Here is a 144,179-nt window from a genome sequence, read left to right as displayed (position 1 = left end):
TATAATAGATCCCGTTAGAAGGTGCTGATCAGACAATGTGGTCTGACTCTGAGTTTAAGAAAACAGCCCTGGCCGATAGCTCAGTTGGTTAGAGCATTGTCCCAATATACCAAGGTTGCTGGTTCAATCCCCCATCAGGCATGTACAAAGAAACAACCAATGAATGCATAAATAAGTGGAACAACAATCTCAATCAATCTTTCTCTCTCTCTCTCTCTCTTAAAAGGAAACAAAAGAACAGACTAGTTCCACAGGAGCAAAAGCCAGGGGCTGTTTGTCATTTATTTACAACAGCTTCAGCTGACAGGAATATTTCTTCCTCAGTGGAGTCCAGGGCTATGCCCCTCTGTGATTAGACTACCCCCCCCCCCCACTTGTTTCATCAAGTTGGTGGCTCCAAGTCAAAGACCTGAGGACCCCTGGGTGGGGTTTAACCTTTAGTCTATGAACCCGGAAACCGTCGGGGTAATTTATGCCACCTTTCCAGTATTGGGCCCATTTCACCCTCTGTCCGTCTTTACCAATGCAAAACAAGAGAAATGCCTATTTATTGCAAAAGTCTTAAATGCAATGTCCCGGGAAGACGTAAAGTAGAAGAGATGGGAATTAGCCCTCTAACCTAGATTCATATCTGCAAACAATTCCATTCCCTCCAGTATCGACCCTGGAGCCCCATTCATCCCCCACAGCCCCACCATTACCTCACTATTATTTATTATATGACTCTTAAAGCCAGATACTTTGGATGATGAAACTGTTTCCATAATAAATGATTTCAACATCATTTATGGTTTATGGCTTAGAAGAAGGAAATCATATAATTTCGTTCCACTCCTGAATGTCCAAGCATTGTAGATATAATCCTATTCGTGCCAGTAAAGACATTAAGGAGAGAGAAATGCAGGCCCTTTTCCAGGGTTCCAAATAGGAAAAATATTTCTCAAAAAATAAAGAACAAAGCCACCAAAATGGTCCAAGAAAACATTGGAGACATGGTGACAAAATAGAAAACAGTGTTATTCCTTAGAAAAAGTGAATCACAGAGCTGTAAACATCAAGTAATGCTTCAATATTGCCACTATAACGTGGGTTTTACAAGGTGAAACAGTAACATAAGCTGAAAATATGAAGGAAATCTGGACATGTAATCAACACTTGATTTTTTTGTAAAGTCTTTTAGATGAAGACATTCAAAAATCATAACTTCGGACCCACACTGTAGTCAAGAATGCATGACAGTGAGAGAGAGGCAACGTCAGCCATCACTGCCAGAGCTCAGATTGATGTTTAAAACCCAAGACTCCAATACTCCTCCTCCGGTACATCCCATGCTGAAGAAATAAATGTCGAGAGAGCAGAAGACCTTTCCACTAGACAGAACACGGTGCCGGAATGAGAGTTAAGGGAATTTGATTCTGACATGACCCCATCAAACCCCAAACCTCGTTGTGCTGATAGAGATCAGAGGCAAAAGCAAAAAGGTTGAATCTACACTTGTGTGCCAGTAAAAATTCCACGGCAGGTTTTACAGGGAGAGCAGCTGACATTTGGGGAACGTATGGGGGACGTGGCAGAAATACCAAAGAGAAGTCGGCGAGATCGAACGTATACTTCCTGCAGGTATGTGAGCAACAATGCGGGGGTGCAAGAACTCACTGTTCGGAAAGCCTTTGTTCCTGCCAGCCACATACCCCGCCCTGAGCTATCATGTGTGCTAAGTGGGAATATACAACAAAAATACCCAGAGCAGGCGAGGTTCTGACAGCTGAGGGCCTCGGTTGTCACCAAGAACTTGGCCTTCCTGGTGACTGTGCAAAGGATGGTCTCCAAACTGGAGTGACATGGAGAAAAAAAGGGGTCATGAACTTTATGAATCATTCTGTAAACTAAACCATATTTCTTTTCATGGGTTCTTAGGTCTTGTTTTTTAAATGTGTCAAGAATGTTCTACAAACTTTCCATTTTGGCCCGGCCGGCATGGCTCAGTTGTTCAGGAGGTCATGGTTCGATTCCCAGTCAGGGCACATGCCTGGGTTGCGGGCTCAATCCCCAGTGTGGGGCATGCAGGAGGAAGCCGATCAATGATTCTCTCTCATCATTGATGTTTCTATCTCTCTCTCCCTCTCCCTTCCTCTCTGAGACCAATAAAAATATTTTTTAATATAAAAAATAAAAACTTTCCACTTTTCAGTATTGGCAACTCAAGAGGACTAGAAAATTCACTTGCATACAGATTGCTGTTGTGGTCTCATTGGGTCCTGAGATCCGTGTCAAAGTTGAATAAATAATTTTACAGGTGAAACCTGTTAGGATCTCTGGTAGCATGATTTGTAAGTGATTAGCCAGAATAAATAAATAGCTACCAGGGTTTATTGTGGAAATCTTCCATTTAACACCCAGCGAACTTTACTGCACAGCTATTATTTGGTGGGCGCTGGAGAGCCCTCACAACCTGGGCACTAGTTTGGAGACAAACACCAATCATATTCAGAGGCAACTCTAAGGCGGCGTTGTCTGCTTCTTGTAATCAACCCAATCCTGTCTCTTGTGAACAAAGGTTGGAGAACAAATGCAGTTAAACAGGGATGTCCTAGAAATGACAGCCAGAAATAGACTTAACACGGTTTCCGTAAATAAAACTGAGGACAGGAGAGCAAGGTGCTGAAGCTGGAGTTTCCCAGGAAGGGTAGAAATTTGTGCTCCAGCCCTTTGCACAACCCAATTACCAACCAATATCACCCAAGATCCAGGGCTTAGACCTTCTCTGTCTGGTGTGGCTTATGTCCAATGTGCACTTGAAATGTGGGTGGTCACCCTGCCTGGTTAGGCTCAGGCGTCGGCCTTCGAAGGGTCTCAGGTTCGATTCTTGGTCAAGGGCACATACCTCGGTTACAGGTTCCCAGGCCTGGTTGGAGTGCATGCAGGAGGCAACCAATTGATGTGTCTCTCTCATGTCAATATTTCTCTCTCTCTCCCTCTCTCTCTCTCTTGCTCTCACTCTCTCTCTCTCTCCCTCCCTCCTCCCTTCCTTCCACTCTCTCTAGAAATCAATGGAAAAAATATCTTCTAGTGAGTAAAGAAGAAGGAAGAGGAGGAGAAGGAGGAGGAGGAGGAGGAGGAGGAGGAGGAGGAATGTGGCTGGTGAGCAAATTGAAATAAAATAGATGCCAGATTTCAAAGGCAATATGAAAAAAATGTAAATCATCTCATTAATGATTTATTTATGTTGATTATATGTTGAAATGGTAATATTTTGGATATATTGGTTAAATAAAATATAGCATTCAAATTAATTTTACTCGTTTCTTTTTTTCTTTAATGTGGCCACTAGCAATTGACTAATATATGGTTCACATTAGATTTTTATTGAACAGCACTGGCTTAGACTCTTGAACATGAGAAAACTGAGTTCAAATCCACACATTAGTTGTGTGATCGTGAGCAAGTTACTTCACCTTCCTAACCACTTGCCATCTACCACTTTCTGTTTTAATTGGTGGGGAAACCTCAAAGAGTTGTTTTTAGGGTGAAGTTTACCAAGGTAACTCATGCAACACAAATCTTAAATAAATTTCAGCAAATATTTTTAAAACCATCTCAGCTATGCAGTGACCTTTTTCCCCCCTTTTTTTCATTTCACTGCTAGCCCTCACTTTAAGAAATCACATGATCTAAATTGACCTAGGATCCTTACACAGGAAGTGGCATTTTCCACTCCCATTGGGGTCATTGTTTTCAACCTTCCTTGTTTGGTCAATTCCTACTCGATCTTCAAGACCTAACTCAAATACATCTCATGTAACAACTTCCATGACTCTCCTATCTGATTAATTACTCTCAACACTGTCCATCTAATATTTAACAAGTTTTGATTGAGCACCTACTATGTGCCAGCTTTGTTTTAGGCTCAAATAGAGTAGTGAGCAAAATAATATTTCTGTCCCAACAACATTCTGCATTCTTGCAGAAAAGACAATAAACAAAAGCACACATAGCATCGTGCCAGCAAAGAGAAATTTGGGGGAAAATAAAGTGGGGCCCTTCGACATCCCCTGAGGGGTCCTGGATTGGGAGAGGGCACAGGCCAGACCAAGGGACCCCACTGGTGCACATTCGGGGCCCGGGAGGGACTTGGGAGGTTGGCCAGCCAGGGAGGGGCCACAGGACGGCTCCAGGGCATGTCAGGCCCGTCTGGCTCAGTCCCAATCAGCCGGACCCCAGCAGCAAGCTAACCTACCAGTCGGATCATCTGCCCCCTGGTGATCAGTGCACGTCATAGTGACTGGTCGACCAGTTAACTGTCTGCCCCCTGGTGGTCAGTGCACATCCTAGTAGTGAGTGGTTTAGCGGCCTTAGCATATCATTAGCATATTATGCTTTGATTGGTTGAACAGACAACCGGATGACCAGACACTTAGCATATTAGGCTTTTATTATATAGGATAAAGAATATATAATATTTTATTTAATATAATATTTAAGTCTGATCTATATTCTTATTCCCATCATGATTATTAAGTCCAAGAAGAAGGCCAAGGAGAAGGAGAAGAAGAAAAGATAGAGCCATGGATATCTCAGACGGTAAAGAGTGAGTCATAATTTGCTTCATCTCTCAGTAATTGAGTGGTTTGCAGAGTTCAGAAGTGTCCATGCACACAAGTCCGGCCGGCCTCATCTGTAACTTTCCACAGTGGAATAGTACTGATGGCTTCCATTTGTTTTCTTTCCATTAGTTGCAGCTGTTTGCTACTGTTGTTTATTTTATTATTGTTAATTATTTGAGCAATTAACACAGATTTATTTTGTCTTGATGGCCTGGGGCAATGTTACTAAGGGTACAAATTTTCAAGTCAAACAAATACATGGACTTAGCTGGTGTGGCTCAGTTGGTTGAGCGTTATCCCGTGTACTGAAAGGTTGGGGGTTTGATTTCTGGTCAGGGCTTATGCCCAGGTTTTGGACTTGATCCCCAATAGGGAGTGTGTGGGAAGCAGCCAACTGATGTTTCACTATCACATAATGTTTCTCTCTGACTCTCTAAAAATCTTTTTTGAAAGAAAGAAAGAAAGAAAGAAAGAAAGAAAGAAAGAAAGAAAGAAAGAAAGAAAGAAAGGAAGGAAGGAAGGAAGGAAGGAAGGAAGGAAGGAAGGAAGGAAGGAAGGAAGGAAGGAAAGAAGGAAGGAAGGAAGAAAAGAAAGGAAAGAAGAAAGAAAGAAAGATGAATCACATTAGACTTCCTTCATTTCAGATTCTCCTGAAGTCAGATAACAGGGAGTCTGGGGACCATACACTCTCGGCCAAAAAGAAAAATGTTATAGCCAACAATCACTTACATCAGCTATGCACCCTTGAAACCATTTGCCTCAGTCAGCTCATTTTTCGAAGGACACCTCCAATGAGATGAACGTGTACGTACACATATTTCAGCCAGTAAGTAAGGCTAAGAAGGGTGGAAAATACATTGACCAGAGTTCTCTACCATCAGGTCACAAGGGGAGGGTGTTGTATTGTTCATAAAATTCTTTGGGTCTTAGCTGAGACCGAGTTGCTAAGCCAGCCTGACTTCAGCTTTCAGAAAATCTACTCTGCACAACAAATCTAAACTCATGCTGGTCCTAATAAAGAACCAGCAAATTAAGCCAAATATTTAGAGGCCAATTTTTTAAAAATAAATATCATTTGTTCAGAGTGATGATGCCAACAGGATTTTGCTCATTGTGTGGGTCTCCTTTTCACAACGCTGCCTAAGTAGACTGCCCAAACCCCTGGAGCCCGCTCCAGAGTCTCACTGGGAACACTGGCATGAATGAAGAGTAAGTCTGAATTACCTGATAATTTGTAAATAGCACTTCCTTAATTACCATCAAGAATTTTCACACACACACACACACACACACACACACACACACACACCCCACTATTGTCTAACCAGGGATAGCCTAGAAAAAAAAATGCTGATCACATTTAATGCTACGTTGCTGCCTAGCAGATTCAAAGGAACACTCGACCGGAGTCAGGTGACCTGAGTTCTCATCACAGTTTTGTTGTTTACTCTGTGTGGGCTGGTACAAGTCAGCTGACCTTCTCATTCCTCTATCTTCTCATCTTAAAGATGAGGGGCGTCTGCTAATGATATCTATATCCTTTCCAGCTCCAAAATGCTAATTTTACATCTCTAAACATTTAAAGTAACACGTTGTGCCCACATAAACTAATCTCGTTAAACTGATTTCCACGTAACTCCAGGAGGCTTGTGTAAGTAGGTTACACAGCCCCACGTTAGGAGCTCAGAATCGGGCTCTCCCGATTAGCTTTCGCATAAATAGCACAGAAGTCAGCTGCAACCCAGTTTCGCCTGCAATGTCATGAAACCTAAATTAGGTGAATTTAAATTGGCGAGGTGTGAGTATGTGTTAGATCAAAACCTACTGTCAAGTAATTGCTCATGTTGTGTCCTGGGTCATTGTCTCTCTCGCTCCACAATCTGCCCAGGAAACTGTGAATTGCCCACAGCCTCCACTGACAGTCATGACCACTGGAAGTCTAACTCCAGACAACCCTCCCCTGAGCTCCAAACTCACATTTACTCCTCATAGTCACCACTCCCGGGGTGCTTCTTCCAAGCCTGGCGAGTGTCCTTGAACAGCTGGGCTCTACGCTGACAGCACCTCTGCAGGTGGATGTTGTTATCTCCATTGTATAGCGGAAGAGAGTGAACTCAGAGAGGTCACGTAGCAGATCAAGGTCACACAGCTGATCATTCTCAGGCCATGCTTCCAATCCAGGTCTTGCTGGCTTAGAAACCCATGCCCTTTCAACTGTTCCACAAGAGTGAACAATCTAGTGAGAAGTGCTGGATAGCAAATCCTGGTAATTGTTCTGGATAAAAGTTTTCTCAGTGCAGAGATAGGTAGGTTTGGGGCGGGGGAGGGGAGGGGGGCGGGGTAAGAAGCCACTAGTGCAGTGAGGACAAGGTCTGGAATCCGAGGTCGAGAGCAGTGGCAGGAGATGCTGAAAAAGCGTTATCTGGGCAGAGTGGGAATCACTTCGTGGCCCAGGACAAAGAACGAAGGCCTCTCTAAGACCACGTGGGTCATCAAAGGGTGTCAAGAGGGAGCAGGGAGTGATGTCTCTCATGGGTTTCATATTTCAGGGGGAACATTCTGGAAATAACTTTACAAATGGTTTAGAGGGAAATGAAGAGAGATTAGAAATAGGAAGCTCATTGAGGAAACTACTGTAATAGGCCAGGTGCGAAGAGATTCAGGCCTGAACTGGGACAGTCACAGCAGGAAGGATAAAAAAGGATTCTGAATTTGGTGCACAGTTGAATTGGAGAAGTAGATAAGGGTGAGGTTATGTCACCCCAAAACCGTCCTTATTTGTCTTCACCTTGCTACCTATTAGAGCAGCGGTTCTCAACCTGTGGGTCTCGACCCCTTTGGGGTCGAACGACCCTTTTCACAGGAGTCGCCTAAGACCATCAGAAAACACATATATAATTACATATTGTTTTTGTGATTAATCACTATGCTTTAATTAGGTTCAATTTGTAACAATGAAATTGGGGGTCACCACAACATGAGGAACTGTATTAAAGGGTCTCGGCATTAGGAAGGTTGAGAACCACTGTATTAGAGTATGCCCTGATGGCACACATATTGCAAAGCCTGCCACCTCAGTGAGGAAACTCACTGCTCTGGATTGTACCAGATCCAAAACATGCAAAAACAGAATGTCTAGATCAGTGATGGCGAACCTTTTGAGCTCGGCGTGTCAGCATTTTGAAAAACCCTAACTTAACTCTGGTGCTGTGTCACATATAGAAATTTTTTGATATTTGCTACCATAGTAAAACAAAGACTTATATTTTTGATATTTATTTTATATATTTAAATGCCATTTAACAAAGAAAAATCAACCAAAAAAATGAGTCATAGGTTCGCCATCACTGGTCTAGATCATACTGTCATTTGCCTCTGTGTCTGTCCTCTCTTTTTAAGAAGAGAGAGGGTTCCTGGTCGGTGTGGCTTAGTTGGTTGGGCATCTTTCTATGCACCAGAAGGTTGTTGGTTCAATTCCCAGGTTTGGGCACGTGCCCAGGTTTTGGGCTTGATCACCAGTAGGGGGCATGCTGGAGGCAGCTGATTGATGTTTCAATCTCACATCAATGTTTCTCTCTCCCTCTCCCTTCTTCTCTCTAAAAGTCAATTAAATTTTTTGGAAAAGCGAGAGAGAAAGAAGTCACAGGGCATGATTCCCTGTTATTGAATGTCTGTGACTTTGACTAGGGGTAGGAAAGCAATGGAGATAACCTACTGAAGATATAGAAAACATATCACTGAAAACACTCTTGTTTATCTTGGCTAGTCTATCTCCAACAGTAAATGAATTAATCCAGCAGTTCTCAACCTGTGGGTCATGATCCCCTTTGGCTGTCCAATGACCCTTTCACAGGGATCGCCTAAGACCATCCTGCATATCAGATATTTACATTATGATTCATAACAGTAGCAACATTACAGTTATGAAGTAGCAACGAAAATAATTTTATGGTTGGGTCACAACATGAGGTACTGTATTTAAAGGGCCAGAAGGTTGAGAGCCACTGAATTAATCAATCAACACTTGGGGTCTTTCCTCTCACCTCTCTTTAAGACAAAACCTTTCAACCTCCACCCCAAATACCATAGACTTTGGTGCCTTTTTGACTTTGCTTATCTTGCTTCCGCTGTTGAGGATGCCCACCTGCTCCTTCTCCACCTGTTAACATCTCTTTGTCGGTTAGGACACATCCATGTCCTCCCCTCGGTGATGAATTCCCTCTGCTCCCCTCCTCTGTTTTATTATTCCTGTGGCTATGGTTCTCTGCCTGTAAACCGAGACCCCTGGGAGTTCTGGGATCATGTCCTATTCATCTTCCTACCTCCAGAACCTGGCCCACTGTGGGCGCTCGGCGGCACTCAGGAGGTGCTCGGCAAATGTTTGCTAGTTTGAATTAAATCTGTGTCCTGCAGCTCTGGCTCTGGCCACAGCAGGACACGAGAGGATTAGAGAGGACTTTGCAGAGAACTCAGATCAGAGCGCGGGAGCCTCCCTGCAGGCTCTCTGTCTTCCCGCAATCTCGGGAGAGTTTCTTAAATTGGAACAGCCGGTGATGTTGTACCCAAACCACTCAGCGAAGCCCAGGGAGACACTGGCCAGAATTCACAGCAACCCAAACAGCTCCGTCAGAGGAGGTGTGCAAATCCTCCTTTTTATAAAGTAGAGCAAGCGTTCTACTGCCTCCGATTCCAGGTAGAGGTCTCATCGCTGGTTTCCTTTCTGTCCCTAGTTTCTTCCATAGGGCCGGTGCTGTAAAGGCCACCTGTCTCCACCTGGCTTTGCGGAAAGGGTGAACTGGAGCCAGCTCCAGAAATACTAGTAAAGGGTGTGTTGGGCGTGGCTGACACGCATTGAGCAGAGCTGAATACTCACGTGGATGTGATCTGAAAAACCATCTTCTCAACGGAGCTTGGCTCTCATGGCAGGAAGCGAGCTCTCACGCCCCAGCCAGCGAGGATTCCTGGTGCAGCGCTCCCTCCCGTGGCCGGCTGGCTTGCTCTGCATTGGGGCCGCATTCCTACTGCTCCCAGCTGCAACCAAGAATGCAGGGATACGAAATTCTATGAACCTGTGTTCCGTGGCCTCAATAAAACTTTCTCAATAATCAGCAAGAATAACAATGCCTATGAAAGACAGTCCTTCGCCCCGTGTTTGAACATTGAAAGGCAAAAGGCACATCAACAGAAAAGGCTTTTTAATGAATAACATTACTTTCTTAATCTGCAGTTACCTTTCAATTAATACTCACATCCAGAAATAAAAACAAACAAACACCATCTTGCAAATGGAAAGGAGCTTAGGATAAATCATAATAAACTAATCAAGAGGCAGGGTTTGACAAAAACGATTATGCAGAAATGTTCATCTTGTCCTCACACAGTTTATCTTTCTCTACTGTAAACATCCGTAGTTGCCATCAATCACTGGGGAAATGTAATTCTCTATCATGGTTTCAGGTCTATAATGTCTGAGAAACTTAGGCCACGAAGAAGAGCCATAAATGCATTTCATTGTCGGTGAGAACCCATCATTTCATTTCAATGATGGTTAAATAAATAAATAAACAAACAAACAGCAGCTCCCTGGACTAGCGGGCAGGGCCTCACAATCTGTGGCAAACAAACTTGATGCAAGTTCTCCACCTAGTGGATGTTTTGGAAAATGTGTAATGAGATAAAAATGACACATGTGAATGGCACCTGTGCATGGCACAGAGCTAGAGAGAGACGTGGTAGCATTCTGTATGTCAATCAGGGATAGCATGTCAGACCCCATTCTCTTCTCTCTACTTTTCCTCTTCCTTTCGTGTCTCTCTCTATCTTATTAGGCCAGGTCCCCCAGGAGCCACTCAGAGACAGATATTTATTTGCCTACAGGACACTAATTGGGGAGTGCTCTCAGGGAAGACACCTGTGAGGGAGTGAAGGAGGCGGCCTGGGTGGAGGGGCAGTTGGACTGGGACACAAGTGCCACCCAGTGCCGTGTGCTCCAAGTGGCCGGCTGGAGGGGTGGTGCCATACAGGGCTCGACACTGGGTGGCACTTGTGTAACAACCCAGAGCCCAGAGCCCAGACCCCAGACCACTTCTCTTCCCTCTCCACACAGGGTTTTCCCCCAAATCCCACACTTCCCCCTCCAGCCCCGACCTCCCAGCTGCCGGCCTGGCCTGCCCACTGTCCACCTGCAGCTGCTCAGGCTCCACGTCTGGCTCCACAGCTCAGCTGTCCACAGCCCAGCTCCTGACACTCCTGGCAGCCTCATGTTGGGCCACGTTAACTTTATTTTTCCCAGTGGCTCAGGCCAAGAACTTGCAGTCGTCCTTGACTCCTTTCCCTCACACCCCACTTCTGATTCAGAAGAATGCTGTCAGCAATACCCTTTAAGCATTTTCAGAGCCCAACCACTTTCCCCCACCACTCCTGCAGCAACCACGATGGGCCAAGCAGCCGTCGCTCCCGTCTAACTGCCATGGGTAAACATATGTCCTGGTCGCTGCCTTCGCCCCTTCCTGTTCAGTCCTTGAACAAGAGGGGAAGGCCTTCACACTGGCCCTCCCCACTGGAGGGCTCTTCTCAGAATTCTGTAGACTTCCCTCCCTCGCCTCCTGCAGGTCTTCATTCAAATACAGTGGGGCGTTGACTTACGAGTGTCCTGACTAACAAGTTTTTTGAGATACCAGCTGTCTCTCAGCCCATTTTTTGCATTGAGTTGACAGAGAAATTTGAGTTAACGAGCTCCTTAACGAGCTCAGTCTCCGAACGAATTAAACTCGTAAGTCAAGGCCCCACTGTATCACCTTTTCAGAAAGGTCTTCCATATAACATCAATTTAAAATGGGAAGAAAACGCCCGCCCGGAATGGCTCAGTTGGTTGAGTGTTGTCCTGTGCACCTGAAGGTTGCTGGTTCGATTCCAGGCCAAGGCACGTATCCAGGTTTTGAGTTCAATCTCCAGTTAGGAAGCAGACAGAGGGCAATGAGTCGATGTTTCTCTCTAAGCATGTCCTTGGGTGAGGATAATAATAAAATAAAATAATAAAAAAACAATTCTGTTCTCCCATGTAGTGGGTTGAATGGTGGCCCCCAAAAGATATATGTGCATCCTAATCTCTGGAATCTGATTATGCCCTTATTTGGGCAGAGGGTCTCTGCCAACTGTAATTAAATTATGGGTCTTGAGATGAGGTCATCTTGGACTACCTGGTGGGCCCTAAGTCCAATAACAAGCGTCCTTATGAGAGAAATAAGAGAAGACACAGACACCCAGACGTGGGGCAGGCCAGGTGGAGCTATATCACTACTCCCATGTAAAATCTATTTAACATGGTTATTGACTTTCTACCTACTAATGTATAATCCACAGGAAGGCAGGGATTTTTTTATATCCATTTTGTTCACCTCTGTATCCCAGAGTCTAGAGCAGTGCCTGGTTTCAGTGCCCTGTTTGTGTTCAATAAATGCTTGTTCATTAGGAAAACAAACAGATGAATCAATGAATGAGTGACAGGTCTCCGAACATTGTACCTATGTGAATAGCAGAACGATGAATCGATTGATAAAAAGAGGGAGTAAAGGAAATGAATAAATTAGAATTGAGATGAAGGTAGCTAGATAAGTTTAATTTATGGCTTGGTGCCATTTTATTTGACATCATTACAAATAGAAATGTCTACTCCCTCATTAATTTATAATTTCTTATCAAGTCAGCTCTAAAAGAATGTTGGAAGACTTACACTATTTAATAAGATAACTAAAAAGACATAATAGGACAAAAACACTGTGACATTGAAGATACAGATCTGATTTGGGGGTGAAATGTGTGTTGAAAACACATGGATTAATGATTACATTTCAAATATAACCCCTTCTAAGTCCCATTTAACCAGCCTCTCTTGAACCAGATGTTTCGGTATATGAAACCAGACTGATGTATCGGTTTCACCTCCAGTCTTTCCCCCTTCCTATGTACTGAGGCAACTCGAGTGGTGAGGAAAGCAGCCAGGATCCGGGCTATGTGATGGATAATGACATCTCTGGACAACTTCAGGGACCCAGAGGAGAAGCTGAAATCGCAGCTCCCACCAGCACTGGCCTGGCAGCAGCCCGTCCTCCTTAAAGAGGGGACCACCCAAGCCCCACTGAGGGAGGCAGACTGATAGTGGGCACCCTTGACACAGGGGACCCCGTGCGTGTATGTGGGAAAGGGTGCGTGCCCAGCCTGGCCGTCTTACTTCCCTCATCTCTTCCCGTCCCATTTGATGAGGCACTTCCCTAGTGATATTTTCCAGAATGATCTTTGACACGCTCCCCTTGCTTGTTAAGAAGAAAGAAAAAAGAAAGGGAGGGAGGGAGGGAAGAAGGAAAGGAAAAAGGAAGGGCTACTCACAATTCTTCATAGACCCTAAAAGTGAAATAGATCTCACCTCACCTCCCTACACATCCATTTGAATTTTTATGACACCTTTCACCTGATAAAATGTTGGTGAGAAAGATACATATCGGAGTCAGTTTTCTTTATTTTCCAAGGTTTGAAGAGCCTCGGGGTATTTTTGCAGGGGCCACAGGGCCCAAGGGGTTAACATTTCATCAGCACCCTTCACAGATGCCTGCTGTGTGGGGGCTCAGACCAACCTCATCTTGGCGGCCCCAGGAGGCAGGCAGGTACCCGGGACACTCGGGGTCATCAGTGTTTTTGAAAACATCAAAGTTGAAAAGTCCTCATAAAATCTGAGAAATTGGCTTCCTGGTGAACTCTGTATTTGGTATTGGCTTTTTAATGGGCACTGAGTACCAGATGTGTATTTTCTTGCAATCTGGTATGCACTGTATATCTCAATGCCCTGACACGTATTATAAGCCATTTTCCTTTTTTGTCTTTTTTGCTCCTGAGTTCATTTTAATTCTAAAGTTAAAACAAACTGGAAAACCTGAGTTATTCTAAAACATCATGTTTTTCACCACGAGTGCTAGATTGCACTTGCCTATGTCACATGCCTTTGCGCTACTTTGCCATTATTAACATCTCCTCTGCGACAAAGATGTCTTGATTGTGGAAGGGCCTACTGTGGAAGAGAGGTGACCTTTGGCATCACAAAACATTTTTAGCTAAAAGTAGTCACTGTACCTCACTGAAAAGACAGGAAGAATTACTTTGTACTACAACTAGCCACAGACTGGATGAGAAATAAGATCCCCTTAGGATTGAATTGTAAGGATAATTTTTTCACTAAAAGCAGATATATCTACACTAATAAAAGAGAAACATGCAATTTGGTGTCACTCCGCTACGCCCACCAGCCAATCAAATGAGTATGCAAATTAACCCAACAAAGATGGCAGTTAATTTGCATACTTTGGTACCCAGCAGCCTAGGTCCCGGGAACATCATCAGCACCCAGGTCACTCTGAGGTAGGCCCCATGTGGGTTCTGAGCAGCCTAGGAAGGGCCTGAGCCACGGGGCTCCTGGGCAGGGGCGGAGCTGGTGATCAGAGGGAGCTGGGGGTCCCCTGCCCAGGCCTAAAGCCTGGGCCAGAGGCTTTAGGCCTGGGCAGGGGCGGAGCCGGTGATCAGAGTGAACTACAGAGGTAACACCTTTTCTGACCACTCATTGACTAAGCTTCTCGTATGCCACTGGTAATATTCTTAGTAACTTGGGTCATAAGAATCTAAAAAGGTGATCTAGGGTTTTTCCACCATACTCCTGGACAAAAAAACGAAGGTCCGCTGCTGGAGGGCTAAGAAATGTCACATCCTGCCCTAGCCGGTTTGGCTCAGTGGATAATGCCTCGCCCTGCCAACCGCAGGGTCTGGGTTCAATTCTGACCAAGGGCATGTACCTAGGTTGCAGGCTCCTCCCTGGCTGGGCCCAGGTCAGGGCTCATGCAGGAGGCAACCAATCAAAGTGTTCCTCTCACTTTAATGTTTCTCTCTGTCTTTCCCTTTCTCTTCCACATTCTCTAAAAATCAATGGAAACATATCCCCAGGTGAGGATACAAAATAGAAAGAAAGAAAGAAATGTCATATCCTATGAAAGACACATCTTGAAAATGCCTAAAGAAAGTTGTCATTTTTCATGGTGAAGGGACTGGAGTCCGTGTTGATGAAAACACCATGGTGGCTGTGGTGACTGGCAGTGGCTGCAGCAGCTGGGTGATGGGGCTGGTGCCTTCCCCTGATCAGCCCGGTTGCCTCCCACAAAGGGAGGCCAGACTGCGGCTTAGGCCCGCTCCCCAAGGGGAGCAGGGAGTGGGCCTAAGCCGTCAGTAGGACATCCCCTGAGGGCTCCCAGCATGTGAGAGGGGGCAGGCTGGGCTGAGGGACGCCCCCCACCCCCCAGTGCATGAATTTTGGGCACCGGGCCCCTAGGATGTCCCCCAAATATGTATATGCACTTTAACAGCTGATAGCTCAATTTTGAAAATGAAATGTATTTTAATGAACACTGCTTTTATAATTATTCAAAGTGTGTGTTTACAATTTTGGGATATATATATATATATATATATATATATATAATGGAAAATAATACAATAATTAATCAAGAATAAACTGTTTTGCGTACTCACAACTATAAACCTACTTTTGCCCCATCCCGTATATATTGAGAGAGACAGAGAGGTCTATATGCAATATAGATATTTCCTTTATAATAAGCCTTACTTCTCAGACCATATTTTTTAAATAAATTGTAATTTTATTATATATCTTCTCCATATACACAGATCTGAATTTTGAGAATTTTTTTCTAATAAAAATTATGCTTTTGGCCCACTGGAAAGCAAGACTGTGTGTTGACAAGTCAACAAATCTTTGTAGAGCAGGGGTTACATGCAAAGCATTGAGAAAGACATACTCCAAACCCCAATGCCAGTGCTCAGGCGCCTCCACTGGGATTGATCCGGACCTGTGGACTGTGTGTTTCCTCCTTCTGGGCATTTGCTGAATCGTTCATGGGAGACAACGGAAGTGTTATCTCTGCAGGGAATTTGTATTTTTTACTATTGGTGGATTTCTAATTGGCAGGAGAAAGGAATCCTCCAGCTGTCTGATCAGCCTAGAGGGGACCTGAGGGGCCCGGCCACCTCTAGTCCTCGCTGGAGGTTTTCCTCCCTGACTTCAACACTGAGTCCAACAAGAGAAGCCGTGGCAGCCGCCCCGAGAGCTGCAGACCACCAGCTACTCTGACAAGGGGGCAACCACAAAGGGTCTACACCTCATTCTGGTTAAGTGGCTGGTTTAGAGCTTGGAGTTAGACTGATCTGGAATCAGTTTCCAGGTAGCCGCCACTTACTAAATCAGTGGTTCTCAACCTTCTGGCCCTTTAAATACAGTTCCTCATGTTGTGACCCAACCATAAAATTATTTTCGTTGCTACTTCATAACTGCAATGCTGCTACTGTTATGAATCGTAATGTAAATATCTGGTATGCAGGGTGGTCTTAGGCGACCCCTGTGAAAGGGTCGTTCGACCCACAGGTTGAGAACCGCTGTACTAAACCTTAAATCTGTACCATCAGACACATCTTTAATTTCTCTAGGTCCCCGTTTCCTCAGGTGTAAATGGGGATGATATTGGCGAGGGTTTTGTTAGGATTCAGAACAACAACGTCAAGATCTCAGCACAGAACCTAGAACACAGAAAATGTCCAATAAACAGTAGTCATTACCCTTTCAACTTATGAGTTGAGCCCAATGAGTTCTGGATTCATGACATCTCAGACGGAGGGAACTTCCAGGTCCCCCAATCCCACCACGACTCGCCAGCACCCCGCCCAGCCGCCGTCTTGGCAGGAGATCTTCCAAGATTCTCCACATCTGACCTAAAACCCTTTGGGGGAACTATTGCCAATAAAGGGGAGGAGACAGGAAAGTGGCCGCGTGGAGGAAACTTGCTAAAATGAGTTGTAAGAAAATACAACCTGGTGTGGTTTTTTTGTGTTTTTTAAAAATATATATTTTATTGATTTTTTACAGAGGGGAAGGGAGAGGGATAGAGAGTTAGAAACATGAGAGAGAGAGAAACACTGTATCAGCTGCCTCCTGCACACTCCCTACTGGGGATGTGCCCGCAACCAAGGTACATGCCCTTGACCGGAATCGAACCTGGGACCCTTGAGTCTGCAGGCCGACGCTCTATCCACTGAGTCAAACCGGTTAGGACTGGGTTTGTTGTGTGTGTGTGTGTGTTTTTTTGGTTTTTTTTGCAAGTCTGGTTTTTCCGAGCACAGAAGTGTTGGAACAGAGTGGGAACTCCAAACGAAGGAGACACTTTCTGAAAGGCACTTTGAAAACAAACCCCCCTCCCAAACCTCTTATAAGCCACAGCTGTTAGAATCCAGAGGTACCCAGTCAGGTATTAGAGATTTCTTTCCAACACAACTAATAAATGAGAGGCTGCTACGAAGGCCTCGGCGGGCATCGCTGGAGCCTGGGAGTTGTGCTGTGACATTCAGCTGCTTCCTGGCACCGACGGAGATGATCACTGAAGCGGTGAAAGCTACGCCAGGAATCACAATATTGCCACCTGCATCCTGGCTGGGAATGACGAGCTGCCAGGGAAAGCCGGAGCGCGCCTTGGGTGTCCTGCCCAGTGCCAGAGGCTGGAGGACACAATCCGCCGTCAGCTCCACCTCCCACCTGCCACCTGACCTTGGCCGTGACTCGTTGCTCTCCCAGAGCCTCGGCGTTGCACCTGCCAACTCGTGACAATTGTGACCACCTGCCTTCCTCACCTGATTACTCGGGCCTTTCACGGATTTCATTTTCATAAAGTGTTTTTGTATCCTTGGGGCTCACAGAGACTTTTTCGGGCTTACTTGCTAATAAAGTGGTAGTGTCTAATGTGTATATACTGCTTTGCATCACACACACACTTACAAGGTCATGATTTTGAAATGTGAATTTATTGTTGCCATTGCTGTCTCTGAAAGGCACTGTGAGCTGCCCTGAAGATGCTCAGTTCAGATGGCCAGCGCCAGCCTCTGATTCCCCCTTCATTACACAGCCTCCCTTTGACCAACAGGCCTCTCATTGTAAGCAGCCCGGGCCTCGGCTGATGTCAAAGCCCCATTCTCTCCGGGATGAACTGTTCTCAGAAAGCGTGCCCCCACGCACTCTGCAGCAGGCAGGGACGGGCTAGCTCTGCAGATGTCACTGCCACCGCCCCTGTCCCTTTCCCCCTCACGCGATAGTGGGTCTCCTTCCAGACTTGCACAAAGCTCGATTCAGAGTTTGCCTTTGACCGGTGCACACTCGGCCTGCAGATGGGCGCGGGAGAGGAAAAGGCTCCCCAGTGTTCCTCCACGCTCGCTTGGGAAAGCTTGGGAACTCCTGCCTGAGCTACCAGCTTCCACTCGGGCTGGACAACAGGTCAGCAAGTCGCCAATGGTTCCATTCACTCTTCCCAACCGGGTTAATGAGACTCTGTGTGAAACCATCAATGCACAAAAGTCAGGAAATCCAAGGCCGCCGTTCCCACAGCCCAGGGAGGCCTTGCACACACAGGTGACTCTGTGCCCCGGCCGGGGCCCGACTGCATCCTTGCCAGATGGCAGAGCCAAGGTGGGTGCCATCCCTGGGAGTCTGCCCGTCTCAGGGGTTTGGTCAAGAGGAAAACGGTCTCTACATTCATTACGTTACCATTTCTACTCTAAGGGTATTTATTTATTCTTCAGTCAACTATTTACCAACGTATCATAGATGCACTAAAAAGTGCACATGTGGCAAATGCACGATAGCTTTTTACAGCACAAATGCACCCATGTAATCAACGTTCAGTTAGGAAATTGAGTGTTGCCAGCATCCCAGAAGCCCACGCCTCCTTCCAGCCTCTGATACGATGATACATGTGATGATAAAATTAACTAAGGAATGTGGTGTAAACAGACTCTGAGACGCCAGAGGAGAGAGACGATCTTACTCGGCGGTATGTCCTGGAGTTGAGCTGGCCTCTGGGAGCACGGGCTGGCGCACCCAGCACTGGCCTTCGCACCCAGCACAGCAGGATGAAGGATGTGGTTGCTATGAGACAGGCGCAGGCCCTGTCCTCAGAGATGGCCGTGGAGCACCCAGGGTCCTTCTTCCTGGAGGCAGGTACTCCTCGTCCAGGAAGCGCACAACAGATGTTCTTAAACAGGACGCACCTGAGGAGCCCTGTGCCAGGCTGAGTGAGTCCTGGGCCCTCCCCAGGCCACTGAGTCCGAGCTTCTGACCATCAGCTCTGGCCACGTAAATCTCACAGACCTCCCAGGAGACAGAGAGGTGCAGCCCTCGGTGAGCACAACTCTTTCAAACTGTTGTTTTCCTCCTTCATGAAACAAGTACCTCTGAGCCCCTTCCCTCTGGCAATAAAAGGAAGAAGGCCAGCCCCGCTGGTGTATCTCACTGTTTGAGCGTGGACCTGTGAATCAGGAGGTCATGGCTCGACTCCCGATCTGGGCACATGCCCGGGTTGCAGGCTCAATCTCTCATCATTGATGTTCCTATCTCTCTCTTACTCTCCCTTCCTCTCTGAAACCAATAAAAATATTTTTTTTAAAAAAAAAAAAAAGGAAGAAGTCCAGGAAGACACAGGATGGGACAATGAGGGGGCTCAGGTATCTCCACGTTCTGATTTTATCTGGGCTGGTCCTGCCTCACCGGATGCTGCGGCTGCAAACGCCCACAGAGCCTGTCAAACTCCAAGCCTCTCTCTCCCTCCCCAGGCCTCCCAAGATCACTTCCTTCTTGTATGTAACTCAAGGCCTTTGCATGTATCTGAGATGCTCTCTTGCCCCTCATCCACACAGCAAACTCCTACACATTCTACAAGACCCAGACTGAACGTTCCCACCCATATACATGTCCCGACTTGGGCCTTCTGTGGCCCCTGACATCCCATGGGGGCTCTCATCAAACCACACTGTAATCTCACGGTGATGCCTGGCCCACTGTATGGACTGAGACATTTCCTCTTCCCACCTCTGCATTCTCAGCACCAAGAATGGAAGCCGGGCCCTGCCCAATGCATAAATAATGGATGGATGGAGGGATGCATGGGTACTTGAAAATGCTTGGTAAAGTGCAAACTGTTCTATTTCCACTTGTTCTGTAACTATCGCACACAAATGTCTATCTGGAACTGAAATGTCCCTTTTTACCCAGACTCCCATTCTTCCCACCTCTCAAGCAGATAGTCAATCTTTGCCCTTTCAACAGCAACTAGAAACCCTACCCTCACCATGTCATTGTTAGCAAGACTTTATCTTTTTTTAGCATCATTATTCTCTCACACTTCACTGCCAAAGTCTGACATCCGAATGTCCCTTCTGCCTCTCTCTCCTCTTTTTTTAACCCAAATACCAAACAAGGAGCAAAGAGAGCCCTTGGAAAGAACAACTCAAAGTGTGCCTGCGCGCTGCCCTCGAGGGAGCAATGGCAGTGAGGCCAGCTCCTCGTTGACGTCACCACCCCGCAGGTGGCTCAGTTCCTGCCAGGTGTGTATGCACAGCAACTGCTTTCCTGGGAAGAATAAACTACATGCAGCCAGGGCAGCGATGACAGGCTGAGCCCCTGGCACAGGGTGGTCCCCAGGAGCTGGTCCTGTCCTCTGAAATGTGTTGGAACCGCAGTCCCAGCACAGGAGGCACTGACTACATCCCAGGAGCAGCCACATGGAGGAAGCATAGTCAAAACAGGCATATGGCCTGGCCGGTGTGGCTCAGTGGTTGAGCTTCGACCTGTGAACCAGGAGGTCACGGTTTGATTTCCCGTCAGGGCACGTGCCTGGGTTGTGGGCTCGATCCGCAGTATGGGATGTAGAAGAGAGAGCCGATCAATGATTCTTTCTCATCATTGATGTTTCTATCTTTCTCTCCTCTCCCTTCCTCTCTGAAGTCAATAAAAATACTTTTTTAAAAAAAGATAGGCATTTGAGTATGTGAAGCAAGTGGGGAAAAACTGTTAAGGTTAGAGGAAGAGAGAATTGAATGGCTGGAGATGGGGATGAGGGAGCCGGCGTGGGAGACAAGCAGTTCAACAGAGAAAGCATGTAAATCGCATCATGAACAGTGTGTCGGAATGTCCGAATGGTGGAAGAGTTCCAGAACTGGGCAGATATGACAGACCACACACACCAAACCCATCATCTTATATGTGAGGCCATGGATTTACCAAGACTAACAGTGAACAACGTTCCTGTCAGTGTCCACTAGTATAGTTCCATCTGCGTGCTGCCAGAAGACCCATCTATCTCACAATATTCCCACCTGGTGCTTGTGACGGTGTCTCGTATACACCCACTATTGTTTCATTCTTTCCTGTGAAGTGACTGTTTCCCCGGAAAGGGCACAGTGAACACAAACCTGTTTTCAAATGGAGAGGCAATCTACAAAATAAAGGGCCTGTACTCAAAAAGTGTCAAAGGCATGAATGGGGCGGGGAGTTGGGAGGGGGAGGCTGAAGAATTGTCCCAGATGCAAAAGACTAGAGAGAGCCCACAACTAAATGAAATGTGGGCCCAGGTTGGACCCTGGGCCAGAAAATAATTTTCCTTTCCTATAAAGCACATTGGTAATAGAGCTGGCAACATTTGAATAAGGTCTACAGATTAGATGTTGGTTAGGTTCCTGATTGTGATTACTTAACCCTGGTTCTGTAAGAGAACGTCCTTGTTTTTAGAAAACACACACGAATGGGGTAAGGAAGGATGTGTCTCACACGTTAAAATCATCCTCGTGAGTCTTGGCAGGAATGTTATAAGTACCTGCAAAGGACAGCGTGACCCAACGGGAGGCGCTGAGGAGCCCGAGTGATGCAGGGGCCGGATGTGCCCACCTGGATGTCCCCTTCACGATGGTACCTGGGGCGTTGAGCAAATTGCTTAACATCTCTGCTGTCCTTTGTTTCTTCATCAGAAGTTGCTAAGAAAAATACTAGCAACTTCTTCAAGGAGACCTGAACCCTGATCTGTGCCAAGCACTGTTTCAAGCACTTCATGTGCGTTAACAACAAGCCATGACAAATGACAAGGCTGAGGCACAGAGAGTCAAGGAATTTGATCGAGATCACAGAGCTGCATAGTAGTGGTGGCCGAAACGGAACTGCTACCTCATACCATCGTCTCGTCCGCTAGTGTTTCTACGAGACCCAAGGGAGATCTGCCGCGCACTGACTTAGTGCCTGTGCCACCGGCAATGCTCAGGGTTGGCTCATCCCCGAATCAGCCTCATCACCACCATCAATGAGGCCCTGTAGTGCACCTGCTTCTGCTGGACTCGCTCATCTGCTCTTAGGTTCCTTTTTTCGAAATCTATTGCGCAGTTTCATCAATAATGTGATCTATAAGGTAAACACCAGATATCCCTGAAGAGCTAGAGAGAAAGTAACGGTAACGTAAGTGAAGATGTTTTTTCTCATGACAATGGATAACTTGGTACCTTGGTTCCATAAATATTGGCTGTGTGATTCATTTAGACTTGAGGATATTTTTCACACTGTGGTATTTGGCATCCTTCCATAGGATACCACAGAGCCGGGGTGGGGAGGGGGCAGGTGGAGGGGAGAGATTTATATTCATAGCGGCGGTGTACATAGTTTGGGCATGTATTTGGGCTTTTCTCCAGAAATTATGCTAATATATCTTGTCTAGTAAGTGATACTGAATGCCTTTCAAACCAGATGCTCCTTCGCAAGTCACTGTCCTGTCTGTCTGTTTTTAAGATGTTTTAGTTCCTTACAGAGTGGCCTTTCACGGTGTTCATAGGCTGTGTTGATACTGAATGGAGGGGCCATCCAGCCATGTCCCCTAAATTCAGGAGACCATTTTAGAGGCAAGGGCTGCCATGACCAAGTACCGCAGACTGTGTGGCTACAACAGCAGATACGTACTTCCTCACAGCTGTGGGGGCTGGAGCCGAGGTCAAGGTGTCGGCAGGGCTGGTTTCTGCCGAGGCCTCGCTCCTTGCCTTGGGATGGGCAACTTCTTGCTGTGTCCTCACACGGTTCTCCCTCTGCCGGTGTCTGTGTCCTAACTTCCTCTTCTTACGAAGACCCCGGTCATGTTGGACGAAGGACCACTCTAATGACCTCACTTTAACTGAATTGCCTCCTTAAAGGCCCGATGTCCAGATAAAGTCATATTCTCAGGTACTGGCAAGGTAGGACTTCCACATATGAATTTTGGGGGGGAAAGAATTCAGCCCTGACAGAGACTTAGAGAGCATGGAAGAGAGAGCCTCTGTATAAAGGCCCCTCCAGTTTAAGGCACCGCTATTCCTCGAAGCCCACTGTTTGTGAAAGGAGTCTGGCTTCTGATGCTGCCTGTCTCTTCAGTAGCAGCCTCCCTGGGAACGAATCCAATGGCGCTTCCACCCTCGCCAAGTTCCAGAGCCTGCTCTTGCATTTTCTCCTCCACACCCCACGCAGCAGACTCAGTCGCATCTCCAGTGTGAGTCTCGGTGCCCAGGAATCCAAAACTCCAAGCATAATATGCTGGCACCCGTGCTGGATTCAACACGCCGCCAACACGGCTCTGCGCCTTGGAAATAATCCATTCTCTTAATAGCTGATATAATTTTAGTGCTTTATTTACTGCAAACATTGCATTTTGCCTTCAGGCCTCATAGAGAACAGCACTGACAACTTCCAGAAACATATTGAAATGCCTAACACGGGGTGCACGGCTGAGTAGAAACGTTCCCAGTGTGCTGAGGCAGGAACGAGGGGAAGGAGAGGGGGTGGGACTCCAGGGCAACCCCGCCTCTCCCAGCCCCGCATCTGACTTCGGACTGAAGAACCCAGAGGCCTGTAACCCGGACTCTGCAGAGACTTCCGGCCTCGCTCTCGGTTTCCACGTCAGTAAAAAAGAGAGATGAAAAGTAGACCATCCTCTTCGCTTCAAATTCCTGTAAAAGGTAAGAAAATGTGGTGAAACTTCAAAAGACACTTGAGAAAAGTCAAAATGGATTCAATAAATAGAACTTTCATTCTTAGCTGTTCAAACCCGATTTAAACCCACTAAATTTGCTCTTTTTATCCTGGCATTGTCTATTAGTGTATACTCGTTACCAGACCAAGACTGAATGGTTCCCACAGTAAAACTTCTGTCTTCAATCCTGTAAGGAGATTTTAATCTATGCTTTTATTGCCCTTAATCTATCTTTGATTCTTCATAGCTCAAGGCTTTCATACTGTGCAATAGAAGAAAGGAGAGCGATTGTCATTTTACACTCCGGGGGGCTGGCTGTAGTATAATAGATGACCACCAGGGGGCAGCATAGACCAGGTGCTGCTTTAGGCTTTCTCCCTGGTGGGCCCACAGAGCAGGTGTGGGTAAAGATAGCGGGCACGGGCATCAATACACAATACACAGGCATCCGAGCCACCCAAATTTATGTTGGCGCCGAACTCAGTTTCCCAGGCTCTTTCTAAAGTGTCAGGGAGCGGAAGGAGCAGGGACTGGGCGTGGGGGGAGGGGAAACACCTGGGGCAGCTGCAGGAAAAAAAAAAAAAAATCCCAGACCAGGTCAGGAGAGAACAGGAGGTCCCACAGGCCTTAGGAAAGGTTATTAGTAAAGAGCCAACAAGGGTTTCTTATTTACATTATTTCATATTTTCAAAATGTTTCATCCTCACTCTTATTCATTATTAGCTAATAATTCCGGACCATCATGCTCATGTTATTGTTGAAAGAACGAAGCACAAGACATCAGCACTTTAAGCAGAAAGTAGTGAGATTAAAAGGGGAACCCCGGACTTCTACCCTGTTTGTTGCTGAGCATCCGTAAGCACATCACTCCAGTGGTTCAAAGAGAACTCCAACCTGGAACCAAGACACAAGTGGAGCCCTGCTGGCATGGCTCCGTGGTTTAGTGTGACTCTATGAACCAGAAGGTCACAGATCAATTCCCCGTCAGGGCGCATGCCTGGGTTGTGGGCTCCATCCCCGGTGTGGGGCATGCAGGAGGCAACGGACCAATGATTTTCTCATCAATGATGTTTCTCTTTCTCTCTCTCTTTCTCTGAAATCAATAAAAATATATATTTTGTTTAAAGGTGCAAGTGGAACCGGGTAGAGAGATGGTGTTACAACAGAAACAGAAACTTCGCATGCTGTCCCAACGGTGGGGCCCCTCTGAATTTGTGTGGTAACCAGCATAACCTGTTCCATCCACCAAAGATGAGGCCAGGCCACCAGGCACTGAGGGAACTAAGGAAGCATCCCAAGGTCAGTGGGGCACTGTGTGTTCCCACACAAGGACTTCCCACCCGTCCCCTGATGGATGCTCCCACGGGGAACGCTGTCTGTGAGCTAATTATGGGGGTGACCTGCGGCCGAGGGGCAGGAGTGGGTAAGTGGATCGTAGGTGAGAGCTGGCTATTCACAAGGGGGCAGGCTTTGATGCAAGAGGAGTAGAAAGTTTGGCCGAAACTCAACACCTCTCAGAAGCACAGATTAGCCAAGAGGAAGAAAGGAGAAGGCATTGTGGACGTTTTCAAGAAGGAAACAAAGATGCCTGTGTTCCGTATCGCTCAGCTGCCTCAAGAAAATGTCCATTTGTTTTCCTTACACTCCTTTTACATTTTAAGTGGAATCGAGTGAATGTGTCTTTTCAGTGTTCCCAATTTCACCGTTTCCACTACACCTCATGTTGCCATTTTAATGAAGCATCGTTTTTCCAGAGGGTGTGGGAACAAAACTTATTTAATGACCTCTTGGAGCAAACACTGAGTTCTTCAAATGTTTCCCTGAATTAAGACCCCCGCCTCCCACAATTCACTTCCTCTTTAAAATGCCAGTTTGCCAACTACTGCAGGCCACAGGGATCCCGAAGGGTCTCATGCCTGGGAAGTCCATGAGAAAGCCGGGGCTCCCAGCCCTCGGCGCGGCCCTGGGAGCGCTCGGTGGCAGCAGTGGTCCCCTCACAGTCCTGCAGCACCCAGGTCAGGGGACTCGGCAGACACCGGGGATGACCTTGGAGATGACCTTGGACCTAGTCCAACCCCTCACTTCACAGATGAGGAAACTGAGGCTAATTGGGAGAGGCATGCAGAGGATGCACAGGTGTCCCTGGGAGAAGGAGATAAGCAAGGTTCGCCCCCTATGGTTCCCTACCTCCTGCCCCAGCATCGCTTCGGGCAATTGTGCAAAGTGCATATTCCTGAGCCCCTCCCCTAACCTGCTGCGCTGGCCTTCCTGGGGGCGGGGCCTGGAAATGGACACTTCACCCCACCACCGCGGTTGTGATACACACTGGCTTTGGGAAGCACTAGGAGTAGAGGGACTAGGCCTGGGGGCAGACAGATCTGGGTTTGAATCCCATCCCTGCTGCTCCCTAGCTCTGCACATGTGCAAGCTGAAGTCTCCGAACTCCATCTCCTCAGCTGTAATGGAGGGGTGTGCTGCAAAAGCCATCTGGACGGTGCACAGAGGCACACTCGGGCCCAGGGCCCAGCCCCGGAACATAGTCAGTGTCACCTGTCCCCTGGAGGTTGCTGGGCTTGAGTCCCAGAACCCCTGTGCAAGGACGGCATGGGCTTGAGCATATCACTTGTCTCCACGGGGCCTCAACTTCCTTATCTGTACATGAAGGTCATAATAGTACCTCCTCCCAGGGGTGTGGTGAAGGCCGAACATCACAGTGCAGCAGCATGTTCCAGTCATGAAACACAACCACTCCAGGTCCTTCAAATAGACAGAATTCGGGGAGGGGATTTGATTCCACAGGGGATGGAAGAACTAAGGAGTGGAACGGAATAAAGAGGCCATCCAGATATTAGCCGCTGAAAGGGCAGAGGAAGGAGGGGGTTGTACAGGAGTCAGGGTGACTAGCATGACCTAGGACCACCCACAGTCAGGGCAGGAGAGCCAGCGCCACACCAGCGCCACACAAGGCAGCCGGGAAGAATGAGAAAGACCTTGGCTTCCCACCTCCCACCCCTGCAGTCTCCTGCCAGGACCTCTCCTGACTCAGAAGAAGTCAGAGGACAGGGTAACCTGGGAAGAGCACAGTTGGCCTTCTGTATCCACAGGTTTTGAATCTGTGGATTCAACCAATTGCAGATCGAAAATATTTAGTGGGGGAGGGAGGCAGGAATCCCAGAAAGTTCCAAAGAGCAAAACTTGAATTTGCCACATGCAAATAACCCACAGTATTTATATTATACTAGAGACCCGGTGCACGAAATTCATGCACAGGTAAGGTCCCTAGTCCTGGCAGGCGATCAGGGCCAATTGGGGACTTCTGCCAGTCAGGGCCTTCCTTTGTTCTGCGCTGCCCCCTGGTGGTCAGTGCATGTCATAGCAAGTGATCAGTCTCCCGGTCAAACTCCCGTGGGGACAATTTGCATATTAGACTTTTATATATACAGATTATTATTATTATCTGATTCTGATACTCACCAGGGAAGCTCCTGATTATACTTTTACTGCCCAAGGACAGCTGCCAAGACAAAGATAATATGCTTGTCATACTGGCCTTAATATCTCAGTCAAAGGGATACTGAGTTCTCATTGCAAAATAATACTGCCACTTTGATTTATACATCAGTCTCTTGTTGTCTGGGTTAATGGGAGTCTGTCCCCTGAGATCTGGATCCAAACCAAGTGTATTTAAAATTTTAAATATTTGAAGCTCCAAGGTGACAGCTTGACCTAGTATTGATAGTGTGGAATCTACAGAAAGTAAATGCCAATTGAGGAGACATGTGGGCACTGACAAAACTAACCTTCCTCAATAATATCCCAATATTGCCAAATGCCATCATTTAAATTTAAACAGACAGCAGCATTGAGTGTGCACGCATCAGGACACCTGAAATGCTGCACAATATAAAACAGCATGAATCCTGCAAAACTGGAGGAATTACTATAGTGGGCTAGATCTGAGCTTCAGAAAAGGACTCAAGGTCTTTGAATTGAAAATAAATTCAGTAAAACTGGACACTAAATAGCGAATGTCTACAGTTTAGCTATGTGAGTCACAGTGATCAGCACAGTGTTCTATGTCCCTCCAACGACATTTCCTCCAGAACGTCGCTTAGACATCTCTGAGACTTTACCATTTCTTAGCAATTTAAATTGTGTGTAATAAAAACTAATAAAAATCAAATAGCACTCTGGCCATAAACAAATAACCCATAATATCTGTATTAGAATCGGGACATCCTAAAAGTCAAGAAATAGGAGACAGTATAGCTAAAGGAACTAACGAATTTGACCCATATAAAAGTTTCACATTTCTGTGAACTTACCTGGCAATATTCATATTGTAAAGACAAACAACAGATTAGAAAGATGTTTGCAGCAACATGTCAATAAAGAAGGGGTAAACATTTTATTTTGATGTATCCAAACTTTCTAGTAAATGAAAATGGGAAGAGAGAAATTCTATTATGCACCTATTTAAAAGTAAGCAAGAATACCTAGCAAAAATTAAGGAAAGTCAGGAAGAAAATAGATTCTCACACACTGCTGTTAACAGCACATATTTATACAACTCTTCTTGATTTCATTACACATCAAGTGTAACGAGATCATTTACATTCTTTTATAATTAGTCTGATTTTAAAGTTTTTATCCTAAGGAAAAAAAATTTTTTTAATGGAAAAAGCTACATGCATTAACATAACATAATTATACATAATAGAAAAATGGAAAACAACTTAAATTGCCAACAAGTGAGAAGCAGTCAAGCTGACTACGATACACAACTCAGTAGGGTATGATGCAGCCAGTTAAAATTCTAATGTTTAGTTCTGCATAATACTTTGGGGAAATATTTAGAATATACTAAACAAAAATCTAAGTATCTGATTTTAAGCGTGTCCCAGCTACGCTATGGCAATATGTAAGTATGTGGCCAAAGTCTGGGAGAGAACAGGAAACAAGGAAGCACTTGTGATGTATCTGAATCTCCGCTCTACCATTTACAGTGGGGCCTTGACTTAGGAGTGTCCTGACTAACGAGTTTTTTGAGATACCAGCTGTCTCTCGGCCGATTTTTTGCATTGAGTTGATAGAGTAATTTGAGTTGACGAGCTCCTTAACGAGTTCGGTCTCGGAGCAAATTAAACTCGAAAGTCAAGGCCCCACTGTACCGGCTGCAAGGCACTGGGGTGTTACTTGATGTCTCTGTGTCTCGGGTTTCCAGTCTGTAAAGTGGGGAGAATAATAATAAGGTCAGTATACAGATCGAATGAATTACAGCTTAGAGAACTGTGTGTTTTGTGTAGAGCACAACAAATGCGTTATGCAAATGATTACCCTTAGTCATTAGGTTATTCTCCCATCACATGATTACCGTAGCCTTTATAATAAACAAAATCCTAAAAGGACGCTTTTAAAAATCCTCTCTCCCTGGCCAGTGTGGTTCAGTTGGTTGGCCGTCATCCCATGCACTGAAAGGTTGCTGGTTCCATTCCAGGTCAGGGTGAAACCGAAAGTACAGTAAACCCTCGCTTTTACGGACCTCGATTTAATGGACTTCTGATTTAATGGGCAAAATTTTCAGTCTGTATGTCCTATGTGAAAATTATCACCCTGCCAATTTTACAATGTGTTTAACCAAGGTTTGCTTGTAATTAAATTAACAGGTTATGCTTTTTGTTATTCATGCACTGTTATTTTTAACAAATTTTAACGAACAGGCCATATGTTGGAAAAAACACTGCACTAATTTCGCCAACAAATAAAGATTACATGTCTACAACTACACTCTACCTGTTTAAATCGAAGAGTCACCGCTGGTCAGCAACGCTGGGGGAATGATCAGCATGTGATCACACTGCACCTTGAGCGGTAATGGCCCTGCTGTCCCCAGGGGAGACTTTCTACAGCAGCAGGCCGATGGGGAAGATGCTCCAACCAACTGAGCTACCGGCCAGGGCCTGCTTGTTACTTAATATTATGAAATGTGTACCCTGAAACAGGATGTGCTAAAAAGAAAGGCGGATCGTGTTCCAGGAACTGTCTCTTACGGTGCCAACGCAATCCACAGGTGAACCCCCAGAAGCGCCCCTCCTGTCTCAGCCACTGTGCAGTCCTGGCCGTGTTTGTGTGTAAGTAGGTTTGTTGCTGGTGTGTGCATTCGTTTGGGATTTTTTTTTTTTAAATTTATATGAAGAGAATATACATTAATGGTCATAACAATCTAAAATTAGAAATGGAAGCTACTGGGTATTCTTTAATACTTGACACAAGATTAAATACAGGGGTTTTTTTCTGTTTCTTAAGTGCAATTAGAGATAAACTGACTGGGGAAAACGTTTATAAAAATACATTCATTTGAATAGAAAAAAAAAGAGCAAAAGCCACGGTCCTTACTATGACCTCTCAGCGCCTGTCTGATCAGTGCCCCTGTATTTCTGCCCTCCCGCTCTCCCCATTCCTGCACCTCACTCCAGCACTAGCTCCCTGCTCTTCCTAGAACATGGCAGGCGTGTTCTACCTTGTGTCCTTTGGCCTAGCTGTTCCCTGGACTTGGGACTCTCTTCTCTCAGTTACTCACTTGCTAGTTCCCTTGGCTTCTTAAATCTTTGATAAAATCTCAGCAAGGAGGCTTATCATGGCATATCCTTTAACACTGTGTATAGTCTGCCCCTGACACCAACACTCCTGGTCCTTCTAGCACTGTTTCATTTGTCCCATTTCCCATATCCCTCTCACCTTCAAACATAGCATACACTTTATTTACTTGTGTTTGTTGTCTGTCTTCCTCTACCACACACACCGACAAACACATATACACTCATAGAAGGTAAGCTTGCTGGAGGCAGGGGTCTTTGTGTGTTTTGTCATTAATGTATCTCATGCTTCCAAAACAATGCTGGCCCTGGGTGGGTAGCTCTGTTGGTTAGAGCGTCATCCTGATACGCCAAAGTTGCGGTTCAATCCCCTGTCAGGGCACACCCAAGAATCAACTAATAAATGCATGAACTAGTGGAACACAAATCAGTGTTTCTCTCTCCTTTCTTCTCTCTCTAAAATCAATCAATCAATAAATTAAAAAATAAAATGAAAACAGCCCTGAGAACTAGGAAGGAGTGAGAGGGGGAAGAGGGAGAAAGAGAGAGAGAAACATTGATTTTTTCCACTTATTTATGCATTCATTGGTTGACTCTGGTATGTCCCATGACTGGGATTGAATCTGCAGCCTTGGCATATCTGGACAATGCTCTAACCAACTGAGCTACCCAGCCATGGTCTATCCGGTAGCCTTTAAATGTTTCCTTGAGTTTTGGCATAACAAAATGTCCTAGGCGTATCTTGCATATTTCTTGCTCCAGACTTGGAATCAGCGATTTCTCAGAGGAGCTCTGGTTTCTTTTATTGGGAAATAGCACTCATAGAATTCAAGCAGGACACCAGGGGTGCTCCTTGCTCCCGGACTGCCATTGCTTCTAGGACTTTCAATGGACAGAGCTACCAGTAAGAAATATGAATATTTTCAGAAATAGAAAACTTAACTATTATTTCATAATGATATTCCCAACTCACTTTAAAGATGACAGGATTTTACTTAAATTCTTTTATTTTATATTTATATTCTATTTTCCATATATCACAAATCTTGGTTCCTAATGAAAGTCACATAATTACTTAACTTTTATATATATAGCTGCATATATATATATATATATATATATATATATATATACATAATCAGAGGCCTGGTGCACAGATTCGTGCACCAGTAGGGTCTCTCGGCCTGGCCTGCACCCTCTCACAATCCTGGACCCCTCGGGGGATGTCAGACTGCTGGTTTTGGCCTGATCCCCGGAGGCCAGGCCGAGGGATCCCACTGGTGCATGAATTCATGCACAGGGCCTGTAGTATGCATATAAGATCTTTGGTTAATCTCTTCCTGCCCCCCCCCCCTCTGAGATTCATCGGTCTGTTCCATGTTTCCATGCCTGTGCATTGAGCGTCTGCCCCCTGGTGGTCAGTGCGCATCATAGCTACCAGTCGGATGGTTGAATGGTCGACCAGTCAGCCGGTCTCTTAGGCTTTTATATGTATAGATACTGGCCATGCTGTACATTACCTCTCTTGGAGTTACCTACTAGTATTGTATACTGGAAGTTTGTAACTTTCGACCATCTTCACCCATTTTGCCCACTCCCTACTCTCCACCTCTAGCAACTTCCATATTTCCTTAGACTTCCATATTTTCTTAACCACCCCATCTGATAGAAAAGCAACCTGATGCTGGTAAGTCATAGAGCTGATAAATGTTAGAACGAAAATGCAAACACTGGTGTTCTGATTACATATCTCAACTTTCCCACTAACCCATGAAAATCTTGCATTTCAATTCCATATTTTTAGAAGCTTAACACCAGAATGCTATTAGGACTATGTGAAGCATTTTTAATCACAGATAACATTTTGGAAAAAAAAATAGTATTTTTTTATTTATTGATTGATTTTAGAGACAGAGAGGAAGAGAGAAAGAAAGATCAACCTGTTGTCCCACTTATTTATATATTCATTGGTTGTGTGTGGCCTGGCAGGAAATCAAACCTACAGCCTTAGCATAGTAGGACGACGCTTTAACCAGCTGAGCTATGTGGCCAGGGCTGGAAAAGTTTAATTGGAGTGATTCTGAGTTACCAGCTTGGAGGCATGATGTAAGAGGACAAATGCAGAAATGTGCACATGTGGTCCCAAACTATATTAGATATTTGCCAAGATTGTAATTGTTTTACTAAGAAGCAAGGAATAAGTGAAAACAGCTTATTCTTCACTGTCACAAATGAACATTCAAGCAATATGCAATTAATCACAAGCTGTTTCTTATGCAAATATTATTTCAATGTGAAGTCACTTCCATAAGTGCAACTGTGAAATCCTTCAGGAAATTGAAACAGAACACAGTTCAACTGTTACCAGCGAGCCTTACTCTCTAGATATGTTTCCTAAATGAGCTGAATTTGCAAATCTAGCTTCTCCTTGACTTTTATTACAAATTTAAAGATGCTTTTCCATTTTTTCAAGTAATATACATATTTTCCATTGCAGACTGTGTTACTATATGAATGAAACTATTTGTCACTATATTCAAAGGAACACAGCCTGACCCATTTTACAATTAAAGTAAAAAAACAGGGCAAGGTGCTTTTAATAGTTACTATTCTATTATGGCGATTAAATGTAAAAGTCACCCTAGCTCTGTGACTTTAGGTTATTTCAACTCTCTAAGCCTTAATGTCCTTAACTGTAAAATGGGGATAATACCTACTTAATGGCATGATTGGGATTCTAACATGAAATGCCAGATGCAAGATGCTTCATCCAATAAGTGCTCAATAAGTAATAATAGTAGGACTAGGAGGGAGAATAGTAGCAATAGTGGTTGTAGTAGTAATACAGCAGTAATAGTAGCAGTAACAGAAATCATCAGAATCGAGGAGACCACTGGCAAAAGGTGAGACCCTGAACTCAAGAGCAATGAGAGGAATTTGGGGGACTCTCCTGAGAGGAAGTGGGGAGAAGGAAGGAAAGGGGAGGGATGAGAGAACAAGGCGAAGATCTGGGCCATTCAAGGGTAAAGGCGAATTGAGAAACCCCCTGTGGTGGGCCAAGCAAAGGACATTTAGAAACAAAATTTCTAATCTGTTTTCCTGCTGAATTTGGCCAAGCAGTATGCTCAGTGGGATCCCTCCTGGTGACCCCTAAATGCTGAAGAAAGTTAAGTTCATAACAAATTCTTTGTGTGAGTAGATTTTTGTAGCAATGAAGGAAAGGGCAGAGCTTGACAGGGATGGCAGGCACCAACCCAAGGACAGTCTCGGAGATCTTGAGGTAGACTTTGAACTTCTGCAGGATGTGGAATGGGCACCAGAGTTCATCCTAACAAGATCCTAGCCGAAGGGAGACATAGCTGACATCTGTTAGACATTTGCTACCTAAATTCTTTTTAATTCCCATTCATCACCATCACCACCAACTCTAAATTCCCTTGGTTAGCTCCTATTCACTGTTCTGATTGTTACTGGTCCAAAGTCCGTGTGTCCAACACTTTGAAAGACCAAAACTCAAAACGTCAGCGTTTTGGAGTAAGGAAATGTTTATTGATCAAGAGGGCGCCAACTGAGGAGATGAGAGGCCTAATGGTGCCTCGAATCCAGCTGCAGATGAGACAGAGTTCGGGCTCCTTTCATGTCAAGGGAAGGGAAAATGGGAGGGGCAAGAGATGATTGACAACCACAGACATCTGGGCATCAGCAGGGGTCTGAGGAAGAAATCTCTAAATCTCTTTGTTCCCTGTAGGTTCACTCCAGCTGATCTGAGTCTGGGCTTGTGGCTCCTGCAACTCTTTGATAAACAATCATTATTTTGGTATATATTCTCCCCTCCCCCCTGGAGTGGCACCTTCCAGGGAAGGGCTGTTTTTGTGAAAACTCAAGCTGCAACAGAATTCCTCTAAGGATTCGCCTATCTGTGTGCAAGAACATGGCAAGCTTGAAGAAGATGGGGGTCAGAGAGGCTAAGCATTCCACTCTGTTACAAGATCTCAATTTTCAAGCTACGGAAGGTCCTTCCTGACCCTCCTATGTCCAGGTTAGGTATCTCTGCTGAGCTCTATGACAGCACCCTATATCCTTACCCTGGCATAGCACCTTCCACCTTTATAATGCGCGAGTCATTGACTCTCCCCGCAAATAGACTTTAAACTCTATGAAGACAAGAGCCGTATCTTTTTGTGTACCTCATCCTATTCCCAGCACAGAGCACTGAACTCAGTAGGAACTCAGTACATCTTTAAAAGGGAAAACAAGTTGAAGAGGGAAGAAGGGAGCTAACACCATTGTAATAATCTAGTTGTAAATAACTGGGAAGGAACAAAGGGAAGGCCAAGGAGGATAGCCATGCCATTTGTGCAGCTCTGCAGGAAGCTGCAGTTTAACACTCCCCAGAGTCCCACAGGTTTGTCCCCTAGCAGGGGGAGGGGACTGGACAGGGGAAGAACAGACACGTGCCCAGTAAGGTCTGGGTGACATAGGAAAGGTACTTGTTTGTCAGTCACACCTGGGAACAGGTCATTGCAAGCACGGGAGATTGGATGATGTAAAATTAAGGGAGTTCCCCCTCCAAGGCCCCGTCTCTGTCTGTTCCACCATGGAAAAAGTCCAATCCTGTCTTTGCCAGGGCTAGAATTAAGGCCGCTGCCCAGAATTTCTGCTCCATGTTCAAGTCTAGTCCAGTCCAGCATCTGGCTAGCTTAGATTGTGTTCCCAGCTGCAGGTTATTGTATGTGGGGTCTGCATGGCCCATGGCTGCTGAAAGCCTCATGGCTAAAGAGAGAACACAGGAGACCACATGGGCAAGTGCAGGTCACAGAGCAAGAGAGAAAAGGGGAGAGGGAACTCTTTGGGGATTTTAACTTTCCAAGATTTTGCGAGTTTCTGATGGGGTCTACCCCCAGCCAATCCATTGTTCGCAGGCTAGACCAATAGGCAAGCACCTTCCCTACATCATCCCGACTTCACTGCACATGCACCCTTCTCCCTCTTTGTTTGAACCCTTCCCCCAGGGATATGCAGGGAATGGATTGGTAGTTTCCTGGGAAGCGGGAAGCTGTAGCTTCTTGCTGAAGCTGCCCAGGTGACCACGCTTACAATGTCTAGTCTCCCCTTGGCTCTCTTCCTATTATTGATATTAATCAACTAGTTAATCATGATGATAACGAAAGTGGGTCTCAATATTCCCCCCAAACTCCCTTCCTTAGTGCTGACATGAGAAATGGGTGAGATTTTGATGGCCAGGAATAGACAGCTTGGGTGCCCTGCAGCCATACACCTCAGTAAGCTCTTCATCGACCTTCTGAGCAAGTCTGCCTGCTTCAGAACTGGGTTTTAGGAGCGACGTTGGTACACGGGAGAAAGCAGCCCAGGAAATTTAGCCTGGGGAGAATGCAGATGTAATCTTGAAGCAGCATGGAACACAGAAACCCGGAGTGCTGGTGAGACAGCCAGTGAAGAAGGGAAAATTAGACGCCTTCAAAAACATGAAAGGCAGAGAGATGCTCTTATTTCTTGCCTGGAAAGGTGTCCCGTTTTACCAGGCTCTGAAGCAAAAGGAGACAACTGAGCGGGGAAATTACTACCACTGCCTGGCATCTGGGAAGACAGGCGTCACCGGAAGGACTCAGCCTCGCGGTAGTGTGACCTGAAATGTTTATACCTTTCGACCATCTTCACCCATTTTGCCTACTCCCTACTCTCCACCTCTAGCAACTTCCATATGGAAGTTGTGAAGCACTGGAAGAGGAATTCATTCATGTGTGTAAGGTGTCATTCTTCCACCCCTCCCCCCGACCCCTCCCATCCTTAGAGTGAAGAGACCAATTCAAACAAGAAAAATGTGAGGAATTCCTGTGCTGGGTCTGATGAGGTCAGCATCTGTCTACTGTTCAACATGGCGGAAAACCTGCTTGATCTTTATCAAGTGATGAGATAAACAATTGTATAGTATCTGTAGGTTTCCTTTTTATTTTGGGGATGTTTTTGTTTCTTTTTTCTATTTATTTTATTTGTTATTGTACACTTCCTTTTAAAATTTTAATTTAGTAATTGTATATCAAAAGAGCTAGTGAAGTTTAATTACTGAGGTACAGAGCATTTTAAAAATAATTTTGATGAGGTTATCACAAATTTGAGAAATTGAGGGAATATAGATGTTGAACTATTAAGTAATAACCATTTTTTGATTTGCCGTAAAAACGAAATAAATAAAAATGAGTCAAAATTAATTACAAAATTAAAATTAGATTTGTTTTTAAACATTGCCTATAAATATATAAAATAGAAATACAAATATGCATGGGCCTTCAAAATTATTTCCATCTATTTATTTATTTTAAATATATTTTTATTGATTTCAGAGAGGAAGGGAGAGGGAGAAAGAGATAGAAACATCACTGATGAGAGAGAATCATCGATTGGCTTCTCCTGCACCCTTCCTGCCCCCTATTGGGCATGTACTCTGACTAGGAATTGAACCTTGACCTTCTGGTTCACAGGTTTACGCTCAATCACTGAGCCATGCTGGTAGGGCTATTTCCATCTATTTACCTGATAAATACTGACTCAAGAAATTGCTATGTTGAATTCAATCAATTACCTTTAGGTCCTCTAGTGACAGTTTAATTATCCTTGTGTAGCTTTGGTTTTTTTGGTGCAAACACTATACTCAGTTTCCCACACACAGTACACCACTAACATATGGTGCCATGCATGATTTACTACTAAAACCTGCTTGCAAAGGAGGTCCGCAAATGAAGATTTCTCAGACGTCTGTGAGGATTCTTCTGCTCCTGCTGTCAAAACATATTTTGTAGATTTAAAATATATTTATGGAATCAGGTCTTCTGACTTTTCATCATCTATGACTGGATTTCTCGGTGTGCCAAGTATTTTTTTTTTATGTTGCTCATTTTAGTAAACCTTTTTGTATCCCCTGAGTCCTCAATACAATGACACCCTGCCCATCTGTTCTTCTGTCTCTCTCCTCTGTAAGTCCCCTGCTATGTTGCCAAGGCAACATTACCTGCTACGACATCATAACGAATGGTTATCCCTTCACTAGACTTCTGATACCAAACGCAGCTCTTGGCTTTCAAAACCCGTGGCATTTCATCCTTAGGGTTAAGGTTTCTTCTCTGGCAGATATCTGCCTAGGGAGCCTGGAGGCCTTCTCAGGGGTCATCTTCCCACTGTTTCCTTAGCCAAGAGCTTCCTCTCACAGTTAGGACGCCAATACCATCCCATCTTTCACCCTAGCAGACTCAATCACCCACAAAAGCATCTAGAATTGCTGGGGATAAAACAAACCACTGGCAGGAATGGCATATTTCACAGAACAAATAATCCAAAAATTTATATCAAACCAAAAAAAAACAACCCCTAATAGCCACAGCAATCTTGAGAAAGAAGAACAAAGTTGGAGGAATCATGCTATCTGATATCAAACTATACAACATGGCCATAGTTACCAAAGCAACATGATACTGGCATAAAAACTGAAATATAAATCAATGGAACAGAATAGAGAGCCCAGAAATAAACCCACACCTTTATGGTCAATTCATCTTGGACACAGAAGGCAAAACCATTCAATGGGGTAAAGATAGTCTATTCAACAAATGGTGTTCAGAAAATTGGACAGATAGGTGCAAAAAAAAAAAAAAAAATGAAACTAGACCACCTTCTTGCACCATCCACAAGAATAAACTCCAGCATGCTCTCCCTCCCGGAAGCAGGCCCATGCCTTTCTCTTCCCCCTCTTCTTTCCCCACAGGCATGCATCTTCTAAACTCTAAGGGACTCCACAAGACTTACAACCAGGGGAGCAATGGGAAGCGGCAGCTCATCCTAAACTAACCTTCCTGAACCCTGTTTCCAAGGCATCTTTCCCCTAATTTTCCAGTGAACTGACAGCAGCGCCGGCCGCCTTGGCTGGCTTCTTTCACTGTGACTTCTATTTCTCAGTGAGCCGGAGCAGCCCCGCCTCGGCTGTCTCCCGTTGCATCTTCTGTCCTAACCCCTTCCTGATGTCATTGTCCCTGGCTTTAATAAATGTTCTCGCAAATAATAATAGTAATTATTATCATTACACATAAACTCAAAGTAGATTAAAGACTTAATTGTTAGACTCGAAACCACAAAAGTCCTGAAGAAAACCTAGGCATAAAATCTCAGGCATTTCTAGTAGCAATACTTTTTCTGCTATATCTCCTCGGGCAAGGGAAACAAAAGAAGAAATAAACAAATGGTTTCTTTTGCACAGCAAAGGAAACCATCAACAAAATGAAAAGACAACCTACTAAATGGGAGAACATATTTGCCAAAGCTACATATGATAAGGGGTTAAAATTTATAAAAACAGCAATATATATATATATATATATATATATATATATATTCCAATTAAAAAATGGGCAAAGGACCTGAACAGACACTTCTCCAAAGAGGACATAGAGATGGCCAACAGACATGAAAAGATGCTCGACATCACTAATCATCACATAAATACAAATTAAAACCACAATGAGATATCACCTCCCACTGTCAGAATGACTATCATCAAGAAAACAACAAACCGTAAGTGTTGACAAGGGTGTGGAGAAAAGAGAACCCTAGTGCACTGTTGGTGGGAATGCAGATTGGTGCAGCCACTATGGAAAGCAGTGTGGAGTTTCCTCAAAAAATTAAAAATGGCACTGCCTTATGATACAGCAATTCTACTCCTGGGAATATATCCAAAGAAACCCAAAACACAAATTTGAAACATATATACACCCCTATGTTTGTTGCAGCATTATTTACAATAACCAAGATTTGGAAGCAGCCCAATCATCAATCAGTAGATGAGTGGATTAAAAAAGTGATGGTACATTCAGACAATGGAATACTACTTGGTCAGAAAAAAAAGAAGGAACTCTTACCCTTTGCAAATGCATGGAATGGACCTGGACAGTGTTATGCTAAGTGAAAGAGGCCAGTCAGAGAAAGACAAATACCATATGATGTCACTTACATGTGGGATGTACTGAACAAAATAAACTAGCAAACAAAATAGAACAGACTCATAGATACAGAGAACAGGCAGACAGCTGTCAGAGGGAGAGGTGTTGGAGGAAAGGGGCTGGGTGAAAAAGGTGAAGGGATTAAGCAAAACAAAACAACAAAAACAAAAACTCATAGACAGAGACAACAGTATGGTGATTACCAGAGGGAAGGGGGTTAGGGAGAGGTAGAAGAGGGTAAATGGGGGTAAATGGTGATGGAAGACTTGACTTGGAGTGGTAAATACACAATATAATATACAGATGATGTATTATAGAATTGTATACCTGAAACCTATGTAATTTTATTAACCAACTATAGGCCCCGTGCACAAATTCATGCATGGGTGGGGTCCCTAGGCCTGGAGGGTGATCAGGGCCAATCAGGGCTGGCTGGCCGGGGAGGGACCGTGGGAGGGCTCCAGGGCATGTCCAGCCCTCTCGCCCAGTCCCCATTGGCCAGACCCCAGCAGTAAGCTAACCTACCAGGGGGAGCGTCTGCCTCCTGGTGGTTAGTGCACGTCATAGCAAGTGGTCGAGCGGTCAATGGAATGAAATAAGCCAGTCGGAGAAAGATAAATATCACATGATCTCACTCATGTGTGGAATATAATGAACAACATAAACTGTTGAACAAAAATAGATCCAGAGACAGAAGCATCAAACAGACCGTCAAACCTCAGAGGGAAGGCAGGGGAGCGTTGGGGTAAAGGGCAGAGATCAAGCAAAGGACTTGTATGCATGCATATAAGCCTAACCAATGGACACAGACACCAGGGGAGTGAGGGCATGTGCTGGGAGGTGGGAGTGGCTGGGGAGAGGTCAATGGGGGGATAAGGACTCATATATAATACTGTAAACAAAGAATTTTAAAAAAATAAAGAAAAAATAAAAACAGGTTTTTTGAACAAGAAAAAAATGAGGGTGATAATATCTATCTTAGAAAGGGGTTGTGCACATGAAATAATGAGAAGCTGTGCTTTGGGGCTATTTCTGAATTGGGCACGGTGCAGCTAGAGAGGATATTGCATAGAGTTGGGCAAAAACACCGTCTAGGCTGGTCATTAGTTCTGAGTAATGATGGAGTCTTTTTAAGGACAACACCCCTCCTCCCCCCCCCCCCCCCCCGCCCCCGCCCGGAGGGAATAGTTTCTTCCAACCAAAAGCCATGCTATGAAACTCCAGCACAGTTTTGAGGGACAGAGCAAAGGGCCACAGAAGTGAAGAATGTAATTTCAATCATTTCAAGAACCTACCGATCCAGAAAATATTCCTGTATTTCATAAAAACCTGGATACGGGACGGTGTTGCATGTATATGATCCCAGGAGGGAGAAAGTTAAAGAACCGCCTTGCAGAATTTTGCTTGGACGCATCCTCTTCCCCTCTGTGCTGCTCCCCCAGCAGGATATTCCCTGTATTGAAGAGAAAGAACGCTTCTCTCTACCTGACTCTTGTTTCCTGAGTCAATTGAAGGTCTTTCTCCAGCAGTCACCGCCCTTCCAGGTTTCCCAGACACTGTCATAAGGATGTGTCCATCATGAAGGATGACCATTATTTCCTGGAAGTTTACGTTGGCCATCTCACAGATTTGGGGGTGCAAAGTCAAGGCTACCTGGAGTGAGGGTAGAAGCAAAGCGTGACATGCTGATTCCTCTGTTTCCAATTTCAGTGTGGCAGGGTCCTGCTCAGCTGAAGGTTGCTGTTCATTTCTAAACGGCCCTCTGAAAATAAACAGCTCCCAGAAAAAAAAAAAAAAGACGCCTCCAAAGTAGCAGCGGTGACCTTAAGCACCCATAACCCTTCCCACTGACCAGCCTCCTCCGCTCGAGGTGGATGGAGAACAGAGGGCCTGATGTTGAGAGTAACACTGGGTAGACAATTAAATAATTGGAAAATAAAAGCTTTGGGGAAGGGCTAAAGGAAATAAGATATTTAGCCTGAAGAAGAGAAGGCTGAGGAAAGACCTAATTACAGGCTTCAAGTACATGAAGAATTAATCTACTCCAGATGGTGACCAGCTGTTTTCAATTCCCATTGAATACAGTACAACAGAAAATTGGCTTAGAGGGTTAAAATAAAGGATTTAGAATAGATAAAAGAAGGAATTTACTGGCTTGTGAGGGTCACAGAGGTTAAGAGCAGATAGGCTCTATTACTTAGGGAGATGACAGCCACTCCTCCTTTGAGTTTCCTGGATTGGATTGGTTTGCTGAAGAGTACTGAGGGGGAAAGAGAGCTTTCTTCTGTTTGGTGAAGGCCAGACTGATTCTGCGGTTGTTCGTCACACCTGTGCATTTCACCTTTATACCTTCGTATGGTTGTATTTTTGTCATCAAGTGCCACGTGTGTGCCAGGCATGGTGAAAGAAAACTACATAGATTCCACTCTTTATCCTTCCAACGTTTGCCATTGGATGGCTACATGCATTTATTATTACCCTCTGAGTGTCAGGCACACTGTTTCAAGAATAGAGGCCTATCCAGATTAATAAAATGGTTTTTCTCAACAGCAGTGGAAAGTGTGTGTGTGTGTGTGTGTGTGTGTTCGCAGCAAGGGAGGCAACTTACAATCAGGATTTTAAAAAAAACACACACAAATAACATGCCTTTAGTGGCATATCATTCTGATACATTCTACCAAATCATATTAATCACCTGCAATTTGATAATTCCCCCTTTTTTACTACAAAATGTAATAAGAAATACATTTTAAATTGTGAAACAGTGTACACTCACATAGACATAGACATCTACATTCATAGACACACAGCTGAAAAGAAATGTCACAGAATAGTACTTTACTGCCACTTTTATATTTTATTCGTTTTTTTATGTTGGTCAACTTCAATGCGTTGATTTTATAACTCTCTACTTGGTTATGACCCAGAGTTTGGAAAACACTAATATGGGAAAGTTTGCTAAAGCCTGAGGGACAATAACTCACACTTTTAAGGCTTATTACCACTGGGACTTTTGTCCCCATACTCATTCACCTTGGTGACTTGGACTGGAACATATATACCCTTTTAGTTTAAGGTTTGGAGAGGAGTGGAAGACCCTCGGCTTATTTCTCTTGTTTCTCTACATTTTGCCCTGAAAGTGAGCCATAACAGTATGAGATATTGAGCCAAAAAAAAAAAGAGAGAAAAAACTCATGGATACTTACTGTGGCAGGGAGAGGGGTTAGGTGGAGGTGGAAGAGGGTACGGGGGGGATAAATGGTGATTGGGAAAAAAATAAAGGGAAAAAAAGATACATTTTGACAGTTGCCAGAGAAAAGTTGGAGGGGGGGTGGTAAAAAAAGGTGAAGGGGGCCCTAGCTGGTCTGACTCAGTGGATAGAGCGTCAGACTGTGGACTGAAGGGTCTCGAGTTTGACTCCAGTCAAGGGCACATGTCCAGGTTGTGGTCTCAATCCCTGGTAGGGGGTGGGCAAGAGGCAGCCAATCAATGATTCTCATCATTGATGTTTTTCTCTCTCTCTCTCTCCCCTCTCCCTTCCTCACTGAAATCAATAAAAATATATATTTTTTAAAAAGGTGACGGGATTAAGAAGTACAAACTGGTTGTTACGGAATAGTCACGGGGTTGTTAAATGCAGCACAGGGAATATAGCCAATAATATTCTAATAACTGTGCATGGTGTCAGATGGGTATAAGATCAGGATGGTCGCCTAGTAAGTTAAATAATGTCTAATCACTGGGGTTGTACACCTGAAACTAATATAATATTGTATGTCAACTGTAATTGAAAAATATTAAATAGCTTTAAAAAAGCCACAGAAACAAAAAGAAATGTGTTGCATAATTTTGGTTGTCAGATGTCCTACTGCATAGCTGACAAGCAACAGAAATTTATTTGTAACAGTTCTGGAAGCTGGAAGTCCAAGATCAGAGTGACAGTATGGACAAGTGAGGGCTCTCTCCTAGTCACAGACTTCTCACTGTGTGTTTATGTGGCAAAAGGAACTAGGGAGGTCTGCGAGGCCTCTGCTAAACATTTAAGGAAACAATAATACCAATTCTACAGAAACTCCTTCGGAATTTTGTAAGTGAAGGAAATGCTTACTCTATGAGGTTACCTTGATAACAAAATCAGACATAGACATTATGAATAAGGAAAACTATAGACCAGTATTCTTCATGACTATATGTACAAAAATTCTTAACAAAATTTTAGCAAATTAAATCTAGCAATATAAAAAAAATTCAACTGTCTTTATTCACAAATGACATCATTTAGGTAGAAAATTCAATAAAACTTACTAGGAAAAGCTACTAGAACTAATAAGTGAATGGAGCAAGGTTGCAAGATATAAGATCAATATACAATATAATGGTATTTTAATTTTAGCAACAGTCTGAAATTGAATACCATTTACAAAGCATCAAAAAATATGAAATACTTAGGGATAAAAAAATATAAAAGATCTACAAAAGCTATGGAAGAGTTACATAGTGAAAACTACAAATCATTACAGTGAGAATTACAGAAAACCAAATAAATGGAGAGCAATACCTTGTTCATGAATGGAAAATTAATGTGAAGATAGCAATTCTACCCCAAATTATCTATAGATTCAAACAATGCCAATCAAATCCAGCAGGCTTTTTTTTTTTTTTTTTGTACAAGTTAACAAGCCGATTTTAAAATGCATATGGAAATGCAAACCACCTAGGAGAGCAAAGGCAACTTTTAAAAAAAAACCCACAAATTTTGAGAACTAATCCCATGTGATTTCAAGGCTTATAATAAAACTATATTAGTCCAACGGTGTGCTATTGACATAAAGATAAATAAGCAGATCAATGAAATAGAACAGAAATTCAAGAAACAGACCTACATATATAGGAACAACTGATTTTTTACAAAGGTGCAAAGGCACTTGTTTTATAGTAAATTTTCAATAAATATTTGTAGTAGTAGTAATAGTACCTTGCACTTCTATACAGTTGTAAAGGAGTAAGTAAAACACAATTGTGCCCACAGACATCCATTCGTTAGCTAGGTGCATACTGCTTTGTGATGGAGAGATCACAGGCAAGGCAGCTCTCCCAGCAGCGGGGGCACAGATCCCTCTTCCCCAAGCAAGCGGGGCCAGCACGTCAGAGATCACCACAGGGCACACCAGCAATGGTAGGGTGACAAGAAGCTTTGTGCCAGGTCCCCTGCATGTAGAGGGTACACCACATTAATGATTTTATAAATGTTATACCTAATCAGGAAGCATGGCTAGTTAAAATTACAAAGTTGACTTGAGACAAGTTTTGTCCTTTTAGCCCGAGTGCCAAAACGGCTGGCTAGGACTCTGCTTGAAGGCAATTTTTGTGGTTGTATCCTGTGGGAATCCTGAGTGAGTCATAGACGGCAGCAATCTGGGACCTGGCTACCATTTCTAAGGTGATAAAGATGAGCCAACCTGAAGGTATTTATGATTCCCAAGGCTGCGGAGTAATAGCCAGTCCTTAGGGCATATGGGTCCTTCCCGCTGAATTGTCTTTACCTAGAATGGACAAGTGTTTAGATAGATAATGAGCTTAATCTTTCTCTGCAACTTACAGATCTTGGGATTTCAACAGAAAACAATCAGGTATCCTCACAGCATGGAGCTGGAGGTGGGAGGGATGATACTGGAAGTCTAGTGTGGGAACAACCTCACCAAGGTAAAATAAGAAAGTCTTTCCTTCACCTTCCAGGCTTGTCAGTACCCGTGAATCACAGCAGTTGGCAGTGAAAGATTATTAATCACATGAACAATTTCTAAAAGCACTTGGTAGGAGACAGGGCTCAGAGGGAATGAACTTGTATGGATAGAGAATTTCCAGCATTATCACTGGAAATATGTGAAGGAGTGATTGGTCAGATAGGTGGGGAAAATATTCAGCTGATGAGCAAGTAAGACACACAGTGAATAATGCTTAAGACTTTCAGAGTTCATGCATTAAATCTCTAACTGAAAAAGGTGTTTCGAAGTGGAGTGCACATTAGAAGTAAAAAAAAAAAAAAAAATTCACCAGATGACTCATAAAACCATGAACCTGTGGCTTCAACATTTAGAATGCACTTATTTTACAAGAACATTTCTAATGTAAGAGGTTTTTGTTGGTAATATTGGTGGATTTGGTTTTTGTTTTGCTTTTTCATCAGAAAAATCCAAGGATCTATATTCTCAAGTTGTCATGTTTTCTTATAATTGCACACGACTGTGCACATAAATTTGCTCACTCGATTCAAAGATTTGAATTCAAGAAATGGCCCTAACTGGTTTGGCTCAGTGGATACAGCACTGGCCTGCAGACTCAAGGGTCCCAGATTCGATTCCAGTCAAGGGCATGTACCTTGGTTGCGGGCACATCCCAAGTAAGGGAATGTGCAGGAGGCAGCTGATCCATGTTTCTCTCTCATCGATGTTTCTAACTCTCTAACCCTCTCCCTTCCTCTCTGTAAAAAATCAATAAAATATATATTTTTTTAAAAAAGAAATATACACTCACCACTACCAACTTTTTAGTGCATGCTAATACGTCAGGACAAGCAGCCAAGACTGTAGTTAAGTTATTTGCAGTCAGGCAGATCCGGTTCATTTCTAAGCTCTGCCACTTGCTAGCTGTGTGGCTTTATGCAAGTTCCTTAATCTGTCTGAGCCAATTTACTTATCCGTCAATGGATCCAGCAGAGTACCTGCCATTAGGGTTATCACAGGTATTAAATGAGACAACACAGGCCCAATGCTTAGCACCAAGCCCAGGAAACCGTGTCTGCCCACTAAACAGGAGCTGCTGCTACAATTGCTGCTCACATCAGCTCTGCCACCAGCTGACTTCTGTTTACCCAGGGTTTTCCCTTTCATACGCTTCTGATTGGCAGGAAGGAAATCTGTATTACTTTTACAGCATGAGTTACTCTTCACCTTCACCTCAATTCTTGTAGGACTCCAACCCTTTTGATGTCAGCACGCATGAAGTATTGGTGCAGTACTATAAAATAAATAGTGATGCCTTGGCCAAATGGTTCAGTTGGTTGAGCATTGTTCCATGCATCAAAAGGTCACAGGTTCAATTCCTGGTCAGGGCACATGCCCAACCTGTGAGCTTAATCCCCAGTTGGGGGCATGCAGGAGGCAGCTGATCAGTTTCTCTTTCACATCAATGTTTCTCTCTCTCCCTTCCTCTCTCTCTAAAACTCAATAAAAACATCTAAAAAAATAAAATAAATATTGATGCCCTGGGCATCCGTTGGTTCAGTTGGTTGGAGCATTGTTCCAATATGCCAAGGTTGGGGGTTCAATCTCTGGTCAGGGCACATACAAGAATCGATCAAGGATTGCATAAATAGGAGGAACACGACTCTCTCTCTCTCTCTCTTTCTTTCTCTCCCTCTCTCTCTCTCTCTCTCTCTCTCTCTCTCTCTCATCAATAAATTTTTGAAAATGAAAATAAAATAAATATTAATAACAAATATTTTTTGGAGAGGCTCATGACAGTCACAGTATAATCCACATGCCAATTCTGTCATCATTTGCTATTTTCACTACTTCTTTTCCAGCAAATCCCAAAGCAACATGAACTGCAAGAGGGTTAATGACTTGTCCAAGTAAATTAACTCCAAGCTGAGCCAGGAGTACTCATGTAATTGAACTCCTAGAACAATGTTTTTTCTTTTTCTCTAGTTTTATTGAGATGTTATTGATAATGAAAATTATAAGATATTTAAAGTGTACATTGTGATAATTTGATATATGTATACATTGTGAAAGAATTCCTTTCAGCTAGTTAATTAATACATCCATCACCTCACATATTTATACATGTTTTGTGTGTGTTAGGGAACATTTAAGTTCTATTCTCAGCAAACTTCAATTATATATATATCTAAAGAACCTAGATATACATTCACAAAAGACTACATATTGTATAATTTCATTTATATGACATTCTGGAAAAGATAAAACTATAGAAATCGAAATCAGATTTGTAGTTGCCAGGGACTAGGAGTGGGGAAGGAAATTTGGGGATGACAGAAATGTTTTATATCTTGGTTTTTGTAGGTTTTATAAAACTGTATATATTTTTCAAAAGCATCAAACTGAGCACTTAAAAGGGATAAGTTTTACTGCATGCAAATTATATTTCAATAAGTCTGACCTAAAAAAATGTAATTGTAAAATTTTTTTAATTTTATTTATTGACAGAGAGAGAGAGAGAGAGAGAACCATTGATTTGTTGTTCCACTTATTTATGTGTTCATTGGTTAATTCTTGTATGTGCCCTGACTGGGGATTGAACCCACAACCTTGGGGTATCAGGACGATGCTCTAACCAACTGAGCTACCTGGCCAGAGCTAGAAAAATATTTAATGACATAGAATGATGACCATGTGATATTACTAAAGAAAGAAAGCAGATTATAAAATAATCTATATTCATTTTTATAGGTCAAGCATTTTATGTAAAAATTGATAATACATAAATTCATGTGCAGAGGAAAGAACACAAGAACATACACCAGTATTTCAACTATAGTTGCTTTGGAGACTCATGGGGTGGATTTTAATTTTATATTTTTGGGCATATGCATTTTCTAAACTTGCTTTAGTAGGTACATATATCATATAATTTTTTAAGTGTATTTTTGTTGATGGTGGTGGTGTTGAGGGTTTTTAAAGAACACATGAGAAGTGGGGGATCCAGGCACAGAGATTCTAGCCTGTCCTGACAGGCATGGCTATTTAGGGAGTTGTTAGAGACTCTGCTCAAGGGAATCATTTTTGTTTTGTTTTTCCTTTTTTAAAAAAAAATGAGAATTTTCTGTCTGGGAAGAGTGAGAACAAGATGCCCAGGCAATTGAGCACTGACATGACACTCCCTGGGAGACACAGCCAGGAAACAGTGTTGGGAGCAAGACTCAATTATGCTCAAAAGCCTTGATGACTCACCTCTCCCCGAATGATGCTTTCGTTTTCCCTGGTACCCACCCACATATACAGTACTCTGTGTTCTCACCAAGAGTTTACTCAGCACTCCCAACCACAGCCTGAACTCCTGCTCCATGCCTCTACTCTGTTCCTTCATCTAGAATGCTCTCACATCCCTCTCTCCTCAAATGAGAAGCAACAGTTATTCCCATGCACTCTACAAGAGACCTGTACCTCTGACACTGTAACCTAGCTATACTGTCTCACAGCTGTCAGTGACTCCTCTCTCCCTCATTAATCTTAACCTCTTAGGCTCTTTATATCCTCCACAACATGGAGCACATAAATGTGCTTTATAAATGTTTCTTGACTTTCATTGAAGATGGCATCAGATTGAGGGCACCATATTATGGTGCATCCATAAACTGAAATGCTTATATAATGAACAAGTTCTATTCCACAGTGATTAGCAAAAAAAAAAAAAAAATAAGAAAGATCTCTGTTTTCATGGGTCTTAGAGTCTATTGAGAGAGAGAAAATAACACATAAAATACAGAATAGCAAACAGTGATGAGTACTATGAAGGAAACTGTCACTGGATGTGGTAGACTTAGGTGGTGCCCAGTGGACATGCCTCCTGATATTTTGCCCTTGTGTAATCCGCATGTTGGGGATTACTGGTTGGCCATATAATTAATTTTGACAATTGGGACATTACATATGTGGCTCAAGCAAAGGCTTGATGAACACTTGCACAACAGGACTAGACCTCCTCGAATGTACTTTCTCAGAATCCAGTTATCATTCTGTGAAGAAGCTCACCAGCCACGTGGTCCATGTGGAAGATAACAAAGGGCCCTGGCCAATGACCCCAGATGAGCCTCCAGTAGGTGGCCAGCATGGTATGCCAGCCTTGTGAGCTTCCAGCTATCTCAGCACTTCAGTGAAGACCATGTAAAGCAGAACCACATGTTCAACCAAAAAAAAAATCATGGTAAATAATAGCATTAGCATTTAAACCACTGAATTTTGGAGTGGTTTGTAACACTGCAATACTGGTAGATAGCAAAAACACAAGGCTATTAGAACAAAAACAAAAAGTCCTATCCAGGCTGGAAAATGGAGAGGCCATTCCAAAGAAATTGATGATTTGCATGGACTCTGAAAAAAAGTAGGAGTTATCCTCCCAACAGAGAACAGTATGCACAAGAGCTAGTGTTTGAAGGGAAGAAAATGCATTTAAAACCAGAATGGAGGTAATTTTCTTATGAACCTTTGCCTAATTATGAAACATATAGAAAGGCAAACATATGCGTGCATACATATTTATATTTTATACAGATATAGTACATTAAAAAAGGAGATGAAAGCCCAAAGCTAAAACTGATCTGCCTATTCTTGTTATTACTCCAGACCTGCTATTATGAACCATCTGGGACATGAACACTTCGTGCAGGGACCATCTGTAATGTTCCTAATCTAATGGTTTAAATGGTTGCTCATGCTATCATTAGAAGATATTAGCACCTCCAAAAACATTTGGTGGAAATAGCAAGGTACTGATCCCTTCAGATCCTACCAAGTGGCTACACTGTAAACTAATGCACAAAAGAGCAGGAAGAAAGGAAACCAACACTCAGTGAGACCCTTCTATAGACCAAGCCATTTATATTGTCTCATTAATCCTCTCAGTAATCTCATGAGGTAGGTATTTTTATTCCCTGTTTACTTATCAAACAAAATAAGGCCTTTTAAGGTTCATTAACTTGCTCAAGATCACACAGCTCCAAAGTGGCAGAGCCAGGATTTAAACCACAGGCCCTCTGCTTCTAAGATCTGTCTCTAGCTGTTGTTGGCTACCTCCCCTGTACCCACTTGTCCCTGACTTCCAGAATTTTATTCAGTTTTCCCAAAACCTCCAAGCAGTTCTCCAATTCTCAGTGTACATCAACTGTGTGTCCTACAAATTTAACTCAATTCTGACACCATCTGCTTGGAGACAGCATCAGGTCCAAAGCATCAGGGCTCAGTCCCACAGACTGCTCCCACTTCAGACGACAATCACAAGGGGCCACCTGTACTGCTTGCTGACGGACTGGCTATAAATTGGAGTTCCCAGGACCCTCACCTCAGGTCTGAGAATTTGCTAGACTGTCTCACAAAGCTCAGGGAAATATTTACTTAATATTTACCTGTTTATTATAAAAGGATACTACTCAGGAACAGCCAGATGGAAGAGAGGCAGTCTCCAGGCACACCACCCTCCCAGCTCCTCCATGTGTTCACCAATCTAGAAGTTCATCAAATCTCTCATTGTCCAAGAGTCTTGTTGTTGTTGTTTTATGTTTATACTAGAGGCCCAGTGCACAGATTCATGCACTGGTGGGATCCCTCAGCATGGCCTGTGGAAATTGGGCCGAAACTGGCAGTCCAATGCCACCTGCTGCTCCTGCCTGCCATTCCCGCTCATCCCGGCCTCACGGCAGGCCAGTCAGTCCCAATCAGGAGAGTCAGTCTCAGCCATGAGCCCTGCGTCTGGTGCCCATCGGTCAGCTGAGTGGCGCTCCTGCATTGAGCATCTGCCCCTGGTGGTCAGTGTGCACCATAGCGACCAGTCAACTGGTTGTTCGGTAGCTTAGGCTTTTATATATATAGAATGATTTCATAGAGAGGAAGGGAGAGGGAGAGAGACAGAACTGGCATTTTGGGCTGGCCAGTTCTTTTGCTCTGTAAGAAACTACTGTTATCTGATTTATGCCCCCACCTTAAGTCACCTCATTAGCATAAATTCAGGTGTGATAAAAAAAAAAGCAGGGGTTCCTTATGAATAACAAAAGAACTCCTATCACTCAGGAATTCTGTAATGAAACTGCACTGGCAATCTTCACTAATTAACACCTAAGTGATAAATCCAATAGGCATTTTCATCTTTAGAATTTATAGTCCTTCTGTTAAGTGGGTTAATCAAGTCTTCCTTCAAAAAGTCTCTTTTCTTTTGGTGTCTGGACTACCACCCACTGATGCACAGAGAACCTATCTGGGGTTCAGGACCACCTAGATATAGATGGGGTGGGGAAACTGCTTCAAAACCACATGTGACAGTACAGTCACTGGATTTTACAGCAAGGGTTCACCTAAGGACTTGGAAATAAGTTTCTACCCTGAAAGTTTATTTTAAAATACAATACATAATGACATGTGGTAATCCTATATAATAAAACCCTAATATGCAAATGAACCAAATGGCAGAATGACCAGTTGCTATGATGCGCACTGACCACCAGGGGGCAGATGCTTAACGCAGGAGCTGCCCCCTGGTGGTCAGTGTGCTCCTATAGGGGGAGTGCTGCTCAGCCAGAAGCCGGGCTCACGACTGGCGAGCGCAGCGACAGTGGCGGAAGCCTTTCCCACCTTCACTGCAGGCAGGTGGTAAGGAGTGAGGAGTCCCGGACTGCGAGAGGGATGTCTGACTGCCGGCTTAGGCCCAATCCTCAGGCAGACATCCCCTGAGGGGTCTCAGACTGCGAGAGGGCACAGACCGGGCTGAGGGATGTGCCTGCCCCCAAGTGCATGAAATTTCGTGCACTGGGCCTCTAGTAATAACAATATACTGTAAGCTTCGCACATCCTCGGCACTGTATGGTAACCCTATGACTCTGATATTATCTTCACATTTTACAGATTAAGAAACTGAAGTGCAGATGGAGCCAGTGGCTTAGCTAAGTCATACAGTCAGAAATTAATGAGAGCGAGGGCATAATATACTGCAAAATGAAGTTACAGGAGTGACCTAAAGATCCAGATTGGATCCCAGGGCCAGAACTTGATGGTAATTTGAATTTGTCAAGGTGTCAGAAGCAATTGTCCATCCAAAAGAGGGTTGGTTAGCTTTAGAAGCTCAAAAACTGAAATATCTCTGAGAGAAAAAAAACTGGCATTCTCTATTGAAAAACTACTCAAGAAAAGGTTTTTCACTCATCAGAGTATTTGGTACTTGGTTAAGGCTATTGGGCCAGGCTTAGAAATGCCTTCAGAGGCCACACAGATATGTCATGCAGCTCAGAGAGAGACAACAGCGTGTGGTCAGACTGATGAAATGAGAGAGTAAATGAGATGACAAAAGGCACTGGGAGTTACAGATTTTCTTCCCTGGAAAGATTATCTCAAAAGTGAGATGGGAGCTTCATGTTCTCTTAGCTTGAAGTCATTAAATATTTCCACACATTTTACATTTTGTCCAGGATAAGAAAAAGCGAATTGCATTGATTTTACATATTCCTGTCTCTTGAACAGTGATTTCTCACTGCAATCTGCTTTTAAAAATCGGACTCATAAACTAGGTGAGTGCAAGTCCATTCCTGAAAGATGGGTTCACTCCTGCTGTAAAGACTAATCTGGTTTCTACTAGTAAGCCTGAATTACTATATATACCATCCTGTGAGTTCCCTTGGGAGACTCAATACATCCTTTCTGCATGAACATGAAGTGTCCATCACTTCCTGTTGGACGATAACTACATTTTTCTTATGTGTTACAGGCTGATGACTTCTACGTTTATATGTGGAGGTCAAAACTCTCATTAGACCCATGTATCCAGCTTCCAGCACTGCCAGGTAGCTGTCATAACATGAGAAATTATTTAATGTCTTTAAGCCTCAGATTCCTTCTCTATAAAATAAAGATTTTAAACGTAAAAATAACTGTATCCGATTTGTTGTGAAGTTTAGATGATTTGGAGTAGACTGTTACATATTTTAATCTTGTGAGATGCTGAATAGAGAACCCGTTCACACCATGACAGACTTCTTCCCTGAAGGTTAGTGAGATAAAAAAAAATGGGCTAAGCAAAATAACAAAACAAAAAACCTCATAGACACAGACAACAGTATGGTAATTACCAGAGGGAAAGTGGGGCGGGGGGGGGGGGGAAGGTGAGGAAAGGGAAGGTTGAAGAAGGTATAGAGGGGATAAATGGTGATGGAAGGAGACTTGACTTAGGGTCGTGAACACACAGTATAATATACAGAGGATGTATTATAGAATTGTATACCAGAAACCTACATAACTTTATTAAACAATGTCACCCTGTCGGAGCAAGTTCCTCCTTGATCCTGCTTGACTATGCTAACTGTGGGAGCACAGGTTCCCCTGACAGGAACTGGACCTTCATGGATGCCGGATATTAGACAGAGAAGATATGAGAAGTCATCATCCTATACAATAAAAGGCTAATATGCAAATAGACCGAATGGTAGAACAACCAAACAACTGAACAACCGGTCGCTGTGATGTGCACTGACCACCAGGGAGTGCACATGGAACATGGCGGTGTCGGCAGCAGGCGGCAGAGCGTGGAACATGGTGGGCGTTGGCCATGGCAGGATGGTGGAGCAGGTGAGCGGGGGCGCCAGACCAAGGTGGGGTGCCGGTCGCTGTCATCAGGGTGAGCCTCTGGTGGTTACTGAAAATTCTTTGTTCCCATGCACCGTGGTCACCCGGTGTTTGCACCTGCTGCCGGCGCCAGCCCCACTCTCACCCACTGCCAGCGCCGGCCCCGCTTGCACCCGCAGCCGGTGCTGTCAGTGGGTGCGAGCAGTAGCTGCTGACCCCAATCACTGCTGAGGGCTTCTCCACCTCCCCCTGCTCCTGAGGGGCAATCAGGGCAGCAGCTGCTGCTCCCACCTACTGACAGCACCAGCCCCACTCGCACCCCACCCGCTGCTGGCACCAGCCCCAATTGCTCTGCACCATCAGCAGGTGCGAGCGGGGCCGGCGCCATCAGCGAGTGGGAGCAGCGGTGGCAGGAGTGGGGCTGCCGGCAGACAGGGGACTGGCACCGTGACCGGAAGGGCTGGGTGGGGGCACGGAGGATGGGCCAAGACCCCCCCTGTGCCCATGGCGGCCTCGCGGCCCACAGTTCCTTTCAAGGTGCACAAATTCGTGCACTGGGCCCCTAATTGGGTATATAAGAGAGACTTTATTGCAGACCATGTAGCCATTGCTACCAAGTAGCCATCAGACAAAACAGTTCTTCAAAGTCGCTTCATAAAGTAGCTGTTCAAACATAGCAGCTATTGCTAATAAAGTAGCCCAAGTAGCTACAGTAAACATAGGAGCCATTACACAAAGTAGTTCAGCATCAGCTGGTCAGTAACACATCTTTATACCAACTTAGGCAACAGAGGCTTCTTGCCAAAAAGCGACATCAGCATTTGGGTTATAGAAAGGTACGCCTGAGCAGTGTATACAGTATAATCACTGTGTCCTTGCTCAGATTGGCCTGGAACATCCGGCGTACTCTGGACAGGGCCCCCACACCCACAATAAATTTAATTAAAAAGCAAAAAAAAAATTGTTTTCAATTAAAAAATATGGGGTATTTTTGTTTTTGTTTTTTGCCCCTAAATCTGTGGTATTTTGTTATGCAGCAATAGAACACTAATCCAGTAGGACATGCTTATACTGAGATATGACCTCTACACCATATGATGTAGTGTGAGTCAGCACAGAAGGGATTGTGGCACTCCTGGGAGCCTTTTCTACACTGGACAACTTGCAATAATTCAACTACACACAAGAGCGACTGAATAAATACTTATTTTCTTTTTCTTTTTTTTCCATACAAGGAATTTTACCTATTGTACAAAGAGAGGATTATTGGCTCTAGGAAGGTTCTGGGCTCCATTAAGACTGTCCATTTCACAATTCTAGCTCCAGTTCTTAGAAATTAAGAAAGAGATCCAAAGGCCTATGATCATGGGCACTGATGAGGGCAGCCCACCCTTTGGCTCCAGTTATATGTCTGATGCTTGAGGAGTCTGCCAGCTGTGGATGCTTGCTCCCCGGGCCTGCCGCACTCCTGAAGTAGCTGGTTTAGGAGTGTAAGGTTGCTGCGGGTGGGAGGCAGTTCCCTTTACGTCTAGACTCTAGATTACTGCTTTCTTGGCCTGATCCTGCTGATTCTGATTTGGGACCTGTAGCATTCTCGTGTAGCCCCCAATCTGACCTTTGTCAGTATTTGAAACAACTTTGGGACCAAGTCTTTCTCTATGAGTCAGAAGTCAGTCATGCATATGGCTCTTCCATACACACCCTTGACACCTCAAAGCGTTCATGAGGCCCTAGTCCCATAAGCCAGTTGAGCAATAGTGTGTCTCAGGGCCAAGGCACAGCTGGCAGAATAGGTGGCCATGGGAGAAGGTGGCAGTGACCAACAGCAGCATGTTGCATAAATATTTCTTTTTTTAATGTTTCATTTATTTTAAATATATTTGTATTGATTTAAGAGAGGAAGGGAAAGGGAGAGAGAGATAGAAACATCAATGATGAGAGAGAATCATTGATCGGCTGCCTCCTGCATGCCCCATACTGGGGATCGAGCCCAGAATCAGGGCGTATGGCCTGACTGGGAATTGAACCAGTGACCTCTCGATTCATATGTCGATACTCAACCACTGAACCACGCCAGCCAGGCTGCATAAATATTTCTTATGAAGCTAAATGTGTCCCCAACTCAACTCTTAATAAATACCAAAAAAATATCTGTGGACACTCACCTCCCAACACAAGGGGAAGTGTAACAGATAGGAAGTCTGAGTAGAAAGAAAGAACAGCATTCATAAATTAAGGTTTAAATATTTAACTTTTGCAGAATTTACCAAAAAAAAGAAAAGAAAAGAAAAGAAAGAAAGAAAAGAAAATTGACTATATGAATACATTTGCCTTGGAAAAGATTCATGCATGTGAGGGACTCTGAGCTTAAGCTTCATTAGCTTCATGATAAATCCTGAGCACCTGGCACATGACTGGTAGGTCTCAATTCTTTCTTATACCCTCCATTACATTAATCATTGAATAGTTGTTTATTTCAGTGATTTGCTGACTTCAAAAATTTTTAAGTTGAATTAATGTTAATTAGGGATGCCTAGATAGTGAGTCCACTTTCAATTAAAAAATGGGTCACTTACCAGTATAATAACATGTATTATGTATTTGTTTCCTCATCTCTGCTTGTTTCCAAGAAAGAAAAGGTAAATAATTCAGTTTTTGTGTTTCAAATAGTAATTCGAGAACCTCCGTCTGTTCTTTTATAAATAAGCAAAAGCTTATCTCGGGGTTCAGATGAGACAATCTCACACTTGGTGTTTGCATTTAGTGCCTTTTGGAGTGAAGTGAAAGGAGAGCCTTCCAGAAGTGCAGTCAATTCAAAGAGAGGAAGCAGGATCTAGTTCTAAAGAGGTTTTTGTCTATAATTGGTCTTTCCAAAGGAAAAGTTAACAGAAAGTATAGTATATCGATGCTGAGTAATCTGCTCTCTCTAACAGACACTTTTGTATTATAATTTGTGTCAAATGCAGTATCAAGAAAATTAAAATATCCATTTACTAAGAGTAACAAATGTTCTCCATTAAGTCTAGTAATGAAAACCTCAAGATAAAATTCTAAAAATGGCATAAGCCGGCAGTTCTTCTACTAAAGATTACTACACTGTAGTACCCAGAAAAGACTACTTCTAGGGAATAAGATGATAGTCAAACTTCTACTTATTTGTACCTTAAACTTGCTTAATTAAAGGCAGTACTCCCTCTACCTCTATTTAATGTAGATTTTTTTAACCTGAAACTTATATTGCATAACCAACTATTATAATATTTTGATTTAAGAGTTTTTATAGGTAAGAAAATATTGAGATCCCATAAAAGTATTTTTTAAAGTTGATGAAAAAGTAGAAATAAGTCGTTTACTCTGTTGAATCACATGAATCCTTAAGGACTTAGGATGGAAACAAACACCTCTCTTAAAATTTTTTTAAAACAAATATCCTCACCTGAAGATATGCTTATTGATGAGAGAGAGAGAGAGAGAGAGAGAGAGAGAGATCGGTTACCTCCCGTACGCACCCAACTAGAGTTGGAACCTTTTTGGTGCATGGGATGATGCCCAACCTATTGACTCACCTGGCTGGGGCCTTTTAAAAAATTCTTTTAAGGAACTCCATTGCCATTGTATTCTATCCTCAAAATAAGTGATTTGAAGTATAATTTCTAAAAACTGAAAAATGTTTTATTTTCCTTTTCCAACTACAAAATAATTATTTTTCAGGTCACTTATCTAAAACATTTTAGACATACACATAACTAAAACTACCTTTTTTTTTTCAATCCTTACCCAAGGATATGTTTTCATTGATTTTGAGAGAGAGAGAAAGGGGGGAGGGAAGAGAGAGAAAGAGGCAGAGACAGAGAGAGAGAAACATCAATGTGAGAGAGAAACATCAATCCAATTGGTTGCCTCCTGTACACCCCCAACCGAGGATCTAACCTACAATCTAGGTGCTAGTATATAACCTGACCAGGAATGGAACCTGCAACTTTTTGGTGTAGGGGATGGCACTCCAATCAACTGAACCACCCAGCCAGGGCACACAATAAGCTTCTTTTTTTTTTCTTTTTCTTTTCTTTCTTTCTTTTTTTTTTTTTTTCTTTCTTTTTTTTTTCCTTATCTCGGAGAGAGGAAGGAACTGGGAGGGAGGGAGACAGAGAGAGAAAAACTTAAATGTGAGAGAGAAACATGGATTGGCTGCCTCCTGCAAGTGCCCTGACCTGGAATAGAACTCGCAACTTGGGTATGTTCTCTGACCAGGAATCAAACCCACCACCCTTTGATGTAGGGGATGACACTCCAACCAAGTGAGCTATACTGGCTAGGGCACAACAGGCTTCTTTATAGACTAATCTATTTATAGTAAATTTGTATTCTAACAGGTTAAGTGAACCTGACTTGACCCAAAATGTATCTAATTTCAGGTGGTTAGACATTTATTAGATCTCTGTTTTTACTTCTTGATCTCTTCAGGTTGTGGAAGCCAGCTTCTAAGATGATCCCCAATGATCCCTGCCTCTGGTATTAATGCCCTTGAGTAGTCCCTTCCTACATTTTACGATAGTGGGTCTATGGGACCAAAAGAATGCAGAAGTGATGGAACATGGCTTCCAAGACTAGATCATAAAAGACTTTGAGCTCTGGCCTTGTACTTTCTCTCATATCACTTATTCTGGGAGAAAGCAGCTTCCATGTTCTCAGGATACTCAAGCAGTCCTACGGGAGGCCCATGTGGTAAAGAACTAAGGCCTTCACCAACAGCCATGTGGATGAGCCATCCTGGAAATGGATCCTCTGGCCCCAGTCAAGCCTTCACATGACTGCAGCCCTAGCTGAAAGATTAACTACAACCTCATGAGAGACCTCAAGCCAAAACCACCCAGCTAAATTGCTCCTAGATTTTCGATGCACAAAAATTATGTAAGAACAAATGATGATTGTTTTAAGGTTGTACTATCCTGTCTCATAATCTGTTTATTTGAAGAAGTTCTTGAGAATTGATTGCCAGATTCCTTAAATTGAGAAATTTAAGAGAGCGGCAGAAGTGTGAAACAATTCTTGAAACAAATCTAAATTAGCCTTGCAGATTTTTAAATGTGAGCCTTCAGGTGTAACCTTAAATTTTTTTAAAATACATTTTTATTGATTTATTTAGAGAAAGAGGAATGGAGAGGGAGAGAGAGAGAGAGAGAGACAGAAACATTGATGAGAGAGTGAAACATTCTTTGGCTGCCTCCTGCAGGCCCCCTACAGGGGATGGAGCCTGCAGCCCTGGCATATTCCCTTACCTGGAAATGAACCGGCAACTTTTCAGTGCACAGGACAATGCTCAACCAACTGAGCCACATAGGCCAGGGCTGTAATCTCAATTTTTGAAGAACAGATTTATTCTTTTAATAAATTTTTTAATATATTTTTATTGACTTCAGAGAGGAAGTGAGAGAGAAAGAGAGATAGAAACATCAGTGATGAGAGAGAATCATTGATTGGCTGCCTCCTACACAACCCACATAGGAATCGAGCCCGCAACCTGGGCATGTGCCCTAACCGGGAATTGAACCATGACTCCTGGTTCATAGGTCAGTGCTCAATCACTGAGCCACACTAGCTGAGCAATACTTTAATTTAATATTTTAAAATAAGAAAATTTGAGCCCTGGCTGGTATGGCTCAGTTGCTTGAGTGTTGTCCAATGCACCAAGAGGTCGCTGGTTCAATCCCTGGTCAGGGCACATGCCTGGGTTACAGGCTTGATAGGGAGTATGCAGGAGGCAGCGAATCGATGTTCCTCTCTCTCTTTCTCTCCCTTCCTCTGTCTATAAACTAAAGACATTTTTAAAAAAAGAAAATTTGGGAAAACAGACTCCTATTTTCTCCATATTAAAAGTGAAATGTGATTATGTGGTGGTCTTTTTCTTCTGACTCACGCCACATGTTGAAAATTCTGATAATGAGATTGTTAGAAGTAAAAGTAAAATTGAGATAGGAGAGAGAGGACATAGAAGGTTGAAATGCGCTCTCACAATTCCCTGCACCACTTATTTTCTAAGATCCTGTCTTACACAAAAGATAGTGACAGGAGGCGTTCTCTCTCTATACCTCCCAATGGGACAGAACTAGCTTACCATTTCCTCAAAAAGAAAGAGAAAACGCAAAATTTAAAGACCTGTGAGAGTAAAGATTGAAATAAATTGAAGCACTTACGGAAGTTGTGAAGGGTTCTCTCTTCAGCACAGTTTTAAGAATGCTCCTCAGCCGAAACCGGTTTGGCTCAGTGGATAGAGCGTCGGCCTGCAGACTGAAGGGTCCCAGGTTCGATTCCGGTCAAGGGCATGTACCTTGGTTGCGGGCACATCCCCAGTGGGAGATGTACAGGAGGCAGCTGGTCGATGTTTCTCTCTCATCGATGTTTCTAACTCTCTCCCTTCCTCTCTGTAAAAAATCAATGAAATATAAAAAAATAATGCTCCTCAATGCAACCCTATTCTCATTCCAATCCCAACTTTTTCAAAACAAGGAACACCTACCAATTAACACCTACCAATTAACACAAGACATAGAACACATCAAAGATAAATGGAGAGTAGGGTTTGAAGCAATTGCATGGTTTAGTCTCTGCTGACACACAAAAAAAGCAGATAATAAAATATTACTGATGTTAAATGGTTGGCCTTTTAATATACTTAGATACATGTGCAGAAAATCGTTCACCCACAATTTAGTATACGTACCCTCTCCTAGTAATAATGTACTTTTCAGAGTGCTTTCATATCTACCTCCCAGCAATTCTATTATATAAGCCACCAGAATTATTACCTATTGAACATATGACAAGAAGTTTGAAGATAATTTTCTCAAGGTCAGCGAGGTAGGGGCAGGGAAGAGACTGTAACTCAGGCCTATGGAATCCAATATTGGGCCTTTCTCCACACCACTTTCTCCGCTGAAAGCATTATGCAAAGTTAAAGACTTAGAAAAGTAGTTCATTTAAGAATACTACTCTGGTTTTTTACTTTTCAGTTTTTTATTAATTCAAAATATTTTATGTATTCATATTTTTAATCCACTTTTTTAATAAAATAAGCTATTATTATTCCAATATTCACTGTTTCGCTGGTCCATGAACTCATGTAAGTCCCTTGTATTACTAATGATCAGTCTATTGGTAAAAAGAATAGCCTACATATAAGAGAAAGTTTCTTCAGCCATCTACATACACAATGACTAAGTATATGAATATGTGATCATTCACTTTTGACTCTTCAAGTAAGCTTGTGAATGATGAGCAGAATGGAAGAGGGAAAACAGTCATATCTGGCTTTGACAAGTGGCCCAAAATAGGTCATGCATAGAAAAGTAAAGCAGGGAATACCAGGTGGGTTACCCAACTAGAATAGAAATGGCAGGTCAGGTGGATAAGGTGAACAATGTACAATGGAGAGGGCTGAAGTAATTGGCATGACTAGGTTAAAGCAATAACCATGAATGATTAATGCCCTTAAAGGCTCAGTTTGAATAGGTCTCCTTCCATGAAATCTACTCTCATTTCCCAAAACAAAATTCTGTCCTCTAAAATAACACAAGACCTCTCCTGTAGCCTTCCCAGGCCCAAGCCACTCATGACTCAGCACAAGGAGATTCTAATCTCCTTTCAGGCAGGGTCTTTACTGGCCCCATTTAACTCCTACTGTTCTTAGTGACAAGTTGGAGGTGGAGAACAAGGAGGGTATGAAAGGAAGGGGGAAATAACTTTGATGTTTATTTAATGTCTACTTAGTAAGCTTGACATTGTGCTAGACGCTTTACTTATGTCATCTCATGAAATCAGGCTTAGAGAGTTTAGTAATTTATTCAAGATCACTCAACTGATAGGTGGTAAATTCAGGATTTGAAATTAGTTATATCTTCCTCCAAATTTGGTATTTAGCTTATTAGTATTTGCTGAAAAATTAGTCCTGTCATGGTATTCAGAAATGGATAAAGAGGGCCTTTTACTGTGATTCTTAATTATTTCTGGGTCATGGACTCATGCAAGAATCTTTCCCATAAAATTACAAGTATGCAAATACATACAACAGTTTGCATACCATTCCTGGAGGATCAGAGTTCCCAGAGTTCAAGAACTGGCTATGGAAACCAAAGTAAGAACCTATGGATTACAGTATGCCAAGTCACTCTTCTCCCATCCCATCCCTACCTTTCTTCCCACATATCAGAGCAATCAAAACCAGAGAAAATGTAAACACATGATAAGTTTGGCTGAGCAGTAAATGCAAAGTTCCAATATTCTACTGTACTTTAAAATGTCATGGAGCCCAGCTGGCATGGCTCAGTGATTGAGCATCGACCTACGAACCCAGAGGTCATGGTTCGATTCATGGTCAGCCCGTATGCCCTGATTGCAGGCTCGACCCCAGTGTGGGCCTGGCAGGAGGCAGTTGATCAATGATTCTCTCTCATCATTGATGTTTCTATCCCTCTATCCCTCTTCCTTCCTCTCTGAAATCAATAAAAACATATACTTTAAAAAAAAGTTATGGAGAACTTGAATAAGAAGACCTTGGAGAATGTAGTCTTACAATTTTTATATTTCAGTTATGACCTTCACACCATATATGATGTAAGACTGAGAGATGAGGTTATTGGAATTCATACCCAAGGGGGTAAAAAAGCTAAAAATCAAACTGCATGGAAAATCCTAGGAATTACCCTACCGCTTAAGGAAAGAGAGGTTTATTTCTGTCATTTTGCCTAAGGAATTTATCTTGAAAATTATTTCTGAATATTTGGGGTAAATGTTTTAAATGAAATTTCTGTGGTTACCCTGTATTGTTTCAAAAAGGATTTAAGAGAGCATATAGACTTAGAGAAAATATCATGGAGTACATGTAGGAAAAAAATAGACATAATATAGAGATAGGAATGGAGCTGGTTTAAAACATGAATTTATATTGTGACTAGGTCTTCACTCCCTCAAGGTACTGTAATTTTTTTAAAAAAAATTGCAGCACTAAGTTTTATGTGTTAAGCATATATTTTTCATAATTTACAAAATATCTTTATATATATTCTCTCATTTGATCCTAAATTGATTTTGTGAGGCAGTTATTATCTACATTTTCCAGATAAGGAAAATGAGGCTAAGGGAAGGACTTAGAAATCAAGCTCTTGCTCTTTTGAGATTACACTGCTCTGCAGCAACTGATCATTGCAATTCCTGTGCACAAGTAAGTAATGCATCTCAACATACAAAATGCAAAAACAATATACATTTGACGCCTGTGGCCCTGACATTTAAATTAGAGGATTATGACCTATTTTACATCTGCTTTAGATCTGGAGGTTGGATAGACATCAAATTAAAGGACTTCAGACTTGGAACAACCCTTAGGTTACACTTAACTCCTTCACTTTATAGAAGAGGGCCCTGCTCTTAGAGGCCAAATCATTTGTCACAATCATCCAATGTTAGTGGTAGGACCAAGATCAAAAGTAAGGTTTCCTAAGTTCTTTACTTTTTTATTGAATTTATTGGGTGACAGTGGTTAATAAAATTAAATAGGCTTCAGGCATACAATTCCATAATATATTATCTGTATATTGTATTATGTGTTCACTAACCCATTCTTTTCTTTTTTTAATATATTTTTTATTGTTGGTAGGATTATAGATATCTCCCATTTTCCCCTTTTCTGCTCCCCCCCTCCTCCCAGCCCTTACCTATCCACCCCCAGGTCTTCACTACCCTAATTGCCTGTGTCCATGGGCTATGCATCTAAGTATATAAGTTCTTTGGTTTATCTCTTCTCATCCCCCCAACCCCACATCAAGGTATGTCAGTCTGTTCCATGTCTCCATGCTTCGGGCCTTATTTTGTTAGTCAATTCATTTTGTTGACTAGATTCCACAAATAAGTGAGATCATGTGATACCCTATTCTTTTCTTTTTTTAAAAAAAAATCTTTATTGTTCAGATTATTACAGTTGTTCCTCTTTTTTCCCCCCATAGCTCCCCTCCACCCGGTTCCCACCCCACCCTCTGCCTTTACCCCCCTCCCCCGTCCTCATCCATAGGTGTACGATTTTTGTCCAGTCTCTTCCCGCACCCCCACACCCCTTTCCCCCCTGAGACTCTATTCTTTTCTTTACATACCATTGCTTCTATAGCATTATGCCCATTTCTATGAATTCTTATACATCCAATTCTGACCTTTCTCTTCAGTATTCCTTGTGTCCATTGGGTAAAGTTCTATATGCATACTGACATGGCTACAAGACCCTGTAAGACCTGGCACCGGTGACTTCTCCAACTACGCACCTCCTTTAACAGTATGGGAATGTTCCTGAGTTGTAAGGATGCTAGGTTTTTGTGTAATATCCTGATAGAGTTGTCCTGTCGGGGCGATGAGTAAAGGCAATAGCTTTCAGAGTAGTAGGAAATTGGATTTCTCCTGGAAGGAGGGGACATGCTTGATGTCTATCACCAGAAAAGACTGAGGGAAGCACTCAGATGGGAGGGACAAATGGGCTCTGCAACCTGGAGGCCTTGGGCAGGGACCTCCCCTCCCTCAGGGGAAGGATGAGTGAACCAGATTATGCAATTCCAGGTAACTTTTTAAAATCCTCACGTGAGGATATACCTGAGGACATTTTTCCCACTGATCTTTTTTTTTTCCACTGATAAATTTTTTTTTTATTTTTTACTAGAGACCCAGTGCATGAAATTCATGCATGGGTAGGGTCCCTAGGCCTGGTTGGTCATCAGAGTCAACCTGTGGGGCAACTGGCAGGGCGATTGGGGGGGCCCTTGCTGGCACCCATCCTGGCTGGCCTGGGGCCTGCGGGCAGCTCTTGCATTGAGCGTCTGCCCGCTGGTGGTTAGTGCACGTCCTAGTGACCAATCGGTCGTTCTGTTGTTCGGTCAATTTGCATATTAGGCTTTTGTGTAATGTTTATGTGTTTGTCCCCCCACGTCCTGCGTGGTTCAGGGTTCAGGATCTGGAAGAGGGCCGCACACAAATGAAAGAGACCAGACAATAAATAATAATTTGGAAATATTGGGGGACCAGGCAGGCAAGTCCAACTCAAGAGGAAGGGCTTCCACTGGTGCTCAGGCCTCGCCAACCTTTTATTGGTTTGGGATATACCCATGGCCCTTAGGCAGGCAATTTCTAGTAATAGGCAGACTAGCCCATCAGCAAGGATTTACATAATAATGAATGGGCAAGTTTCTTCAGCTACCAGGGCTTCAAGGATCACCAGGCTTCTGGGTTCCTTGTCCATACATCTCTGCTAGTGAAGACAATAGGCAGCTTCCCACAGGCTTTTATTATATAGGATTTTTCTGATCTTTAGAGAGAGAGAGAGAAAAAAACATCTATGTGAGACACATCAACTGGTTGCCTACCTCATGGGCCCTGACCGGGACTGGGATTGAGCCTGCAATCAAGGTTCATGTCCTTGACTGGGAATCGAACCCAAGACCATTCAGTCTGAGGGCTGATGCTCTAACCACTGAGATAAATTGGCCAGGGCCCAGATAACATTTCATGTCCAATTCTTGTATGCTGAACCTTTAATAAAATCCCCTCCAAATATTCCAGAAAAAGTCCTGTGAGTTCACACTTTGCAAGGCCACTAAATCAAGTAGGAACCAAGCACAGCCAGCCCAGCATGAAGGTGTTAATAGAATTACATCGTGAGAGATCCCAAAAGGGAGAGGAGAATATTAGGCAACAGGAACCAGGCCACCAAATTCCAGTCACTTCTCCCCGTTACACAACTTTAAATTCCCAGAACAGATCCATGAACTTTGCACATTTTGTTTCTTGGGCCTAAAACTTCAGTTCCTTCCCCTAAACTTTTATCCTTTTGACAAATTCTTACTCATAATTCATATGCCTGGTTCAGACATCATCGTCTACTTTTGGGTAACCTATCCTGACACTAACTCTGTCTTCTATTCCTTCCTCCAAAACTTGTGCTTCTTTCCAACAGGATCTGCCTTTAGTTGCAACTCCTAGGTGTGCAAGAAACAAAAGATGTACTCACTAAGGATTAGCCGAATGAACAAAAAGTTATTTGTCTAGTCCCTTAACTGTGTTTTCCACTAGGTAATTTGTGAACACTGCAAAAAATTTCAAACCACACATGAGAAACTCAGTGCAACATGGCTCTTTCTTCCAATCACGCCCCTCCCTTGGTGCCAGCTGTGTTTCCTTTCAGATGGACTATATACATATGGGTATTTAAGTATATTCCTGTTGTTTGTTTACACAATGGTAAAAATATGCATTTATATTAATACAACAATAAAACATAACTTATGTGTCATTTATTACATATTATAAGTAATCGTTACATATCACCTATGAATGTATCTAATATATACATTTATATACTGAGTCTTGTGCTTTGTTTTCGCTTACCATAAATCAGGCTTTTTATATTTTTTAGTTAAGGGCCGTGTAGTATTCCAACGTAGGGGCATACCATCATATACTTCCCATTCCCCTCACTTACGGTCTCGAATATACAAATAGTTCATTTTCACTGTCAAACCCTGGTCTCCAAATTCAGAAAGGTCCCCGCACTCCAGCCCAGCTCATGTAGACGCCTGCAATTTCAAACACCTTCCCACGCCGTGTCCCGCGCCCCCGCGCGCAGCGGCGACAGAACCGAACCTCCCCTCACCTCCCCCAGCTGCTCCGGACCAGAACACAGGGATCGCCCGCTCCAAGGCGCCAGATTCACTGGCGCCCGGCCTGGCTCGGGTCGGGTGGGACCGGGCGCGGCTCACTGGGCGCTGTGTGGGCGGGGCTAGGCCCTGTGTGGGCGGGGCTAGGCCGTATGTGGGCGGGGCTCGGGCGGACGGGCGCAGCCGTCGTGCGGGCTCCTCCCCTTTACTCCGGCGACGCTGGCGGCCGAAGCCCTTCCGGGTCGGCGCGGAGGCGGGGCGGGGACGCCACGGCAGCTGTTATTGTTCGACTGGGCTCGGCCGGGCGCTGTCTCTCTCGGCTCCTCGGGTGTCAGTTTGTCCGGCTTCTTCTCAGCTCCTCACTCTCGGCTGCTGTCGGCGACGGGCGGAGGTTGCGACGGGCTGGCCTGGCGTTTGGAGGCCCTGCGGCGGCAGGTTGAGGGGCGCGGAGGAGGAGGAGGAGGAGCAGTAGCAGGAGGAGGAGCCGTGTGCCCTGGCACCGAGCGGCCGCGGCCATGGCGTACGCGTACCTCTTCAAGTACATCATCATCGGCGACACAGGTGAGGGTCCCGGGCCTCCGGGGCCTCCCGGGCGGGTGTCGGCGGCCTGCGGGCCGGGGCAAAGGGGTTGACGGCGCCTGGCCCGGGCGCGGGCGCCGCCGCCGCCGCCGGGCGCCTCCCTCCGGGCCGCGGCGCTCCATTTCCGCAGTGCTAGCGCTGGTGACGTGGGCACTGCGAGCGCCGCGGCCTCGGGCCCGGTGCGCGGCCGCCGCCCGGAGCGCGCTGCAGCCGGGGCCGGAGCGTGCAGCCGGGGCCGGGGCGTGCAGCCGGGGCCGGGGCAGCCGTGTGCGATGCTCGGTCTGGGCAGTTTCTGACAGGAGGGGCCGCAGCCCAGGGCCGTCAGGGCCCGGCTCCGATGGTTGCACCCCTCGCCGGGGCTGCTCACTTTGGGGCCTCTTGGCCGCCCCCCGAGAAAGGAGAGGGAAGGCAGCGGAGAGCAGCAGGTGATGGGTGGGAGGAGGGTCTTGGGTTTGCTGAAGCGTCCCCCCTTCTCTGACCTATATGCATCTGTCTGCCTAGGCCTGGGCACAGCGCTCCCTGGTGTGGGACAGCCAGCTGAGGAGGAGAGGAGGCCTTTAAAAAAAAAATAGTGGTGTGTTTTTTTCCAAGGCCTACAAATATTTCAAAAAAAATTATTGTTTACCTTTTCTAACAGAATAAATCAGATCCCATTACTTGACGGCTGAGGAATCTCTTTCGGGGTCGTTAGAGCACGAAATAGTTCTGTAGACTTTTGCCACGTGTAAACTGGGGTGATTTGATAGCAATGCCAGGCCTCAGGTGCTCTGGGGGGGGGGGGGGGGTGTTGGGGACATTGATTTTTTTTCCGTGTATCAAATCTGGGTCACAACTGCTAATTTTCGAGCTGACCTGCTGTCTGTCTGAAGCAGAAAGAAATTCAGTTAGTCTCACTTTAAATGACATCCGAGTGTATTTCACAGGTAAGTAAACGAACACACAAAATAATTCCTCAAAACCGGTGATTTAGGAATTATGTGGGATCTTAAAATAATATAACTGAGGCTTCTTCAGGTGTTATAACTATTAATATACAGGAGTCTGATTTCACTGGTGACTCTTGCACAATTTTGGACGCTTTACACAACTTTGGAAATGTGAAGTGCAGCTGTGGTCGCACGAGTGCTGAAGCAGATTCAATAAGGAACGCGAGGAGGATGTTGATTGCTACCTAAAAGAAAAACTTTCTTCTGCCCGGAGGGAGGTTTTTCAGCAAGGTTTTTTTTTTTGGTGTGTGTGTTCTGTATGGAAACTGGATGATTTTCTACAGAAAATCCCAGTGGTTTGCAGATGTTTAGTTGCAAATTTATATACTGTTAAAAACGCTGTGGCATATTTTGAAGGAAAACGAAGTGGGGTTCTAAAACCTACTGACACAATGTTGATTTAGGCTGTAAATCCAAGACTGGAGAGGAACTTCACCTTAGGTGTAATAGGAAAGGTTTTGAAAAGTAGAGAGGGAAGTGATTGTGGACATTTGCAAGGTGCCCTCTCTCAGCTCATTTATTGAGCATGTACTGTGGGTAAGGTATGGTGTTGGGATTGTAGGGCTGCACATGTTAACCTGTTGGTCTGTTCTCTGGGAGTTCGCTCTCATTTAAACACAGTCCCCAGGCAGTTCTTCCTGTTGCTGCTGTTCCCTGGTTCACGCACTGAGTATTTGACACCGATTCTCTACTGCAGTACTTCCCCCCACACCAGTTCAGCCTGTACAGTTTACTGTCCGATTAATCTTACTGAAACGTGACTGTTAGGAGGCTGTTCCTCTGCCCACATTTTGTTTGGCCTGGAAGGAACTCCATATTTTAGCCCCATTTAGTGGTCATTATTCCTGACCTGGCTTCTGCCAGTGGCCCAGTGGCTTTTTTTCTGGTCCCTGTAGATCCCTCTGCTTGGAGTGCCTTCTCTGTGGAAATTCGATTAGTCTTTCTTTCAAAGCCTAACCCTGGGTCTTCCATAATGCCTTCAGAGTCAACATATATTAAGCTCTTCAAATGTGTCAGGCTTTTCCTGGTAGCTGGCTGAAAGTGATTGCTCCTTATCTGGATGCTATCTCATTTTGTATCATCTTTCTGTTACACACAACCCCCCCACCCAGGGGGTACAACACTGGATGGATGCTTAGAGTGGAAGCTCCTGTCCAATCTCCCTGCTCCAAAAGTCCATTTAATATATTGTCCTCAAGTGTAGATACCTGTTTTATCAGTTTCATATATAATCTTAGCCAGAAGACTGAGAAGTGATTCATCTTTCTGATATTAATTCCAGAATGTTTCATAGGTACTTGTGTAGACATCTATATTTGATTATGTACTTCTTGAGGGCAGAAAAGGTGTTTTGTATGGTTTTGTATTTCAGGAAGAACCTAGTAGAAGGTAGACCCTATACATTTAATTAAATTAATGAAAGAATAGCCAAACAGGCCACTGTGTAACTATTATTGTACATTAATAACTTTGACAGCAGAATTTTTTAGCCCGATTCTGTCACTTTCTTACTGTTGACTTTGGTTGAAATGCTTTACCATACTTCCTTAATTCAAAGTATAGTTGTAAAATACACTTAATGTGGCCCTCCCCACAGAAGATGATATTAAATTAGTAGTGTGAGATCCATCTTGATTTTTTTTTTAAAGTCATAGTGTGAGAAATACACATCTTAGAATGAAGGAAATCACTACTTTTCCTGTTTCACTTTCTCTAGCCTATAAAATAGTCATTAGCCTTCCCTACTCTCAGTAGTGAGATAAAATCAGGACAAATGTGAAAGTAACAGGCTCATTTTCCTTTTCAGAACCCCCTTTCATAGAAGAAGTGTGCGTGTGGCTTGTTTTTTGTTTTTAATCTAGAGAGTATGTTGTTAAAGTTGGGGACAGTGGGAAAAGGAAGGGCCTAGGATAGAAACAACAGGAGAGAGACTAGGTGGGACTGCTTTGGTTCCCTAGAAACGTTATTGGAAAGAAGTGAGCCAAGGTGGGGCTGCTGTCAGCTCACTGGAGAATCATTGAAAAAGGGGGCCTTGGGAACGGGTTCAGGGGTTTAGCCCAGGACTAGCTGCCACTGCCCATTGCTCCCCTGGTTGCAAGTCTCATGGGGTTTCCTTAGAGTTTAAGAGATGAATGTGTGGGTAGGGAGTAGGGGTTGGGAGAGTATAAGGGGGAAAGGAAAGGTTAGGTCAGGACTTTTTACCTTACCAACTCCTATCCATCCATTCTTTTAAGATAATAACAAACCCACTACTCCTTATTGCATTTTATTGGTCTCCTTCACTCTTCATTCTTTTGAGGATAGTGCTATATAAGAAAATAAAGAAGACCAGCCTGGTTATACATTATTATATCATCTGAATATATTTTTTAAATTGAGATATAATTGGCATATAGCATTGTATTAGTTTCAGGTGTACAACATAATGATTTGATATATGTATATATTGCAAAATGATTACCACAGTAAATTTAGTTAACATTTATTGCCACAAAATACAAAATTTTTTTCTTGCCATGAGAAATTTTATTTTATTGATTTTAGAGACAGAAAGTTAGAGAGAGAGAGAGAGAGAGAGAGAGAGAGACATAGATGTGAAAGAGAAACATCAATCTGTTGCCTCCCCCACGCACCCTAACCTGGGATTGAACCCACAACCTGGATATGTGTGTCCCCTCACCAGGAATCAAATCAGCCACCTTTTGGTGTACAGGATGATGCTCCAACCAGCTGAGCCATACCATCATGTGTGCTATGAGAACTTTTAAAAATTTATTCTTGCCCTAGCTGGTTTTGCTCAGTGGATAGAGTGTCGCCCTGTGGACTGAAGGGTCCCAGGTTCAATCCCATTCAAGGGCAAATGGCCCGGATTGTGGGCTCAGTCTTCAGTGAGGGGCATGCAGGAGGCAGCTGATCAATGATTCTCTCTCATCATTGATGTTTCTATCTCCCTCCCCCTTCCTCTCTGAAGTCAATAAAAATATATATTTTTTAAATTTATTCTTCCTGCTATACAGTATAGTATTGTTAACTATATTCTTCATGTTGTTCTTTACATTCCCAAGATTTACTTTTCTTATAACTGGAAGTTTGTACTTTTGACTACCTTCTCCACAGACATTCTAAATAATCTTATTTTTTGTTGCTTGTCTGGAAAGCTTTTGACTTTGTCTTAAATGTAAAGGTAGGCCTTTCAGTGTCAGAAATTTTTAATAGGTAAGTGATGAGCCCTTGGGGGGAGATGTAGCAAGGCTTTACCTGGAAGGTGATATTTAAACTGAAATTGGAATGGTGAGTAGGGATTTGGCAGTGGAAATGAATGGTAGATAGTTGGAAGTTCGTACCTGTTTACGGCTCAGTGGGTCAATCTCACCATTTGTGGTTTTAAAACAAGAGATACTGGGAAGTTAAAAGTAGAGCCATTTTATTGAAACCTTTGAGTGTGAAAGAAAAGGAAATAGTGAGAGTTGATTGTAAGATCAGGTTGACTGGGGTGTGTGTGTTAAGTTAGGGCACACTTGAAGTTGAAAGGTTGAAAATACAAGAGAGAGAAAGCAGGAGCAAAATCCTAGAGGATTCTCTAGCCCTTTAGAGGGGTGGGGAACCTTTTTACTGCGAAAGGTCATTTGGATATTTATAAGATCACTTGCTGGCCATACAAAATTATCAACTTAAAAATTAACTTCCTATGTTTGGTCACATTTATTTAACTCACCCCTGATGCCTTGGCAAGGCCAGACCAAATGACTTCTCAGACCTTCTCAGGCTGGGTGTTCCCCACCCCTACTTTAAAGCTATAATAGACCTAACCGGTTTGGCTCAGTGGATAGAGCATCGGCCTGCAGACTCAGGGGTCCCAGGTTTGATGCCAGTCAAGAGCATGTACCTTGGTTGCATATACCCAGTGGGGAGTGTGCAGGAGGCAGCTGATCGATGTTTCTCTCTCATCGATGTTTCTAACTCTCTATCCCACTCTCTTCCTCTCTGTAAAGAATCAATAAAATATATATTTTTTAAAAAATAAAGCTATAATAAAAGGAAGCCCTCTTCTTGTGAGAGACTCAAATTTGAATTTCTTTAAATTCTTGTGAATCACCTAGAGTGTTTTGTGTGTTTTTTGTTTTTGTTTTTAAGGATTCACAGATTTTGAAAAGTTTACTAGATTATTTTTAGAAAATAAGCAGTGGAAAAAACAAACTGGCGCCGAACCAGTTTGGCTCAGTGGATAGAGCGTCGGACTGCGGACGGAAGGGTCCCAGGTTCGATTCCGGTCAAGGGCATGTACCTTGGTTGCAGGCGCATCCCCAGTGGGGGGCGTGCAGGAGGCAGCTGATGGATCTTTCTCTCTCATCAATGTTTCTAACTCTCTATCCCTCTTCCTTCCTCTCTGTGAAAAACCAATAAAATATATTTAAAAAAAACAAAAACAAAAAAAAACAAACTGGCAACTACCTGAATAGACCTAGAGAGTATTATGCTAAGTGAAATAATTCAGACAGAGAAAGACAGATACCATATGATTTCACTTAAACGTGAAATCTAAAAAAAAATAAATGAAGAAACAAACTCATAGATACAGAGAACATATTGATGGTTGCCAGATGTGAGGAGGGGTTGGTGGAATGGGTGAAAAAGGAAGAAATTAAGATGTACACATTGTCTTGTATAAAAACAGCCATGGGGATGTAAAGTACAGTATAGGAAATATAGTCAGTAATCTATATACTAGAATATAAAAGCTTAAGTGACCGAACGACCGGTCGACCAGCAGCTATGACACGCACTGGCCACCAGGGGGCAGATGCTCAATGCAGGAGCTGCCCCTGGTGGTCAGTGTGCTCCCACAGCGGGAGCGCCGCTCAGTCAGAAGCCGGGCTCACGGCTGGTGAGCGCAGCTGCAGCAGAGCGAGCCTCTCCCGCCTCTGCAGCAGGGCTACCGAAGGCTGCGGTAGGTGAGTGGGGTCGGGATAAGCGGGAGCGGCACTGGGCCCTAGCTCGAGCTCCTCCCCAGCCGCCTGCCGCTTCACACACTGCTACATCCCTATGGGGATCAGGCCTAAACCGTCAGTCTGACATCCCCTGAAGGATCCGGGTTGCAAGAGGACACAGGCCAGGCTGAGGGACCCCACCAGTACACGAATCCGTGCACCGGGCCTCTAGTGTAATAAGTACATTGGTGTCATGGATGCTGGACTTACTTGTTACTAGATTTATTGGGGTGATCACTTCATAAGTTATATAAATGTCTAATCACTATGTGTTGCACACCTGAAACTAATATAATAGTGTATGTCAACTGTAAATGAAAAATTAAAAAAATCTTAATAAACATTTTTAAGCCCTGGCCAGGTAGCTTAGTTGGTCAGAGCATCGTCCCGACATGCTAAGGTTGCAGGTTTGATCTTCTGTCAGGGTACATACAAGAATCAACCAATGAATGCATAAATAAGTACAATAGATCCATGTTTCTCTCTCTCTCTCTCTCATCCTCCCTCTTCCTCTCCCCTCCCTATTTCTCTAAAAACCAACAAATAAAATTTACAAAATAAAATTTTTTTAAAAGAAAAGCCAGAATTCAGAGGTAGAAAAATTCCATTAAAGTTTTTTAGCTATGAAATATGAATATTTTAGTTATATAAGTATTCATAATTTAATAGTTTTGAAGAATAGCACTAAATCAAGCACCCATGCTAAAGAAATACAGATCCTCATCACAAACCTCTCTCTCTCCCAGGCTTCCACTAGCCCAGCCGTGGGCAAACTACGGCCCGTTTGAAATGAATAAAACTAAAAAAAAAAAAAAGACCGTACCCTTTTATGTAATGATGTTTACTTTGAATTTATATTAGTTCACACAAACACTCCATCCATGCTTTTGTTCCGGCCCTCTGGTCCAGTTTAAGAACCCATTGTGGCCCTTGAGTCAAAAAGTTTGCCCACCCCTGCTCTAGCCTGAAGTCTCTATTAAACTTCCCTTCATTGTGTCACTTATGCATCTCTGAACTATATTGTTTAGTTTGTCTGTTTTAAATGTTTTTAGTAATTTTATTAAAGGAGAGAGCTAAAACATGTCTGAAACATACCTTTTAACATCATCTAAAATTTAGACAATATACTTTTTTTGTTTTGTTAATCCTCACTCGATATTTTCCCATTGATTTGTAGAGAGAGTGGAAGGAAGGGAGAGAGACAGAGAGAGAAACATTGATGTGAGAGAGACACATCAGTTGGTTGCCTCCCACACATGCCCCGACCAGGGCCAGGATGGAACCTGCAGCCAAGGTAGGTATATGCCCTTGACTGGAATTGAATCTGGGACCCTCAAACCGGTTAGGGCAACAATATACTTTTGTTATATTTAAATTTTTGCTTTATGCATGTTACATGTAGTCTTTCAAGATTTTTGACCAGCCTTTTCCTTTTCTTTTCTCCTAATCAGTTTATTTGCTACTTGCTTCCCTACTATTTATTTTGCTCCTAAGACTTTATATTGAACCATAGTGACCTTGACCCTGTGTTTTCATTCTTTTTTTCTTTCTTCCCTTTCCTAGTGAACTTACCTACTCATCTCAAATAATACCCCTCTCTGCTTTCTCAGTGTTTTTGTCCTCTTTATCCCCACTCCATTCCTGCTCCTACTCTGGGCTTCTTTATCGTCCCCACTGCTCCCCCACCAGTTTATCTTGCTAGCTCTCCTCTCCTCCTCTTGCTGTCGCCAGTAATTTTGCTGTTTTATTTGAGCCGATCCTAATTTTGCCAGCTCAGCTGTTTTCCCCTCTCACTCTGGCCCAGCTGTGCTTGCTCCATTTTGTTTTGCTCATCCTTGGGTCTGTGAGGTTGTGTCCTTTGCTACAATAGATGCAGCCACATCCTGACCTCCTTTGCCCCCTTTCTAGCTTTTCACTTTTTACATGAAACTTTCCCTTTTGATTCCATCAACCTCAGTTATTTGCAAGATTTTAAACACTCTACATTCAACTTGTAAATGAAGGATGCCTGGCAAGAAGATGCTAGATTCCTTCTGCTATCATAGATGCATAGTCACCCCTCCCCTTTAATTCCTGCAGTGTTTGTTAACTCAAATGACTTGGGCCTCATCCTTGGAGGTGCTGTTTTAGTAGAGCTGAAGTGAGTCCTGGACATCTTTTTCTTTTTTAAAGCGTTGTTTGTACTATGACATTCCCTTCTACTGGTCAGTCTTGGGCCTTTCTTGCTTGCCTAATTTTCTAAAATTGATTTTTTCTTTTTATTGCCAGATTTTCTGCTTTCTGGGATTTTATGGATATGCCTAAGACATATCCAGGCTGAATTTATATAGAATTCTGTATCACATTAGCTTTTGGCACTATATGTATGTAGTAGATTCTTACGAGGAATTCTCTACATTTTTTGTAGTTCATACACAATATCAAAAGCTGTTTGTTTGTTTTTCAATCCTTCAACAGATATACGAAGTTACCATTTTATAGATAAAGAAATTGAGCTATGTCATTTGGGACAAATTATTTATTTACTTCTTCCCTCTTCTTGCCCCCCCACCTATCATAAGTTTTAGGTTTTCATAGCTATGATGTGATGTAGCTCTTTAAGTTTCTCCCAGTTTTCTCTTCAAAATATTCCTATTTTCAGGTGTAGCTGACAATTAACTGTATTTCTGGTCAAATCTGAGGGAGAAAGGAAGAAAATTCATTGAATATGCTGCAGCAGAATTCTTGAAAACAAGACCATGTGTGGCACAGAGTTAGTACATCAGAGAGCCATGAATGTGTGCTAGGTACCCTCTGCTGGGTAGGCTAAATGCACTGACCAATTTATTTTCCCTGCTCAAGAAGAATTAAGGACAAATATATTTTTGTTAAAGTACAGTTTTTTTTATGCAAATGAGAGAAAAGATGTATTCATTTTATGTTGCTACCATAAACTACCACACCCTTAGCAGCTCAAACAACACAACTTTATCTTACAGTTCTGAAGTTCTACATAAGTTCATGTACATATCAAAAGTATGACATGTGTCTCACCAGGCTAATGTCAAAGTTTTAGCAGGGCTGGGTTCCCTTGTGGAGGGTCCTTGCTCATTCATGATATTGGTAGAATATTGGTTCCTTGCAGCTGTAGGGCTGATGATTCCATTTTCTTGCTGTCATCTGATGGCTGTTCTGCACTTTCTAGAGTCCACCCATATACCCACATTCCTTGGCATGTGACTCCCTTTGTCCATCTTCAAAGCTAACAACAAGGACTCAAGTCCTTCTAGTGTCAGATCTGTCTGACTCATCGCATCTCTCTGACTGAAGCTGGAAAAGGTTTTCTGCTTTTAAAGACTCATGATTAAATTGGGTTTGTCTGGATAATCCAGGATAATATCATCTCAAAGTCTGTAATCTTAATCACATCTGCAAAGTCCCTTTGCCTCCTAGGGCAACATAGTGACAGGTTCTGGGGATTAGGACATGTATATCTTTGTGTGGTGATGGTAGGGGCTGGGGAGGACAGCATTATTTTGCCTACTACAGAGGGCTAGGGAGAAACATAAGATACAAACAGTAAGTTGAAGTCAGAAGCAGCATTAATACTTGACAATGACTGTTGTGTACACCTTTATGTTGCATATTTTTTGTGTTAACTTTTATTGACTGAGAAAGAGTAAGAGAGAAACATCAATTTGTTATTCCACTTATTTGCATTCATTGGCTGATGCTTGTATGTGCCCTGACTGGGGGGATCGAACCCGCAACCTTGGTGTATCAGGACAACGCTTAGTGTAACTGAGCTACCTGGCCAGCGCCATGTGTACACCTTTTAGAAGTGGGCACTGTATTTAGCACTAAGCAGTGTAAACAGAAAACCCTGCTCATTTTCCCTAATTATATTATCTGTTGCTTTTTTTTTTTTTTTAAAGTATGTGCATTCATGTACTTAATTATAACTGATAGTGGGTCTTCACATAGTGTAATGTAGTGAAGAATGTAAATAGACAACTGGTATATTTTATACTACAAATAATGGCCTTTTCTAATAGTCCAACTCATTGAATCTTAACAGTAATATCCACAGGAAGGCTACATTTTACGAATGAGGAAAGGGAGACTAATCACATCACACAGCTAGTAGCTGACCAAGCTGGAATTTGAGACTAGGTCTTTCTGACTCCAAAGTCCATCTCTCTCTTCCATATCATACATATCTCTTGATTTCCTCAAATTCCATATCAGACCTCGTCTATTGGCTTACTGCTGCTTTGTCAGTTCCCTTTACTAAAACAGATAACCACCTCCACTCATGCAAAATAGGAGTAAAGTCCTATAACACAGGATAAAGTCCTTTCTCTGCTCCTTAGTAGCTGTGTGAGCTTGAGCAACCTCTTGAATCTCCCTGAGTCTCAGTGTCCTCATCTGTAAACGTGGAATGAATGCATGAGATAATGTGTAACACTTGTCATGAATACGAAATGGTTAATATTTCATCTTTACTTTTTGTCCTGCTTCTTTTAAAAAATATACTTTTTATTGATTTCAGAGAAAAAGTGTGAGAGAGAGAAAATCAATGATGAGAATCATTGATCGACTGCCTCCTGCACTCCCCCTACTGGGGATCGAGCCCAAAACATGGGACTGCTCATGCTCTGACTGGGAATCGAACTGTGACCTCTTGGTTCATAGGATGATGCTCTACCAGCTCAACCACTGAGCAGAACTGGTAGGGCCATCCTGCTTCTTTGAGTGTTTCTATACTTTTCCATATGCATTTAAAAAACTAACCCATACTTGATCAGTATTGTATAGTAATGCTGTTCATAGCAAAAATCATTTCTTTTGCCCTCCATGTGTCATACTAATGTTGATTTCCACTCTCCCTCAGCCTCCCATCCCTGCTTACCTTGCTTACTTGGAGCCAGCTGCTACTTTGAGGAATCTGCTATACTTGACTCTAATTGTTTCCTAGCTTATGTTGGTGTTTTCTTGTATTAGCATGTTTATTTGCATCTAGATGTTTTATGGGAAGTTCTGTAGTTTATCAGCATTTTTCAACAAGAATCAAAATTGCTTATCAAGATTTCTTTTATTCTAGCTATACATATGCAGCATTGCTTTATTTAGTCTAAATGAAGATCCATCTACGCTAAGGAGTTAGAAAGACTGTAGGATAAAAAAATAATAATTAGCCCAGCTGACATGGCAGTGGTTGTGTTGACTTATGTATGAATCAGGAGGTCATGGTTTGATTCCTGGTCAGGGCACATGCCCAGTTTTCTGGCTCCATCCCCAGTGGGGGGCATGCAGGAGGCAGCCGATCAATGATTCTCTCTCATCATTGATGTTTCTATCCCCCTCTCCCTCTCCCTCTCTGAAATCAATTAAAAATATTAAAAAATATAAATATATATTTTTAAAAAATTAAAAATGCAAAGCCTCTAGGGATTTATCTAGGAAGGACCTGTTTTATTATAAGGAACAGAAACCTATTCTAACTAGCTCACAAAAAGAGTTTTTTTGTGTGGGTTTTTTATTTGTTTTTAAGTGAAAGAGTTTATTAGTGAAACTGAGACTGAGAGAGTGGCTCCTTCACAGGCATAGCAGCCATGAAAAGAGGTTTTGATAATAATTTAAAGAGTGTTCAAAGGAACCCCAGGGGGGCGGGGAAAACACCTGTAAACAAGTCTTGGGGAACTGGCCACTCTGAAATCTTTGTTTTCTTCTCAGAGCTTCTCTTTCAACCCTAAAGGTAATTAGGACTGTGTGTTTTGGGTTTTAAGCATTTTTTTTGTGTGGGTTTGTTTTTTTTGTGTGCCTATTTTTATTGATTTCAGAGAGAAAAGGAGAGGGAGAGAGAAATAGAAACATCAATGATGAGAGAGAATCATGGATCGGCTTCCTCCTGCATGCCCCTTACTGGGGATTGAGCCGCAACCCGGGCATGTACCCTTGAACAGAATCGAACCTGGGACCCTTCAGTCCAGTCCGCAGGCTGACGTTCTATCCACTGAGCCAAACTAGCTAGGGCTCTTTTCTTTTTTATTTTTATTTTTTAGACAATCTTTTTATTAATGATGTCTGATTTTATGTCATTTAGGTATGAGAACATAGACTATGTGTATTGATTCACCAGTATTTGAGACTAATTTTGTAGCCAAGTACTTGGTGATCGTTTATACATATTCCATGTATGCTTGAAAAGTGTTTTGTGTACATGCAGGGTTCCATACATGTCCATTAGATTAGACTTGCTATTTGTGTGTCATGTCTTCTGTATTCATAGTCTAGAGTTTGGGGGTTAGATATTGACAGCTATTATGATAATGGATTTTTTGGGGTTGGTTTTGTCATATTGAATTCACACACACACACACACACACAAGTAAATTTGAGTAATCATTTGTAAGGTGTATATGGACTCAGGTCTTTACATCTTGCTGAAGAGTTATTCTTTTGTTACTGAGTTACCTTGCACTTTTTATATATTTGGTAGTGTAGTTTCTGGTATTCCGGTGTTAATATTACTTTTTGAATATTAACTTTTGGTTCATATTTGCCTAATAGTATGCACTTTTTTCTTTTAATCCTCACCCAAGGATATGTTTTTATTGATTTTAGAGAGAGAGGAAGGGAGAGGAAGAGAGAGAAACATCGATTGCCTCCCATATACATTATGACTGGGGATTGAACCCGAGACCTTTCAGTGTACTCTCCAACTGAGACAAATCGGCCAGGGTGCCTAGCATGTACGTTTTCATCCTCTCCTTTTTTTCTTAGAATCAGGTGTGGGTTTTTTTTGTTGTTTTATTTTGTTTGTTTTGTTTTGTTTTAGGAAACAAAAATTACAGATACATTTGAAGCCCCTTATATACTCTTTTACCTTTCACCTCTTCATCCCTGGAGGTAGCCCTCTGCTGAATTTGGTATTTATTATTCCTATGAAAGTTTCCAAATGATTACTACATATGCATGTATTTGTAAACAATGTACAATATTTTATGTAATTTTTTTCAACTTTATGTTAATGGAATTGTGCTTGCTCTGAAACTTTTTTGTTCAACATGATTTTCAGGGAATTATCTGTGTTAATATGTTTTGCTCAGTTTTGTTGATATTAGTTGTTGGATTGGTTTAATTTTAATTATGCTCTATTTTCTGGCTATACTATAATTTTCCCATTCTTTTTACTTAAGGAAATTTTAGGGTGGGTTGTTTGTTGTATTGTAAAAGACGGTATTGCAGGGATTATTCATGTGCTTGCCTACTTGAACACATATGCTAGAGTTCTGGAGGTATATCTTGAAGTGGAATTGTGGGTGGAAAGTATACACATCTTCAGTGTTATCAGCTAATCTGAATTATTCTCTAGAGTAATTATCAGTTAACTTTCATTCTTGTTCTTTTTTAAAAATATATTTTACTGACTTTTTTACAGAGAGGAAGGGAGAGGGATAGAGAGTTAGAAACATCAATGAGAGAGAAACATCGATCAGCTGCCTCCTGTGCACACCTCCCACCGGGGAAGTGCCCACAACCAAGGTACATGCCCTTGACCAGAATTGAACCTGGGGCCCTTGAGTTGCAGGCTGATGCTCTATTCACTGAGCCAAACCGGTTAGGGCCATTCTTGTTCTTTCAGCCCCTATATCCCCCCCCCCCCCCCCTTTTTAAGGCCTGCACTTTTTATATAGCCCATTACTGTATTTTTTAAAAATTCAATATAACAGGCTGTCTTTTACCAGGGGAATTTAATTATAGATAAATTTGAATTTATTTCTGTCAGGTATCACCTTGGTTCAATCACATGGGGAGGGATCAAGGCATGGATTACAGGTACGTCCATTTGCCATGGCTTTTGGGTAAGGCAGGCACACAGCAATATAGTGGTCATGTTTCCCAAGTATATATAATGTCACCTGTTCTTTGTAGGACAATGTAGAAAGACTAATGGAAAAAAGATATCTTTTCCTAACTCTTGTTTTTTTGCAAATTATCAATTAATTTAAATCTCTAAGTTTTCTATTTATAAAATGTGTATAGTACTAGTATAGTGCTCTTTATAGGGTTGTTCATCAGTTAGGTTCTTTCTGGTTATTGCAGCTTAGCACACTTGAAAATTTTCCAACAGCCTGCTATTTGTAATTAGAATATCTTGATTAGTGTGGTGGCTGCTCTGCTTACTTGTTACTTTGGTAAAGTTCAAATCACTTCGACTTCTATTTTCTCATCTAGAAAAAAAGCAGTAGAAATGCCTGGCTTATCTTAACTCAGGATTTTTGAGTTTGAAGTAAGCAATGTATGCAGGTGCCTTCTAAGCTGCAAAGGATATGCTTATTGATTTTAGGGAGAGGGCAAGGGAGAGACAGACAGGCAGATACATCTATGTGAGAGAACATCAATTGGTTGCCTTTTGTATGTGCCCCAACGGGGAATCAAACCCACAACCTTTAGGTATATGGGACAGTGCTCCAACCAACTGAGCTCTATATTTACTTTTAAAAACAACCATACAAATACAAGATAGAGGTCAGCTGATTAAATAGCAGCACATTTTCTAAAAACTTAGTTTGACATGACATGGTTCAATTTGAGTCAGATGAGTGATAAAGCTAACAAAGGAATAATTGTGCTACTGGGTTGTTAAAAGTAAAACATACAGACAAGGCAGGTAATAGTTCTATTCTTGTCAGGACTCAACTATAAGTCAGTTATGGAAACACTTCAAAAAAATTTTTTTAATAAGTTTTCATTTATTTTTTAGAGAGAGGGAGAGAACGTAGAAATAGGAACATTGCCCTAGCCAGTTTGGCTCAGTGGATAGAGCGTTGGTCTGCGGACTGAAGGGTCCCGGGTTCGATTCCGGTCAAGGCCACATGCCCAGGTTGCGTACTTGATCCCCAGTGGGGGTGTGCAGGAGGCAGCTGATCAATGATTCTCACTCATCATTGATGTTTCTATCTCTCTCTCCCTCTCCCTTCCTCTCTGAAATCAATAAAAATATATTAAAAAAAAAAAGAAATAGAACATTGATCAGTTGCTTCCTACACGCCCCCTACTGGGTTTAGATGCCACAACCAGGGCATATGCCCAGGACGAGGCTCGATCCACTGAGCCATGCCAGCCAAGCAGTTATGGAAACTCCTGTTACACATTGGAGTCTATGCTCAGGAGACTGGTCAGGGTGGTATATGAAAGCTCTATCAACCATGACATTTTAGTAACAGTTGAAATAATGGAAACATTTTAACCCAGGGGTGGGCAAACTTTTTGACTCGAGGGCCACAATGGGTTCTTAAACTGGACCGGAGGGCCAGAAAAAAAGCATGGATGGAGTGTTTGTGTGAACTAATATAAATTCAAAGTAAACATCTACACTAATAAAAGAGAAACATGCTAATTAGCGTACGACCGCTACCCTTCCCATTGGCTAATCAGCATATCCTTATGCAAATTAACTGTCAGCCAAGATGGCGGCCGACAGCCATGCACTGAAGCAAGCAGGGAGGCTTGCTTGCACCAGTGACTCCGGACTCCAACGTTCCCCGCCTCACTTGCCGGCCTCTCAGCTGCAACTCTAAGCAACTATGTACTATGTTGCAAATAAGAAGCTAAACAAAACCCCAGAAACCGGCTTTCATTCAGCCAGGTTCAGCCAGCCAGACCGCAACATTGTATCGATGTTTTCAGCAGCGAGGCCTCAGAGCTAAAGCTGGCCCAGAATAAAAAAAAGAAAAAGAAAAAAAGGAGCAATTGGGAGCTTCAGTCACCCGCTTCCGGAAAACAGCCCTCAGCCCCTCACCCAGACTGGCCAGGCACCCCAGTGGGGACCCCCAACCTGATCCAGGACACCCTTCAGGGCAAACCAGCCAGCCCCTACCCATGCACCAGGCCTCTATCCTATATAGTAAAAGGGTAATATGCCTCCCGGCACCAGGATAAGCAGAGCAGTGAGGCTCCCGGCACCGGGATCAGGGTGACAGGGGTCAGCGCCCAAACCCCCTGATCAGCCCTGCTCTGTGCCTGATAGGGGGGGAGCTCCCCAATCCCCTGATTGCCCTGCGGCTCTGTGTTTGACAGGGTGCAGTGCACCAACCCCCTGATTGGCCCTGCTCTGTGTGTGACAGGTTGTGGCACCCCAACCCCCCCTCCCCCATGGTCCCTGTTCTGTGTGTGACAGGGTAGAACCATAACCTCTCCATCGGCCCTGCCCTGAGTGTGACAGTGGCGGCACCCCAACCCCCTGATTGGCCCTGCTCTGTGGGTGATAGAGGGTGGCGCCCCAACCCCCCCCCCACGGGCCTTGCTCTGTGTGCGACAGGGTAGAGCCATAACCTCCCCATTGGCCCTGCCCTGAGTGTGACAGGGAGCAGTGCCCCAACCCCCTGATCCTCCCTGCTCTGTGTGTGACAGGGGGCGGTGCCTCAGCTCCCCTATTGGCCCTACTCTGTGAGTGACAGGGGGGAGCTCCTCAACCCCCTGATGGGCCCTGCTCTGTGCATGACAGGGGGGAGCTCCCCAACCCCCTGATGGGCCCTGCTCTGTGTGTGACAGGGTACGGAGCCCCAACCACCCTGATGGGCCCTGCTCTGTGAGTGACAGGGGGCGGTGCCCCAACCCCCCAATCGGCCCTACCCTGAGCGTGACTGAGGGTGGCATCACAACCTCCTGATCCGCCCTGCTCTGTGCATGACGGGGCAGCGCCCCAACTCCCCAATCGGCCCTGCTCTGAGCCTGACCAAGGGCTGCACCTAGGGATTGGGCCTGCCCTCTGCCACCCGGGAGCAGGCCTAAGCCAGCAGGTTGTTATCTCTCGAGGGGTCCCAGACTGCGAGAGGGCACAGGCCAGGCTAGGGGAACCCTCCCCCCCCCCCCAGTGCACAAATTTTTGTGCACCAGGCCTCTAGTCATTACATAAAAGGGTACGGTCTTTTTTTTTTGTTTTGTTTTATTCATTTCAAACGGGCCGGATCCGACCCTCGGGCCGTAGTTTGCCCACGGCTGTTTTAACCTAAAGAAGACTTAAAGAATATAATAATTAATAATGACTTATAAATACTTAGGTGACTGTCATATAAAAGAGGGCTTAAACAGCCTTTTGTGGCTTTTCACTGTCAGAACTAGGACCATGAGTAGAAAAGAGATAGATTTGGACCCCCTATGAAATGGAAAGAGCTTGTTAAATGGTGAGTTGGTTTGTTACTGGAGCTGTTCTAGCAGGGGTTTGATTGATTTGTGTTGGGGCTTGGGTGATGGAATGTTTGCAAAGAGTAGATGATTGGATTGAGTTTTTATTGATTTTTTTTTTTTGAGAGAGAGAGAGAGAGAGAGAGAGGGAGGAAGGGGGAGGGTAGAGATCAATGTGAGAAACATCAATTGGTTGGCCTCCTGTATGCACCTGGACTGGGGATTGACTGGGGATGGAACCCAAAACCTGGGTATGTGCCCTGACTGGAGATCAGTCTGAAGAATCTTCAATGCTTGGACGACACTCCAACCAATTGAACCATACCGGCCAAGGCAGATTTTTTTTTTTTTTTTTTTTTAAGTTTAAGGACCCCTGACTGGTTTGACTCAGTGGATAGAGCGACGGTCTGTGGACTGAAAGGTCCCTGGTTCGATTCCGGCCAAGGACATGTACCTTGGTTGCGGGCACATCCCCAGTGGGGGGTGTGCAAGAGGCAGCTGATTGATGTTTCTCTCCCATCGATGTTTCTAACTCTCCCTCTCCCTTCCTCTCTGTAAAAAGTCAATAAAATATGTTTTAAAAGAAAAAAAAGTTTAAGGTACTGTTTGGGCAGTCCTGTGGTGGAGTTAGAAAAATGAATAAGACTTTTCTACCCTAAAGGGAAAGCCAGTTTGCTGCAGTAATTACAAGGTAATGTAACAGAGAAAGTAAGGAAGTAAGTAGTAAGGAAGCCTGGAAAGGATTAATTGTAACTGGAGTGAATGGCTCAGAACAGATTCATATTTTCGGTAAGCATTTATTGAGCACCTGTATGCTGAGTGCTGTGCTCTGACTTTCATATGTGTTCTTAAAGAGCATTATGTGGCATAGATAATCCCATTTTTATCCTCTGGATAACTTCAAAAAAATAGCCTTATTTCCCATCTCTAAACAGGATAATTTTCTACCCTTAACTCATTTTTCTGACATTAATTAATGAGCCTCTTCCACTATTTAACCTCCCGGCCACCCCAATCCTTTCTGGCTTAACATTTTCCTTCTTGGAGAATTGACCCGAGAAATAGAAAAATGTTGGATTTGAGTGTGAATATGTGAATTTTCAACCTTAGTCATGAGTAAGTCTTGTTAAAAAAAGTTCTACTGATCCTTTAGTGGTTTTTAGGGTTTTAAAAAGGAAACCAAAGCCTTTTATTTCACAACTCATTATTTTACTTGCACGCTTCCTTGTAATTTTCTTATCACACCAACATTTAGTGTAACTATTTTTGGTCACACTATAAGTTTTGCTTGCCGGAAGCCAGTCCATCCTTGCTGCTTGACACAGTCGCTGCAGGAAAGAAACATCTGCACAGCATATGTTTCAAGGGACCTGGCATATATAGCATATTGTTTTTTTTGTGTGTTTTTTTTTTTTTTATAAAATATATATTTTATTGATTTTTTACAGAGAGGAAGGGAGAGAGATAGAGAGTTAGAAACATTGATGAGAGAGAAACATCGATCAGCTGCCTCCTGCACATCTCCTACTGGGGATGTGCCCGCAACCCAGGTACATGCCCTTGACTGGAATCGAACCTGGGACCTCTCAGTCCGCAGGCCGACGCTCTATCCACTGAGCCAAACCGGTTTTGGCTGTTCTTAATATGTTTGCTCTCCTTAGCGCCATGTGTTTTAACCAAGGTCACCTCTCTGAGAAAGGTTGTTTCCCCAGGTGGGGATTTTTCCCTGAGGTTAGGGAGAGGATACAACCCCTTAATTAAGTGCCAGGCGGGTAGTTAAGCTACATAATCTTGATTCCCTGGAATGGAGATAAGAAACGCCCTAACCTTTGTAATAGAAATTGACAGGATTAAAATCGGCTGGTATAAATACGACTGTAACAAGACAGTAAACATCAGATCCTCGTCAGTTCCTAACCAGAACTCCGACCAGAACTTTGGCTGGAGATCCTGGCTAGAGGTCCTGACTAGGCTGCTGATCCACTGAAGGCTGTCTTCGTGTCATTCCTTCTTCGCCGACTCCATCCACACCTTTGGGGACCCCTGGACCCGCTGGGATTGGACCCCAGCATTTGCTAGTTATTTAAATACCACGTACTATGGAGGTTGTTGGATGACGCCCTAAAAGTATTGCTTACATAGTGTTTGATCCTAAAATAGATCATTTATATATATATATATATATATATATATATATATATATATGGAAATAAAACGGTGAAAGTGGTAAGTGCTCATGATAAAAAATGAAGATTAAATTCTCTACCACTTTACATAAATATGGTAAACAATGGGTTGTGTATCCTTACAGAAATTTTCTATACATCTGTCTTTGTGTGTGTGTGTTCCAATCCCACCAGTAGGGATTATATAATTAGTACTGTTTGTCCTATGCATTTGTTTTTTCACTTAAGGATGAATCTTGGGTGTATTAAAATATCATCACATATAAAACCTCTCTCATTGTTTTTAAGCACCTGCATAGCTGAACCACAGTTTAATCAGTTCCTGATTCTGTTAGTCTTGGTCTGTGGTTCCAAATAGTAGAAATCTACTATAGCTAAATTAAGCATAAGATTTTATTGGGATGATTAGAAGTCCGTAGAATTGATAGGAAGGCAGTATTGTCAAGCTTAAAAATGGCAAAACCAAGGAAGGCACAAGGCACAGCCAAATTCCTGCTGTCAGTATAGCCTTCTGAAGAAGATGCTGGGCACCTGCCAGTATCTCTCACCTCCACTGTCGCTACCATGGAGTCTCTGATACTGGAGCACTTCTTCAAGAATCTAGATTATGGACATTAGCATCTGATTGGCTCATCCTAAGTCACACGTCTATCCCCTAGCTGCCAGGGAGTTCAAAGAAGGGTTCTGTGATGCTAGGTTGCCAAAACCCACAAATGTCCAGGACACTTTTTGATAAATATTATACACAGTTCTGTGGTATGCATTCTTGTGCATTTGTCTAACAAAATTTGTGGGTCAAATAGGATATACATTTTACATTTTGATAAATACTGCCAAATCACTTTCCATTAAACATAAATATTTAATTTTGAGCTTGCTATATATTTCATGTACTTAAATTCAGCAGGCTACTCTCAACATTGTGTTGACTGATGCTTCGTCTACTAGTATGTTTGGGAGTTTAACAGTTTGACTTAGTTACTGCTAACATGTACTGGTACTTCTTGGGCTCTTATTAGTTTAATCTGGCAACTGCATAAAATAGTTCTTTTTGCTTACAGCCTTAACTTTGATCCCATTTCTATCATAACATACTACTTAGACATCATGTACAGTAAGTTTTTTTCACAATTATTATAATGTACATTCAAGCTCCTCCTTTCCGTAGCATTCTGAAAAAATATTCTCTTCAAGCTACTTCATTCAAATATATTTCTGAGATGTGCACTTCTTAATTGGCATCTTTGCTTTTGAAAAAAACTGGGAAATTCTCAGATTAGTGTACATTTAATATACCTGTTATTAACTGGATCATTGTTTGGGATAAAGTCAGTATCAAAGAAATAGTATTCATTTTTTAAAACTTCATTAAATTTCTGCCCTGTTCGGGTCATTTAGCTTCTGAATATTGTTGTCTCCTCCTCCTTAATATTGCTACTAATACCTGGAAAATGTGATAACATTCTTTTTAGTTAAGAGAGATATTGGATGCAAATAGTAATATGTATCTAAGAAGAACAAATTCAGGAGGTTGGGTGGTGTAATGGAATATGTGATTTAGAATCAAAACACCCAATTTTGATTTTCAATTCTGCCTCTTATTTTATTAACTTGAGACATAACACTTGCCTGAGTTTCTTCATCTTTAAAATAAGGTTGTTATTCCAACGTTACTGATTTCATTGACTTACTGTTATGGTGAGATAAGATTGTGGTAGAAGAGGGAGCGTATTTTCACCTTCTTATTGTCAAAGGCCATGAAGATATTTTACTAGTAAATAACACAAGTACATTAGTATAAACTTGGTTTATAGGGCTTCATAGATACAATAAAAAAGAAATGTCCATATTGAAGTGGTTCTTTGAATATTTGGCAGATAGCATGTAGTCCAGCTATTTTAAACTGGGTAATTGCCAAAGATAGTCTAAACGAAAATCATGTTTTAAACTTAATCTGTACTATGGTGAAATATATCTCCAACATTTTCAGTTATCTGTTACACTTAGCATGTAGTAGCTTTGGATTGTTTGTAGTTGGAAAACTAAACTGAAAAGGATTGGACACTGAAGCTACTAGCATTTTATTTATCATTTATTATTATTTTTTTCACTGTGAAGAAACTACTAGCATTTTAGTTGGATGTGTCTAGGTTGGTGGTCCTCAAACTTGACTGTACATCAGAATCACCTGGAGAGCTTGGTAAACCACAGTTTGTGATTTAATAAGTCTGGGATGGTGCTGATTGCATTCTAACAAGTTTCCAGATAATGCTGGTACTCCTGGGTAGGTGTTTTAGGGACACCATATAATTTATATCTTCCAAGCTGATCCATACTTTATCAGAACAAGAGGAATAACTGAGCCTGCCCCTAGTAAACCAGGATAATATAAGGTCATCCTAATTTTACCTAATGGAAAAATCATTTTACAAAGAGGTTTATGTAATAGAATTGTCACCTGGTGGATGACTCATGTTACCCAAGTTGTATTTATTATGTTAAATTGCCAACAGATGATTCAGTCAGATTTCTCCCTTGATTCCTGTCCTTATAAATGTTAGTTAAAAGATAATAGAAGTATTCTAGATTCTTTAGCTAATTTATTTTGCCATGAATACTAGCAAAATTATTGTAGATGAGTTCTTTCATTAGATGTGTGGCTGGATTAGATACTAGAAAATAATTTCCAAGTTTGTTTGTTTTTGTTAATCCTCACCCAAAGATATTTTTTTCCGTTGATTTTTTTTTTTTTTTTAGAGAGAGAGAGAGTGAAAGGAAGGGAGAGAGAAAAACATCTAAGTGAGAGAGATACATCGATTGTTTGCCTCCTGCATAAACCTAGACCAGGCGAGGATTGAGCCTGCAACAGAAGTATATACCCTTGACCAGAATGGAACCCACGACCCTTCAGTCTGCAGGCAAACCTCTAACCACTTAGCAAAACCGACCAGGGCCCAAATTTGTTTTTTATAAGCCCCAATGACAGATACATATTATGTTGCAACCCAATGTTCATATATGTTCTAAAACAAAAGTTTCCAAACAGTACTATCCTAATCTTGTATAGTACTAGTATATACAGTTTAATATTTATTACCAGAGGCCCAGTGCATGAAATTCGTGCATTGGGGGGGAGGGGAGTCCCCTCAGCCCAGCCTGCTCCCTCTCCAATCCAGGACCCCTTGAGGGATGTCCGACAGCCTCTCGCAATCTGGGACCGCTGGCTCCTAACTGCTCGCCTGTCTGCCTGCCTGATCGCCCCTAACTGCTCCCCGGCTAGCCTGATCGCCCCTAACCACCTCTGCCTTGCTCCGCACCCGGGACCCAGGATTACCTCCTCCAGCTGGTTGTAGGCACCCAGGATCCACGTTTCCCTCCCTCTAGCCAGCCACAGGCACACAGGACCCGGGCGGGCAGCTTGTCCTCTCCTGGGCCACAGCCCCAGCCACTGGCGCCCAGGCCACAGGCACAGGTGCAGCCATTGGCGCCCAGGACTGCGGGGCGGGCAGCTTGTCCCTCTCCCTGGCTGCAGGTACAGACGCAGCCACTGGTGCCTGGGACCATGGGGCGTGTGGCTTGGCCCTCTCCTGGGCTGCAGCCTGGCTGGTCCCCATTCCTCTCTCGCAAGCTCATTTGTGTCTGGCTGGTCCCCATTCTTCTGTCCCCAGTGTTGAGTGTCTGAGCCATTACAGCGTTACGGCATGAGGGTGTGATGACCATTTGCATATTAGCTCTTTATTATATAGGATATATAGGATTTTGTTCTAGTCATTTTTTATTTTTTTTTATTTATTTTTATTTTTTTTTAAATATATTTTTATTGATTTTTGACAGAGAGGAAGGGAGAGAGATAGAGAGCTAGAAACATCGATGAGAGAGAAACATCGATCAGCTGCCTCCTGCACACTCCCCACTGGGGATGTGCCCGCAACTCAGGTACATGCCCTTGACCGGAATCGAACCCGGGACCTTTCAGTCCGCAGGCTGACGCTCTATCCACTGAGCCAAACCGGTTTCGGCTCTAGTCATTTTTTAATGCTAGTTGTGACCTAACTGGTTATAGTCTACTGTTTAAAAATCACTGCACAGCCAAGCCGGTATGATTTAGGTTGAGCGTCTACTCAGGAACAAAGAGGTCACTGGTTTGATTCCCAGTCAGGGCACATGCCTGGTTTGTGGGCTCAATCCCCAGGGAGGGTCATGTAGGAGACAGCTGATAGATCAGGGGTCCTCAAACTTTTTAAACAGGGGGCCAGTTCACTGTCCCTCAGACCGTTGGAGGGCCGGACTATAGTTTAAAAAAAAACTATGAACAAATTCCTATGCACACTGCACATATCTTATTTTGAAGTAAAAAAACAAAACGGGAACAAATACAATATTTGTATTTGCATGTGGCCCGCGGGCCGTAGTTTGAGGACCCCTGTGATAGATGATGTTTCTTTCTCATCGATGTTTCTCACTATCCCTCTCCCTTCTTCTCTCTCGAAAAGTCATAAAAACATTTTAAAAAATCACTTCGCAAAGGACCTCTGATTTCAACAAACTGTGACATTCTAATATTCTGAAAGGTAGGTAGTTATACTTCGCTTTTCCCTACTCTGATTCTTCTCAAACATTCTAGCCATTCTCCACCATTACAATAAACTAATAGGAGAAGATCTCAGGAATTGGGAAAGAAAGGAAAATGATGCTATTTTTACCACATTCTGCTACCTGTCTTGCTATTAGCTTTAATAGTCTGTCATTTATTCCCTGTGAAAATTGGCATGTGTTCCATTTTATTTTCTAATTTTTAAAAATTTAAATTGCATCTAGCTTTGTATTTGTGAAAATATTGCACTAAAAAAAGGCAAATGAGGTCTTTGCTAAGAAAATCTAAGCTCAGCTTATATTCAGAAACCTTCAACTTCACCAAAATAAATTTGACTTATCTTAATAAAGGATGTATTAATCATACTAGTTGTATCAGTCAGTTGTCCAGCTAGGAGACAGAAACCACCCAGGAGTTTGAACAGGGAAAGTCTAATGTAAAGAATCATTAACTATAATGTGGAATTAGAGTAATGAAAAATTGATTAAGAAGTAAAGAGAACACTAAAGAATACACTAACAGCAGATAGAGGGCATAGCTACTACCCGTAAGACTGAGGCAGAGCATGGAAGTAAGGAACAAATCTGGCATCCAGACCTCCTTGGAGGGGCATGGTTGAGGCCCACTGGATGGCAGTGAATTTCACTGAGAGGCCAAAAATACTACATGGAAAATTCCGGAGAGAATTCAGTAAACAATTCATAAATTTTAAATTGTATGCAGACCTGAGTAGTGTGATGATATCTCATGCTGTCCCACTGTATCCTGCCCAGACATGAATCATCCCTTTGTCCAGTGTCTCCACATTGTAGACGCTTGTCGCCAATTTGTCCCTCAGTAGCCATCTGGATTATCAGATCAGCTGTGGTGGTATTGCAGTGCTTGTGTTCAGGTCACCTTATTTTACTTACTAATGGCCCCAAAGCGCAAGAGTAGTGATGCTGACAATTCGGATATGCCACAAAGAAGCCATAAAGTGTTTTCTTTAAGTGAAATGTGAGCATTCTGGACTTAATACGGAAAAAAAAATCATATTCTGAGGTTGCTAAGATCTATGGTAAGAACAAATCTATCTGTGAAATTGTGAAATGTGAAAGTCATGCTAGTTTTGCTCTGCCTCAAACCGTGTTAAGTTATAGGTACAGTTCATAAGTGCTTAGTTAATGTAGAAAAGACATTAAGTTTGTGGACGGAAGATATGAACAGAAAATGCGTTCCTATTGACAGCAGTGTGTTGCACCAGAAAGCATTGTGCCTTAGGAAGATTTCAGCAAGGGATCCTCTGAAATGAGTGATCACGTTCAGATAACCTTTATTCCAGTATGTTGTTACAATGTTTCTATTTATTATTTATTGCTAATTTCTTACTGTGCCTAGTTTATAAATTAAACTTTATCATAGGTATGTACATATAGGAAAAATCATAGTATAAATGGGGTTTAGTACTATCTGCAGTTTCAGGCATTCACTGAGGGTCTTAGTATACCCCCAGATAAGGGAGACTGCTGTGCAAAAAGGTGGTATGTTACTGCTTTTAAAGAAGGAAGATGGATGTATGAACTGACAAAGTATAATATGATATGTGCTTAATAAAGTATGTATAGAATATTCTGGCCTTGGCATGGGATAAAGTGTTAGCCTGCCTTTAGGCATTGGGGAACAAAAAAGAAGCAGATATAGTATCTCTTTTATTCTCCACATGCTAGCTCTTGTATTCCTTACAATACTCTTATGAATAAGGTAGGTGGTAGTATGATAACCATCTATATAATAAAAGCCTAAGCGACCTTTACGGCAGAACGACCAGAATGACCGGTTGCTATGATGCGCACCGGAGCTGCCCCCTGGTGGTCAGTGCGCTCCCACAGGGGGAGCCTGGTCAGCCAGAAGCCGGGCTCACGGCTGGTGAGCGCAGCGGGCGGTAGCAGGAGCCTCTCCCGCCTCCACGGCAGCGCTAAAGAGCAGCAAAAAGGCGGGCAATAAGGAGCAAGGGGTCCTGGACTGTGAGAGGGTGCAGGCCAGACTGAGGGGACACCCCCCCCCCCCCAGTGCATGAATTTTGTGCACCGGGCCTCTAGTTACATAAATAAGCAAACAAAGCCTAGAGACCTGAAACAACTTTTTCTACCAGTATCATACACAGGATTCAAATTTAATCCAGTATATTTGTTATCTCTTAAATTGGTGTTGTACTTTGAAATGCAGAAAGCTACAATAGTAAAAGTTGACCAAATGTAAAGCACAGGACTAGGTATTACTATGAGGGATTTAAAAAGTGGCTTCAGCTGGTGTGGCTCAGTGGTTGAGCATCTACCTATAAACCAAGAGGTCACAGGTAGATTCCTGGCCAGGGCACAAGCCTGGGTTGTGGGCTCAATCCCCAGTAAGTGGCATGCAGGAGATAGCTGATGTTTCTCTTTCTCCCGCTCTCTTCCTCTCTCTAAAATCAATAAAAACATATTTTAAACAAAAATAAAACACTGGAAGGGCAGAAGATTGGATGTTGTGGATGGGGTTGAAAGATGACATCACAAAAAGAAACAAACAGTTCAGGGGGGAAGGAGAGGTTAAAACTTAGGTAAGGTCCTCTACCCAAAGGATTGGGCTACACAGTGACTTCCTTCAAAGAGTATATATGTTATATATAGAAAGTGAAGGAAAAAAAGTTATTTTGTGGTAGAGAAACTTGACAAGCTACCTCAGCCAGGTGATCAAGGTTAACATCAGTAGTAATCAGTCAGTTGATAGTATGTACCCTTTTTTTGATGTGATAAAAATTGTACGCTGTGATCTTCCTCCCAAACACCCATAATTACAGTTAATCATGGGAGAAAAAAAAATCAGACAAAACCCAATTAAGGGACATTCTACAATATACCTGACCAATACTCCTTAAAACTATTAAGGTCATCAGAAACAAAGAAAGTGAGAAACTATCACAGCCAAGAGGAACCTAAGGACACATGACATTCAAATGTAATGTGGTATCCTGGGTGGGATCATGGCAGAAAAGGGGCATTAGGTAAAAACAAAGAGGTTTCCTAAAGAATGCAGGCTAAGTAATGAACTATTCAAGTTAAGGCTTCTCCACTCACTGCTGTGTCTATAGGTGCTCAGCAAATAGTAAAAAGAGAACTCATTAAAAATGTTAAAAACTCTAAGTGATAGAACCATCAGATCTAAATGGTAGAGTTAGAAAGGAATATCTATCATCATTTTCTGGTTCAATTCTCAGCACATTTAGTACAAATCACATTGGTAATCCCTCTCAGGCAGCTATCTTCCTGAGGTAGTAGGAAAAATTCAGAATTAGCTATATGTGCAAATTTACCCTTTTAAAAAATTTTGTATAAGAGTTTATTTAGGCCAAACTGATGATAATGTCCAGGAAGCAAGATCTCAAATGTTTTTCTCTCCTTTTTTAATAGACAGCTAAGACAATTTTTGTAGTAAGATAGGAAGGAAAGAAAGAGACTTTATAACACTTGCTTTGTATCCATATGTGCTGGAGATACATTCTTGAATGTGGCCTCTATCTTAATGGAGCTTGTGTTCTGTTGGTGGTCACATTCTGTTGTGGGAGAGCCAATCATTCAGCATAATTAAGTGCCTTATCTCTCATAAGACAGCAAGTGACAAGATGTTCACTGTCCTTCTCTCATGAGTTTATAGTCTAGAAGACATTGAACAACTTAGTTTAAGTGTCACTTCCTCAGAAAGACCTTCTCTATCCCTTCAGTCTAAATTAAGTCTCTTCTGTTACTCACCCTAATAACACTTTATTCTCTTCTTTCAAATAGTGATTATTACAATTATTTCAAATTACAATTCATACAAATTATTTGGGCATTCATCCTGTTTAATTTCTCTACCTGTATTAGACTGTAAGGATGGAAGCATAACAGTTTTCCACACAATTGTATTTTCAAGTCCCTGGTGCAGTGCATAGTTAGCATTCAACAAAGACTTTTTGAGTGAATGAATGAATGAATGAATGGAAATGAATGAATGATGACTGCCTTTAGTGTTTTGTAGAAGTGCAGGATGCTACCAGGTAAGCAGACTTGGTCTAGTGTGAGGATAAGTGCCTGGAAATGAATAGGAAGATGGTGGTATTGATGTTCAATATATAATTCTGATTAGAAGGCAAGTAGGACGAATATAGAAAATAGGCCTTCAATTTAGGAATGTAGGAGTTATTTATAACCTTAATGCAGTGAAATTTGGAGGTAGAATGAAGGAATGCAATTCAGATTAGAGTTCATCCTGAAATGAATTAGTCAGAAGATACAAGAGCTTTTTCCAGAAAAGTTGATCCAAACACTGCTAGCTTATTTATTTACTAGAGGCCCAGTGCACGAATTTGTGCATGGGTGGGGTCCCTTGGGGTGGCCTGTGGGGATTGGGCCCTAGCTCGCGCCCCCATCCTCGCCGCCCCCTAGCCCCACCTGGCACCCCACTGTGGCCTGGTGCCACCCGCTCACCTGCTCCACCATCCTGCCTCGATCCCGCTCTCTCAGCTGCCTCCACCTGCTGCCTGCACCATGTCGCTGACGCCCGCCATGTTCTACGCTGCCCCCTGGTTGTCAGTGCACATCATAGCAAGCGGTCGAATTCCCGGTTGAACAATTTGCATATTTAGGATAGAAAAGAAGATAAACTACAAAAAGAGGAAATTGTTTTTAGGTTTTTTTTAAAAAATATATTTCTTTATTGGTTTCAGAGAGGAAGGGAGAACGAGAGAGAGATAGAAACATCAATGATGAGAGAGAATCAGTGATCGGCTGCCTCCTGCACACCCCCACTGGGGATTGAGCCCGAAACCCAGGCATGTGCCCTTGGCCGGAATCGAACCCGGGACCCTTCAGTCTGCAGCCCGACGCTCTATCCACTGAGCCAAGCCGGCTAGGGCAGATATTTTTACTATTACACAAAAAAGGAAACATGTGGCTTGACCGGAATCCAACCGGGACCCCTCAGTCCACAGGCCAGCGCTCCAGCCAGAGTCTCTTATGGTCCAGGCAGCTTTACCCACACACCATTCTAACAGCTTCCACTTTGGCATTGAAGACTGTTCCCAGTAATGGCCCTTTGTCATCTCCAGGAACCAGAGACAATTGTCATTTCAGCAGCTTGACCTGTGCGCTACAGACACAATGCTGCATTTCTTCTCCCAGCAACTTGATGGGCCAACAGTATAGATCCTATAGTTTCTTCACGAAATTGACAGCAGATGAGCTGTGGAAAGGTGCTTTAGCAGAGACTGGTGCTGGAGCAAGAAAACTAAGAGAAAGAGAAGGAAGGATTTGAACAGGGGTCAGATCATCGGTGAAGGGCGCAGTGGCTTCCTATGGCCTGGTCTGAATGTCTCTCTTATGAGGGATGGAGCTGTGCAGACCATTGCCCAGAGAAGCAAGGAAGAGCAGGAGAATGTGGAAGCTGACATGTTCCAGCAGAGAGAAGAATGGGACCGGAAGAGGAAGATGAAGGTTAAGCGGGAGCGAGGCTGGAGGGGAAACTCGTGGGGAGGTGTCAGTCTTGGCCCCCCCGAGCCTGGTCCCAATGGAGAAACATATGATGATTTTGATACCAGGATACTTGAGGTAAGAAATGTTTTCAATATGACAGCAAAAGAGGGAAGAAAGAAATCGGTCCGTGTGCTGGTCGCCGTGGGGAATGGCAGAGGAGCCGCAGGTTTTGCCATTGGAAAAGCGACTGATCGGGCGGACGCTTTCAGAAAAGCAAAGAACAGAGCAGTTCACTATTTGCATTATGTAGAACGATATGAAGACCATACAATATACCATGATATTTCTTTAAGGTTTAAAAGGACACATATCAAGATGAAGAAACAACCCAGGGGCTACAGTCTCCGCTGCCACCAGGCCATCATCACCATCTGCCGTCTCATTGGCATCAAAGACATGTATGCCAAGGTCTCGGGGTCCGTGAACATGCTCAACCTCACCCGGGGCCTCTTCCATGGTCTCTCTTGCCAGGAAACCCACCAACAGCTGGCTGATAAAAAGAGTCTCCATGTTGTGGAGTTCCAGGAGGAGTGCGGCCCTCTGCCCATCGTGGTCGCCTCGCCCCAGGGAGCCGTGAGAAAGGATCCAGAGCCGGAAGATGAGGTTCCGGACACCACACTGGACTGGGAGGATGTGAAGATCGCCCAGGGAATGAAGCGCTCTGTGTGGTCGGGTTTAAAGAGAGCTGCCACCTGAGTTCTCCTTGGCCTCATCCACCCGTTGGTTAGGTCAGCACCTGGAGGAGACTCAGCTACACCTTGGAACATCATGGCTTTTTTTGTTTTGTTTTGTTTTTTTAAGGAGAAAGACCAACCTCAAGTTCTTTATTTACAAATAATAAATAATTATAGTTTAAAAAAAAAAAAGGAAACATGTGAACACTTAATAGCATGAGTACTGTGGTAGAGGCTACTGGGAGGACCTCAGTTATCTTCTAGGAGTTATTCCCACTTTCATCTTTCATATTGAAATGTTGAATGAATAAGAAAGGATAAAAGGATGTTTTGGATTGGTTAACATCTTCCATCTAAATTCTCAGTCCTCTAATTTCTTTCTTTCTTTCTTCTTTTTTTTTTTTTAATCCTTACCTGAGGATATTTTTCTGTTGCTTTTTAGAGAGAGTGGGAAGAGAGAGGGAAAGACAAGAGAAATATCGATGTGAGAGAAACACATCGATTGGCTGCCTCCTGCACAAGGCCCGACCAGGGTCCAGGCCAGGGAGGAACCTGCAACTGAGGTACTTGCCCTTTATTGAAATCAAACCCGGGACCCTTTGGTCTGCAGGCCAACGCTCTATAGCCCTCTACTCTCTTAGGAAATGAGAGCACTGAGAAATCATGGTAGATTGTTCACAGAGCACCAGAAAACCTGGCTTCCTGTTTTCCATGTGCTTTTGTAAAATTTCTTAATTTCTGTGAGTTTGGTGTCTTAATGTTGTTGTTTTTTTAACTTTCAGGTGTTGGTAAATCATGTTTATTGCTGCAGTTTACAGACAAGAGGTTTCAACCAGTGCATGACCTTACTATTGGTAAGTTTTATAAAAGAGATGAGAAGCATTCGAAAGTTTTGGGTAGTGGAAATGGAAGATGCTTTCAATTGGGAACAACTAGGGTCCAATTAAATAGTTATGAGTCAAAAAAAAATCAGTGAAACTCGATTTGTTGCTGTGCAGAGTTCAGTCTCCATCACTTTTAAAAAATATAAGTATAATAAATATAATGCTAATTTTGTAAAAGTGATTGAAATGCAGCAGGACATTAATACTTGTTTTTTAACCTTTATTGTTGAAAGTATTACATATATCCCCCTTTTTTCCCCCATTGACCCCTTCTAGCCTTCTCCTGCCCCCTACCCCAGGCCTTCCCCACACTATTCTCTGTGTCCATGGGTTATGCATATATGCATACAAGTTTTTTGGTTAGTCTCTTCCCACCCACCCAAGACATTAATAATATTTTTTATTGTATTTAATGATTAAACAAATGAGAAACAATATAGCATAGGGGTAAGAAGCATCTTAGAGCCCTGAAAACAGCAACTGTACAGTGGTCCTGCAGCAGAGCTGGTCTTAGCCGGTCAGTTTCAGTATCTTCATCCCTCTACCCCAGATGTCAGTCCCAGAGAAGCAGCATCTGCCTGCCTTCCCTGGCCACCCTTGATAGCAGTAAAGGGCCTGTTTCTAGTTTGTAGTTGTTTTTTGTCAAATTTAACATTGTGCATTGGATTAAAGAAATCTTTTTTTAAAATATATTTTTATTGATTTCAGAGAGAAAGGGAGAGGGAGAGAGATAAAGAAACATCAATGATGAGAGAATCATTGATTGGCTGCCTCCTGCACCCCCCTACTGGGGATTGAGTCTGCAACCCAGGCATGTGCTCTTGACTGGAATCGAACCCGGAACTCTCCAGTCCATGGATCGATGCTCTATCCACTGAGCCAAGCTGGCTAGGATGGATTAAAGAAATCTTGAATTCCATGGAGCAATGCACTTTTTTCTTTTTTTATTGTGGTTAAAAGCCCATTTATGACAATAGATTAATGAAAAGGCTTCAGTTTTGTCAAATATATTAGTGATATATAGTATTTTGTACTTTTGTACATTCCTTTTAAATATATTTCCTAGAACATTTGTACCACTTTTTTCCCTCAACTCCTCTCATTTTTATGTCATTAATGGTAAGCTGATGATGGTTGTGTTGTGTGTCCTCTCACCTCGTAACATAGGATATATATGACTATATATATACACACATAGACAGTGTGTCCCCAAAAAATGTATACACACTTTAACATCTGATAACTCGAATTTAAAAATGAAATGTATTTTAATAAACACTACTCTTCTGAGATCATCTTTTTTTCTCCTTTTTGATAAATGAGTACTTTCAAACGTGATGATAAATGCAAGGAGAAAGGCCATATTTATTATTGGCAAAGATATTTGCCATGGAATAAAGCTTATGACATATTGACTGAAAAGCAAATGCAGAACAGCATTTATATGTTCCCATTTACATAAAACTATATACTTATTCTGTGCGTATATATATTCATGGAGCAGTGTCTGGAAATATGTTTTAACAGTGGTTATCTCTAGTGGACAGATTTGGAGATTTCTTTCCTAGTTGATAGCACAGACTGGGAACCAAGTCTATGATGTTGAAATTCTTCTATCCCTTTCAGTGATTTTTATATGACATTAATCACTTTTAAGAAATTTTAATATTCGTTACTAATAATTGTGGTGTTCTTTAAAATATATTTTTATTGATTTCAGACAGGAAGAGAGAGGGAGAGAGAGAGATAGAAACATCAATGATGAGAAAGAGTCATTGATTGGCTGCTTCCTGCACGTCTCCTACTGGGGATCGAGCCTGCAACCCCGGCATATGCCCTTGATAGGGATCGAACCCAGGACCCTTCAGTCCGCAGGCCAACACTCTATTCACTGAGGCAAACCAACCAGGGCAGCTTATGTCTTCTTAGCACCTCTACCTTAGCTTATATGTTTACTAAGGATAGGAGCTGTATTTGTAAAAATTCATCTGTATATCACCTGGCATAGCATGTCCTCCAACTAAATGTCTTTTTCTTTTTAATCCTTAAATGTGAAATAGATTCCCACTACATTATGTAACAAATCATTTTCTACTCTATTCAGGTGTAGAGTTCGGTGCTCGAATGATAACTATTGATGGGAAACAAATAAAACTTCAGATATGGGATACGGTAAGTATAGCAAAAATACATTGTATGACTTCAGTAAAGTTGTTCTATAAAAGTACATTGTGTATTTATTTTGTTTTCATGTTATTTTATGCCTGTTATGATTTGTTAAACACACACACCCCTACAGCCATGAGATGAAATGTGGTACCAGGAAAGATTAGTTTTTCTTCTTCTTTTTTAATCCTCACCTGAGGATATGTTTATTTATTTTAGAGAGAGGGGAAGATTGGGGGTGGGGGGTGGGAGAGGAGAGAGAGCGAGCGAGAGAAACATCCATGTTAGAGAGAAACATTGATCGGTTGCCTCCCATACATGCCCTGACTAGGAATCAAAACCTCAACCTTTCAACCCACTAAGCCACACTGGCCAGGGCAAAATTAGTTATGCATTATTTTCAACAGGTGTATCCCAGCTCTTAGATGTTGGTGACCATGAATGCTCAGGCTGTGGTCTAAACATAAATACTACAGAAACTATGTTTTTAAGAAAAACAAGCAGCATGTCTGAAATACACATGTAAGGTAAAATATGAATGCCAAAACTATAGAGTCTTGATCTGACCGTGCATTAATTTTACAAGTTTGATTTAGTCCCAACCACTTGAAGCCACCTTGCTTTCAATCCTAATTCTATCATTTATGTTTACTGACTGCCTATTACTTCCTATATAATTTTTAAAACCCTTTTTATTTAATTTATTGGAGTGACATTGGTTAATAAAATTATATAGGTTTCATGCCCGGCCAGCATGGCTCAGTGGTTGAGCATTGACCTATGAACCAGGAGGTCATGGTTCGATTCCAGGTCAGGGCATATGCCCAGGTTGAGGGCTCGATCCCCAGTAGTGGGTATGCAGGAGGCAGCTGATTAATGATTCTCTCTCATTATTGATGTTTCTATCTATCCTTCTCCCTTCCTCTCTGAAATTAATAAAAATATATTTTTAAAAATTACATATTTTCAGGTGTGCAATTTTATAATACACCATCTGTATGTTGTATTGTTTTTACCACCCCGAGTCACATCTCCTTTCATCACCATTTATCTTTCTCTTTACCCTCTTCTAACCTTCCCAAGCCCCCTTTTCCCTCTGGTAATCACCATACTGTTGTCTGTGTCTATGAGTTTTTTCCCCTTTGCTTAATCTTCTTGATCTTTTTCATCTAGCCCCTCTCCTCTGATAGCTGTTAGTCTGTTGTTCTTTGTATCTATGAGTCTGTTTTCTATTTTGCTTGTTAGTTTATTTTGTTCATTAGATTCCACATGTAAGTGAAATCTTAAGGTATTTGTCTTTCTCTGATTGGCTTATTTCACTTAGCATAATACTCTCCAGGTCTATTCATGCTGTCACAAAAGGGTAAGATTTCCTTTTTTTGGTCCAATTTCATTGTATAAGTGTACCACAGCTTTTTTATCCACTCATTTACTGATGGACACTTGGACTTTTCCAAATCTTGGCTATTGTAAATAACGCTGCAATGAACATAAGGGTGCATATATTCTTTCGAATTAATATATTGGGTTTCTTCTGGTATATTCACAGAAGTGGAATCGCTGGGTCATAAGGCAGTTCCTTTTAATTTTTTGAGGTAACTCCATACTGCTTTTCATAATGTCTGCACCAATCTGCATTCCCACCAACAGTGCACAAAGGTTTCCTTTTCTCCACATCCTCGCCAACACTTGTTTGTTGATTTTTTGATGATAGTCATTCTGTGATGTGATATCTCATTGTGGTTTTAATTTGCAACTCTGATGATTAGTGACATTGAGCATCTTTTCATATGTCCATTGGCCATCTGTAGGTCCTCTTTGTAGAAGTGTCTATTCAGGTCCTTTGCCCATTTTTTAATTGGATTGTTTACCTTCCTGGTGTTGAGTTTTATAAGTTCTTTATAAATTTTGGATATTGGTTGGCAAATATATTCTCCCATTCAGTGGGTTTTCATTTGTTGATGGTTTCCTTTGCTGTGCAAAAACTTTTTAGATTGATGTAGTTCTATTTGTTTATTTTTTCTTTTGTTTCCCTTGCCTAAGGCTATATATCAGAAAAATTAAGGGGTAGTTTTCTTTCCTGTGTCTAAAAGGGTGGTGCCTTTGAAGACATCATGACCCCGCTCCCCCAAAGAATTCCAGGGCTTTCACCTGGAGGGTGTTAGGACCCAGTGGCTTGTTTCAGAACTTAAGGAATGTTTAAAAAAAACTTCTTTTAAAAGTTGTTTTCTGAATGTCTGCCTTATAGATTTTTCTCTTATTGTCATTGGTTTTCTTCCTTTCATACCTGATTTCCAAAACTCTTTACTATACGTTATCTGACAAATATTAAGGTTGGTTCCACACTTAGTTTATATCTGAGTGAAACAATTTCCCATATTGTTGTTTTGTAGTTTATTTATACCCTGGATAGGAAGCTACACTTTAAGTAAGAATCATGTCTATTCCTCGCCCAAGACATTTACAAAATTATTCTAGAATCCTTCAGGGAAAATTTTTCTAAATCTTATGGTTAATTGTATCAGCTCTAAAGAAATGATTTTTCCCCCCAATGACTAAGTCTCAATATCTTAATATATTTGTCATCCATTGTGTATTCATTTCTAGTTTCAAAAATAAAAGTAAGGCGTTTTCCTTGAAAATATCCACATCTGCCATCTATGCTTTCTTTTGAAAATAGTAAGTCCAGCTACCAGCAGATACCTCTGGAGGCCTTGCTGGCAGCAGATCACTGCCTCCCTTAAAGCACTCTTCCTTGGCCCTGTGTCACTTTTTATCTTTTATCAGAAGTCAGATGTGTGATATTCTTTGTCTCTGTTACAGTAAGTCAATGAAGGAACATAAGTTGCACCCAGTTCCTATTCATTTACCCGTGGCAGAAGGGTTTAAGAAGTCTTATTCTCACTATTAGACCCTCATCTAGCCTTTATCCACTCATTTTTCTATTCTTACTCATCATTTGCTTTTTGTCAGTTTTTCATTCACCTTCCAAATAAATTTTATTCTCACCCAAAATTTGTAATATGGATGTTTTAAGTCTGTATATCTACTCAATTTCCCTAGAAATATTTTTGTTTTATATTTACAAATATGTTTACATCATGTAAAAGTTAGTGAAACTATGTAAAAAAATCATGTGAAATATACATGCTAAAAAATACCTTTCCAGCAAATTACAGACATTTTTTTCAGTCCTTTATAAAATATGTCAGTTTATACCCAGCTCCTCACCCCGAAAAAATGAATATTTTTGTGTATCAATGAAGCAGTAAGAATGGATGACCAGAATTCGGTGGGGCTAGGCGAAGGGCCTGGAACCAAGCACTGGGAACAATCCTGCCTCTGTCACTCCTATCTGTTCCCATCCCCCCATCTCCCAGAATTGAGAGGCTTTGGGAGGCCCAACTATTTTGCCTCCTTCTGCAGCTGTTCATCAACTTTTTCTTGAACAACCGCAAGGACCCTATATTAGACATTTCAGTCTACTCTGGTGTTTACTTCCCACCTATGGTCTCTATTTTCTCTTAAATGGCAGCATTAAAGGAATCAGAAGTTGACAATCACATCCTCTAAGTCTTATTTACAACCCTGTTTCTCTTAGGATCTGCTTGACTTTCTATAGGAGAGTCTCTTAAAAGGCCTAAAATTATAGTCCTGGTTGACTTCTCTCTACATCCTTGCTGTGGGCACTGAGGCAGCCTAAAAGTCACTTTGATTCCTACTAATGTCACTGTTGTCCAAAACAGAAGTCTTGTTCCTTCATGTAGATCTCAATGCATGAAATTCTCAATTTCCTCAATGATAGCAGTTCCTTTATCACTGGTCTAGATTTTTAAGTTGAGTCTGTTTAGTGAAGTACCTGAGATTTCATGCTTGTGCACTAGACAACTTATTCGGCTATTTAGAAATCCTTTTTTTTCTTCTTTTTGGTTCTTGGCTAGGGTGTGATAACTGGAATTGTTAGATGAGTGACTAACAGTGAAAGTAAGAGTTAATACGGTAATATTGATTCTCACAGATCTTAATTTTCTAACTTTATTTGCTCTTTGGGATCAATCAAGATAACATTTAGTGTCTCCTATAACTATACTTTACTATTCTGTTAGGCTATCCCTCAAGAACCAAATAGGAAAATGGAAAAGCATTTGAGCAGTGTGTTGGTTTTATCCATTTGGTAGCATTAGAACTAAATGATCACATGAAAGTACTTTTGGAATTGTGAGGAGAAAAGGATAACTATGGGCTGTGGTAGACGAGCTTGCTAGCTTTGTGAGAGAATGGGGCTTGAATTGGTTATCAAAGGGAATAGGAATTCAATAGGTGATTTTTCAGTAAAAAAAATAAACAGGTACAAAAGCAAAAAAAATCAGAATATAGATCAGATATCAGACAAAAAATTAGCTGTGTAAGCAAGCCTTTTGTTGACTAAGAAGATAAGATTCTACCAGATTTGGTCAGTGGAAAGAGCGTCAGCCTGCGGACTGAAGGGTCCTGGGTTCAGTTCCATTCAAGGGCATGTACCTCGATTGCAGGCTGGATCCCCGATCCTAGTTGGGGCATGTGCAAAGGCAAAGGCAAAGGTAGCCAATCGATGTGCCTCTCTCACATTGATGTATCGATGTTTCTGTCTCTCTGTCTCTTTCTCTCCCTTCTACTCTCTAAAAATCAGTGGAAAAATATCCTCAGGTGAGGATTAACCAAAACAAAGAAGATAAAATTTTGAAGAAACAAATAGAGATCAACTCCAAAGAGCTTCATGGTATTTAGAAAGTTTTAAGCAGTAGCTTAATGAGAGTAAAGTTGTATGTTATGGAGGTAATAGGAGAGGAAGAAAAGTTAAATTGCCAAACTGGTTACTATAAAAGTTATCAACAGAAAGACTCATACATATGGGGAATCCAGTTTGGGGGAATCTTTATGTGGCAATGGAAGTAAATTTTTTAGGTATGGGGGAAAGAATCAAGTTTATTTGACTTAGCAATCCTCACATGAAAAAAATGAAGGTCTATAAGGCTTCTTTTTCACAAATGTTCTATGACTCTTATTTTACTCCTAAGCATCACTAAAAATGGAACTCACCCATTATCTCTCAAAGACGATTTACTCTATTTTGTGGATATCTGGGTATCTTTGCTGATGTTTTACAGAAATCAGCAGCCGTATTGTCCACTCTGACCACTAGGTTTTTCTGATACAATTCACTTACCTAGTCATCCTCATCTCATTAAATACATTTTTCTCTACATCCTTAACTTATATTAGGAATCCCTTACTACAGAGAATTCTATATTCTGTTCTGTTTCAAGCTTCTAAAATGTTTTTAACCCAACACTTTATTGTGAAGGGGATCAAAAAATAACATCACGCCCTAGCTGGTGTGCGTGCAGACTGAAGGGTCCTGGGTTCGGTTCTGGTCAAGGGCACATCCCCAAGTCGCGGGCTTGGTCCCTAGTAGGGGCGTGCAGGAGGCAGCCGATCAATGATTCTCTCTCATCATTGATGTTTCTACCTCTCTCTCCCTCTTCCGTTCTCTCCGAAATCAATAAAAATATTTTAAAAAATAACATCTCGGCCTCTCCCTCCAGGGAACATGCTTTTCCCTTCCTCCTCCTTTCCTTTTTCCTTCCCCCTCCTTTCCTTTTCCCTTCCCCCTTCCTCTCCCCAGGGGGGGAAAAATAATATCTCTAGTGGGCTTCAGTGTCAATATGACCAAGTTCAAGAACCACACCATGCACAACCAGTCCCAAAAGAAAATGGCACAGAAATGGTACCAAGAAACCCTGACCACAAAGATAATCTCTTACGAGTGTAGACCCCAAGTTCCTAAGGAACAAGTACAATAAGAAGGGCCTGAGGAAGATGCAGGCCAACAACACCAAGGCCATGAGTGCACCTGCCAAAGGTATCAAGGCCCTCATAAAGCCCAAGGAGGCCAAGCCCAGGATCCCAGCAGCTGCCAGCTCAGCCAGCTCACCTGCATTGCTCACCCTAAGCTTGGAAAATGTGCTTATGCCCGTGTTGCCAAGGGTCTCAGGTTCTGCCAGCCAAAGTCCAAGGACAAGGCTCAAACCAAGCGCCAGGCTGCTACTGCAGCATAGGCTCCAGCTCAGACTCCCAAAGGTACCCAGGCCCCACGAAGGCTCCACAGTAGAGGCCTCTGTCTGTCAATGTGAGGACAGAAGGACTGTTGTGACTCCTGGGCTGCTGTCTGCATGGAGTTAGTTTCCCCCTGTGTACATTTATTGTGCAAATAAATCTAAGGCAGAGGGGAAAAAAATCTCTATTTCCTAAGTTGGCATTCTTTTTCATTTAAAACACTATAGGTCAATCACAGTTTGGACAAGTTTATATAAGTGTTTTTTTAAAACTAGATTACTTAACCACTGGGCTAGCTTTATGCAGTTAGCTGTTGCTTGTTTATAGTTGGACTAGAGGCCCGGTGCACAAAATTTGTACACTCGGCGGGCGGGGGGGGGGGGGGGGGGCAGGGCGGGGGCTCAGCCTAGCCTGTGCCCTCTTGCAGTCCGGGACCCCTCGCTTCTTACCGCCTGCCTGCAGTGGAGGCGGGAGAGGCTCCCGCCACCACCTCTGGGCTCACCAGCCATGAGCCCGGCTTCTAGCTGAGCAGTGCTCCCCCTGTGGGAGTGCACTAACCACCAGGGGGCAGCTCCTGCATTGAGCATCTGCCCCCTGGTGGTCAGTGCACGTAATAGTGACCGGTCATTCCGCTATTTGGTCGACTTGCATATTAGGGTTTTATTATATAGGATAAGCCATAGTAAAACACTTACTTGAGCAAAATCTTTTTTGGCTACTAGTGCCATTAACTAGGCCAGAGTGTAGGGTATTTTCTTACAAGTCAGCTCTCAAGAATTTGGAAACTATCCTGAATACTGGTCTTTGCTTATTATGTAATTAGAGATTTTTAAGGTACATTTGACATTCATAGTTCTCACTTGGAATGTGGGGGGGAGGGGGTTAATTGCATTTTGTTTGATTTTTATAATGGTGGGCAAAGTCCTGATTCAGTGGATTCAGTATAAGGTGTGTATATGTTATTTCCATATTGCAACATGTTTGTTTTTGGTAAAATAATTAGGGAGGAATGGGAATAGGATATGGATGTGTGCTTTTCTCCTTTTCCTGAACTATTTTCCCTTTTATTATTTCTTACCTGGGCTGTAAACACGGAAGTTTTAGATCTGTAGTGGTGTTCCTCTAGTAGCGTATTTATTTTAACTCATCCCACAGAATGTTCCAGCAAGATTGTTTTAAAGGACTTTCACCTTACTCAGTGTTTAGGTGTGGCAGATACAAGAACTCTAAAACTGATTTTTATTTTAAACTAATAAAACATTTATCTTTTTTTGTGTTATTTACCACAGACTTGGTACATATAATTCACGGTGAAATGAATCTCTTAAAAATCTAGTCCTTAGTTTTTCCATGCTAAACAATTAAAGGAGAAATTCCCATAATGCTTGCAGTTTTGAAAGATACATCCCAATAAATTATATTAACATAATTGTAATTAATTTCATGCTTCCATCTAGTAACAGCTAGTGTTTTTACCTCAGTCTATGTGAAATGAGTTGGCTATTTTTACAGCCCTTTTATATGTGGCTTTCTCAGTATCTAATTTAGCATGACATTATTCTAAGTGCCAGAATTGCGCATGAGGGTCTAATCTTTAGTTTACACATAGAAGTTATTTTACTGAATCTTAGCATGCTATGATTTACTGGCATGTATATTTATTTAGGTGGGATGCACTATGACATCAGGATTCATTCTTTCACTCAACAGGCTTTGTCTGAATGTTGTGTGCCAGATCCGGGCTGGGCACTGGGTGTGGGGGCATGGGAAGAAGGGAGTGTGGTGGGAGGACCAAGAAGAACAAGGAATTATAAAGTATTGAGTGTTAGAACAGGGCAGAACTTGAGCTGTCTGTGTGCTTACTGAGAGTAAGAAGGGCTTAATATTTGCATTAGAACATCAGAATTCAGAACATGCAAACATAAATATGTTTCAAGAAGTTAGTAGGTTTTGAATACAAAAATTCTGAAAACTGGCTTTATGTTTACTTAATTTACATATTTTTTCTCAAAGGTAGAAAAAGTATTTTTGATAAGAACTGTCTCAATTTTAATCTTAAAGGAAATAGGCATATCCCTTACCATCCTTTCTTGAAAAACAGAACATTAGTGCCAACCATAAAAGAGAAATTAACTAATTTTGCATAATCTCTGAAGTCTGTTTTCACAAGTGGATATAAAGATGACTTTTACATCCTGTTGCCTTTTGACAGCATTATATATCAAATACAGAGAAAATTGATTAAGTGTGGAGAAAAATTATATAAATTAAATTCAGAACCATTTTCTGTTTTTCATAATAAAATGATTGCTCAAAGAATTCCATCTGATGACTGTTGAAAGCTCACTGCAGTTTGTGATATAACTGATAAAATCTGCATCCTTGGCCTTCCAACAACCTTTATACCAGCAGATGGTGGGCGTAAAGATGTCATTCATCATTTATTTACAATGGACTTTATTTATTCTAGTGTCAACAGCTGCCCCAGGGAGTGGGTTATTGAATTCAAATGTGAGGCTCTGGGTTATTTGCTTCCTTTCAAATTTGTCTTCAGAGCTTAGTTGCTAGGAGTCCATTCTGTCCTCTGATAATGATTCATGTATTGTGAAGCCATTCAGTAAATTGGGTTGTCAGGGATTGCCAAAAGAGGTTTAGAGGTCTTGGGGGTAGGGAGGTTGCATGTGCATCTGGTTGTCTGGTTGACTTGAGCAATAGTAGTAGTATGTGACTTTTCCTAAGATTGGTGAAGTTAGGTTTCCTTCTTTTCCTTTATGCACTCATTCCCTACCTGTCCATATTCTACATATGAATAATAAGGAAATGAAGAGGACAATTTATTAAAGGAAACTCTCAACCTTTTCTTTCCTCACAGGCAGGGCAAGAGTCCTTTCGTTCCATCACAAGGTCATATTACAGAGGTGCAGCGGGGGCTTTACTAGTATATGACATTACAAGGTGAGAACTTAGAAATTTTTCAGTTCAGTGGTCAATGCAAAGAATTTTTCTAAATAAATGTCGTTACAGTAATAAAAGTATAGCATTGCCTTTATGCCCTGGCTATTTGCCTTTAAACTTGTATGTCTTAATTGAAATATAAATTTACTACAGAAATTTGTAACTAAATTATTTTCTTATATAAAAAGTACCCCCAGATTGATCAATTTGGTAATATTATTTATATATTGAAATTTAATAAAGTGCTACTATACTTAATTTCTAAACAGAACTGTAATCACTGGATTTTAAATCCAAATATGTATTTGAAATCTGTTGTCATTACATAAGTGGATGTGGCTAAAAATAGTTATCTTTTTAAGTGTTCATTGTACACTGCGAGGGGAAATCCTTTGACAGTAGTAATAAAAATATCATTTATATTTAGGAGAGATACATTCAACCACTTGACAACCTGGTTAGAAGATGCCCGCCAGCATTCCAATTCCAACATGGTCATTATGCTTATTGGAAATAAAAGGTAAAGGGAATAATTTAAAGCTTTTTTGTATTAATTATGAAGACTGTGGATAGTTGTTTATGTGATCACTGTTGAAGTGCTTATCTTGTACATTTGTCCAAATGTAAGTCAGTGGTTTCTTAAATTATAAAATTTTGAAAATCCTAAGATGTTTTCTTTTAATTAAAATGAGGTGACATTGTTTAATATGATCATGTAAGTTTCAAGTGTACGTTTTTATGATACATGATCTGTATATTGCATTGTGTGCCCACCACCCAGCGTCAAATCATCTTTCGTCACCATATATTTGGCCCCCTTTACTACCCTTATCCCCACTCCCTTCCCTCTGGTAACCACCATGCTGTTGTCTGCGTTTATGGATTTCAGTTTTATATTCCACATATAAGTGAAAAAATTTGGTTTTTAAAATACAGAAAATAAACTTGGTTAGAAATTAGTATTTCAAGTAGTTTTTTGTTCTTAAAATCCTGAAACACTTTCAAAATTGTTTAGTAGATATTACATTAGTACTTTTAAACTTACCTGTAAGGCTTTATATTGGTGTCATATTAATGTTTTTTTCTTCCAAACTTTATATTTCTAGGGAGCATTATCTGCAACAAATGTCCTTGTGCTTTACATTTAAAAAGGTAGTAGTACATGGGAAAACGTTCTTTCCCGCAGTTTCTGTAAACTTGCAAGAGTGTGGGAATGTTACCACTAATTTTAGTAGAAAATGAAATTAGTGTTTCTAAAATGCTAGACACAGTTCATTCGTTCTTTAGGTTTATAAAATAGTGTTAAAAGATAATGTTTTTAGAAAGGTAAAATCATGATTCTCAAATGATAATGAACACATCAAAGCTTTTATTTATCTCATTGATTAATAAGGGAACCAGTAAGATATTAAAGTTTATTTAAAAGAGAACACAGAGTACCATATTTATAATCAAATAAGGAATGCCTACATGAATTTACAGATGGCTACAAAACTGAACAATATCCATAGGATGATAATATCCATAGGATGAACAATCCATAGAATGATATTTCATAGAGGCACAGTCTGAATTGCTGTGAACCACATTATTTGCAATATTATCTGCTTTACAGAAGCCATTTTCTATCTTTTGCAATCTTTGAAAATTTGTGGAATGCAGTAAAAGCAGTGCTTAAAGGGAGATTATAACTAATACTTACATTAGGAAAATGTTTCAAATCAATAACCTCAACTTTCATTTTAAGACTAAAAACTAAAACAATAAGAGCAAATTAAACCCAAAGTAAGAAAAAAAGGAGGTAATTTAAAAAACAACAACAATGAAATCAAAAGTTAGTTCTTGAGAAGATAAATAAAATAATATTGATTATGAAAAAGACACATTAGCAATATCAGGAAGTGCTTATCTTCTACAGATACCACTACAGATACTTCAGATATTATAGGGATAATAAGAGAATATTGTAAACAAAATCAACAGATTGGGGAGATGTTGGTCAAAGGGTGCAAACTCATAATTAGAAAATGAATGAGTTCTGGAGATCTAATGCACAGCATTATGATTGTGGTTACCAATTACATACTTCAAAGATCCTAAGAGACTAGATCTTAAATGTTTTTAACACAGAATGAAATAACGTGTGACATGGTGGAGGTGTTAGTTAATGTTATGTTGGTAATCATCCTGTGATGTAAATGTATCAATAAGATTAAACACCTTAAACTTACATGGATTATGTGTCAGTTATATCTCAACCAAAAATAAATGATTCCTAAATAATTTTTTTTTAATATATTTTATTGATTTTTTACAGAGAGGAAGGGAGAGGGATAGAGAGCTAGAAACATCGATGAGAGAGAAACATCGATCAGCTGCCTCCTGCACATCTCCCACTGGGGATGTGCCGGCAACCCAGGTACATGCCCCTGACCGGAATCGAACCTGGGACCCTTCAGTCCGCAGGCCGATGCTCTATCCACTGAGCCAAACCGGTTTCGGCTCCTAAATAATTTTTTAAGAACTATTTTCTTCATACCTATTGGATTTCTGAATTCAAAGCTATAGTTACTTTAGTCTTCCTAAAATTCCTGTATTAGATGACTACATCTTTAGAGTTCTTAAGTCAAAAAAAAAAAAAAAAAAAGAAAGAAACAAACAAAAAACCCTAAATAAATGGAGAGAGAGAGAGAGACTATGTTTGTGGATAGAAAACTAAATATTTTTAAGATTGATTTAAAGACTCATTGTAATCCCAAGATTCATCAAAATTTTTTTTAGGAGGTAGAAATTGACCAGCTGATTTTACTTTTATTTTTTGTTAATACTCACCTGAGGATATTTTCCCATTCATTTGTAGAGAGAGTGGAAGGGAGAGGGAGAGACATAGAGAGAGAAACATTGATGTGAGAGACACTGGTTGCCTCTGGCACATGTCCCAACCAGGGTCGGGGAACGAGCCTGCAACTGAAATAAGTGCCCTTGACTGGAATCAACCCAGGATCCTTCAGTCCGTGGGCCAATGCTCTATCCACTGAGCCAAACTGATTTTAAAATTTATATGAATATAAAAATTGATTTTAAAATTTGTATGAAAATAAAATTTGGAGGATTCACTGGTTTCACTAATACTGATTTCAAGATTTATTATGCTGCCGAAACCGGTTTGGCTCAGTGGATAGAGCGTCAGCCTGCGGACTGAAGGGTCCCAGGTTCGATTCCGGTCAAGGGCATGTACCTGGGTTGCGGGCACATCCCCAGTAGGAGATGTGCCGGAGGCAGCTGATCGATGTTTCTCTCTCATCGATGTTTCTAACTCTCTATCTCTCTCCTTCCCTCTCTGTAAAAAGTCAATAAAAAATTTAAAAAAAAATGATTTATTATGCTACTATAATCAGTTTAGTCTGATAATGGCATACACAGACAAATCAGTACAACAGTGGGAGAGGTCCAGATGTAGATCCATACATATGGTCAAGTAATTTTTTTACTAAGGTGCTAAGGCAGTTCAGTGAGGGAAAGGATAATTAATCTTTTCATCATATGGTGGTGTAACACTTGAATAGCTATGTGCCAAAAAATGAACCCTGGACCCTTACCTCACACCATATATAAAAATTAAGTCATAGACCTAAATGTAAGAGCTAAAAGTATAAAAAGTGTTTAAAAATTCTAGAAGAGCCGAAACCGGTTTGGCTCAGTGGATAGAGCGTCGGCCTGTGGACTGAAAGGTCCCAGGTTCGATTCTGGTCAAGGGCATGTACCTGGGTTGCAGGCACATCCCCGTTCGGGATGTGCAGGAGGCAGCTGATCGATTTTTCTCTCTCATCGAAGTTTCTAACTCTCTATCCCTCTCCCTTCCTCTCTGTAAAAAATCAATAAAATATATTTAAAATAAATAAATAAATAAATAAATAAAAATTCTAGAAGAAAACAGAATTTTAGTGTCTCAAGTATTGTGAAACATTTGTTAAATAGCACAGAAAAAAAGGCATAAGGGGGGAAAAATAAATTTTACTTCAACAAAATTTAAAATGTCTCTTCAAAGATAGTTAAATAAATGAAAAGGCATTCTACCGGCTAGAATAAAATATATGCAGAACATATATCTGACAAAAGATTTGAACCTAGAATAAATGTAGAATTCTTACAATCCTAATATAAAAAAACCCAGGGTCCATAATGATTGAAGGCTCAACCGACCGGAAGTCAGTCCTGCAGTCAGTGCTGGGTTGCCTTGGTGACCCAGCACTGACTGCCAAGGGGGCTGCGGATCAGGCCCGGAGAGAGGCCCGAAGAGAGAGGCAGGGTCTGATCCGCAGCCTCTGTGGCAGCTGTTGATCAGCCATTGCCTCTCTCTTTCTCTCTAGGCTTTGCCAGCAGCTGCGTCTCTCTTTCTCTCTGGGCCTCCCCGGGGGGGCTGCTGATCAGCCCCGCCTTTCTGATCAGTCCCGGAGATGCTGACTGGCATAGAAACTGACCAATCAGAACCAAATCTGGGTGAAGTGTGAGGAGCCAATGGCTGCTAGGAGGCGGAGATTTTGATACTGACTGGCATAGAAACTGACCAATCAGAACCTAATCTGGCTGAACTGCGAAGGCAGAACCTAAGGTGGGGGCTGAGGAGGGGTTTTAAGGGCAACAACTGTTTGATGTAAGGCAGCGGTTCTCAACCTGTGGGTCGCGACCCCTTTGGGGGTCGAACGACCCCTTCACAGGGGTCACATAAGACCATCGGAAAACACATATAATTACATACTGTTTTTGTGATTTAATCACTATGCTTTAATTAGGTTCAATTTGTAACAATGAAATTGGGGGTCACCACAACATGAGGAACTGTATTAAAGGGTCGCGGCATTAGGAAGGTTGAGAACCACTGGTGTAAGGTGTAAGAAAGCAGTTCAATTTTTTAGTGACTGGTTTTCAGTATAGTGCATATGGCTGGCTATCAGTCCAGATATAGGAATTATGTATTTTTGTCTGCCAAGAGCATCTCCTCCTGCTGAAAAAGGCTTTTCCCCCTCCATTTAAGCAATCTTATCCTATATAATCTATCTATACTAATAAAAGGGTAATATGCTAATTAGACCAGGTTGACCAGCCATCTTCTGGACGTTCAACTTCCTTCCAGACAAAGCCATGGTGGTGGTGGCCGAGGCAGAAAGGGCAGTTGGGGGCAAGATCAAGCCGGCAGGGGAGGGCAGTTAGGGGTGATCAGGCAGGCAGAGGCAGTTAGGGCCTAAACCGGCAGTCGGACATCCTTCAAGGGGTCCCCAATTGGAGAGGGAGCAGGCTGGGCTGAGGGAACCCTCCACCCCCGTGCACGAATTTCGTGCACCGGGCCACTAGTTCATTAATAAAAAGACAACCCAGTTTTTAAAAAGATCTGAACTAGCACTTCATCAAAGAAGACATACATATGGCAAGTAAGCACATGAAAAATATTTAACACTACTAATCATGAGGGAAATGCAGATGAAAACCTCAATGATACACTATTGCACACTCACTGAAATGGCTAAAATTAAAAAGATTGACATAGTAAGTGTTAGCAAAGATGAAACTCATATACAGCTGGTGGGAGTATAAAGTGATACAACTTTTAAAACAATTTGGTAGTTCCCTTACAAAGTAAACATGCATCTGCCATACCAACTAGCCATTTCACTCCTAGGTTTTACCCAATATACATGTTTCATATATCCACACAAAAAGTTATACTCAAGTTTTCATAGCAGCTTTATTTGTAGCAGCCCAAAACTGGAAACAACCTACATTTTTAATTAACTGGTGAATGAATAAAGCCATATAATGAATACCACGTAGTAATGAAGAATGAGCTATTGGTATGTACAACAAAGTAGATGAATCTCGAAATGATTATGCTGAGTGAAAAACACAGACAAAAAAGAAGACCTAGTATGTGATCCTATTTATATAACCTAGAAAATGCAGACTAATCTATAGTGGCAGAAAGCAGATCATTAGTTGCTTAGGGTACAGATGGAAGAGAGGATATATTACAATGGGGTATGAGGAAACATTGGGGAAGCTGATGGCTTCACAGGTATACATATGTCAAACTATATTAAATGTACAGTTTCTTTTATGTTAATTATGCTGTTAAAAAGAAAGATAACAAATAACCATATATTGTATAGATTTGATTGTAGAAAGTACTGTTTTAATAGAAATCTAGGTTTGCTGTTAAAATATTTACTTAAGCAGTACTTTCATTGTAAAAGGCTAATTTTTTATTTTGTAACTAGATATATGTATTATCTTGGCTTTCACTCAAGGGCTTTCTTGCTTATCCTTTCATTTAAATCTCACTAAACCATTTAAGATTAAGATTGTTGGAAGGAAGTTTTAATCTTTGTAATATGGAAGTATTTATACTGTCATTCAATGGTGATGTGTGAAATAATAAGAGGAGAATATTTGGAAAAGAAAGGGAATTTTTATATATTTATCGCCAGTGTTTTCCTTGTGTCTGAAACATGATGGGTGGCTTAAGTTTGCTTGTTGCCCATGATGAGCTTATAGTATATACAAGAGGTGTTTCTAATGACTATGGATGGGTGGCTCATATAATTAGAGATATAATAGCTATGGAAAGTCATTTTAAGAAAGAAGCTAGAAGAAAGGAAAAAAGAATGTATGACATGCAAAGAGTGAATGGGAATGAGCAGAGATAAATGGGGTGATTATTATTAGATGAGATGAATTGGGGTAGACATGGAAACAGGGAATAAGCAATTTTTGAATTAGATGCATTAAGCACTAGGGAGCCAATGAAGAGATTTGAGAAGGGCAGTGACCTAGTCACAGTGACAGATAACACTGATTTTTCTTACTGTGCCATTTTAAATTGGTTATACAAGAAATAGAAAGTAAAATCTACAAAGATGAAAGTTTTTAGTAGCTAAAGGATCAGCATACAAACCTTAAACAAAAAGAGGGCATAGTAAGAGAAGGATTTAGGAAAGAAAGATTTAAGTAATGAAAGCAATTTAAATGGGAATGAAAAGTCAAAGACAATATGATTTTATGCCTGGAAAACTGAGGAAGTGACCAAAGTAGGAAGATAAAACAGAAGAAGACCATGAATAGTAAAGTGTCGCTTCCTCTTTGAACAGTCCCTCAAACGTCCAGGTTCTTAACCCTCTTTGCTAAGATAACATTTCAAAAGGTAAACATAATCAGATACTGGTAGTGGAAAACTGGGAATAACTTTAAATATCCCCATAAGAGATTGTTTCAACAAAACATGGCATATGTATAAAATGGGGAAAAGGGTAGTAAGGGAAAGGTATTTTCTTGAATATTTCGTTTCATTCAAAGCCAATTTTCCCTTAAGAATGATTATAAGATAAATGGGCTGAATTCAGAAGCATGTATCCCTGCCTCTGTCACTTCTTCCCCACCCCCATGTTTTTAATTCCTACTAGAGCAGTGGTTGCCAAGCGGTGGTCCACGGACCACTGGTGGTCCGTGAGATCCGAAAGGTTGGCAACCACTGTACTAGAGTGTAAGCTCCATGAGTCCAGGGCGGGGTTGGATTTTTGTCTATTTTGTTGAGTAATTTGTTCTGGGATCCAGGAAGAGTCTTGACTCACAGGAGGCCCTCAGATTATAGTTGGATAAATTATCCTTGCCTACTTAATGCTATAATATTTGCAAACTTATTTTGCCTGTTTTTTAAGTTCTCATCTTACCATTAATATTTCATAGTACGGTCACTGCTGTTATCTTTATAGTATCTTGCTAGAGGCCTGGCGCACAAAATTCGTGTGTGGGTACAGTCCCTAGACCTGGCCCCGCCCCCCACCCTCGGTTCCCCATTGGGCATCGGGTGATTGGTGCCTGATGGCCGAGGGAAGGGACCGAGAGGTCAGCTGTTCCCGAGCACTCGCCAGCCCCGCCCCTCCCACAGGTGGCCATCAGGTGATCGGAGCCTGCCAGCCAGGGAAAGGGACCAAGAGGTGATCAGTGTGCCTCATAGTGACTGGTCCAGCGGTTGTTCTGGTCGTTCTGCTGTTAGGGTCAATTTGCATATTATCGTTTTATTATATAGGATATCACACTTTCCAACATTTCAGGTGTGTGTGTGTGGCTTAAAACAACACAAGTTTATAATCTGACAGTTGTGGTCAGAAGTCTGAAATGAATTTTATGGGGCTAAAATCAAGATGTTAAAAAAACTGTTTCTCTCTGGAGACTAGGGGGAATTCCATTTGTTGTCTCAGCTTCTAAGGGCTGTCTACATTCCTTGGCTTAGAGCTGCATCATTTCCCTCTCTGCTTCCATCATCACATTGCCTTCTTCCATTTCTGATTTTTAGGAGTGTTTTGTCAGCACTTGTTATACTGAATGAATGCTTAGATGGCATTTAATAAATCATGAAATATTTCTAAAGTGTAACAACTTGTGAAGGTTACAAAAGAGTCACCAGAATCACTCACAGAAGTTGCAATCACAGAAATGACAGTGACTGATATGGCAACTTTATAAGCATAATTGACAGCTTACCCAGCCAGCCAGCTTTGAGGTTATGAAGTTCCTGCTGAATTTTGTAAAGTTGAAACACTGACATTGCTTAACATTAGGTGAATGAGACTTTAACATCTTTGTTTTGTTTGTATTATTCTTAACTTGTACAATGTAGATTTGCATAAAATATACTGCCAATCTTTACTGTGTACTTGGTAAAAATAATATTGTAAAAGACTGCAGAAATGACATGGGAAAATGATCCATGATGTAGTCAGTGGGAAAAAATCAAATTACAATGAATAGTGGATACTAGTATATTTTGGTAGGGAAAACCAACATGAGTTATATGGAATTATATTCATCAAGATGTTAATTACTTGGGGAAAGTAAAATTATGGCTATTTTTTTCTTTGTATTTTTCCTTATCTGACAAAAGTTCTTCAGTATAATTGGTTATCAGAAAAAGTAATCATTAAAAAATGTTTTCATGATGTAATATAAATATAGCACAGGGGTCTGGATGGAATCACTCTACTAGCTCCTCCTAGAGCAGGGGTCCTCAAACTACGGCCCGCGGGCCACATGCAAATACAAATACTGTATTTGTTCCCGTTTTGTTTTTTTACTTCAAAATATGATATGTGCAGTATGCATAGGAATTTGTTCATAGTTTTTTTTAAAACTATAGTCCGGCCCTCCAACGGTCTGAGGGACAGTGAACTGGCCCCCTGTTCAAAAAGTTTGAGGACCCCTGTCTAGAGTGTGAGCTTGGATGTTTTACTTAACCCCTTTGTGCCTCAGTCCCCTGATCGTCAAGTGAATTAAATGAAATTTTAAATAACTATGTCAGTGGAGAATTAAAAATGAATTGTTGCATTTATTCAATAGACTATAATACAACAGTAAAAAATTAAGAAACTAGACCTACATACATTATGTATATAAATCTGAAAAAACATAATATTGACCAAAATTAACAAGTTATAGAATGATAGCTACATCTAAATATAAAAAATATGTATGTAAAAACAAAAACAAACAAAAAATCCTTCTTTACATGAGTATAAATATAAAAGTACCCCTAGAATTAAAATGCCAAATATAGAGTGCTGGTTACTTTTTGAGGTAAGAGAGAAGATAATAAGATCAGGAACAGACAGACACACGAGAGGCAGTTGAGCTGTGTAACTACTGATTTTATTTCTCAACAGAAAAACTGATATAAGTCCATCAAAATACTGTGTCAAGGCTAAATGGATATTATATTATTCTCTATACTTTTCTGTGTGCTTAAAATATTTTGTAATAGTAAAGTTTTAAACTTTTTACAGGACACACTTGAAGTAGACTGACTTTCCCCCTCTGCCTTACTAATACAGTTCCAGTATGATAAAAATGAATACCATGCTTTTGTCCCAGATTTCTAGTTTAGACTTTTGTTTCTCTTTTTCTATTAACAGCTTTACTGGGAATTAGGCCAACATGGATTAATAATCTAATATATTTTCTTAGTACTTTGGATTTTATTAAGCAATTTCCTTTAGCTTCTGAGAATTGTGTGACTTATTTTTAATCACGTTCATAGAAAGTCAGTCTGGCTGAAGGATGAAGAAACTAGTGTAGTTCTTCTCTCTCAAATTATTACTTGAGTAAAATGGTTCCTTCTTTGGGAATCCACTATACTCAAAGGCAGGGTGTTGGGCTAGATGTTCCCTTTAGATTTCTCTTAGTTTTGGCATTATAGGGCTGTAATTCAGAATATTCTGTTTGATCGTTAGTTCTTTGAAACTAAGCAGTGTTTCTAAACACTTTGACCCTCATAATACCCAGCATAATTCAGTTGCTTATTATGTATTAAAAATTAATTGAAAGAATGGTCAATACAACTTTAAAACTTTTGGTACATTTTTTACAGATGCTTCTATTTGTCCTGTGTTCATTAATAACATGGTGCTTTCTTTCCTGTGTTTAGTGATTTAGAATCTAGAAGAGAAGTAAAAAAAGAAGAAGGTGAAGCTTTTGCACGAGAACATGGACTTATCTTCATGGAAACTTCTGCTAAGACTGCTTCCAATGTAGAAGAGGTAAATAAGGGGTCCTTTTAAATGTTTATTATCTTTTTACTTAATATACTTGTTTCATATACTTGAATATTTATTAGTATATTCTTCCATAAGCTTTTTAATCACTGATAGTCTTTGAATATCATAAAGTAGGAAAATTTCTTTCCTTTGAAATGCCTTGTAACATTCATCTTAGATCAGACTCCATTATATTCTGAGCCTTCTCTTAAAGCCACAATGCTTTAACACATCTTTGTTTACATTTTCCCTAAAATCTTTTTTATGTTGCATGGGAGGGAGGAAAAGGGACACTAATGAAGTTTGGAAATGTTTCAAGACGCTGAACATTTGTAGCTTAGGTATAGCCACTTTTGATTAAATAGGTAAAGTAAGTATTATATTATTGCTGTATAATATTATAGAAAGCATGGGAATTCTGCCATCTTTATTAGATAAAATTTGCAGTATCCCAATTATTTCCATTAATCAACTTGAACTCTTGGAAGTTATCTGAACATATTATGTTCTTTTATGCTGTATGTGTCTGAATATGGTGTTGGTATAGTGTACATAGATGAATAGACAGTTAATCCTCTAGTCTATAAGGTATATATGTTGTTACATTCTATTTTAGAAAAAGTCGGAATGAGGCTAAAAAATAAGTAGTTTGCCTAGAATAATGCTATAGTTCCACCTTCTGGGTAAGACTCTTAACACATTGTGGACCAGTAGTTTTATTGCTAGCTTTACCCAGTGGCCAGATTAGTTTCTATTGAACCAGTACAAAAAATGTTTTACATAAATGTTAAAGGCATGCTTTAAAATTAAATACCCATTGCATTTTGAAGTTATTTATTACATGTTCTTACCACCTAATATCTTTTTAAAGTATGATTGGCCACAAGACTTAGAACAGAAAACACGAGAATCCGTCCCCAATGTGTTAAAATCAACTGCCAGAAGGGATTCTAGAAAACAAATGATTAAAGAATCTCATTGTTCTAAGGATAGTAGAGGATGAGGTCATAGGCAGCACTTAGCACTGTGCCTTGGACATAGTAAACAGTGAGTAAATATTTATTAAGATTGATACTTGGAGTTCTTCTCATTAACCCTTGAACCCAGAAATTGACTATAGTAATTGAACCGCATTGGTATTCACTGAAGAATTCTTAGGTACGATATTATATTTATCTATACTTGATGAAATGCTCTTGATTGTCCTAATTGCATTTCCCATAGGCACCAACTAATGCTTTACCTGTTATTGCCAATAATTTCAGCTTGATAACATACAAGAGCAATGTCTCACTTCATACAACAAATCCAGAGAGAAATCTGTTCCATCCCTTTGTTCAACTTATAGGAGACATGTAAACCTACCTGCTTCAGAAAGGGACTCCTTTATTACAGGTGTTGTATTTGAAACCATAGGGCCAACATGTTATAGGAGTTTCAAGAAATATGAAACATGTCCTTATTGATTATTAACAATGGATTTTCTTGTTGATTTTGCAAACCACATGGAAAATTGTGTGTATTTTAATATGGTACCATACTATGGAGTTAGATAACAAGGTGTCAGCTATCTATAATAAAGCATAATATGCAAATTGAACGGCCGAACTGCAGAAGGACTATCTGGTCAACCATGCTATGACACCCACTGGCACCAGGCCAGCCAAGACGGGTGCGATGCGATTGGTCGGGGGCCCAGCCATCGCTGCATGATCACCCCGCAGAGGAAGGCCCAGGCCACCAGCTGGTGGGGCGATCAATCGGGGGGCTCCACAATCACCCCAAAGAGTTAGGCTCAGGCTACCTGGCCGTCGATGGCACTGCGGCAGGTGGGTGGGGCCTCCCTCTGCAGGGCGATTGATCGTGGGGCTCCAGGACTGTGAGAGGGTGCAGGCCAGGCTGAGGGCCCCCCCCCCCCCCCCAGCCCCTGTGCACGAATTTCATGCACCGGGCCTCTAGTTGGAAAGTAATCCTAGATTTCTAGTTCTATCTCTAATGCCTTTGTGTTCATTTCTCTTACTCTTAACAAGTAATAGGAGGTGTTTGTTTATAAGTAGCAAATTACTGTTATTTAAATGAAATACAGGTATCCCCTCCACTTTCAGTAGTTCCCAATACATCACTTTGCTTTATTGTACTAATGTAAGTCTTTGGTAAAAGCAAAGTGACATAATGTGAACTTTCAAGAAAGTAGAGGATGATACTCTTCACTTTGTGCCATTTCAGCTTAGGAAAGGTTTCATAGGAACATTGTACTTAAGTTAGTGGTGGAAACCTGGTTATTCCATTAATGTTTTGGGAGCACTTGTTACAAACATTCTGTATCTGTGGTTAATAATAAAAATAATTGTTTAAATTTGATCTGGGCAGGAATTCCTCATACTCATGAGAGAACAGCATTTTATTTATTCATGTACAGTGGGGACTTGACTTACGAGTTTAATTCGTTCCGAGACCGAGCTCGTTAAGGAGCTCATTAACTCAAATTACTCTATCAACTCAATGCAAAAAATCGGCCGAGAGACAGCTGGTATCTCAAAAAACTCGTTGACTTACGAGTCGGGACACGGGTAAGTCAAGGCCCCACTGTAAATTAATTTGCCTCAGAAGCTAAGAATTTAAGAAATAATCTTTATAATTTTTTTCTTTAATATATTTTTATTGATTTCAAAGAGGAAGAGAGAAGGGAGAGAGAGGGAAATATCAATGAGAGAGAATTATTGGCCAGCTGCCTCCTGCACACCCCCTACTGGGGTTCGAACCCACAGCCCAGGTATGTGCCCTGACTGGAAATCGAACCATGACCTCCTGGTCCATAGGTCGACGCTCAACCACTGAGCCACGCCGGTTGGGCAGAAATAATCTTTATAAATCTGTTTTTAAAGGAATCATAGATAAGCATTACATAATAAAATCATCCCTGAAATTTTACCTAAAAGCTGAAAATATTTTATGATAAAGTGTTAAGAAGATGGTTGACTATACAAAAGGGTGAAAACAAACCTGAATCTCCTTACACAATTTAGGAACTGACTGAACATGAAAATAGTAACCAGAGACTTCTGCATCTTGAAAGATGGAGTAGACTTACTTTTACCTGTTCCTCCTGCTAAGTGCAACTAAAACTGTAAACATTATATACAAAACAATTATAAGACGACTTTTAAAGGTGGAGGGAAGAAAGGTGACCAGTTAGAGACCTTGGGACCTGAGAAATGAGACAGCAGTGATTTCCCTTGGTTTTCTTTTTGCCTCATATATCTCAGATTGGGTGCTAGAGAAACTGACGATCTAGGAAAGCTAACAGGTGCAGGGGAGCAGAAAGCTTACTCTGTAGCCAGAGGACCAGGAAAGGCACTGCCTAGCACAGCCGTGGGCAAACTACGGCCCGCGGGCCGGATCCGGCCCATTTGAAATGAATAAAACTAAAAAAAAAAAAAAAGACCGTACCCTTTTATGTAATGATGTTTACTTTGAATTTATATTAGTTCACACAAACACTCCATCCATGCTTTTGTTCCGGCCCTCCGGTCCAGTTTAAGAACCCATTGTGGCCCTCGAGTCAAAAAGTTTGCCCACCCCTGGCCTAGCAAGACAGAAAGCTTTTAGAAAAGCGGTCTACTGCCCAGCTGGCATGGCTCAGTGGTTGAGCGTTGACCTATGAGCCAAGAGGTCAAGGTTCGATTCCCAGTCCAGGCACATGCCCGGGATCCCCAATAGGGCGTGCAGGAGGCAGCCGATCAATGATTCTCTCTCATCATTGATGTTTCTCTCTCCCTTTCTGAAATCAATAAAAAAATATATTTTTTAAAAAAAGGAATATCGTTCTACAGCCAAACAGAAAAAAATGAGTGCTGCTTCACTATCAGCTGACTGTAATGACGTTCTTCCATGCTCAACGTTTCCCCGTGGGAGCAGTATCAGAAGAAGCCATATAAAGTATAGATTTAAAAGACCCAGTGGCAATAAAACAGTACTCAAAATGTCAAGTTTTCAATTAAAAGTTACTCTTCCCATCTAAGAACCAGGAAGATCTCAAACTAAATGGAAAAAAAAAGAAGGTAAATAGATGCCAACAACAAGATGACAGATGTTAGAATTATCTGACAAAGATTTTGTTTTTAGACAACCATTATAACAGTGCCTCAACAAACAATTAGAAGCTTGCTTGAAACACATGAAAAAGAAATACAAGGTAGAAAGGTAGAAAGAAGAACCAGATAGAAATTTTAAAACTGGAAAATAATAATAATTGAAATTAAAAACTCCATGGATGAGATCAGCAAAATGAAGGGAACAGCCCTAGTTGGTTTGGCTCAGTAGATAGTGTCGGCCTGCAGAATGAAGGGTCCCGGGTTTGATTCCGGTCAAGGGCACATTCCTGGATTGCAGGCTCAATCCCCAGTAAGGGGCATGCAAGAGGCAGCTGAGCAATGATTCCCTCTCATCATTGATCTTTCTATCTCTCTCTCTGTCTTCCTTCCTCTCTGAAATCAATAAAAATGTATTTTAAAAAAAAAGAACAGAGGAAAGAAATAGTGAACTGTATGATAGAAACAACTCAGTCTAAACTACAGAGAGAAAATAGATGGAAAAATTTACAGTACCCCAGAGACAATAACAAAAGCTCTAACATTGTGTTTATCAGAAATCTAAAAGGGGAGAGAAAGAAGATATTTCTGAGAAAGAACTCACAGAAATGATTGTGATAAGTTTTATGTTTACAATTTAATACCTGGAGCAACTTAAAATATTCAGTGAGATACACTAAAAAACCAACAGATAAATCAATATAGAATTTTAAAATATGTTCAGTTATCCCTCAGAAAGCAGAGAAGCAGGGAGGAAAACCAAAAAATAGCAAATAAAAATAAAATGGCAGACGTAAGCCCTAATAATTACATGACATGTAAATGATCTAACTACAACAAAAGGCAGAGATTAGCAAAGAGGTGTCTACAAGAAACTCACTTCAAATATAAACAATATAGGCAAGTTGAAAATAAGATGGTAAAAGACATATCACACAATAATCAAAAGAAAGCAGGAGTGGCTCTAGTAGTATAATATAAAGTAGACTTAAGAGCAAAGAAAATTGCCAGAGACAGTAAGACATAAAATAAAAGAAGAATCCATCAGGAAGACCTAGCAATCTTAAATTTGTATACACTAAACAAAAGAGCTGAAAGATATGTGAAGCAAGAACCAATAGAGTTAAACTAGACAGTGGAATTAAACTAGAAATCAGAGACGGTCTCTAATGATAATTATGATTTTGTCTATTTCTCCTTTCAGCTCTCTTGGTTCCAGTTATTAATAACAGATAATTGGAAAAGTTTCCAGAGACTTGGAAACTAGACAGTACACTTCTAAATAATATAGGTGTCAAAGGGGAAGTCTCAAATGAAATTTTAAAAACATTGAACTTAATGAAGATGAAAATACAATATATCAGAATTTGTGGGAAACACAAAATGCAGAGAGGGAAATTTATAGCATTAAATCCATACATTGGAAAGAAGAAAAGTCTCTAATGAATATAGTAATCTTAGTTCCTAAGTCAAGAACCCAAAGCAAATACAAGGCAGGAAATAATAAAGATAAGAGCAGAAATCGGCAAAATTGAAAACAGGAAAGCAATAGAGAAAATTAATAAGAAAAGAAGCTAGGTTTTATTTTGTTTTTAACATTTTTTTTTATTTTAAAGAGGAAGGGAGTGGGAGAGAGAGATAGAAACATCAATGGTGAGAGAGAATCATTGATTGGCTGCTTCTTGCAAGCCCCTTACTCTGGGGATCGAGCCCAGAACCCTGGGCATGTGCCCTTGATCAGAATTGAACCCTTCAGTCCACAGGCCGACACTCTATCCACTGAGCCAAACCAGCTAGGGCAGGAGCTAGTTTTTTAAAGGCCGCTAAAATTGACAGATTTTTGACAAAACTGACAAAGAGACAGAGAAGGCACATATTACCACTATCATGAAGAAAACAAGATACAGCTTCAGACCCTGCAGACATCAAAGGAATAATACATAAATATGATAAATTAGATAAAATAGACCAAAAACCCCACAAACTACCACAACTCACCTAGTGTGAAACAGATTATTTGGAATAGTCCTATAACTATTAAGGAAATTGAATTAATAATTTTTAAATTTTCCCAAAAGAAATCTCCAGGCTTCGATAGTTTGACTGGAGTTTACCAAACATTTAAATAAAAATTGAGCAGCAATTCTACACTGTCTTTTCCAGAAAGTAGAAGAAATAGAGAACATTTACTAATTTATTTTATGAAGCTAATATTATCCAGATATCAAGACCAAAGGAAGTACAAAAAACAGAAAGTACAGACTGATAGCTTTTATTAATATACTAGAGGCCCGGTGCACAAAAATTTGTGCACTCAGGGGGCGGGGGGAGAGGGGTCCCCCAGCCCGGCCTGTGCCCTCTCGCAGTCTGGGACCCCTCGGGAGATAACGACCTGCTGGCTTAGGCCTGCTCCCGGGTGGCAGAGGGCAGGCCCAATCCCTAAGTGCAGCCCCTGGTCAGGCTCAGAGCAGGGCTGATTGGGGAGTTGGGGCGCCGCCCTGTCATGCACAGAACAGGGCGGATCGGGAGGTTGCGATGCCACCCTCAGTCACCCTCAGGGTACAGCCAATTGGGGGGTTAGGGCACCGCCCCCTGTCACACTCAAGGCAGGGTCGATGGGGAGGTTGCGGCACCACCCCCTGTCATGCACAGAGCAGGGCCAATCAGGGGGTTGGGGCACCGCCCCCTGTCACTCACAGAGCAGGGCCCATCAGGGGGGTTGGGGCTCCGTACCCTGTCACACACAGAGCAGGGCCAATCAGGGGGTTGGGGAGCTCCCCACTGTCACGCACAGAGCAGGGCCGATCAGGGGGTTGAGGAGCTCCCCCCTGTCACTCACAGAGTAGGGCCGATAGGGGAGTTGGGGCACCACCCCCTGTCACACTCAGGACAGGGCCAATGGGGAGGTTATGGCTCTACCCTGTCACACACAGAGCAAGGCCCGTGGAGGGGGGTTGGGGCGCCACCCTCTATCACCCACAGAGCAGGGCCGATCAGGGGGTTGGGGCGCCACCACTGTCACACTCGGGGCAGGGCCGATGGAGAGGTTATGGCTCTACCCTGTCACACACAGAGCAGGGCCCGTGGGGGGGAGGGGAGGGTTGGGGCGCCGCACCCTGTCACACACAGAGCCACAGGGCAATCGGGATTGGGGAGCTCCCCCCTATCAGGCACAGAGCAGGGTTGATCAGGGGGTTGGGGCGCCTTCCCCTGTCACGAACAGAGCAGGGCGGATAGGGAGGTTGTGGCCCCGCCCCCTGTCACACACAGAGCCGCAGGGCGATCAGGGGGTTTGGGCACTGCCCCCTATCACGCTGATCCCGGTGCCGGGAGCCTCGCTGCTCCGCTGATCCCGGTGCCAGGAGGCATATTACCCTTTTACTAAATAGAATAGAGGCCTGGTGCACGGGTGGGGGCTGGCTGGTTTGCCCTGAAGGGTGTCCTGGATCAGGTTGGGGGTCCCCACTGGGGTGCCTGGCCAGTCTGGGTGAGGGGCTGAGGGCTGTTTTCTGGAAGCGAGTGACTAAAGCTTCCAACCCCTCCTTGTTTTCTTTTTCTTTTTTTTTTATTCTGGGCCAGCTTTAGCTCTGAGGCCTCGCTGCTGAAAACATGGATACAATGTTTCGGTCCGCTGGCTTTCAGTCCCGCTGATTTCTGGTGTTTTGTTTAGCTTCTTATTTGCAACATAGTACATAGCTGCTTAGACTTGTGGCAAGTGAGGCGGGGAACGTTGGAGTCCGCAGCAAGCAAGCCTCATGTTCGCTTCCAGCGGCCTGGCTGCCGGCCGCCATCTTGGCTGACAGTTAATTTGCATATACTCACTGATTAGCCAATGAAAAGGGTAGCGGTCGTACGCTAATTACCATGTTTCTCTTTTATTAGTGTAGATAAACAAAAATTCTCAGCAAAATATAAACAGATAGAATTCCAATAATAAATGAAATAATATATAGGTACATAAAATATATACATCATGGCCAAATGAAATTTATGTCAGACATGCAAGGCTCGTTCAGTATTCAAAAGCCACTCCGTATAATCCACCATTTTAATAGGGTAAAGAAGAAAACCACATTATAGCAGTCCATGCTGAAAAAGCATTTGACAAAATTAAACACATAGTTTTAAAATTCTCAAAAATGGGGGCGGGGGGATGAAAAGGACTTTCTCAGCTTCTTAAAGAGCATCTACAAGAAATCTACAGCTGACATTATATTTAATGGTGAAAGGCTGAATGCTTTAGCCTTAAGATCAGGAACAAGACTAGAATGTCTGCTCTCACCATTCATTTAACATATTGGTGGAAGTCCTAGCCAGTGCAACAAAGCAAGTAAATAAAGGCACACAACTCAGAAAGGAAGAGATAAAACTTAATCTGTTTGTATATGATACGATTGGCTCTATAGGAAATCCCAAGGAATACACACACACACACACACACACACACACACACACACGCACGCACGCACACAGAAAAGTGGGTTCAGCAAAGTTACAGACTACAAGACAAATACAGTCAAACCTTGTTTCTCGACCATCTCCTATCTTGAACAGTTCAGTTCTTGACCAAGTTGTTCACAGAAAAAATGTCTTAGGTTTTCAACATGAAAACCTTTTCATGCTGATATCTCAGCATGACAAAAAACATCTCTCAGGCAATAAACAAAGGAGAGACTGCTTTTGTTGCTTGAGAAATATATGATTAGCACCATTTTAAAACATAAAGAGGCCATCAAGAATACTAATGTTGCTAAGGGTGTGAAAGGAACAATGATCACAGGCAATTGAAGAGGTAGAAAAACTTGTTGATTTGAATAAACAAAAAGCAGTTAGCCTGGGACATAGCTAAAACTAGATCTTACAGAGATAAGAGTTTCTGAGACAAGTTCTATTTGATAGTTTGTTTATAAAATTATATAGCATTAATACCAACCACACACATATATGCACATAGAAACATTTATCATATACAAACACAACTCTTTATTCATATAAAACTTCTGTATTAGCAAAGTAATATGGTACATAAGTGTTATGTTTAAGTATATTTGTTTTCACACTATAAAGTTATTTTCAATTTACAAGTTATAATAAGGGAAATCATTCTTTTTATGAAGTGGTTTTTAATCATTTATACAACTTTGATGGCTCCAAATGTGCTGTTTATTATCATTTGTCCTTTTTATAACTCACTGAGGAAATATACTCATAAATGTGATAAAGTACACCCTAGAGTTCATCTCCTAAATGTCAAATTACAAAGCCAATTTTAACCGAATATTCTTGCCTATATGGTATTCCCATAGTAATTGAAGATCAGAACTGATTTTTTACATTTTCAATTTCCATTCTGACTTTTCAAACATAATATTTGGATGCTATACACATTTGAGTGCATAGCATATGGGGGGAAACCCTTTATTTAGTTGCCTATCACTTACTCAACTAATATTTATGCTGAATGTGCAGAACATTTATATTGTCATCACTTTTTGTATTAGGAAAATGAGGTTTAGGCTCTTTACCTCTGGTTGAAAAAAATTATTTTGAACTTCATTTTACTAAAGATTTTGCTGATTAGCAAATGAGAATCGACTGTGTGACCAGCAATATTGAGGACACCAAGATATCATGTCTGCTGGTAACTGCCCTGGCTTCCCATCAGGTTCACAGCTCCTCACCCGCTGGCAGTTCATTCCAGAACCACAACTTTGTTTAGTGTCCTGCTCTGTAGGGTTCCAGGGAGATCTGGCCCTGTGGTCTCCCCTCTGACAGACTGAGGAGGTGGTATGAAGATGATGAGCTCCTTCTCCTGTCCCTGGAACCCAGTGATCTGTATTGCACATGCTGTTATCAGCATTTAGAAGAGTGGAACATTTCTTTCAGAAGTATTTTCAAATGATGGAAACATGTCAAGTAGCTGAAATAATAATGCTGTTGTATATTTGTACGGCACATTGTCAAAGTTCTTTTACATACGTTATCTCTATTTTCTCTAGAAAATGATCACTTCTACATAGTCAAACCAGTTTAGGAGGAGCTGAATATACCTTCCCCCTTTTTTAAAAAATACAAAACAGGATTTACAACAGTATATTAGTTTTTGAGAACCCATTGTTGTTTTTTATTGATTTTTTACAGAGAGGAAGGGAGAGGGATAGAGAGTTAGAAACATCGATCAGCTGCCTCCTGCACGCCCCCCACTAGGGATGTGCCCGCAACCAAGGTACATGCCCTTGACCAGAATCGAACCTGGGACCCTTCAGTCCGCAGGCCAACACTATCCACTGAGCCAAACAAGTTAGGGTGAGAACCCATTGTTGAGAAACTTGTTGACTTTTATGTAACCCAGAGATTTCCAAGTGTGATTTAGTCATCCTCCCTCCCCTCCCCCCCCCCCCAAAAAATGAAATTAGGGGTGGGGACACACAACATATAAGGGATTAGTGTCTCTTTTATTTTGCTTATTCTCTTCAGGGTAACATACAGATTGCAGTGGAGGATGTAGACACTATTTTGAAGCTCAGAATATATTGTAAAAAAATTTTTCCCAAATAAGTTGTATTTGAAGCAGTCCTTCTCAAACATTAATATCCATTCAAGTCACCTAGGAATCCTGCTATAATGCAGATTATGATTCAGTAGGTCTGGGATGTGGCCTGAAAGTCTGCTTTTGGATCCAGTTCTCAAGTGATGTTGATGCTGCTGATCATGGATTCACTCTGAGGAGTATGGAAACTGCGGAATCTGGCAGAGTCCTTTCCCATCTCCTCAGAGACATTCCTTCAAAATGTCTCTTCATCTTCATCCTCTCTTTTTCTACCGGTTCTTGGCTCTCAGCGTGTAGTTACATGCTCTCAGCGTGTAGTTACATAATCACATTCAGCTATCCTAAAAATCTGTCATTTTCAGTTCTGGATATGTTCTCTTCTAGCTTGTAGTAAGACCCACGCCCATTTCCTCATTCTGCTTCACATCTCAGTGACTTTCTCTGCCATGCATGGCCAAGGTCACACTGGAACTCCTAATTGCTTCACCTAACAAATGCTTTTCTGTTCTTACTTTAATCCCTTGGGGCTTTTTTGACTTCTCTTCTATATACTTTTTCCTTAGCTCCAGTACCATTTTCTCCTCTTTGTGCCTTTTAGCCTTCCCAGACCCTTTTCCAGCTTCTTTCATGTTGAAATGTCACCTAGATCCATGATTTCAGATACCCTTCTTAGGGTGTGTGCTCAGCTCCACATTGACCACTGCTACCTGGACATCTCTGCATGAGTGGCTCTTGGACCTTCCACACGTAGGTCAGTTTACCACACGCAGACTGAACTGATAACCCTTCTCTGGTCTGCAGATCTTCAGTATCCTAGAGCAGTCCCTTTCTCCAACCACTTTAGTCATTTATTCAGTCACCATGTATCATTTTCCTCTTGTGTCTTATTTCTACCTGTTAAATATCTCTCCAAATTGTCCTCTTCCTTCAAATGAGGCGTCCCGCATTCCTCATTTATTTGGCCTTTGTTAGCCTTTGAGTTTGACATGCTTGCTCTCCACTGTTGCCTGTGAGATCTTTCTAAAAATGAAAAATTGAATGTCACACTCCAATTTTATTAAATCATATGTGGTTCCCCACAGCTTCAGAATCAAACTCCTTTGCTTATAATACAAGTCTCTTTTTCTGCCAACTCCCCACAATGTGTTCTCCATATTAAACTAAGAGCCAGCAGCTGGGTAATGCTCTTGACCCTCCACAGAAAGTGTTCTCTGTATTTGGAATGCCCTTCTTTCCCGCTTGATCCTTCAAAGATATAGTCAAGTCTGATGCCTCCTCTGGGAATGATACATAACATCACTTCCCTGTTCCCCTACACCACCACACACAAGCACACAGAGTCAGGATTTATATGCTCTTTTCTCTGCATTCATTCATTTATCATCCTGAGCATGAATTTATCTTAGCATTCTATGACAATGTATGTGTGTGGTGTGTGTCTGTGAAAAATTGAGGCAAAAGTCTGGTAATTAAAAATATCTTAAAACTGTTGAAAAATCAGCATTGGACATTCTTGGCTTAGCTGTTAAAGTGCTAAAGATAGAGCTGAGATGAAAATCCAGCCAGCTAACCCTGAGACAGATTGCAGAAACCTGCCAGGCCATCTAAACTGACATCAGATAGGTGGATTTCTATGTCAGGGGAAAACTCATGACTTGATAAGACTTCAGTAACTAAGAAGACCAATTTCAAGGTCCCTTGCTAAGACTTGTGTCTTGTTCCTGTACTTGAAAATCCACAGACTTAATTTGATTGAGGACACATCCTACTTGCCTTGGTCTTTGTTGTCAGGACTTTTCACTGGAAATCTGACCTGACTCTGTATCAGGCTTGAGGAGAGTTTAGTTTAATAAATATTTACTACTCTCTTGCACAAATTGGAAGATTTTGCTAACTAGCATCAGCTTCTCTATCCTTATTTAGCCATCACCCTAGGGAACTTTAAGGATGATCCAAAGCACACTAACTTAAGAAAGTTACATTCATCTTCTCTACTTTTAAACCAGGATAGCTAAACTTTACTGAAGAAAATCGTGCTGATGTGTGCAGATCACACACTGATACACGCGCACATTGATCTGTAGTATATATTCATAGGCTCACAGTTTATAGATAGATCACCAACTACCAAGATTTTCCCACCTGTATATGACATAAGCATTAGAATTCCATGTATAAAATAACCCTTCATTCCATCCTTGAAACCTGGTTTTCTTCCTTTTTTATTCACAGCATACCTTTCCATCTCAGTCACTTAAGCCAAAAGTGGATTCCTCCTTAAACACCTTACCATTCTTACCCTACTTAAGAAGTCCTGCTAATTTCTCCAAAATAGATACTAAGTGACTCCTTACTGGTCTCCCTCTTGCCAGTTTTACCTCCTTATAATTCATCCTTTAACTAGGGCTGGGGAACCTTTATTCTGTCAAGGGCCACTTGGATATTTATAACATCGTTCATGAGCCATACAAAATATCAACCTAAAAATTAGCCTGCTAGGCCCTAGCCAGTTTGGCTCACTGGATAGAGCGTCGGCCTGTGGACTAAAGGTTCCCCGTTTCGATTCTGGTCAAGGGCACATGTCCATGTTGGGGGCTTGATCCCCAGTAAGGGGCGTTGTAGGAGGCAGCCAATCGATGATTCTCATCATTGATGTTTCTATCTCTCTCTCCCTCTCCCTTATTCTCTCTCAAATCAATAAAAATGTATTTTTTTTAATTAGCCTGCTGTATTTGTTCAAACATTTCATTAACTTCTAATGCCTTTGCAGGGCCAGACCAAATGCTTTCTTGAGCCTTATACGGCCCACAGGTTGGACATTCCCCACCCCTGCTAAACTATCCTCTGATACTGTCTCCCACCCGTTTTGTACCTTTTCAGGGTTTCTTGATGTCTAGTGGGCCACTTCTAGACATGTCTGTCTGACCTCAGCTTCCAACTGAGCTTAAAATCTGCCCCTCTGTCCAGAATGCTCTTTCCTCCCCTCAGTTTTCCTAATAAATGAATAAGAGCTTGCTTATCGCTCAGGCCTTCACTCACAGGACTTTTTCTCTTGACAGTGTTTTCCATCAGCTGTTCATGCCACATTTTCCCTATTGTGGAAGTTTTCACACTGTTTCAGTTTTGAATTACATCTATCCTGTACCATACCCTTGAGGTTAAAGATACTCATAATTTACCTGAGTATGCTCGGTGCTTGGTACTAATCAAGTACTCAGTAAATGCCTGTTTAATGGAAGAAATAAATTACTAAGGAGTTAAACATATCTGTGTGTTGTCTCTGACAGAAAATTCTTAAATACTATAATCTCCCAAACCCTTCTAACCTAAATATTCCAGTTCCTTCCCGCCTTTATTTTCCTGGTAAAATTGGTCAAGATTTGTTTAGGCCACCTCTGGTCATCCTTAATAAATATTTACCGGTGCTGTTAATTTTTGTAAAGGGAAGGAAAGATACAAAGGATGAAAATAATCACAAATATTAAGTACTTCCCAAAATAATCCTAGAAATCCAAAATAATTTTTAACTAGAAGCTTTTTAAAGGATGTGAGAAGTGTGCTTTTTAAATCAAATATAGCAGTGGTCCTCTTTCTTTTAATGGAACACAAGAAACTCAGTATGAAAGAAATAAAAGTAGACTGTGTTTGCTTTGGAATTGGAGGTGGGATGCTGTGGGAAATGAGCGGGGAAGATGAGAAAATGGTCTCCCTTCACTGGGCTCTGCCTACTTCCTACCTCATCCCCAAGGGTGGCCCTTGCAGGATTTCCATGAAATACAATTTGAAAGCTACTATATTGGATGATGTATGTATGAGTCCTCTCCCACTGAAGCTAAACCAAATAAAGTCAAAACATTTTAAAGTAGCAGAATTTGAAGGAATTTTGTATTTAAACAGTGCAATCTTGAATTCTATCTAATGTCCTTTTCCCAAAACTTTCCTATCTTTAAGTCTGACCTCAATATATTTTATTCTTTAGGGCTCACTGAACACATTATGTGTTGCTAATTTACTTTTTAAGTGTTTAGCTTTTAAAAATATATATATATTTTTATTGATTTCAGAGAGGAAGCGAGAAAGTGAGAGAAATAGAAACATCAATGATGAGAATCATTGATTGGCTGCCTCCTGTACGCCCCCTACTAGGGATCAAGCCCGAAACCGGGCATGTGCCCTTGACCGGAATCGAACCCGGGACCCTTCAGTCCGCAGGCCAACACTCTATCCACTGAGCCAAACCAGCCAGGGCTTAAGTGTTTAGCTTTATTTAATCAGGAACTACTTTCAACTCACTGAAGAGGGTTGATCACTGTTTCTCTCCTTTAGTCTACAGTGTTTCAGGGAACATTCACATCTAGCACCTGTGCCCTCCTGTCATTCCCCACATGTCACCACACTCAAATATTCATGATGAGAAAAGCTAGTGTGCATCAAGTGCTACATGGCAAGCACTGTTTTCATTGTGTTACATTCATGAATGTGTTACATTCATCCTCCCAGCAATTAATATGAAATAGGCACCATTATTATCCTCTTTACAGGAAGGTTAAGCAGTGAGTCCAAAGCAACACACGAGGTTTGAACCTAGAAAGTCTGGTTCTAGAGCCCCACTCTTAACCATTCTGCTAATCTTATAGTAGGTATAAATACCTTCATCCCACAAAAAGATTTTCTTTTATTTTTTTAAGTATATTTTTATTGATTTCAGAAAGGAAGGGAGAGGAAGACAGATAGAAATATCAATGATGAGAGAGAATCATTGATTTGCTGCCTCCTGCATGCCCCCTACTGAGGACTCAGCCCACAACTTGGGCATGTGCCCTTGACTGGAATTGAACCCGGGACCCATCAGTCCACAGGCCCACGCTCTATCCACTGAGCCAAACCAGCTAGGGCACAACCAGATTTTCTTGAAAGCAAATGAACGAAAATTAATTTCCTTATTATTATACATACTTTGACTTTTTCTTCAGAAATAATAAACACCTATATAAATCATTCAGAATAGTGACTGGCCTATAGTAAGCACTTAGTAAATACTGGTTGTTATTAGCTTTGGCAAATGGACACCTGTAACATCCGTAGCGTTGTGAGCAATTGAGAAGAAAAGTAAACAGCAGTTTAGTTATCTTGTGTTTTCTTCTAGGACAGTGGTTCTCAACCTTGGCTGCACATTAGAATCACTAGGGAATCTTTTTAAAATCCTCATTTCCGGCCCTAACCCATTTGGCTCAGTGGATAGAGCGTTGGCCTGCGGACTGAAGCGTCCCAGGTTCAATTCCGGTCAAGGGCATGTACTTTGGTTGCGGGCACATCCCCAGTAGGGAGTGTGCAGGAGGCAGCTGATCTATGTTTCTCCCTCATCAATGTTTCTAACTCTCTATCCCTCTCCCTTGCTCTCTGTAAAAAATCAATAAAATATATTTTAAAAAATAAATAAAATAAAATAAAATCCTGATTTCCGGGCCTCATCCTCCGGAAATTCTGTTTCTTTGTTACTAATGTTGTGGCCCCATCTCATAACAAAGAAAGAATTTCTGGAGGATGAAGCCCAGAAATCAGGATTTTAAAAAGATTCCCAGGTGATTCTAATATGCAGCCAAGGCTGAGAACCACTGTTCTAGGAGAAAACTAAAGAGTCGCTTATTTTACAGGGTACTTTGTCTCTAGCATTTGTTCAAGATGTTTAAATAAAACAGATACTTTGATTTATTTTGAATTCTTACCTAATAAGCACTGTAATTTTTATCTTTCCACCAGGTGGCAGCATGTTACATAAGGAAATAATTTAAGTGTTAATCTGTTGTAGAGAATTTATTTTCAGTATTTTGCCTTTAAAACTGTTAAACCATAATAAAAAATTTATTTTTCCCTTTATTCTCTCTCGTCAGCTGTGAAGGCCCTCTTAGCACATTGTGCACGGCCTACAGCCAAACCTGCCTCAGTCCTGCCCTGCACATGTTCTCCCTATGCCACTCAGCACAGAACGTTTCTTTTTCCCACATCTTCAACAGATTTAAGCCTTGTGCTTAGATTCTCCCAACTAAATTATTTCAGCAACCAAAGGAACTACATCCTCTTCCTGTATCTTCCATAGTGCCTAGAGAAGTGTTGACCTGTGGTAACAATATAATAGATGCCCTTGGGTAAATGACAAATGTTAAAGGTAGGGTGTTAGTGTGTTTGCTGAATAGGTATTTGAATCATAATGCATTTATAGTTTTGCCGTACATTTACTTTGATTTGTGCTATAAAAGTCCCTGAAAATTTACTTAACACATTGAGCACCAGTAGTTTTATTGCTAGCTTTACCCAGTGGCCAGATAAGTTTCTATTGAACAAGTACAAAAAATGTTTTACAAAGTATCATACTTTAAAAAGAGATTAGCTTGTAAAAACATGTAATAAATAACTTCAAAATACAAATGGGTATTTAATTTTAAGGCGTGCCTTTAACATTTATGTAAAACACTGTATAATATGAAAACATGAGAATGCTCGTGATCCGCCCGCGATGTGTTAAGTTTAGATATTCTCAGGACCATTCAGATAATACTGCCAAGGGTTGAAAGATTAGTATATGAGGTGGAAGGCAATTAATGGCTAATGAAGGTAAAGGACTGAACATGGCAATTAATCAAAGTAGGGCAAAGGGGGAGCGCTAATGGTAAAATGAAGAGAGTCAGGCTCCTGATACTGAAATGGAGCACTGCATGGGAGAGCAAGAGGCTCACCAAATTAAGTTGTCTGCAAGGAAATCTGTTTATACTTCATAATCATGGATCTGCCTAGATGTTGTTTGTTTCACAGGGTTGATAATGCAATCCTTTGACACGAGTTTCTCAGCAAATACTTTTTCCTATTCCGTAACCTGTTACTATTTGGATTAACTATATGTGAAATGTGAAGTATATATGAACATAATGTTCTTACTTATGTCTCACAAAACCTGTAATGATCTTTAAGATGTCATGTTTCAGAAGTATTGTGTTAACTAATGTTAAAATTTTTCTGTAGGTATGCCATCAGCTTGCTCATTTTTCTGATATTAAGGAAATAAGTGTTCCACATAGATTTTTAATCTCACCCTTGTAAACATCAAACTTGTAAGAATAATGATAAAAGTTCTTAAAAACGTATTTTTCTATTTCTTATGTTAAACGGGAAATACTGAGCCTCCCTCTCCTGGATGACTAGGACCATCGTCATTAACACTTGTACTCTGCCGTCAGGAGCTATCTGCACAAGTCTGTTGCTGCCACAGCTGCTGTGGAGTGCAAGTCCCCCCCGTACCCCTTCCCCTAATGCTACACATGCTCATCCCCACTTACCAGGTGCACAGACACACCCCTCACACCTGCTCTCTTTATTTCTTCTCCCCCCGCCTCAGAATTTGCTTCTATAGCCTGGGAAATAGAAAAGGTAAAACTGATTAAAATTCTAAAATTGAAAGGAATTTTAAGTTAAGGCTGTCTTGTTAAAGCATGAGCTTTTAAAGTAAAGCCTTTGTATTATCTATTTAACTTGTTGCTAATTTCCTCATTTTTTTTTCTGTGTTCTAAAGATATTTCAGAATGTTACATTTCTACCTTGAAAAATATATATGGGGCTTGATTTTTAGTGACCAGAGTGAAATGAGAAATTAAAGAAAATGTTGGCCAATTATTGCAATAATTATGTATCTCTTGTCTTTCCAAGTTCTTGAGATGCTTTGCAGCTTTAGTGGACAGATATTGTCTGTGACACCCAAGACTCTTACCTTAAAAGTTTCATTTGAGCTCTAATAAGCCTTAATGTTCATTGTATTTAGGAACTGGATAATTTCCGTTTATAGCCACACATTTTTAAAGCAGGTACACTAATATCTACATTTGTCACATTGGGTTTTAAACTCTGAGGACTCATTAAAATTGATCAGTAATTAATCACTTAATAATATTAAATATTTTTCACTGTGATATAGATAAACAATCCACTTATCTAGTATCTGCTCTATAATAAGTACTATTTACCAATAGAATTAGTGATTAGGAAATTTTATGTAGTGTAGCTTTTTTAAGATAGGTTTTATTTATTTAATTTTATGTAGTGTAGCTTTCTTAAGATAGGTTTTATTTATTTTTTTCTTAAGGCAGTTTTTAAAGTGATTCATCAACTCCTTAGCAAAAAGTCAATTTGTTAAATTGCACATTTAATATTGACTTTTATAACGTAAGTGTTTATATAAAGTTATAACTCACTTATAGGACCTTGTAGCTCTGTGTAACGTTCTAGTGAAATGTACACATATGGGTGCCCCTACAAGGAATTCCAGCCCTGTGAATTTATGAATCTGTTGACTTCAGTATTTAGTCAGCCTGGTTTCTGAAGCCATCACCATAATTGCCATGTTATTGGAAATAAAGTTAAATTTTTCCTGATTTATCAGGATAACTTCAATTTTGAGGAATATAAATCAATTCATAGCTGGCTGAAAGCCCGTTTCTCCTTCCCTTTAACTCCAGCACACACATGAAAGGTGCACTCACTTCCCAAGTGCCTTATGAATCTGCAGTGATTAATTCTTCTCATTATTTTGCTGCAAATTCTCATGACCCTCTCTGATGATTCGATCAGCCACTTAGAGTTTATGCATATTCATATCTCTCTGCTCCTGCCGCAGTCGTTCATGTCTCCTTCCCTGACTGGTGTGTTCTTGGTGCAGTAATTGAGCTGCAGTAGATTGATTACTCTGGGGAGCTGTAAGGCCTTTAAAGGTGAAAACATATCAGTCCTGTTAATTAGGAAACAAAAGCTCTGGTGGCAAGTTCAGCAGTCAGATATTTCCAGTGTGGAAAAGACGAAAGGTGTGATTTGTTCCTCTCCATGAACGCTGTTTACTTTTCAAAATTTGAATTAAGTCTGTCTCAGTGGTAGTAAAAGAAAAGATATCTTTATGAATTTTTATAGAATGCTAAAGAGGACCTGTTGTCTTAATACTGTTTTTTGTGACCTCTCAAATCTTATAATTTAGAAACACCTTCCATAGCATTGGCAATGCTTGCATATAGTGTTTCAATATTTTGCATAACTATAGAATGTTTGTGGATTAATGTTGGTATTTAGTAGTGTGCTGTATGAAAAAAGGGTGAAACTTGATTCAACATGGCATGAGCTGCCTTTTCATCTCTGTATGATAAGCATACTTTGATTTTTCTGTCTCTAACTGAATATTAAGTAATACATTGTCCTGGCCAAAAGGATGTTGTGTGGAACAGTAACCTCCAGAAGTAAGCTAGTTTCAACATGAACGTAATGTAGTTTATATAGTTGACATGTTTTTCTCCTGTGTGCTGTTAAAGGGTACCGTTCAATGGATTTTAGCATATTCACAAAGTTGTGCAACCATTACCACTAACTTCAGAAGTTTCATCACCCTAACCTGAACCCCATATTCGTTAGCAGTTGTTCTCCATTTCCCCCTTCTCTTAACCCCTAACAACCAATAATCTACTTTCTCTCTCTCTAGATTGATCTCTTTGAACATTTCATATATATGGAATCAAATTAAATGTGTTCTTTTATGTCTGGCTTCTTTTACTTGGCATAATGTTTTTAAATTTCATCCATATTTAGCATGAAGCAGTACTTCATTTTTTATGGCTGAGTACAATTCCATTATATGGCTATACCACATTTTGGGCTTCATTCGTCAGTTGATGAACATTTGTGTTGTTTTCACCTTTTGGCTATTGCTGCTAATAATACTAATGAATGTTCATATACATTTTTGCTCTGTTCTTTTTTAAAAATATATTTTTATTGATTTCAGAGAGGAAGGGAGAGAGAGATAGAAACATCAGTGATAAGAGAATCATTGATTGGCTGCCTCCTGCATGCCCCCTAATTGGGAATGGAGCCCACAACCCGGGCATGTGCCTTGACCAGGAATCGAACCGTGACCTCCTGGTTCATAGATCAACACTCAACCACTGAGCCACGCCAGCTGGGCTCTTGGTCTGTTGTTGATCTTAGGGAGAAAGCTTTCAGCCTTCTCCACTGGATACAGTGTTAGTTGCCGGTTTTTCTTAGATGCTTTTTATCAGGTTAAGGAATTTTCCTCCTAGTCCTACTTTGTTGAGTGTTTTTACCATGAAAGATTATTGGATTTTGTCAAATGCTTCTTCTGTATCTATTGACATTAGTATGTGATTTTTGTCCTTTATTCTATTACTATAATGTATGACTAATTGGTTGATTTTCTTATGTTGAACTTTATGACATTCTGTATAGCTTTTATATAATAACCTTTTTCTATGTGGTTTTAAATAATTTGAACCAATTTTTCTACCTTATATTTCAGGCATTTATTAATACAGCAAAAGAAATTTATGAAAAAATCCAAGAAGGAGTCTTTGACATTAATAATGAGGTATATACATATTAAAATTATTGGCTAATATTAATTTATTTGTATGTGTGGGTTTTTTTCAAGTACAGTTTACATTTACTGTTTGTATTAGTTTCGGGTGTACAGCATAGTGGTTAGGTAATCATATACTTTAATTAATTTAAAACTGAATTTTAATTACTACTTGGATTCATGATTTTATATTTTTTAATTCCTAAAATGGATATGTGGTTTCATTTAATACTGTGGTTTATAATCATATAACTGAAAATTGTTGGATATTGTAAAATAGTTAAATGTTTGTCTTCTAGTAGAGCATCACTCTATCTGCACAAATGGATTAGTCAGTGACCCTATCCATTTGTTGTAAGCAATGCAAAATAATATAAATCCTCCAAAGAGAGAAGAAAATCCACTTTCATCCACATGTCCATATGGTGTCATCTGCTTTGGGGAATAATTTTCTAGTTGTGTAAATGCATGTACTATGTCACTAATGCAAGATGATGCTCTCCCTATTTGATATGAAAGTGGGAAATACCTAACTTGGAAATTATTTTTAGTATAGCATAGCATATTTTCAGGAAACTAAATTAATATATGTAATTGGCCATTGGCACTGGTTTGTTTTTCTTGAGGGTTTTGTGTTTGTTTTTTATTCAACGTGATTAGGATAAAATGTAAAGCTATGAAGCATATAATTCAGAGTGTTTACCAAAGGTCTTCATTTTGACCTAAATCCCCACTTTATGGCTCTAGCATTTTATTTACTGTTACATAAACATATTTGCCATTCTATATGAAGACTTTTTGCTTCCAAGAAAGAAACTCTTATTCCTCACCCAGGTACAGATAGGAAAGCGCTATACTAGAAAGCCATTGCATATGTGTCTCTTGGCCTAAACATAAATGAGGCTCTTTATTATTTGCCTCAGTATTCTTTGCTGAAACCACAGTTTGCCTAAATTTTCTAAAAAGTACTTGCTTTTCTCATTTGTTTTAATTTGGAGTATTATGGTTCCTAAATCCTATCTTCTAGGTTTATATGGCAATAGATCTTGTGTTAATTTAAAGGCGACACCATTCAGAGACTAATGCCATATAAATTGAACAGTAATTGAGCCTCTCTGTAAAAGTGCACGTTCATTGTTTCTGTCTGGTTTCATATAGTAGCTGACTGCTGCACTGTGCTTGGTGCAGCTTTGATTGTAATGTGCTGTCAGGAGCCAACAGACCATGCGATTTATTTGGCCAAATGCCAAATCTGACTCCTTGATTCCTCAAGAAGTTGCTACCAGCCCAGAGGGGGCAAAACCAATGAGCCATAGGGCATGCTTTTTATTAAAGAGGAGTCAAAAGAGCGAAAAGAAACCACATCAGCTGCTGTCAATACTGAGCTAGTGCCAGAAACCCCAAGGCTACTACTGTTGCAGAACAACTGCCAAGCACTATAAATCTGAGATTTACTGTGACGTAAAGTTTCCTTAAGAGCTTAATTTCTGAAGCTACTGTATTACTTTTCTCAAAGTGTTGTATTTTTAGGTAAAATCCACTTGAGGGAGTGAGGGTTAAGACATAAGTGTGAGTTTGATGAATGAAAGAACTGCTCTGTGTGTGGGTTCTTGGCAAGCTGCCATGTCTTTGGGGATCATAGAAATTATTGATGACACAGAACACTCTTATGCCCTTAGCCTGTACAGCTGATTCAACATGGAAGAGAAATGCTGTCTAGAGAGAAGATTTGACATTGTATTAGAGCAGCATAGACTTTACATAGTTTTATCTTTTAAAGATGACTTGCAATAATTGTTTTCAGAAATATTTCCACAATATTGTTCCTAAAAGTAAGAAACAGCCCCTGAGAGAGATGGTTTTAATTGTTGTAAAAATCTCCTTAATATTTTTCTGAGTTGTTTGGTAAAATTGTATCATTAAGAAAGCAATGGATTTTTATTGGATCCAGTTACATGTATTATTCTTTGTCTTTTATTTCAGGCAAATGGCATTAAAATTGGCCCTCAGCATGCTGCTACCAACGCCACTCTTGCAGGCAATCAGGGAGGACAGCAGGCCGGAGGAGGCTGCTGTTGAGTCTGTTTTTACCGTCGCGCTGCCCAAATGGGGCTACTCACTGCTCCTTTCACCCTCTCCTACTCAGCTGCGACATGAAACTATTTGAAATGGCTTTATGTCACAGAAGACTTTACTCTTTCAAATTCTTGTATAACTTTGAATAAATGGTTAATGTTCACTTTAAAAGACAGATTTTGGAGATTGTATTCATATCTATTTGCATTTGATTTCTAGGTCAATTGATGTGATTATTTTTGTTAAATGTTGTCTTGTGCCCTTACCTACGAACTGAATTGTATTAAACACTACAAAGTCATCTTGAGTATTTTAAATCAGTTTGTGTAGTTAGGTTTCCCAACACCTGTGGTTACCTAATGCTTAATATTAATAGAACTGTCCTCAAAAAGTTTGTCAACTTTCAAGGCTATAAGGAAAAACAGAAGGATTCTTTTAATTCTGTATTTATCAGTTACTTTCTGTATATATAGTTTAATAACCTGCTTGGGTGTAATTTGCCAAGCTTGAATTCATTAATGCATTTGCATAAATTCTAAACTGTTTAGAGCTTAAAGCATTGTTAGGAATTGCTTGGACACTGAATTTTAAACTTTTTGACATTGTTAGCAAGCATGTTCATCTTCTCTTGTCATTAGTCCAAGAAAAATATGCTTAATGTACATTATAAAGGCTATGTATGTGTTAACCTGTTTTAATGCCAAAAGTTTGCTGTTTGTCCACAATTTCTTTAAGACCTCCTCAGAAAAGGATTTGTTTGCCTTAATGAATGCTGTTGGGTAAAAACACAGTATAATGAGTGAAATGGGCAGAAGCAAGAACTTCATACACCTAAGCGACTCCAAGAAGAATGAATGTCCACATTTAGGTGGCACATTATGAGGACTTCAATTTTTCCTTAAACACAATAACTTTTCTTTTATTCACATGATTTCTAAGTATATTTTCCATGCAGGATAGTTTTTCAACCTTGATGTACAGTGACTGTGTAAAATTTTTCTTTCAGTGGTAACCTATAATCTTTTAAATATGGTAATTCTTGTCTGTTTTGAAGGGGATATGACAATAAATCTACCAGATGGAAGATCCCTGTTAAAAAGTAGAAAAGCTTTAGTAACTTACTCAGTGTGATGGTTTTATCCTTTTTTTTTCCTTTTCTTCCCTAGTCTATAATGAAATTGTTATAGCAGTGCAAAATAAAATCCTATGTATAAAAGTGTTCTTTTTTTTATTATGACCACATCAGTTTTTAAAAATCTATTTTTTTAGTCCATCCACAGCTTTTACATGTATCTAAGCATATTTTTTAAAGGGTCAGAATGTTTAATGCCCTTTTTAAAAAATGTGCTAAAATGTTAAAAAAAAAAAAAAAAAAAACTCTTCACAATATTGAAATTCTTTTGGTTATTGATGATGTAAGCAATATTTTCTTCTCAACCAGCACAAAAGCACATTTAAACTACAAGAAATACTTAAAAACAAGTTCTAAATATGAAACTTAACCTTCAGTTCACTCATGATTTCACCTTTT

General features: G+C 41.4%; 1 protein-coding gene and 2 pseudogenes across 1 annotated transcript; all 3 read left to right on the top strand.

Moving 5' to 3' along the window:
- The first annotated feature begins 66,405 nt into the window (after window positions 1–66,405).
- RAB2A (RAB2A, member RAS oncogene family) lies at window positions 66,406–143,864 on the top strand. Its single transcript, XM_070392381.1, has 8 exons — window positions 66,406–66,702; window positions 97,631–97,702; window positions 99,837–99,904; window positions 108,867–108,949; window positions 109,377–109,469; window positions 119,421–119,532; window positions 140,513–140,581; window positions 142,556–143,864. The coding sequence occupies exons 1-8, from the start codon at window positions 66,657–66,659 to the stop codon at window positions 142,649–142,651; spliced, it is 639 nt and encodes a 212-aa protein (XP_070248482.1). The 5' UTR covers window positions 66,406–66,656; the 3' UTR covers window positions 142,652–143,864.
- Window positions 95,545–97,613, top strand: LOC138993262 (small ribosomal subunit protein uS5m pseudogene; annotated as a pseudogene).
- Window positions 105,604–106,071, top strand: LOC138993416 (large ribosomal subunit protein eL29 pseudogene; annotated as a pseudogene).
- Window positions 143,865–144,179: the final 315 nt, after the last annotated feature.

The sequence above is a fragment of the Myotis yumanensis genome, unplaced genomic scaffold (assembly GCF_028538775.1).
Source record: "Myotis yumanensis isolate MYYU_CA2020_CCGP unplaced genomic scaffold, mMyoYum1.0.hap1 SCAF_15, whole genome shotgun sequence".
Lineage (NCBI taxonomy): Eukaryota > Metazoa > Chordata > Mammalia > Chiroptera > Vespertilionidae > Myotis > Myotis yumanensis.
Note: the sequence above shows the minus strand (reverse complement) of the source record. Positions and strands in the feature narration are given on the sequence as shown.

What these genes read in the sequence shown, in the direction of transcription:
- RAB2A (XM_070392381.1), top strand. Translation starts at nt 66,657, where the DNA reads ATGGCGTACGCGTACCTCTTCAAGTACATCATCATCGGCGACACAG. An exon ending in CATCATCATCGGCGACACAG is followed by an intron (nt 66,703 to 97,630) that starts GTGAGGGTCCCG and finishes TTTAACTTTCAG; the next exon opens with GTGTTGGTAAATCATGTTTA. An exon ending in ATGCTTATTGGAAATAAAAG is followed by an intron (nt 109,470 to 119,420) that starts GTAAAGGGAATA and finishes TCCTGTGTTTAG; the next exon opens with TGATTTAGAATCTAGAAGAG.